A 120,192-nucleotide genomic window follows, 5' to 3' on the forward strand; every position below is an offset into this window, starting at 1 on the left:
TTTCGCCTAGCAGTAAAAAGGGTTGCTGGTTTGAATCCCGACCACGACACTACCTGCCTGGAGTTTGCATGTTCTCCCTGTGCCAGCATGGGTTTCCTTCGGTACTCTCCCACACTCCAAAGACATGCTGGTAGGTTAATTGGCTTCTGCCTAAAATTGGCCCAAGTATATGAATTTGAGTTAGAGACCTTAGATTGTAAGCTCCTTGAGGGTAGGAACTGATGTGAATGTACAATGTATATGTAAATTGACAGCTCTATACAAGTACCTAAAAAAAAAAAAAATAACCCACAAGGACACACATTCAGGCCAAATACCGGCCGTCCAAAGCGCAGTGACATACGACGGCACTATAAAGGGGAAGTTCCATTCAAATGGCGCCACCCTTTGGGCTGCTTTTGCTGATCTCGTGTTATTGCGTGTTAGTAAAAGTTTGGTTAGAGACTATTCACGCTTTTCAGCCTCGTGCTTTTCAGTCTGTTACAGCGTGACGAATGTGCTATCTCATTCCGAAAGCTAGTTTTATCCTAAACAGCGCTCCCGTCTCATACTTCATTCTGAGCATTGCACGTTTTTTTTCCCTCCGGAAAGCATACACATGACCAGTTTTCCCGACGAAAACAAGTCCGCCGGGAATCGCGGGGAGAAAATAGAGAACAAGTTCTCTTTTTTCCCCACAGTTTTCTCGTTAAGAAAACTGCCATGGAGCATACACACGGCCATTTTTATTGGCGAAAAGCTGTCATGGCAGTTTTCTTGCCGGGAAAAACGGTCGTGTGTACGAGGCATCAGATTTTTTCATCATCTTAGACAAGGTAATTGCCTTTTTTGTTGTGATTTGAAAATAAAAGGGAGTACATAAAGGTCACTATATGACTTTGTGGGGAATTTCTAACACATAGGGTTTTGAATGGTGTGTGTTTGCATGTCCATCCAGGAGAGGTGTTCGGGATATTTGAAAAAGTGCCGTAGTTGCACATAAGTCCAGAAAGGGAAATATGAATCTCATCTGTAAAGTTTTGTATGTGAGGAAGGTGTTTCTCTGAAAGAAAAGGTTCTGCCCTAACTTGTTCATATGACCATGCTGTACAGTATATCTTGTAGAAAATTAAAGGAAAGGCCTGGTGGAAAATCTGAGTTGTATCTAAGGGTGGTAAGTCTCTTCTGGTACTGTTGGACCTAAGCGCTGCTTTTGACACGGTAGACAATGGATTACTACTGACTCGGCTAACTGAAGTAGCCAGAGTCACGGAAGGTGATTTATCGTGGTTCTCCTCCTTCTTGGAAAACCGATCACAAATAGTGAAACTGGGGCCTTTCACTTCTGAAAAACGGACGGTATCATGTGGAGTCCCTCAGGGATCCCCTTTGTCACCTGTCCTGTTCAATATTTATCTCCGCCCTCTTTTTGAAATCATCAGCAACCAGAAGTTACTCTATCACTCTTATGCGGATGATACACAACTGTATTTTCGCATATGTAACAAAAAGGATCATTCTCTCGGACTTGAGAAATGCCTTACTCTGATAGAAAATTGGATGACAAAGAGTTATCTTAAACTCAACGGTTCGAAAACAGAACTTCTCCTGTTTCAAGCCAACTGGAAAAATCATCCAACGACAACATGGTCACCCCCGCCCATTCTGGGTAAAACTATCACCCCTAGCTCCAAAGTCAAAAGTCTCTGAGTCATTTTCAATACCTTCATGACAATGGATGCACAAATAGGGTCAGTAGTCAGCGGATCGCACCATCTGCTGCGCCTACTACGCAGACTCACTCCCTTTATCCCAAAAGAAGACATTGCAGTCATGGTGGGAACAATTATCAATTCCAGACTTGACTATGCAAATGCCCTCTATCTTGGACTCCCCAAATTCCAAATCACTCGTCTGCAAGTCATTCAAAATACGGCCGCTAGATTAGTGACCGGCAAAAAAACATGGGAATTAATCTCACCTTCACTGAGATCCCTTCATTGGTTGCCGGTAAAAGACAGAATCTCCTTCAAGGCACTCTGCCTAATGCACAAGTGCATTCAAGGAAACGCCCCCCAAAATCTATGCGAAAAAATAAAAGCTCATAACCCCAATCGCATTCTGCGATCCACCAATCAAAACCTTGTCCAGATGCCCAAAGCCAGATACAAGTCCAAAGGAGATCAACGGTTGGCAGTCCAGGGACCACGACTGTGGAATGCACTACCAACCACCATCTGTTTGGAGGTGGACCACTTGGCCTTCAGGAGAAGGATTAAAACCCATCTCTTCTGAGGTCAAAGGGTTTCACCCACGGAATGGTTACGGCGCCCAGAGGCGATTCAGTTTGCATGTGTTGCGCTATATACGTTTTTCACTCACTCATGCGGACGAAAATTAATGCACATGTCTAAAGGACATACCTTCACCAGATACCATCTTACCAGCCAGAAGTTTCCTTCTTTTACAGTCGGGCCTACTACCACAATTACAGCAAGCCTCAGCGGGTACATCCAGTCCTCCATGGGTCACATTGCAAGCATGGCCTACTTTGCAAAGGGGAGCAGATTTTTGTGCTGAAAACCGCTCGAGTGGCTGTCCTAGGGTTCTGCCATGATCACCTGTTAGCAGGCCATTTCGGAACCCACAAGACCATAGATTTGGTTCAACGTACATTCTGGTGACCTGGGTTGGAGAGGAATTGCAAGCACTATCTGCATTCAGATCAAGAACACCCAAAATAAAGCTTGGGGTTTACTCAGACCCTTACCTGTACCTGATAGGTCTTGAAAGATGATTGCCATGGACTTTGTTGTCGAGCTTCCACCATCTGAAGATTGTTCTGCTATTTTTGTGGTGGTGGATCTCTTAATAAAAAATGACACACTTCTTATCCCTGAAGGGGACCCTGTCTGCGCCAGGTCTTTATCAAGGAGGTTGTCAGACTTCATGGCATTCCGATAAACATTGTGTCAGATCGTGGAGTCCAATTTACATTGAGGTTTTGGAAGGCATTATGTGGGTCTTTTAAGATTGAACTTTCTCTATCTTCAGCTTACCACCCGCCCAATGCTCTTAAAGAATATATTTTTTTTTAAATGACAATTTTTTTTTCATTTTAGTGTAAATATGTAAATATGAGATCTGAGGTATTGTTGACCCCATTTTATTCTCTAGGGTGTTAATATATATATATATCGGGGGAGATTCACGTACCTCCGCGCATCTTTCCGCCGGGCGCAGCGTATCTAAGATACACTACGCCGCTGTAACTTATTTTTTTTTCCGAATCCTCAAAGAATTTGCACCGTAAGTTACGGCGGCGAAGTGTATCTTTGGCGGCGTAAGGGCGTGGAATTCAAATGGATGTAATGGGGGTGTGTTTTATGTAAATACGTCGTGACCCGACGTAAACAATGTTTTTTTTTAACGGCGCATGCGCCGTCCATGGGGGTATCCCAGTGCCCATGCTGAAAATTAAACCTGAACCAACCAATGTTTACGCCGGTGACGTCATTCTACGCAAATTCCTATTCGCGAATGACTTACGCAAACAACGTAAAAAATTCAAAATACTTAACATTGAGTACGTCTCATAATAGCAGCTTTAACTATACGCTAGAAAAAGCCGAACGCAAACAACGTAAAAAAATGCGCCGGCCGGACGTACGTTCGTGGATCGCCGTAACTAGCTAATTTGCATACTCGACGCAGAATTTGACGAAAACGCCACCTAGCGGCCGGCGGAAAAAAAAATGTACTAAGACGTACGCCTGTCGGATCGATCCCAGATGCCGTCGTATCTTGTTTTGTAGATACAAAACAAAGATATGACGCAGGAACTTTAAAATTACGCGGCGTATCAATAGATACGCCGGCGTAATTCTTTTGTGGATCTGTCCCATAATGTTTGGGGTTCTAAGTAATTTTCTAAAAAAAAAAATGATTTTAAACTTGTAAACACTGGGCCAGATCCACATAAAAATAGATCGGCGCAGCGTATCAGAGATACGCTACGCCGCCGTACCTTACCTGGCGTTCTTTCGAATCCTCAAAGATTTTAATCCGTAAGTTACGGTGGCGTAGTGTATTTCTGGCGGCGGAATTCAAATTGGCAATTAGGGGCGTGTTTCATTTAAATGAAGCGCGTCCCCGTGCCAAATGAACTGTGCATGCTCTGTTTCTAAATTTCCCGCCGTGCATTGCGCTAAATGATGTCGCAACAACGTCATTTTTTTTAACTTAGACATGAATTACGTCCATCCCGATTCACGTACGACTTACGAAAAAAAAAAACATTCGACGCGGGAACGACGGCCATACTTAACATGGCAAGTCTAACTATACGCCGCAAAATAGCAGCTTTAACTATACGCCGGAAAAAGCCGACTAGAGACGACGTAAGAGAATGCAACGGCCGCGCGTATGTTCGTGGATCGTTGGAAATAGCTAATTTGCATACCCGACGTGGAAAACAATGTGAACGCCACCCAGCGGACGCCGAAGTATTGCATCTTAGGCCCCGTACACACGTCCGAGGAACTCGACGGGCAAAACTCATCGTTTTCCTCCTCGAGTTCTGTGTGAAGCCGCCGAGGATCTCGGCGAGCCAACTTTCCTCATTGAACAACGAGGAAATAGAGAACATGTTCTCTATTTGGCTCGACGAGGTACACCTGTCGGATCTAACCCAGATGCCGTTGTATCTTGGTTTGAGGATTCAAACTAAAGATACAACGCAGGTAATTTGAAGGTAGATACGCCGGCGTGCTCTGTCTGTGGATCTGGCCCACTGAGTCTAAAAAATAGGCCCGGTCCTTAAGTGGTTAAAGGTACATACAACATGTCTGAACCTAGAGTGTCAGGAGGGCTGGAAAGTTAACAGGGTCAAAGTGGCACAGATGAATATGAAATTCTAAGCAACCCCCAAGAGGGCAGTGCTACACTAATGTGAGGAAGTGCAAATTAAATAAATTGTTTTCTACTTGTTGGGCATTGTCAAACTTAGGCATAAGAACTATAAAACATTCAGGTGTGAACTGGGCCTAAATAGCAGACGGAATGCACCACAGATGTTCGAGAATGTGAAAGGTGTGGCCCACTGGATTGCTCTGGTCGCTGCTGCAGAAGAGGAAGTTGAGACTCTGAAACCAGTTCAAGAACCTGGAAATAAGCAGTGAACTACTTGTCCTAGACAAGGAGCTAACAAAAGTTCAAAGAATGAACAGTAAAAAAAAAGCTCTGATAGGAGCCAAGTGCAGTTAATACTGTTGCAAAGACCTGGAAGGATAGAGAAAGGTAATACATCTACTCTAAGCCAGGAAAAATCTGATGGTAAGAGCCAATATGCGTTTCTTCCAAGGCAGACAGACACAATAAAACAATGAAATACAACCACACCCCAAACAATCCCAGCAAAAAGGTCCACAACAGCATGAGACACCACACAATATATACATATATACAACATTCCAATGTGGCTGTACAGCGAGTCCGACTAGCACAGATCACAGTGGGGTTCTCAGTCATCCTGTGCCCCTAATGGACACAGGGTGATTTACACATAAGAGGGGACGGGGAAGCTTGACACTGAGGGGCAGATCCACAAAAGCATTATGCCGGCGTATCTATTGATATGCCGCATAATTTTGAATTTCTCGCGTCGTATCCACAAAACAATATACGACGGCATCTGGGATCGATCCGACAGGCGTACATCTTAGTACGCCGTCGGATCTTAGATGCAATTTTTCGGCGGCCGCTAGGTGGCGTTTCCGTCGAAATCCGTGTTGAGTATGCAAATTAGCTAGTTACGGCGATCCAAGAACGTACGTCCGTCCGGCGCATTTTTTTTACGTCGTTTGCGTTCGGCTTTTTCCGGCATATAGTTAAAGCTGTTATGAGGCGTACTCAATGTTAAGTATGGCCGTCGTTCCCGCGTACAATTTTGAATTTTTTACGTCGTTTGCGTAAGCCGTTCGCGGATAGGAATTTGCGTAGAATGACGTCACCGCCGTAAGCATTGGCTGGTTCCGGTTTAATTTCGAGCATGCGCACTGAGATAACCCCACGGACGGCGAATGCGCAGTTAAAAAAAACGTCATTTACGTCGGGTCACGACGTATTTACATAAAACACGCCCCCATTACATCCATTTGAATTCCGCGCCCTTACGCCGCCAGAGATACACTATGCCGCAGTAACTTACGGCGCAAATTCTTTCAGGATTCAAAATAAAATAAATAAGTTACGGCGGCTTAGTGTATCTTAGATACACTGCGCCCGGCTCAAAGGTACGTGGATCTGCCCCAAAGTTTTTTTTTTTTTTTTTCCAATGCTAAATACCTGCTCAAGATCTTGGAAATTGTTGCCTGTTCACAATTGTTCAGATTTTTAAGTTTTAATGCAAACCTGTATGCTATTTCCATTGTCGATGTTCCAAAAAATATAGGGCCAGATTCAGGTAGAATCGGCTTACTCTGCGGCGGTGTAACGTATTACATTTACGTTACACCGCCGCAAGTTTTACAGGCAAGTGCTTGATTCACAAAGCACTTGCCTGTAAAGTTGCGGCGGCGTAGCGTAAATCCGCCCGGCGCAAGCCCGCCTAATTTAAATGGGGCGGGACCATTTAAATTAGGCGCGTTCCCGTGCCGAACGTACTGCGCATGCTCCGTCCCTAAAATTTCCTGACGTGCATTGCGCTAAATGACGACGCAAGGACGTCATTGGTTTCGACGTTAATGTAAATGGCGTCCAGCGCCATTCACGGACGACTTACGCAAACGACGTGAAATTTCAAATTTCGTCGCGGGAACGACGGCCATACTTAACATTGGCTAGACCACCTAGGGGGCATGTTTATCTTTATGCCGCGTATCTCTACGGAAACAATATAAATTTACAGCGATGGGCAAAGCGTACGTTCGTGAATCGGCGTAACTAGTTATTTGCATATTCTACGCCGACCGCAATGGAATCACCACCTAGCGGCCGGCCTAGAATTGCAGCCTAAGATCCGACGGTGTAAGTCACTTACACCTGTCAGATCTTAGGAAGATCTATGCGTAACCTGATTCTATGAATCAGGCGCATAGATACGACAGTCGTATCTCAGAGATACGATGGCGTATCAGGAGATACGCCGTTGTATCTCTTTTATGAATCTGGCCCATAAACTTTTCCTCTGAGGTTAAATGTCCTCTCAGAAATTGCAACCTTTCTAAAAAGATTTTGTAAGTTGTGGTGCAAACCTGTATGCTATTTTTTATCACCATTGTCCAGAAGAATATATTTTTATATACATTATTGTTTAGATCCTAATCCTACCCAGATAATATTATAAAGAGCTGTCTAAATTAAGCAAAGTTGGCATGTTTAATGAATACTATTAATTTTAAATGTTTATGTTTGTATTATATGTTGTCTTAAAATCCCCTTAAATCTCAATCATTATTGTTCTCTGTAAAACAAATTTGTATAAGTTCTGAGAGGACCATAGGCTGCACCCAAACTGTAATCTCAGAAGTAACCATTTTATGTAGTTTGAAAACCTCTTAATTTCCTGCAGAGTTGACATTGAAGAGTACAGATGCATCTTGATGATGATGTTTGCTGTCAATGAGATTAACAGGGACTCCAATCTTCTGCCCAATATTACTCTGGGCTATCGTATTTTTAGTACTTGTAATGATCCAAAGAAAACTTTGGGATATGTCATAAATATATTGTCTGGAGAATCGGAAGCTCCCAACTATTACTGTAAGGGACATGGAGAAGTGGCCGGTTTTATTGGTGACAGTATTTTCCAATCAAGTCATGCAATGGCTCAGTTACTTAGTCTGTATCGGTATACACAGGTAAGTGATCACTTCAATGTATTATGTATGTAATATGGTGTGTTCAATAGATGACTTAGTACAGACTAGGTAGAAACCAATGGGCGGTTACGGAGTCCATAACTTTGTGTCAACACCCCCGAGGCGTGGCCCTGGGTCTCAGAAATAAACAAGCGAAAGGGCTTTCCATAGTCAGGAAAACCGAGTGCAGGAGCAGAGCTGATCGCCTTTTTCAAAAGGTAAAAGTTAGTAAGGGCTTCTTCGGACAGCGCAAAGGGGACACATGGCAGGTTGTCATACAGTGGCTGCATGAGAAGGGAAGCCACAGGTATCCAGGCTCTGCAATATGAGATCAGTCCCAAAAAAGCATGTAGGGCCTTGGCGCTATTGGGGGGCGAAATGGCTTGGATGGCTTCAAAGCATTGTTGCGTAATGTGCTTCGCGCCATGAGATATGTAATGTCCCAGGAAGACAACATGGGAAGAGCACCACTGTAATTTCTCTTTTGAGACCTTGCATCCTTGTTGAGCTAGGTACACCAGAAGGCTCACAGAAGATTGTTCCGCTATTTCCTGAGAGGGGGCACAGACGAGCAAGTCATCCACATATTGGAGAACCACAACCAGGTCCGGGTGGGGTATAAGGAAGGGAAATGGGATAGGGGAATCTGCGCTAGGTGAAAGCAATAATAAAGCAATTAAGGGTGGGTCCCGGGAGGGACGTCCTGCAGCTGAACACAAATGTTTAGATACAAAAAAAAAAAAAAAGTATGGAAAAAGACAGTGCAGCGCTAGACAAAATATAACATCAAGTGTGAAAAGTGTGTCAATAGAATATTTAAATAAATGAATAAACCATGAATGAAAAATTATATAAGTGAAATATAAAAATAACACAATCTAATATGGCAATTATCCTCTGAAGTAAACAGGACTGTTGCAAAAAATAAACATGATAACTAAACCTGTGAAGGTAAGTGATGCCTAAAACAAATGTATTTCTGCAGTGAAGCCAGAGAACCTGTCTCTGTTCCAACAAATCAGTGTAAATTATGCCACATAAATAATCACAGTGATAAGTCCATGTTTCATGGAAAGTATAAATAAAGTTGAATAAAGGTGAGTAAAATTAAATAGAGTCCACAAAGGAAAAAAAGCGAGGGAGGGGTTTTGTAGTCCCCTCAGGTGAAGATGAGTAAAATTAAATAGAGTCCACAAAAGAAAAAACCCGCGGGGGAGGGGTTTTGTAGTCCCCTCAGGTGAAGATGGTAAAAGAGCAGAAGATCCACCAAAAGACCGCAGATGGAATTTGGAGGAAGCAATCCACAGACAATCCAATGTAAAGAGAAATGGAGGCTTACCGGAAAGCCTGTGACCCGACCTTCTCAGGAAGGGTCTAAACAGGCATGTTGGGATACAAACGTCCCTCAGGCAGTGGAGATGGATCGATATCCTTCACGAATCAAACGTCAGGGTCCACAGCGTCGTAGCTCCTCATATGGGTCAGGGATGACAGCACTCACAGAGATATGTAGCAACGGTGGTCAGCAGATATCATATGAAAAAAGGAAAAATTTCCATAGTATAGCCTAATTGATATTGGTTTATTTAAAAATTCAATTAAAAATCCATTAAAAAGATTTCCCATACATAGGGAACAAATATACAGAGTCCTTGCAAGGAAAAGAAAAAGCTCCAAAATTTAAACAGACTGCCTTGGGCCGTTAGCGCATGCACAGTGCGTGTGTTGCAGCCCGACGATCGTTTTGTCGTAATGACATCATCAGGGGCACGCACACCTCACTGTGCATGCATGATTTATACAGCCCAAAGCTTAAGCGAAATTAGCTCATTGGCCAAGCGGAGTTAAGACATAAATCACAATAGGCTGTACTTATCATTGAGTTACAAAGGAAAAAAGAACCATGCCATCTTGTGGATAAAAGAGCGTATTACCGCTCAAAAATATCTATACTTAAAAAATAATTAAAATTGACATGGAACCCGAAGATAGGGCATAAAGAACATACACTAACATTAATTATAATGGTGTGTATGAACAAAAAATGATTGCCCAACGGAAATATATATATAAAGATTATATGTTAAAAAAATGTACACCCATAATGTCATAGGGATTTTTTCCTTTGGCAATAATGTCTGATTGATTAGGACTTAGTAACATATGAAATACACAAGAATCACATAACCAAATGCATAGATTAATCTTTGGCACTAGTGTCTAATTAGTGGATAATTAGCGGCTTGTAAATCATAAAGCAGAATGCATAGATCACAAAAATATACCAGGCAGATAAAAATTATGCCATAGAAAAAAATATATGTGTATAAAAAAAATATAAAGAAAAATTAGTAGAGCAGGGTTCAAATGGGACTTGTTAACTATTATTGATGAAACAATTAATGTCCCATTCGACGTTAAGTCCTCCAGGGACATGACATCCGAGTTTATGGATCCAGTTGGTTTCGGCTCTGGAGATGGATCTTGTGCCATTGCTACCTCTCCAGTGTGGAACATATTTCTCCAAGGCAATGAACACAGTCCCCTCTGGGTTTTTATGACGGCACCCACTATAAGCAAATCAAGGGGGTAGCCATGGGGGCAAAATTTGTGCCAAGCATGGCGAACTTGTTCATGTCGAAGTGGGAGGAGGATACTGTACTTATGAACAGACTATCAAACCTCATCCTCTGGAAAAGATTCATCGACGATATCCTGTGCATCTGGGATGGTGACGATGATTCAGTCAATTCCTTCATCTCGACTCTCAATCGAAACGACAGGGGTATTGTCCTAACCCATGAAAAGAGTGCCACTATGATACACTTTCTGGATTTAAACATCTCTATAATCGATGGCAAAATTGTCACTTCAACATACTTCAAGCCTACGGATAGAAATGGATACATACCGGTTGACTCTTGTCATCATCCTTCATGGTTGAGAGCGGTCCCAAAGGGCCAATTTTTACGCCTTAGATGCAACTGCACAAATCTAGATGAGTTTTATAAAGAGGCAGCACTCCTAAAAACTAGATTTTTAGCCAAGGGTTAGGATGACAGGAAAAATAAATCTCGCGCCAAATGAATTACACTAAATTATATACTTGATAAATCAAGTGACTAACTGAGTGAAGCTGCTCCCAAATAAAATCAGGTGACTGACTTGCATATATTGTATAGTGAGGTGAGGGGCGCTATATCAAAATAGTGGATGCGTGTCACAATGTGCGTTTGAGTAGTACACAGTGTAACTGTGTACCCAAATCTATGTGAAAAACCAAACAGATTATAGTCTAAACTCTATAAGTACAATAGTGCCAAATGCTGTGGAAAATAAATAAAATATAAAAAAAAAAAAAAAAAATTTAAAAGAATGTCCAGCAAATAAATAGTTAAGTGCAAAATGGATCCAGTGTTGTATCAAGTCCAGGTGCAAAATGCAAATGATCCAATCCCAAATCGCAGGGAAAAGTGCAAATGCTAAAGTGCTTGTGAATCTTCAAAATAGCCAAAGTGCGAGAAAGAAGTGATCCGCCTTCACCTATAGGTCACCAGAATAATAATGGATGGCTCCTTACCACACGGTGTTGACCAGATTACTTAAAATATGGTCGATCAGGCTTGTTTTAAATGAGGATCAGCAGGGTCTCATTGGGTTCCAATGTCAGCGATTGCAGCAAATGGTGTACCAAGAAAGGAGAAGAGATACCACCATAGTGTAAAACCATTTAATATACAAAAGTTAAAATTACAATGCCAAATGGCCTCTTACTGTTGCTGGTGCCCGTTCCCGGCACTGAGGCTGTAGGTGGTGGGGATAGTAAGACAAGATAAGAGATGGCCGCGTCCTGGTCCACTAGCGTGCGTTCCACCGCTAGTTGTCCATCAACCAGTGAGACCGGAAGTGCGTGGCTATGCGTGTGCGCTCGGATACCGCCTCGACGTCACGTTTCAGTTAAACCGTCTTCAGGAAGCGTATCCAGCACACGCAACAGACATCTATTATATAGGTCTGTTTATCAGCCTGTGGGAGGGGCAATCGAATCATGTGACAGCCTCTGTCCCAGTTACCAAAGCTCACATATTAAACACATTATGGCTGTGCAAACTGTCTCCAATCATAAATCAATACATACATGTATCTGCTCGCTGCTTAAAATACCTGAAATGTATCTTTGAATTCTTATTTGGACGTGTTGAATTTGTTTAAAACTCTGGCATTTTTAATATGCTATGCAATGGGTCCATAGTGTTCTGTGCGCCATCTAGAGGGGTTATGTGGTATTGTGCAAAATAGCACCAGTATTCTAAATCCATCTAGATGCAGTGCGTTTTTAGTTCTCCCAGTTATATTATTATTTAATATGTGTGCCATTTGCGTAGCCTGTAAATTAGTTAAAATAGGTTATAAAATAATAAAAAATAATAAAAATTATACAATCCTACTCGAGTAGTACAAGGAGTGTGTATGTAACTTTAGTTGTAAAACAATCAAAATTCTACACTCCAAGGCTCAGGTGGTGCAAGGAATGTGTGTTTTCCCTCTACCCTTTTGTTTTGTGTGAGCCCAATTCAAGATGGGTTGGCCGATGGGTGATGTGCAAACTGCCCAGCCCCTTGGAGTGGGGATCTCCCAAAGTCCCCTGGGTGTGTGTATGGAATGATGCACTAAACTGTTTGTTTGCTCACCCCATAGGTCTGCCGTTCACGCATCAGTTAAAAAACAATTAAGGTCAAGCTCTATATTGAGCCCTAGTGGTCGCATAGTCCTTAGACGATGTATCCATTGAGTCTCGTTCTGAGATACTGCCTTAGTAAGGTCAGTACCACGCCAATGTTTGGTAATCCTATCAATTCCATAGAATTTTAACAGACTCGGGTCCCTGTTGTGGTACAAGTCAAAATGCTTAGACACGCTGTGTTCTGGGTACCCGTTGATTATATTGGCCACGTGTTCGTTTATTCTGACTTTAAGTTCGCGGGTAGTCCGGCCCACGTATTGCAGAGTGCACGGACATTCTAGGACGTACGTTACAAATTTGGAATGGCATGTTATCAATGGTTTGATAGTGAATTCTTGTCCAGTTACACTGGATGTGAACTTACTGATCTTTTTTCCTTGCCTTTTTGTTTTCTTACAGGATCTGCAGCGGGTGCAGTAGTGGAAGCTGGATCCGTCCAGGAAAGTGTGTGGCTTTTCTGGAGGATCTGGGACATTGGTGGCTACCATATTTCTCAGGCCTGGTGCTTTCTTATAGATAAAGGTGGGATGTTTCGGCAGGATTTTGACCAAATCCATGTCTTTTAAAAGTATAGGCCAAAACTCTTTGACAATTTTCTCCACACTTCTATATTGCCTGTGGTAACCTGATATAAAAGGTACATCTTCTTTTCTGGGGGGTCTCACTCTAGTTTCCAAGAGGGACTCCCTATCCATTGCCAAGACTTCTTGCTGCGTTTTCCACAATGCATTTTGGGTATAACCTTTTTCTATAAACTTCTCAGTTAATATTGCGGCTTGTAGTTCAAAATCCGCAACATCATCGCAGTTTCGACGGATCCTCATGTATTGCCCTTTTGGTATTGCACCCAGCCATTTTGGGTGATGGCAACTTGAAATAGGCACGAATCCGTTGCGGTCCGTTGGTTTAAAATACGTTTTTGTGAGGACCCGGCTGCCCTTTTTCGTTAGCGTAAGGTCCAAAAAATGGCTGGAAGTCTTACTGGACTCCAGTAAGACTTCCAGCCATTTTTTGGACCTTACGCTAACGAAAAAGGGCAGCCGGGTCCTCACAAAAACGTATTTTAAACCAACGGACCGCAACGGATTCGTGCCTATTTCAAGTTGCCATCACCCAAAATGGCTGGGTGCAATACCAAAAGGGCAATACATGAGGATCCGTCGAAACTGCGATGATGTTGCGGATTTTGAACTACAAGCCGCAATATTAACTGAGAAGTTTATAGAAAAAGGTTATACCCAAAATGCATTGTGGAAAACGCAGCAAGAAGTCTTGGCAATGGATAGGGAGTCCCTCTTGGAAACTAGAGTGAGACCCCCCAGAAAAGAAGATGTACCTTTTATATCAGGTTACCACAGGCAATATAGAAGTGTGGAGAAAATTGTCAAAGAGTTTTGGCCTATACTTTTAAAAGACATGGATTTGGTCATAATCCTGCCGAAACATCCCACCTTTATCTATAAGAAAGCACCAGGCCTGAGAAATATGGTAGCCACCAATGTCCCAGATCCTCCAGAAAAGCCACACACTTTCCTGGACGGATCCAGCTTCCACTACTGCACCCGCTGCAGATCCTGTAAGAAAACAAAAAGGCAAGGAAAAAAGATCAGTAAGTTCACGTCCAGTGTAACTGGACAAGAATTCACTATCAAACCATTGATAACATGCCATTCCAAATTTGTAACGTACGTCCTAGAATGTCCGTGCACTCTGCAATACGTGGGCCGGACTACCCGCGAACTTAAAGTCAGAATAAACGAACACGTGGCCAATATAATCAACGGGTACCCAGAACACAGCGTGTCTAAGCATTTTGACTTGTACCACAACAGGGACCCGAGTCTGTTAAAATTCTATGGAATTGATAGGATTACCAAACATTGGCGTGGTACTGACCTTACTAAGGCAGTATCTCAGAACGAGACTCAATGGATACATCGTCTAAGGACTATGCGACCACTAGGGCTCAATATAGAGCTTGACCTTAATTGTTTTTTAACTGATGCGTGAACGGCAGACCTATGGGGTGAGCAAACAAACAGTTTAGTGCATCATTCCATACACACACCCAGGGGACTTTGGGAGATCCCTACTCCAAGGGGCTGGGCAGTTTGCACATCACCCATCGGCCAACCCATCTTGAATTGGGCTCACACAAAACAAAAGGGTAGAGGGAAAACACACATTCCTTGCACCACCTGAGCCTTGGAGTGTAGAATTTTGATTGTTTTACAACTAAAGTTACATACACACTCCTTGTACTACTCGAGTAGGATTGTATAATTTTTATTATTTTTTATTATTTTATAACCTATTTTAACTAATTTACAGGCTACGCAAATGGCACACATATTAAATAATAATATAACTGGGAGAACTAAAAACGCACTGCATCTAGATGGATTTAGAATACTGGTGCTATTTTGCACAATACCACATAACCCCTCTAGATGGCGCACAGAACACTATGGACCCATTGCATAGCATATTAAAAATGCCAGAGTTTTAAACAAATTCAACACGTCCAAATAAGAATTCAAAGATACATTTCAGGTATTTTAAGCAGCGAGCAGATACATGTATGTATTGATTTATGATTGGAGACAGTTTGCACAGCCATAATGTGTTTAATATGTGAGCTTTGGTAACTGGGACAGAGGCTGTCACATGATTCGATTGCCCCTCCCACAGGCTGATAAACAGACCTATATAATAGATGTCTGTTGCGTGTGCTGGATACGCTTCCTGAAGACGGTTTAACTGAAACGTGACGTCGAGGCGGTATCCGAGCGCACACGCATAGCCACGCACTTCCGGTCTCACTGGTTGATGGACAACTAGCGGTGGAACGCACGCTAGTGGACCAGGACGCGGCCATCTCTTATCTTGTCTTACTATCCCCACCACCTACAGCCTCAGTGCCGGGAACGGGCACCAGCAACAGTAAGAGGCCATTTGGCATTGTAATTTTAACTTTTGTATATTAAATGGTTTTACACTATGGTGGTATCTCTTCTCCTTTCTTGGTACACCATTTGCTGCAATCGCTGACATTGGAACCCAATGAGACCCTGCTGATCCTCATTTAAAACAAGCCTGATCGACCATATTTTAAGTAATCTGGTCAACACCGTGTGGTAAGGAGCCATCCATTATTATTCTGGTGACCTATAGGTGAAGGCGGATCACTTCTTTCTCGCACTTTGGCTATTTTGAAGATTCACAAGCACTTTAGCATTTGCACTTTTCCCTGCGATTTGGGATTGGATCATTTGCATTTTGCACCTGGACTTGATACAACACTGGATCCATTTTGCACTTAACTATTTATTTGCTGGACATTCTTTTAAAAAATTTTTTTTTTTTTTTTATATTTTATTTATTTTCCACAGCATTTGGCACTATTGTACTTATAGAGTTTAGACTATAATCTGTTTGGTTTTTCACATAGATTTGGGTACACAGTTACACTGTGTACTACTCAAACGCACATTGTGACACGCATCTACTATTTTGATATAGCGCCCCTCACCTCACTATACAAGGGTTAGGATGAGGCAAGACTTGGCAATACCATCAGGGAAGTAAGTCAGATTGATAGATGCACTCTGCTAACAGATAAACCATCGGACACTAGTACAAAATTAAATTTTGGCTTAGCCTTCATAACCACCTTCTCTAGCCAACATTGGGCTATTAAGAGAATCATAAAGAAACACTGGGCAGTTATTAAAAACGACAGGATTCTAGGTCCACTCCTGACAACTAACCCTACAATTTTGTTCAGAGGAGCTCCAAACCTCAGACACTCGTTGGCCCCTAATGTGCTAGATGTCCCACGCCAACCAGTGTTTTTTGGAGACTTCAAAGGCTTCTACCCTTGCAAAAAATGTAGAGCCTGTAAATTAAATGTCCTCCAGAACAGACGCTACACAGATTTTACCTCCATAGGCACAGGTAAAACATACCCCATCAAAACCTTTATTACCTGTAGCACTAAATGTGCGGTGTACCTTATAAGGTGCCCATGTGGTTTGGAATATGTAGGACGAACCACACGCAAATTACAGGTCAGATGGGGCGAACACATTACCAACATCCTGACTGGATTTGACAAACATAATATGTCCAAACACTACGAACTAAAACATGATAAAAACCCAGAGGGGACTGTGTTCATTGCCTTGGAGAAATATGTTCCACACTGGAGAGGTAGCAATGGCACAAGATCCATCTCCAGAGCCGAAACCAACTGGATCCATAAACTCGGATGTCATGTCCCTGGAGGACTTAACGCCGAATGGGACATTAATTGTTTCATCAATAATAGTTAACAAGTCCCATTTGAACCCTGCTCTACTAATTTTTCTTTATATTTTTTTATACACATATATTTTTTTCTATGGCATAATTTTTATCTGCCTGGTATATTTTTGTGATCTATGCATTCGGCTTTATGATTTACAAGCCGCTAATTATCCACTAATTAGACACTAGTGCCAAAGATTAATCTATGCATTTGGTTATGTGATTCTTGTGTATTTCATATGTTACTAAGTCCTAATCAATCAGACATTATTGCCAAAGGAAAAAATCCCTATGACATTATGGGTGTACATTTTTTTAACATATAACCTTTATATATATATTTCCGTTGGGCAATCATTTTTTGTTCATACACACCATTATAATTAATGTTAGTGTATGTTCTTTATGCCCTATCTTCGGGTTCCATGTCAATTTTAATTATTTTTTAAGTATAGATATTTTTGAGCGGTAATACGCTTTTTTATCCACAAGATGGCATGGTTCTTTTTTCCTTTGTAACTCAATGAGAAGTACAGCCTATTGTGATTTCTGTCTTAACTCTGCCTTGGCCAATGAGCTCATTTCGCTTAAGCTTTGGGCTGTATAAATCATGCATGCACAGTGAGGTGTGCGTGCCCCTGATGATGTCATTACGACAAAACGATCGTCAGGCTGCAACACACGCACTGTGCATGCGCTAACGGCCCAAGGCGGTCTGTTTAAATTTTGGAGCTTTTTCTTTTCCTTGTAAGGACTCTGTATATGTGTTCCCTATGTATGGGAAATCTTTTTAATGGATTTTTAATTGAATTTTTAAATAAACCAATATCAAGTGATTATTTATGTGGCATAATTTACACTGATTTGTTGGAACACTGAGACAGGTTCTCTGGGTTCACTGCAGAAATATATTTGTTTTAGGCATCACTTACCTTCACAGGTTTAGTTATCATGTTTATTTTTTGCAACAGTCCTGTTTACTTCAGAGGATAATGGCCATATTAGATTGTGTTATTTTTATATTTCACTTATATAATTTTTTATTCATGGTTTATTCATTTATTTAAATATTCTATTGACACACTTTTCACACTTGATGTTATATTTTGTCTAGCGCTGCACTGTCTTTTTCCATAGGTCCGGGTGGGGGTTAGCCCAGTTGGAGAGGATGAGGGACATGGCCTTGGTAAACTGGTTGGGCGAGTTCTGTGCACCTTGAGGGAGAACAGCCCAGGTATACTGTTTAGAGGCGTGGGTAAATGCAAACAAGTACTGGCAGGAGGGGTCCAATGGGACACTAAAGAAGGCATTTGCCAAATCGATGACAGTGAAAATCTTTGCAGAAGGGGGAACCCCTGACAGAAGAGTGTGCAGATTGGGGACAAGTGGCGTCTCCAAAACGGTGGCCTTGTTCACTGCTCTAAGATCCTGTACCAACCGAAACTTATCCGGGTCACCCTTGGGGGTCTTCTTTTTAATAGGAAACAAAGGGGTATTGCAAGGGGAAGTACAGGGTATCAGGACACCATTCCCCAACAAAACTTAAATTTGCTCAGTAATCGCCTGAGTCTGGACAGGTTTGAGGGGGTATTGTGCCCTTCTGGGAAGAACAGCTCCTGGTTTGAGAAGGACTACTACCGGGGGAACTGACAACCTACCTACATCCTCCGGGCCAGTGGACCAGAGGCAGGAAGGTATTTGATCAAGGAAATGGTCATGGATAGGGGTTGATTAAACCTGAAGGGCCATCAGGATGGGGAGGGAACATAATGCTGACGTGTCACCCTCACTCAGGGCAGTGGACACGGAGATGGACCCATCAGCATTATACAAAATGGAGGCCTGAAGCCTGGAAAGAACATCCGCCCCCAAGAGATTGAGGGGACAGGTGTTCGAAACCACAAATCTTGCCAACAATGCGGGGGTAGTACCAACCTGTAGAGGTCTTGTGAGGGGGCTGTACCGAGACTGACCGTCCACACCCACACAGGACACATCTATAGAGGACAAGTAGGAGGGATCAGTGATTTCTGCCTCCCAAATGACACTACGACAAGCACCTGTGTCCACAATAAATTTGGTGGGGCGGCCCTCTATAGGAATCAAAATGTTCGCCAGAGGACCTGCCCCTGACCGAGTTGTGGTGGCCATTATCGGAAGGGAAAGGGAGGAGGCAGAGGACACAGGGTTGCCGTTATCCTATGCGACAGGTTGAGGGTGCTCCCCTCGGGGAGGAGGAGGGAAAGCCCTGACATTCGGGCGCTGGTCATACCTGGAGTCAGGGTACTGATCATACCTGGAGTCTGGGTATTGATCATACCTGGAGTCGGGGTACTGACCATACCTGGAGTTCTGGTTCCGATCATATCTGGAGTCCTGGTTTCGATCATATCTGGCTGGAATCCTGGTTTCGATCATACCCACGGTCATACTGGGGGGGGTCACGGCTAAACTGTCTGGGGGCCATACAGTCCCTCTGGTAGTGACCCAGAATGCCACAATTAAAGCAAGTAACCTGGGGTCTTCGGGACTGGCTGGGAGCCACAGCCAGTGGCGGGTTGGGTGTCACAGTCATTGGTTGGGTGGGAGACACAGTCATTGCCGGGGCGGAAGTCACAGGCATTGGTTGGGTGGGAGTCCCAGGCATTGCCAGGGTGGAAGTCACAGTCATCAAGGGTGTCACCTCTTGGAGTGGGTGTTGTACTTCTAGACCTTTAGCAACAGGCAATAAGGCGTCTAAGGGTAATGTCCTATACTCTGGACGGGCCACTATCAGTCCCTTCCGTATCGGTTCTTTCAAACCTGCAACAAAAGCACTTGATAGCATTTGATAATGGGCTTTGGTATGTAAAGAGAATCCTAGATCAGTAAAGACCTGAGTGAGTCTCATATAAAACTTTTCCACTGACTCCTTTGGGTCTTGCGTCACATCCTAAATGCTAGTGGCCTGATCTGCTAATTTACCCCTAGCCCAGTCCTGTGGCTGTTCACAAAACACAACCCCCGAGTAATATGAGATCTCGCTTGCTAACCGGGCATTATTAAAATGTTTCTCCATTATGGGCCAGTATGCATCTCCTGCTTTAATTTCACACAAGCTAGCTAAATCCTTCCATGCCGACGAGTACGTCTTTTGGATCTGTGCAATTCTACGATAAAATGGCATAGGATGTAATTCAGGGTCAGGGAGAGAAAATACTAGGGTGGATACTTGCGAGGGGGAAAAAGAGGTATACCTGAGCGGAGCGTCTGGCAGCATACGGCCGGGCCCCGAATTCCTGGTTATATCGTCCTGCAGGCCCTGGGTTCTACACCTCTAATCAGCACCTTCCCAAACAGAACCTGCTGGGTCATAGGAAGGTAGGCTGGGGGGTGGGGGTGGTAGTGCTGCAGGAGGGACTAGTGCCCTAGCAGATGTAGACTGAAGGGGCCCTGATACTGGAGCGTATTGAACGGAGGCAGCGGATGGCTGAGCCATTAAGTCCGATACTGCAGGCATCACCGGGACGACGGCCGGTGGGCAGTAAAAGCTGCCATCTATGTTCAATACTGGACATAGGGGATAGAGAGGTGTGGGTGGGGGGTTGCGAGACAGGAGGTGGGCCTGTTTGCAAGGGGGAGGACTTCTGGGGGAGGTCCTACGACTTACAACTTCATACGTGGCAGAGCCCAGGGCGGTCAGGATGTGGGAGTCCGGACCTCCCACATTCCTTACACGCCCAGTTGGAGCCACCCTCATAGGGAGGGGGCAGTATTTTACCTTTGTGATATACATACATCAGCCCCTCTTTATTCTGTACTTCCTGTTCCACCCACCCCTCATCCATCAGACCTTGTGCAACACGAAGCCAAGCTTCCGCTGCTGAAGACAAATTACTATTAGCCAACAAGCCCTTCTTTTCAATTAACAAGACCCTCCAGTGTTCTGGTTGAAGGCGACCGCCACAACCAGAAAAATTAGCAAGCTTCATTAACTTTCTTCAGCCTTTTACGCCCTGCTGTCCCTCCCGCTGAAGCACAAGGTCATAGGATAGAGTACCCTCAGCTGGCCTAGTAAGTTGGGACCCCATGCTCAACCCTCCCTTAGGTAATGCACCAGCAATGGGCTAAAATCCAGCTCCCCAACAAAAATATTATTTATGCAAAACAGGAGAGAATGTTAAAAAAGAAAGAGAGGGAAGTAAATAAGGTAAAGAAAAGGAGGGGGTGGCAGTGGAGGGATGAACACGAAAAGGCGGGAAAAATAAAGAAAAATGGAGGAGAGGAGGGGGGGTGTCAGCGGAGGGATGAACACGAAAAGGCGGGAAAAAGAAAGAAAAATGGAGGAGAGGAGAGGAGGGGGGTGTCAGCGGAGGGATGAACACAAAAATGCGGGAAAAATAAATAAAAATAGAGGAGAGGAGAGGAGAGGGGGGGTGTCAGCGGAGGGATGAACAAGAAAGGCGGGAAAAATAAAGAAAAATGGAGGAGAGGAGGGGGGGTGGTGTCAGCGGAGGGATGAACAAGAAAAAAAAGAAAATGGAGGGAAAAAAATGTCAAACTGCTGTAGATTAAAAACAAAAGTCAGCAACAACAGTAGTTGGTATATAGAACAAGAAAAGCCAGATACATGTACAGATATATATATATATATATATATATATATATATGCAGAAAGAAAGAGCAACCAGCGTGTGTCTCTGAAAAAAAAAGTAATTGATTAACCATGTGTTCCCTCCAGACTGGCAAGGAGAGGGTTAATATGAAGAGAAGGGGTTAGGTTGCGAGGCAGCAGATTAGTTAGAAGCAGGCAGGAAAAAGAAAAGAGGACGTAAGTTTGATAGATTTCTATTCAGTCAAACACATTGTTTTCCAGCATAAAAAGAGAAAAGTTAAGTATGCTTAGAGAGAAAGAGAGAGAATTAATTAAGCACTTCTCATTGAACCAAAGAGTTAAAGGAGGGGGGGTTAATATGAAGAGAGGGGGAAGAGGGGTGTGGGTGGCAGCGGAGGGGTTTAAAAGAAACAGGCGGGAAGAAGGGGAGAAGAGAGAAGGAGAAAAAAAAAAAGTTTTTTTTTTCTTTTCCCTTTTTCCTCTTTGAAAGTATTGGCACACTAGGCAGCAAGGAGAGTGTTAATATGAATAGAAAATGGAGTTTTTTTTTGAGCTGCTGGGCGATGAAAGAGAAAGAAAGAAAGTATTTGAAAGGAAGTACGTGCAGCAAGAAAGGGGTCAGATGTCTGTCCTATGGAGAAAAGACAGAGCACATCCTTAGGCATAACAGGTTATATCACACAAATAACAATAAGCAGTTAGGATAACATTAATACAACATCAAACAACACACAATCTGAATACAGCCATTTTCAGTGAGTCTGTCTGCAAAACGATAACCCCTAACCCCAAGTAATAAAAGAAAAGAGATTTAGAATGTGTACCACAAGAACACACAAACCAAATCCAATACTGATTACTGTGTTTTATATATATATATATATATATATATATATATATATATATATATATATATATATATATGCATGTGTGAAAAGTATATGTCATAATAAGCGTCTTATTTTCCTTAAAGAGTTTATATCAGGAATGATATATGATGGTTTTTAAAGTTATGAATCCAGCAGTGGCGGTTTGTCCATAGAGGGCGCTGGAGCGCCACCCCCTCTGGCTCTCACCGCCACTGAGTAAAATAACATAGATTCATGCATTGCACGAATCTATGTTATTTTCGCCGCTGCCGCTGTTATTCAGATGGTCGCGCTCAATGTCCGGCCATCTGAATAACGCCAGCTGGTTGGCTGTAGGGAAATGTCTATCAAAGCCAACGGCTCTGATAGGCTTTCCCAATACAGCCCTCGGGTCCCGGAAGCTTATTCTCGGAGCGCACAGACTGTACGCCCCTTGAATAAGATGACAGGCGTCTCAGCCAATCACGTTGGCCGGTTCTGGCTACCTGTAACCTGATTGGCTGAGACGCCTGTCAGTCATCGAGGGCGGGAGAAGACATCGTGGGACGTGGATGCCTGACTCCAGTAAAGGTAAGTCCCGGGCGGGGGGGGGGGAAGAACGCAATTTACAGGGCACAGTGGGGACAATTGGCACAGCGGCGACCATTAAAGGGCACAGTGGCTGCGTTTATTGGCATGGCACAGTGGTGACAATGGATGGCACAGTGGCTGCGTTTAATGGCATGGCACAGTGGTGACAATGGATGGCACAGTGGTGACAATGGATGGCACAGTGGCTGCATTTAATGGCATGGCACAGTGGTGACAATGTATGGCACAGTGGCTGCGTTTAATGGCATGGCACAGTGGTGACAATGGATGGCACAGTGACTGCGTTTAATGGCATGGCACAGTGGTGACAATGTATGGCACAGTGGCTGCGTTTAATGGCATGGCACAGTGGTGATAATGTATGGCACAGTGGTGACAATGGATGGCACAGTGGTGACAATGGATGGCACAGTGGCTGCGTTTAATGGCATGGCACAGTGGTGACAATGTATGGCACAGTGGCTGCGTTTAATGGCATGGCACAGTGGTGACAATGGATGGCACAGTGACTGCGTTTAATGGCATGGCACAGTGGTGCGAATTGATGGCACAGTGGTGCGAATTGATGGCACAGTGACTGCATTTGATGGCATGGCACAGTGACTGTGTTTAATGGCATGGCACAGTGGTGCGAATTGATGGCACAGTGGTGCGAATTGATGGCACAGTGACTGCATTTGATGGCATGGCACAGTGACTGCGTTTAATGGCATGGCACAGTGGTGCGAATTGATGGCACAATGGCTGCATTTGATGGCATCTAACAGTGGCTGCGTTTGGGCACAGTGAGACTGCAATTTTTTTTTTCCTTTGCGCCCCCCCCAAAAATTTTGAGCACCAGCCGCCACTGGAATCCAGCATTATACAGAGAAAGGACAAAAGCTATTTGAAACCAAGAACAGATGTCCCCCCCCATCCCCCTTCTACACACTCAGGGGAGCTTGCATGACTTTTGAAAGGAACTTTGAATCGTGTAACAAGAACTGTTATTCTAAATCTCCTCCTCCACCTTCTGTCTGCTTCGTGTAATCATCTGATTGGACTAGGCAACTCTTGCAAAGTTGATCAAGAAACCCCTGTGCTTTAGTATCAAACAAAGGACTTGGACATGTGCTCACAGGATGGGTAGGTGAGGGGAGGGTGAATGGGTGGGTCAGTGGATGAATGGGAGGATTAGTGGGTGTGTCTGTTTAATGTGAACCAATCAACTGTATGCCCTGTGATTTCATGAGGCTAATAAAACTGATGCCCGGCTGTAGCTCAGCCCTCTTTTCCACTCTGACAAGCTAGGAAGCTGTGTGTGTGTGTCTCTTCTTGTTATAAGGGTCTGGGCCAGCAAACCACTGCATGCTTCTCCTGTTTTGAGACAGGAAATCAATCTTTGACAGTACTGGCCGACACTTACTTCTGTATCTGGTGAATGCTTAATGTACCTCCAGCTACAGAATACAAAGTTGTTTGCTGTCAGGTGAACGCCTGTGGGCTAATTTTTGGGGCCTGTAATGGCCGACACTTACTTCTGTATCCGTTTTTTCGCTTAATACTTAATACTGTCCATGTTGTGGGACTATTTGTGCACAGCTAGTAAGTATTTTGTGGCTGCAAATACGACCTGCATGTTTTTAATGTTCGCCTGCCATTAAAGTCAATGGAGCCCGCCGCAAACTTGTGGTACGCGAACATTTGAGAAAGTTTGCGGTTAGCGTTCGCGAACCGCCCCGTCAGATGTTCGTCCATCACTACTTACCAGAGCTTTGCTGATTGGACCTGGGAGAGGAACCAACCCATGCCCCATAGCATCCAGAGTCGCCTATCCACCAACACCTTGTGAGCGGCTGCGCAGAGGACCAGGGACCAGAAGCTGAGGAGAGACTGAGAGCCATGAGAAGTCCTGACGGAGCATACCAGTGAGGCGAGGCCTCATTTGGTGAGAGGGCACCTGCCCACCAATATAAATAACTGTGTTGCAGGAAGGTGATTCCCATAGTCTCACTTACACTTTCTGGAAGTTGCCGTGCCACAAGTAGTGACACATTGCACCCCGGAGAGGCATTGCACTTTGGGAGGATCTGCACCTTTATTGCCCTTACACTACATACTTTAAAGCCGCGTACACACGATCGGTTCGTCTGATGAATATGGTCTGATGGACCGTTTTCATCAGACGAACCGATCATGTGTGGGCCCCATCGGTTATTTATCCATCGGTGAAAAAACTAGGTACTTGTTTTAAAATGATCTGATGGTTAAAAAACTGATAGAAAAAAACGATCATCTGTGGGGAAATCCATTGGTTAAAAATCCACGCATGCTCAGAATCAAATCGACGCATGCTCAGAAGCATTGAACTTAATTTTCCTCAGCACATCGTTGTGTTTTACGTCACTGCATTCTGACACGATCGTTTTTTATTAACTGATGGTGTGTAGGCAAGACTGAGGAAAGTCAGCTTCATCAGATACCTGATGAAAAAATCCATCAGACCGTTTTCATCGGATGAACGATCGGTACAGGGCATCAGTGTTTGTTCTTTCTTCATATCTCTTGTTGGATTACAAATTACTAAAGTGCACCAACTAAAGCTAGCAGAAGATTACCCTGAACTTGAAGGAATAATCATTACTTCAGTTGGTTGTTTAAGCTGACACAGCAGGACACGTGTCAGTGGAACTGTCCATTGGAGGGAGCCAAAGAGCATACAATCTCTTACATGTGATATAACTGTCTGCATTCATTTATATAGTTGTTTGCTATTTTAGGATGTTGAGTGAGGCCTGGTGGAGAGGTACCCCATTGCTGACATCTTTGCATTGGGGAATTGCTCCACTGTGCACTTACTCAGGTCCGACCTCAGGTTGTGTTACCACTTACCCGGACCTTTTTGTATTTGCCTAATTCTGAGACTGTTATAGAACTCTATATCATTGACTCTTACAGGGCCCTGTTTGAAGTCAAATGTTATCTGTATAACCTTGTTTTATTTTCTTCACCAAGTAAACTACTCATCCTTGGTTAAGCTATCTCTTGTGTGAGACTTTGTCTGTTGCATGTGTGGAGCAGGAAACCCGCAACAAGGTAACAGTTTTCCTTTACACATTGTAGCAGAGCATCCCAGAGAGAGCCTGGGAAAGTCCTGTTCGGGGTTTACACCTCTCCCAGGCTCCTCTCTTACACGTTCAGGGCAGACAGCCTTTGCTCTGCCTGGGAAACCCTGATAATGCTGATCCGTGAGAGCAAGAAGGTTGGTGGTACTGTTAAGCAGTATTATGTGGAAGCTGACAAGCTGTAGGCTTGTTCAGCCTGGTAGTGAGGGCTTGTAATATCGTATAGTTAGAGCTGGGACATGAAAAATTTGGTTGTGAGTGTCATCGGCGCAAAAGAAAATAAAATAAAATAAATAATAAACCGTGTGTACCCTTGGTAGGGGTTAATAGTGCATATGGAGAAAATGTTACTGTGCTGATCTAATTATCCAGAGGGTTTAATCTCTGGAGGTGTGGGCTGTGGATTGATATAATACACCATTAACCATAAGTGAAATGTATATATCAGGGCCACAATGTACCCAATCTTAAGTGTGGATAACCTAAATACAAACAATCTATGAAAATATATAAATTAAATTTAAATCATGCAAATGTGACACAGTAATTTTAAACTTGAATCACAGATCTGAATTAGTGTATCGGCATACACATCAATCAATATGCCACAGTGCTCCTGTGAGAAAATGGCTGTTGTTACTACTATAAGCCAGCTAAATAGTGAAAACAATACAGAAAATAGTGTATATATTAAAAAACACAATGTGCAATGTGCCAACTGCACCGTGAATTGTCCAATAACTGATATTGGAAACAGATACTCCCAAAAAAATATAAAATAGTTATCAAACAACCAGTAGAATGTGCAATGTGCTAGCTGCACTAAAAATAGTCCAATGACAGGCAATCTTGCTCTTATACAATGGGTTCCAGCAAACAAAAGGTTCAGTGTTGGTAGTGCTATATACAGAAAAGTGCCGCTATCTCTTCCACCCGACAAAGATGTGCCACCATCACCAATGGTTAAAATAAACACTCACCAGACCCCAGATATTATTAGGCTCCAAAGTGGTGTATTTTCTTTGTCCGTCAGTGGGTGTTACCTCCTTTTCCCTTTTACACGGTATCCTTAAATCCTCAAAAACAAGGGGCTCATCATGGTGTAGTATATTAAAATATATTTATTAAAAAAGGTAAAAATAACACTTACAATATAAAGTGCCTCTGACCGGCACTGAGTGTCTTTGGCAGTGTCAACCGTTAAAAGCCGCTGACCAGCATTTAAATGGCGTCCTAGAAGGTGTGCGTGCCTCGCTTTTCTCCGCATGTGTTGCTACAAGGGGTCCGTGCGTGCTGGTGTGCTGCACCCTCTATGTGTGTGTCCAGACAGCCTCTACGCGTTTCGCTATTTGCGTCGTCAGGAGAGCTGTGGACACTACTGTTTCAGCTGTATTTATACCCCTGTATGTTACCTGTAATGCTGCAAAGTAGTCACTGAAAACTGGAAGTCTTCCGGCCGCCATCTTGGCTAATGGCGCCGGAAGTTCCAGTTCCACCATTTTGGTTCCTGGATACCCAGCATCATTACAGTCGTTTGCCAATCCGGCTGTTAATACTGGGTATCAGGGGTAAAAATGTGCCCAGCAGCCAGGGTGGCTGTGTATGTGTAGCGCTATGCGCGCTGCTACCTTCGTTTTTGTCTGCCCCCCCCGTGTGTGGGCGCTTATCGCCCTGTGTATTATCCCCTAATGGCTTATCGCCGCAACCGGAAGTGTGTGTGCGGCCATCTTGCCTACGTCACCGGAAGTACCCGTGCCGCCATTTTGGTTGCTGGCGTCCTATGTTATTCTATGCCAGTTTTAGATGGTCATTGAATCCCCATAGAGGATGAATCGTTAGTCATTTTAACTGCTGGAAATGATCCCTGAGTAGCAGTCAACGTTTCTGGTTGACGCTGCCAGGGACACTTTACAATAAAACAACTTATTATTACTCAGATTGTGTTACTAAAAATTATGTTACTAAAAATTGGTCCAAAACCATGAAAAGCAGGAAACAGTATACAGTTTTCATTTCTTGTGCTGCAATGTTCTTATGGCAATATACAGTTTATTTTCTTGTACTGCAACATTTCTATACATGAACACTTCTCAGTGTATATCATTACTGGTATCTCAACCCTATGTTGCTAGTTTTTTAATACACATACTCATTAATTTCTAATACTTGATGATAAATGATCTAATATTAGTTCTTAAAGGGGAACTGCTCTAATAGCTTACATGCTTGAGATATTTATGTACGTGTTGTCAAATTGTTCATGAAATATATAGGGGCAATATAATGTGGAATACTTGAACCATCAAAAATCTTCCAAGAAACAATTTATATCTAGTTCCACATTCATTCCCCTAGGCTTAAGTGTGTCTAATCTAAAGATCCACTCGGTTTCGTTCCTCAATACTTTCCTTCTTAAGTTTAAGTTCCTCCAATTCTGTTCAATTTTATCTATGGCATAAAACTTAATTTTACTGGGATCTTTATTGTGTTTATTTTTAAAGTGCAATGACACACTATGATGTATGAACCCTTTTTTAATATTTCTAATGTGTTCTCCCATCCGCACCAAAAGTTTTCTTGTGGTTCTGCCCACGTATTGCAGCCCACACTCGCACTCTAATACGTACGTGACGTGTGTGCTGCTGCACGTGATCAGCTTATCCACTTTGAATTGTTCATTGTTGGCATGAGATTGAAAATGATCAACCTTTCTTGGTCCTTTTGTGGTGCGACAGGGTTTGCATCTTCCGTACCTGTAGAAACCCTTCTGGTCAAGGAAGGATATCATCTTTTTGGGTGGGTCCGGTACATTTTTAACCAAGGAATCACGTATTCTTTTTGCTCTTCTGTACACAAATTTTGGTCTAGATGGTAAAATTGTGTTAAGTTGTGGGTCTCCCAAAATAATGGGCCAGTGTTTTCTAATGATGTTTTCAAACACTCTATAGTCTGCATTGAAACCCGTTATGAAGGTGACATCATTCTTTTTAGGGGGTTAAGTTACTCTCTCTTTTAGCATATCATCCCGGTTCAGAGATCCTACCTCCAATCTAGTTTGCTCCAACCTTTCTCTATCATAACCTTTATCAGCAAACCTATCGATCAAGGTGTTTGTTTGTGTCTGATAGTCGGTCATAGAGTTGCAATTTCGTTTTATTCTGATGAACTGACCTTTGGGTATAGCCCGCTTCCACTGCGGATGGTGGCAGCTTCCAAACGGTATATAACCGTTACGGTCAGTTTCTTTGAAGTGTGTTCTCGTGTGCAGTTCACCTTCGACCTTGAATATTTCCAGGTCTAGAAACTGGGTCACATCAGGTTGTATGTTTATCGTAAATTAAATTTCATAGTGGTTGGTGTTGATATGCTCTATGAAATTATTTAATTGCTCACGATTCCCCTTTCATACAATTAGTATATCGTCAATAAATCGCTAGGTTTTTTTTTTTCAATACTTTTTATTGAACTGTTTTTTCAATATTACAAGAAAAGTAAAATACTAAAACAATAAAGAAATATATATACACAGCATCAGATATACATCCTTTCAATAATAAGTCATAGGTGTTTGGGCCAAATAGACCAACATTCATCAAATTTTTGGCATGTGAGTGAGTTAATAGCCAGTAGTCGTTCAAACGAGTAGTTCCTATGAACTGCCTTTGTGATGTCAGATAAATTAAGGGCTTTGTCACTTTTCCAGTTGCGCAGTATCAACGCGCGTGTTTCCAAGAGAATATGGGATATGACCTGTCTGAAGTCGTGGTGGAATTTGTCAATGTTCAAATGGAGGAGTGCAAGCGCAGGGTCTGGCAAGGTGAGTATGCCTGTCAGTGAGGAGATTAGTTGGAAAACCTGTTTCCATAAATTGTTGACGGAAGGGCAGTGCCAGAACATATGTAGTATGTTCCCCACTTGTCCACATTTTCTCCAGCAAGTAGATGATGTCCCCGGGAAGTATGTCGATAATCTAAAAGGGGTATAATGCCATCTGTTTGCTATCTTAATCCCCAACTCCCAGTGTTTGACACAGTGCGAAGCCCCGTGGACTGCCCTGAATGCACGTTTCCATTGGTCATCGGTAAAGGATGACCCTAGGTCCCCCTCCCACTTGAGCATGGCTGCCGTTTTGGAAAACTTCAGCTTGTCCTGGAACAAGTTATAGAAGAACGAAGTGCCTTTCGTATTCTGCGTAGCTGTGGTGTAGAAACGCCATACTGTACCCGGAAGGTCAACGTGTGGCGGGGGCCTCTGTCTAGTGAGATGTGTGATTTGCAGACACTTGAAGAAATGTGTAGTCTGTAGTCGGTATTGCGTCCTAAGCCTTTGTGCAGATTTGTGTCGACCACCCTCATATAGATCCGATAGGTGAGAAATACCCTGTTCAGTCAAGTCCTGTACTTTTAGAGCAGGAATCTCGGCTTCCAATAGTTGCAGGGGTAGTTCGAGGCCAGTGAGTCGTGTGTCGTGGTGTGTTCGGTCCAGAAGCAACCTCCAGGTCTTGATGTAGATTTGCATTGGTGGCGACAGTCCAGTCACATCCCAATGAGCCCAACCATCTCCTGAGAGTAACAGTTTCAGGTCTTTTAGCGGTGAAATGTCCCTTTCAATATCAACCCACAGAGGAGCGTCCGCATCTCTAAACCAGTATTTTATTTGGTCCAGCCTGGTCGCCCACAAATAGTCATGGATGTCGACTACACCCGCTCCCCCTGCTGTTTTGTGGGATACTAAATTGTTCCGCAAACACCTAGGTTTTTTTCCCCTTCCAGATATACTTCCACCCAATTTCTGACAAACTTTTAATGTAAAAGTGAGGGATGTGGACTGTAAGAGTCCGGAACACATATAAAATTTGTGGCAGAATCATCATCTTGTAGGCCGCAATCCTACCCATCCAAGACACTTCTTTTTTGGCCATGTCCCTGAACTGGGCTTCGTGCTTGGCTATTAGAGGGGGCAAGTTAGCCCTGGCAAGCGTGGCGATCCTATTCGTGATGACTAACCCTAAATAGGTAATGCTACCCTTGCTCCATGTATATGGGAGTTGATTTTGCAATGCCACTCTAGCGTGTGTTTGGACTCCTAGGTCCAGTACCAGGGACTTAGAGAAATTGATTTTGTAGTAGGAAATCTCCCCAAATTCAGTGAGGACATCGTGTGCCGCTTTTAGTGATACGATTGGGTTAGACAAGATTAATATGACATCGTCTGCGAATAGGTTGATGGAATGTTTGCGAGAGCCAAACTGGAAGCCTGAGACCAGAGGGTGAGAGCGGATGGCCTCCGCTAGAGGTTCTATCATGAGGTTGAAAATGGTCGGAGACAGAGGGCAACCCTGTCTGGTACCGTTCGAGATCGGAAAGGCCGAAGACAAAAATCCAGCAGCATAGACTTGTGCTGATGGAGAAGAATAAAAGGCCAGGATTGCGTTTTGTATGTTCCCTTGGAAACCAAACTTGCTTAAGACATGGTCCATATAATTCCAGTGCACTCTATCAAACACCTTCTCTGCGTCTATAGAGAGCAGCAGAGAAGGCGTTCGGGTTACCTCAGCTTGGTGGATCACATTTATAATACGTCTTGTGGCGTCTGAGGTTTGTCTCCCCCTCACAAATCCCATTTGGTCTCGTTGGATGAGTGTGGGTATAATGTTAGTAAGCCTTTTAGCCAACAGTTTAGCATATATTTTGGTATCCGTGTTGAGAAGGGATATAGGCCTGAAGTTTGCCGGGGTGCTGGGGTCTTTACCCGGTTTTGGCAGTGTCACTATGTGTGGTCTTAACATCTCATGGGGAAGGGTTGCAGGTTCTGCAGCCTTGTTGAAAACACCTGACATGTGGGGCAATAGGACAGATCGAAAGACTTTGAAGTATTCGTTTGTGAACCCATCCGGGCCTGGTGATTTTCCATTAGGGAGGGAGAGAATAATTTTTTCTATTTCCTGGGAATTGATTGGGGCATTGAGTGCGTTAAGCTGCTCTTCCGATAGTGAGGGAAGTTGTATGTTCTTCAGGAACCTTTGGATTCTTTCAGTGTTTGGTTGTGGCGTGTCGGGATCTGAGTGCAAATTGTACAGTGAACTATAATAGTCAGCAAATTGGTTCGCAATCTCTTGGGGGTTGATAACCTTGTGCTGAGATGTAGGATGTTTCAGGTAAGCTATCCTTACTTTAGTACGGGCAGCTTTGAGCCTGTTCGCTAGGTACTTTCCTGCCCTATTGGCATTGGAATAATAGTTTAGTTTTAGATGGCTGAAATGTCTTTCATATTGCTGGGTTAAAAGCTCCCTAAGGTCTTCTCTCAGAGAGCTCAGTTTAGTGGCTAAGGAAGGTGATGGGGATGGTTTGTTTTGCGATTCGAGGTCCCTCAAATCCAGAAGGATTTTGTTGAACCGTTGGGCCTTTTTTTTTCTTTTCTGTGGCGCCTAGTTGAATTAGTATGCCCCGCACATAGGCCTTGTGCGCATTCCACACAACATAAGGGTCAATAACCGAGGTAGCATTATCTACGAAGTAGTTTTGGATGTGAAGGGAGATATGTTTTTGACAGTGTTGTTCTTGTAGAAGTGTTGTGTTACAACGCCAGATGGGGGGTGAGGAAGAGACTCCCCTTTCCACTACCGGCATGGATATGGCCGCGTGGTCCGACCACGTAATGTCATGAATAGTCACTGTGTCCACATTTTGCAAAAGCCACTTGTCCAGCAGAAACATGTCTATACGAGAGTAAGAGTTGTGTCTACTCGAGAAATAGGTGTAATCCCTCTCAGTGGGATTTAGGCACCTCCAAACATCAAACAGTTCTTCGGCGTGTGTCAGGGCCTGAAGTGATTGTACTCTCTTGGATGTGTCGGAGGTTGTGTCCATTCTAGGGTCCGAAGTAATGTTAAAATCGCCACACATCACAAGATTTCCATATTTCATGGGATGCACTTTTTTAAGAACTTTTTTCAGAAAACGAAGTTGGTGCGTATTGGGTGCGTACACCGAAACGATCGTGTAAGGTTTTGAGTTTATATCCCCAGTGACGATAATGAATCTGCCTCCGTCGTCAATAAATGTGTCTTTAGGCTGGAAGGAGAGGGAATTCTTGAGTGCAAGCAGCACACCCCCTTTCTTGCCATCCGGAGTGCAGGCTGTGTACACAAATGGAAAGTCCCTATGGGAGCACGGAGGGGATTTGTGCAATTGGAAATGTGTTTCTTGTACACAGAGAATGTCTGCGCCCTGTTTCGTGGCTTCCGACCACATGGAAAAATGCTTCGCAGGGTGATTCAGACCCCGGGCATTAAGAGATAAAAATTTGACCATCTTTGCATACGGGGCAAGAACGAGTTCGCAGAAATGTCTTGCTTCTACTCACTATTCCCCAGGGGGCCTTCCGGGTATGTTGATGTACCGTGCAGGAACAGGCACCGGGTATAACGTCATCCACATCGGTGGTTCTGACAACGTCTCTAGATCTGTGTATATCAAAAAAACTGAAAAAATAAACGAGAACAACAAACAAAATCAATGAAAGAATGGTAGGAAACGGATCCATGAACGGATCCCCGTGCAGGCGTAGCTGCTATAGGTAGAAGAGGGGTGAACAAGAGAATTGAACTGGAACTCTCTTCTCCGGGGATTCTTAACTGTGGTGGGGTGACATTAGGCGATACCACCGGTTTTCTTCTTAGAGGAGCGCTTGTGAGACACCACCTGCCAATCATTCTGCATGGGTCTCACACCCGGATGGGGTGAAGGTGTAGCCGGTAGGTCGGGGAGAATACCCCATTGCTGCAAGATACCCAATCCATCTTCCAGTTTGGACACAGACACAGAGCTTCCATTATGAGTAATGACAAGTGTGGCAGGGTACTTCCACTTGTGGAGAATATTTTGGTTCCTCAGCGCCTTAGTGATAGTAAGCAGGTTGCGGCGGCGTTGCAGAGTGTGTCTGGATAAGTCTGGCAGCATCCTAAGTGTAGCGTACTGTTGAGGGAGCCCCCCTGGTTTGCGGGAAGCCTGGAGGATTTGGTCCTTGATGTGAAAGAAATGGACCCTCAGCAGGACATCTCTGGGTGTATCATCAGGGAGGAAGGATGGTTTAGGGAGCCTATGGATCCTATCCACGAGCAGATCATGTGCCGTCGCCTCAGGAAGCAGTGAGGAGAGCAGGGTTTGGGCATACTGTAGGAGCTGGTTGGGAGGGACTGATTCAGGGATACCCCGCAACTTTAGATTGTTCCTCCTGGACCTGTCCTCGAGGTCCGAGAGCTTGTCCTTGATCCATTCTATGTCTTCACCCTGCGTGGCATGTGCTTCTACCATTGTGTTATATGATGAGGTGAAGTCCTCCATTTTGGTTTCTACAGTGTGCACTCTGTGTCCCAGTCCCTGCACTTCTCTGCGGCATTCATTCAGCCCCTTAAGCAGATCAGACTGCAGAGATGATCTAAGGGAGAGCAGCATCTCCTTCAGCATAGTATCAGACACTGGGTCATCAGCAGTGGGGAATTCAGCTATGGGATCCCTTCCCTGCTTGTGCGTGGCAGCTGAGGAGATGTGAGGTACTGCAACGTCCATACCTTCTGTTGTGTGCCTGAGCGGAGAGTCCCTCCGCTGTCTGGACTTGGCTGGGCTCCTGGTCGTGGGGCTAGACGTCTCTGATGAGGAAGCGCTGGTCGGCAGGCTCGGGTGGACTGATATGTCAGCCGGATCGCCGCTGGTAAGCTGGAGATTTTCCTGCCTTGCTTTTCCCGCGCTGCCGCCATTATGCTGCTGTGGGCGCCGTGCGTGGATGAAGAAGTCATCCAGCTTTTGCGGCTGCTGGGGCTTCTTCCTGCTTCTCCCCATGTTCAATCGATTCCCCTGTAGGTCGGCGGTCGAATGCCCGCAAGTGGAGCTACGGATGGCACCGGTGGTCGCTGCTGTTCTCTGTTATCCCCGGTGAACGAGCGGAGCTCCTGGGCTAAGCGTCCATGTTAGAGCCCGGTCGCCACGCCCCCCAATCGCTAGGTTTTTTGTAATAAGACTTTGTATATAGCACCAATAAACACCCCACTGTTTGTCACTTATCCTATGGACTTGGTATCTGTGCCTGCTCATCCCAGGGAGCTTTTGTACCTGCTACCTATCCCCCAGGTTACATATGGTGGAGGCTGCGACCAGCAGTAGTAAGTTACTATTTTAAAGGCCAGTACCTAAAGTGACAACATGGAGGAAATCCTCAGACAAATGGTGTTAGCAAATGCTGCACAACAGCAAACTAACGCTGCACTGCAGGAGCAAACCAAGGCGCTGTACCAACAAATTGGTGCTGCGCAGAAGCAATCGCAGAGGCAGATTAGTGCTGCACAAGAGCTATTGCAGAGGCTGTTTGAACAGCTTGCCACTGCTGCAGAAGTGGATAGGAAAACCTTGACTGAGGTTGCAGAGATGCTAGCACAGTGGGCACCTGCGAAAATCAAGGATATTGGGCACAAGCCCTCAGCCATCCACGTGGGTCGCTTTCTGTCTAAAATGACTACGATTGATGATCCAGAGGCCTTCTTACTAACATTTGAACGGACTGCTGAGAGGGAAGGCTGGCCTAAAACAAAGTGGGCAGGACTGATTGCCCCCTTACTTTCTGGTGAATCGCAGAAGGCCTACTATGATCTGGAGTCGGCAGAAGCGGGAGACTATGAGAAGGTCAAGCAGGAGATCCTGGCGCGACTTGGTGTCACCTTGGCTGTTCGAGCACAGCGGGTCCACAGTTAGTTCTTCCAAGTTGAGAGGCCCCCAAGATTGCAGATGTTTGATCGAATCCACCTGGTGCGAAAATGGCTACAACCGGAGTCCCTGTCTGCGCCACAAATAGTGGAGCATGTGGTCATGCACCAATTCCTGAGGTCACTGCCAATTCCTCTGCAGAAGTGGGTGAGTCAAGTAGACCCCAATTCGGCAGATAACCTGGTGGAACTCGTTGAAAGGTACTTTGCTGCTGAGAACCTGGTCACCACCCCAACAGCCACACAGACTTTCCACCCAAAGCCACGGTCTCCCCAGGCAACTGGTAAGACTGTTCCAGGGGAAGTGGGTGGTAAGCATGGCAAGGAAGTAGGGGGGAGGATTTTTGGTGCCATCACTGAAGTTTGGCGTCCCAAACAAGGGAAACCACTGCCTGTCAGCAAACCAAACTGGGGAAACATCAGGTGTATTAGTTGCCAAGAACTGGGACATTTGCAGCAAACTGTCCGTTGACAGATGAACCAATGCAGTGTGATCTATCTATTAGAAGGCAGTCTATATTTGCTGCTGTTTCATGCGCTGCAGTGCCAAATGTGGGGAAACACATGTGTCAAATGACTGTTAATAATAAGCCTATTACGGCCTTGCTGGAAGTCTGGTTACTTTGGTTACAGCTGAGATGGTTGAAACTGTGAATGTTTGTGCTAGAAAAGTTGCTGTGATCTGTGTACATGGGGATACTCGGGAGTATCCTATAGCCACTGTTCAGTTTAAAACTGGCTTAGGTACGGTGTCCCATGCGGTCAGACTTGTGCCCCACTTGGTGCACAAGGCCATCATTGGTAGGGACTTCCCTAAGTTTTGGGAACTGTGGGATCGTCCCGACCTGGTCGCAGTACCTGACTCAGTCGCAGAGCCAGAACTCTTGGCTACTTCTGATATTGTGGGTTCAAGGGACTCCTCTCAGGGCTCTCCGAGTTTTCCTTTCTCAGTTATGGCAGGAGAGCTGGAGGAGCCTGAGGAAGTCCCCACAACCAGTATAGCCAGACAGCCGTCTGCTGACTCTGAGCCTACGTTGGAGTTTGCTGACCTTAATGTGCACAAGAAAAATGTTGGTACTGAGCAGAGAAAAGACCCTACCCTTGCCAGGGCCTGGGAAAATGTAATGGGGATTAATGACGTACCTGTCGAACCAGGGGACAGGCCCTGTTTTCCTTATTTCTGCAGCAATGAGGATTTACTGTATCGTGTATGTAAAATGAATGATGAAGTGGTTGAGCAGTTGGTGGGCCCTAAGCCATACAGATGGGTGGTGTTGGAACGTGCTTATGGGCACTTGCTAGGAGGCCATTTGGGGGTTGAGAAAACCAAGAGTGTTGCGCAGGTTTTACTGGCCTGGGATACAGAAAAAATATTGAGAATTATTGTCAATCCTGTCCTGTGTGTCAGATGTCAGCCCCACAGCCCCACTTCCGAAGTCCTTTAGTGCCCTTGCCCATTATTGAAGTGCCCTTTGAGAGGATTGCCATGGACCTTGTGGGTCCGCTCCCAAAATCTGCCCATGGTCATCAGCATATGCTTGTGATCATGGATTACGCTACCCGTTACCCTGAGGCCATTTCCTTGCGCGCCACATCTGCTAAAAACATTGCCAAAGAGCTGTTTATGGTGTTCAGTCGGGTTGGCATCCCTAAAGAAATCCTTACAGACCAGGGTACCCCATTTATGTCATGGATAACTAGGGAGCTGTGCAAGCTATTTAAGGTTACGCAGTTGCGAATCTCAGTGTATCATCCTCAAATGGATTGGCTTGGTGGAATGCTTCAATAAGACATTAAAAAGTATGTTAAAAAAGGTTGTTGACAAGGATGGGAAAAACTGGGACTTCCTGATACCATACTTGATGTTCGCCATCAGAAAGGTTCCCCAGTCCTCTACGGGGTACTCTCCATTTGAGCTGCTTTATGACACCCTCGGGGACTCTTAGACATAGCCAAGGAAACTTGAGAGGGAGAACAGACACCCCACAAAAGTATCATTGAGCATATCGCTCAAATGCAGGAGAGTATTGCAGCAATCATGCCGGTGGTGAAAGAACATTTACTGCAGGCCCAAGCGGCCCAACAGAGAATATAACAGGGGGGCCAAACTCCGTGTCTTCTCACCTGGTGACAGGGTCCTCGTGTTGGTTCCCACTGTTGAGAGCAAGTTCCTGGTTAAGTGGCAGGGTCCCTTTGAAGTAATTGAAAAAGTTGGGGAGGTCAATTACAAGGTGTATCAACCAGGTAAAAGGAAGCCCGAACAGATTTACCACATAAATCTGTTAGGCCCCGTACACACCACCGGATCTGTCCGCTGGGATTTATCCGCGGATCAGTTCCAGCAGATAGATCTGGTCGTGTGTAGGGCCTAGCGGACATTTTCAAGCGGACATTTGTCCAGCCGACGGTTTTCCAGCGGATAAAAATTTCTTAGCATGCTAAGAAATCTATCCGCTGGAAACCTGTCCTTTGGACTTATCCGGTCGTCTGTACAGACTCACCAGATAATTCCGTCCGATCCCCATCCCTCGCATGCGTCGAAATGATTCGACGCATGCGTGGAAGTATTTACCTTCCAGGGTCACGCACGTCGCCGTGACGGCGCGGCCACGTCACCGCGGATGTTTTCCACTGGGATTTTGATCTGATGGTGTGTACAAGCCATCAGATCAAAATCCGGAGGAGAAATGTCCGCTGGAAACGGTCCCGCGGACCGTTTCCATCGGATATCCTCTCGTGTGTACAGGGCCTTAAAGCCCTGGAAGGATAGACTGGCATTGACTCCACCAATGAATATACTGCCGCTTACTAGATTTCCTGATCTCGTTTGAAGGAGATCAGAATCACTTGTGGCTTTAAACCCCAGCCAGGGTCTCTATAATTCCCAACAGTGTCCCTCCACTTCCTAGTTAGATTGATCTCAGTGGAATTCGTAATTCAACAGCCCAGCAGTTCCATATGGTAGAGCAAAAAAGAAGGGCTCACATAGTGTAATCAAGCTATAAGCACTGTATTAAAATCATAAAAACAATAATCCACTCACATTTGTGTATATGTAAAATAGCGTGTCAATAATTTGTAAAGCCGGCTCCCACAGCCCGTACGTTCTGGGACCTTGCGTTGTTTGGTTGAGGTATTATCAGAACGCCGATCCTCACAAGGAAAACACGATCTGTCTCATATCCCCTGACAAGACGTGGATCTGTGTGTTTACACACACAGATCCACCTTCCTGCTCTGTAACAAACGACTGTGGACATTGCGGCCGCCGGGCACGCGCATCGGCTCCTCAGTGATGTGGCGGGTGCGCGTGCCCTCTATACCGCTGGGAAACCAAGGCTGCCATATGACGCTCGCCCAGGAAGGGATATCCCATCTGCGGATGTCATATGACAATGGGCGGGTAGGAAAGTGTTTAACTACTTGCCAACCGCCCACCGTCGTTATACGTCATCACTTTGAAGATGAATATCTCGGTAACGGCAGCAGCATATTCATCTCTTCAGTGGGTGGTCCTGTCAGCGATAACGGCGGTCTCTGCGAGATCGCCGTTATTGGTGGCGGGAGAGGGCCCCCCCTCCCGCCGCTCTCCCGCGCCCTCCGCCGCTTAACGTAGCCGTCGGTAGCGGCGGAGGAGATCGGGACCGTTCGGCAGCTGTGCGGGGTTGCGAGTGAAGGAAAAATCTCCTTCACCAGTCCCCATAGCTCTTCTGGGCGGAAGTGACGTCAAAACGTCAGTCCCGCCCAGCGTCTTAAAGCAACATTTTTTTTTTTTTTGTCATTTGAATTTCAATTTTTTTTTATTTTTTTTTGCATTTAAGCCTAAATATGAGATCTGAGGTCTTTTTGACCCCAGATCTCATATTTAAGAGGACCTGTCATGCTTTTTTCTATTACAAGGGATATTTACATTCCTTGTAATAGGAATAAAAGTGACAATTTTTTTTATTTCAGTGTTATAAATTGTAAAATAAATAAAAATAAATCCGAAAACACCCCAAATTTTTTTTTAAAGCGCCCCGTCCCGACGAGCTCGCGCGTAGAAGCGAACGTATACGCGAGTAGCGCCCGCATATGAAAATGGTGTTCAAACCACACAAGTGAGGTATCGCCGCGATCTTTAGAGTGAGAGCAATAATTCTAGCCCTAGACCTACTCTGTAACTCAAAAAATGCAACCTGTAGAATTTTTTAAACTTCGCCTATCGAGATTTTTAAGGGTAAAAGTTTGACGCTATGCCACGAGCGGGCGCAATTTTTAAGCGTGACATGTTGGGTATCATTTTACTCGGCGTAACATTATCTTTCACAATATATAAAAAAATTGGGCCACATTTATTGTTGTCTTATTTTTTAATTTAAAAAAGTGATTTTTTTCCAAAAAAAGTGTGCTTGTAAGACCGCTGCACAAATACAGTGTGACAAAAAGTATTGCAATGACTGCCATCTTATTCTCTAGGGTGTTAGAAAAAAAATATATATATAATGTTTGGGGGTTTGAAGTATTTCGTAGCAAAAAAATATATTTTAGTCTCGTAAACACCGAATCTGAAAAACAGGCCCGGGGCTTAAGTGGTTAAATAAAGAATAAAATAAAAAAAAGCATAATGAGTCTGACTTGCATTTTTTGAGTTGATATTGTGATCTAATCATCTCTGGGTGTCAGATGTTTGGATAGGAGTGAAATTTCAGTACTTGCCATAGGTTCTTCTTTCCATAGATATCCCCCTGCTTGTGTGCCATTTATATATTCCATTCTACACTTAATGTATTCAATATTAACATCCCACTTATGTATTTCCCAACACATTATCCAGATCAGTTATCGGTCCACTGACCCTCACCTGAGTGATGGAAAAATGTATCCAACCTTCTTCCGTATGACACCAGACGATCGGGTCCGTTTTGTAGCTATTATAACATTTTTGCATCATTTTGGGTGGAATTGGGTTGGAATAATAACAACAGAGGACGGCAGCGGTGATGAGGAGGCCCAAGAACTGAGCAAGATGATGAGAGAGCACAGGATCTGCACAGAGTATATCATTACACTCATTGATAAAAGAGCAGAAATGATTCAGAAAATGAGAATTGTTTATAAATCATCAGCTAAAATAATCATAGTGTGTGGAACTTTCACAATGTTCTTACTTCATATTCTTCAACATATACCCTCTATTACAGAATCATTCACATTTATTTTCCCACCTACATGGAATAAGATATCTTGTATGAATTTCGATGAGCACGCATTATTCAACTACAGCTTCATTTTTATTTGGCCACAACAAAAAGAAGTAAACATCAGTAATTATAAAAATGGTGTCAACTTCTCCAGCTGCTTAAATGACCCCATAATGCAAGATCTTGGGTTTTTCTTCTTTCGATGCCTTTTCCCAAGCAAAATCAAAAATGACATTTTACAATTTCTCTATAAATTTTCTGTAGAACTTTGTACAGATGTAAAAGATGTTTCGGATTTTTTTGAAGGTTATAGAGAAATGACCGCCTATGCATACAAGGCTGTGTATGTTCTGGCCAACGCTCTACATGGAATGCATATGAAGAAAGATAAATCTGAACCAAAAGAATTACAGCACAGAGTAAGTTGTACAATAGGTGTTTATATTACTATGACTCTATTCTATATAATATAATAAATATGTGAAAGGAAAATCCAGGGAGTGAGATGGACGGCTATCTTCACCCTCTCTCTCATTTTCTGGGCAATCAGGAAAACTGCAATCACCAACATGTTTAATTTCTCTACACACATTTCAAATATAAATAAACAAATAAATATTTAACACATTTTAAATGAACCACTCAAACCTAAGGATCAAAGACACCAACATTCCAGGAAAGAAAGTTTTTTTGAAACAGTGAGGGAAGGTACATTAATAGATGCCATAAACACATATATCATAAAACTGTCAATTTGTATTATATTCCAACATTAAAAATATTTAAATACAGACAAATTTGTAAATCAAGCAAAGAATATAGTATTCAGATTCTTTTGTTGTTGACATATGCTCTTCGCCTTATATGTTTTGCCAGTCGACTTCTTCAGGAGGCATAAGTTAAAATGAAATGGGATGAAGATTTTCTTATACTTATTTAATCACTTCTCCACCGGGCCTATTCTGGCACTTCTCTTCTTCATGTAAAAATCATAATTTTTTTAGCTAGAAAACTAATCAGAACCCCCAAACATTATATATTTTTTTTAGCAGACACCCTAAGGAATAAAATGGCGGTCATTGCAACTTTTTTTCTCGCACGGAATTTGCACAATAATTTTTAAAAACGCCTTTTTTGGGGAAAAAACGGGTTCATGAATTAAAAAATAACAAAACAGTAAAGTTAGCCCAATTTTTTTGTAAAATGTGAAAGATGATGTTACGCCAAGTAAATAGATACCTAACATGTCACGCTTTAAAATTGCTCACACTCGTGGAATGGTGCCAAACTTCGGTACTTAAAAATCTTTATAGGCGACGCTTTAATTTTTTTTACAGGTTACTATTTTCGAGTTACAGAGGAGGTCTAGTGCTAGAATTGTTGCACACGCTCCAACGCATGTGGCGATACCTCACATGTGGGGTTTTAATGGCGTTTACATATGTGGGCGGGACTTACATGCATGTTCGCTTCTGAGCGTGAGCTCCCGGGGACAGGGGCATTTAAAATAATATATATACAATTTGATTTTTTATTTTACTCATTTTTTTTATTTTTAAACTTAAAAAAAAAAAAAATAAGACCCCACATCTCTCCTCCAGGTTGAAAGCATGAAATCGTGAAAAAATATTCATGCCGACAGCCGCGATTGCAGCTTTGTTTACTTCCGGGTACCGGAAGTAAACAACAGTAAACAATGACGCGCCCGGGTCTCCGACGGTCATAGAGATGACCTGGCCACCGGAAATCTCTATCGTCGTGAGCCAGCGCCGGGCGATTCGTTCTCCAGGCTCTCAATGGCACGGTAGAGCCCGGAGAAGCACCAGATGGCGGCGGGAGGGGGGGATGTCCCCTCCCACTGCCTATAAGAATGATTAAGTGGTGGAACTGCTGTTATGATTATTTTTATCATGCACAAAATTGCCGTCAGAAGACAGTGATGTCTGAGAGATGCCTGTAGCTGAAGGCATCATTCAGATATCACCACACAAAGTCGAGGACGTCATATGACGTCCACACGAGGACAAGTGGTTAAACAAACACAATATAAATAAAAAATTTAAAACAGAAAAAAAAAATGACTCCATTGACAAATAAATGATACAATAATCTTAATCCATGTATAAAATGACCACATTGTGAAGGGGAATACACACAAGGATCTCTTACCATTGATATACAAGAGAATAACTTAACAGCCTTTGCGAGGTGTCACTAAGGTTCATGCATAGAAGGAGTCAGCCCCATCAGTAATAGTAGGCAGGGGGTGCATGTCCAGATGGCAGAGGGAGCAGACGTGTGAGACTTCAGCTCTGTCTTCCAAGTGGCATCCTGCAGGCATCCTAAGTCCGATTTGCATCGGACCAACTTTTCAATACTCCGCACGGTAGTGGGAACATTCCAGGCTGTCATCCATGGTGAAATATGGGCCACCTGCGGCATGACAGCTGGACCGATTCAGGTGGCAAGATGGCTCCAGGACACAGGCAGAGCAGCATGGCATGCTGCTGCAGCCACCTATCTCCACTCCTCACAAGAAATCACAGGCTCTGGTGAGTGAATCTGCCCCTGCTCCCCACGATGCACAGCCAGACCCCCTGCAGTCTCGGGACTCCCCCATAGACAGTGAGGATGGCTCAGGCCCACCCTGGCCTCCATCATGCATGCTATACAGGACTAGACAGATTGCATCAGTCCACATGGACTTTTCTCTCCTGAAGCAAGATGTGCAAAATTTAAGGGACAGAGCTGTGGAAGCTGAAGAACATATCCGCTCCCTTGAGGATGTTGTCCACCTCTTAGCTGTTATGGCGAGGGACCTAACGGGGGACCAAATCGACGATTTGGAAAATCGTTCGAGGAGGAACAACCACCACTTTGTTGGTTTCCCTGAAAGGGCAGAGGGCTCCCACCCAGGAAAAATTCCTATATAATTGGCTAGGAGACATTTTTGGGACTGATCCACCATCCTTTTCATATGTCATTGAGCGTGCCCACCGCACCCCTCCGCGTCCCACACCTTCTGGAGCACCCCCATGATCCATTATAGCAAGGATCCTCAACTCAAGACAAAGTTGCTATTCTGCGCACTTTTACAACAACCCCAAGAAGGCTATGACCTGGCTCAATGATCGACACTCAGGGCTGTCTTTTCCATTGGGCACGCTGGGCAGTTGCCCGGGGGCCCCCCTTGCCTGGGGGGCCCCCATCGGCTGCCCAGCAACCCCAGTAAAAAAAATGGTGGAGAGCAGCGGGACAGAACTGTAGAACTGTATCGTGTCTACAGTCTCTGAGGAAGAGTCTGAAGAGGAGTCAAGAGTGGGAGCGCTTCCGGGATGGGGGTCACGGGAGAAGTCAGACATGAGAAGACAGTAAGATTAAAACCAGAGCAGCCAAGCTGGAGCCATCTGACTGAGCTGTGCATGTTGCACCTGAGAGGAGATCGGTGATAGCGCCGCCAGGCCAGTCTAAGGGGCAGGTGGTTGCTGATGTAAGGGGGGATTGTATACAAAAATATTAGTGACCCCCCCTTACCTTAGTGTATTTACTCTACGGAAGGTGGTCTCTGGTCACCAGAGTGCCCCACACATCAGAGTTCCTGGTGTTCCCCTTTACATCAGAGTCTGCAGGATTCCCCCTTACAGTGCAAGGACCCTGATGTAAGTGGGAACTCTGATGTAAAGAGAAAGCAGTGTACTCTGATATAAGGTAGTCTCTGGTCACCAGAGTCCCCCTCCACATCAGAGTTCCCCCTTACATCATGATCTGCAGCGTTCCCCTTTAGATAAGAGTTCCCTTTCACTGTAAAGGGGAATCCTGCAGACTCTGATGTAAGAGGAAACTCTGAGAAGGCTGGGTTATAGTAACCTAACCTTCATGTCAATGAAGAAATTTGTAAAACTGTAATTTTAGGTACTTTTTTTTGCAGTGCCAGTAAAATAAATGTGGTTCTGCCAATAAATTTCATGATTTTTGTCAGTAAATTCTCGTGCACGATTGTGTAGACAGGGCCCCAGTGCACTGTATTGCCCGGGGGCCTATAATTCTCTTAAGATGCCACTGTCGACACTGAGTTCTTCCTAGGCACAGGGCTGCCTAATATCTGTGGTCCTAGGCCCCTGCATTCTCCTCTGTTTGCCTTGAACTGATTATGGATTTGTCCATCCTTCCATTTTCGAGAACTCGTTTTCCTTTACTGCACTGTCTGATCCAGATTTTCATGAAGGTATGGTACGCCTCCCTGCAATAGGCCTGAGAACTATTACCCTGCTATCTTTAATCCTAATAGACTGAACTTCCTCCTTAACCCTTTCACGCCGACAGGACGCAGATATGCGGCCCCAAATGCCTGGGCTTTCTTCCGTGGAGCCGCATATCTGCGTACATGTGTTCTGGCCGGGAGCGCGCCGGATCGCGTGCACGCAGCGGGGAGACGGGGGTGTCGAATTCTCAGTCGGGTCTCGGGCTAACAATGCACAGGTCGGAGAACCCGCCCCCAGTCATGTGATCACTGTGACAGCCAATCACAGTGAGCACATGAATGGGAAGAGTGTTGAACAGTTACCTAGTATCTTTTTCTCAGATCGCCTGTGAGGAGAAATCGATACATTGAGAAATCTTGTGAAATCTTCATCAAAAGTAAAAAAATATATAAATAATTATAATCAGCCCACAATAGGTCTTAGAATAGGTTCTGATCACCTTTGTTAGTATTAGTTAGGTTCAGTGACAGTATAGGTAATAGTGACAGTTTCAGTTTCAGTATTTTGTAGTGTCAGTAGTTAGCATTTGAGGTGCAGTGACAGCTTCCCTTTAGTACAGTAATAGTGACAGTTTCAGTTTGAGTATTTTGTAGTGTCAGTAGTTAGCATTTGTGTCACCGTTCATCTCAGCGTTAGTGTTTGTCACCGTTCATCTCAGCGTTAGTGTTTCTGTCACCGTTCGGCCCCGTACTCACGACCAAACATGTCTGCTGAAACTGGTCCGCAGGCCAGTTTCAGCAGACATGTTTGGTCGTGTGTGGGCGCGAGCGGGCCGAATTCCAGCAAACATTTGCCCGCCGGGCCTTTTCCCAGCGGACAAATATTCCTGGACTTGTTTTAAAACAGTCCGCTGGAATCCTGCCCGCTCGGACATGTACGGTCGTCAGTACAGACCTACCGTACATGTCCAGGCGCCCGCCGTCCCTCGCATGCGTCGAATGACTTCGACGCATGCGTGGAAGCATTTTAAAGGCGGGCCGCCCACGTCGCTGCGTCATTGTCGCGGCGACACCGCGTCATCGATGCGGCGACACCGCGGACACGCCCCGCGTATTGTTTACGCGCGGACTTCTGTACGATGGTGTGTACAACCATCGTACAGAAGCCCTCTGGCAGACATGTATGGTGAAAACGGTCCGATGGACCGCTTTCACCATACATGTTTGGTCGTGAGTACCCGGCCTTCGTGTTTCTGTCACCGGTGTTTTAGTAAAAATATAGATATATAACGTTTTACATTTATTACTGTTTTAGTGTGTAGGGTGTAGTTTGTGTCTGCACAAGTGTGGGTTAGTGCCTCAGCCAGTATCAGTGCTCCCATCAGTGTCGTTGATAGGGTCAGTGTTTTAGGAAAAAAGTTTTAGGTTTTAGTTTTTTTATAATATATAACAAAAAGGTTTACTTTTGCATATTTTTAGGTCTGTAGAGTGCCTAAAAAAAATGGCAAGTAGGCGGTATACTGCTGAACAGGCATATGCCCTCCTGTGCTCGGACAGCGAACCTGAGTTGGGCTCAGAAGATGAGAATTTCATCTGTGACAGTGAAAGTGACACTTCAGGCAGCTCTTCTGACCATGAAAGGCCTGTTACTAGCAGGCAGCAAGAGGATGTACAGGGTAGCACCCCATCAGTTGCACAGCCGCTGTACACCTCTCAGTGGATACCAGCAAGCTCTTTCACCCCTCAAATACCAACATTTATAGCCTCACCAGGCATAAATATCAATGTTGAAAATTTTGGCCCTGTGGATTTCTTCAAGATATTTGTGGATGACGAGCTCCTACAACACATGGTTGATCAAACTAATCTTAATGTCACCCAGTTTATAGCAAAACACCCGACATCTTCTCACAGGAAGAGATGGGTGCCAACACACCTTACAGAAATGAAAATTGTACTGGGTTTGTTACTCAACATGGGCCTAGTCCGAAAGCCTAAAATTCGGCAGTATTGGGCCTCTAGTCCCATCCATGCCACCCCAGCTTTTCCTGCAGTTATGTCAAGAGACCGCTTTGAAGCATTGCTGCGCTTTATGCATTTTAATGATAATTTGCAGTGTCCCCCAAGCAGTGACGCCACATATGACCGACTGTTCAAACTGCGGCCCCTAATTTCTTTTCTGTCTAAGAAATTTGCAACGGTTTATACCCCGGACAAAAATATCTCTATTGATGAATCCCTGATGAATTTTAAAGGCCGACTGCATTTTAGGCAGTTCATACCATCCAAACGTGCCCGGTGTGGCATAAAATTTTACAAACTGTGCGAAAGCACAACAGGATATACATATGGATTTCTGATCTATGAAGGACGGGACAGACATATCAACCCCCAGGGCTGCCCAGACAATCTTGGAGTCAGTGGGAAAATTGTCTGGCAACTGATCCAACCTCTGCTTCACCAAGGCTACAACCTTTACGTCGACAATTATTACAGCAGTGTGACACTTTTTAGATCTCTGCATGCTGCTGGCACAGGAGCATGTGGGACCGTACGGAAAAAACGCAAAGAGTTTCCACAGCAGCTGGTGAGACAACGTTTACAGAGAGGCACATCACTCAGTTACCAACAGGAGGAAATTATGGCTGTCAAATTCTCAGACAGAAAAGAAGTCTATATGCTGACAACAATCCACCCAGAGGGCACAGTGACTGTAACAGAACGGGGGTCAGCTACACCGAAGGAAAAGCCACTGTGCATTACGGCATACAACAAATACATGGGTGGAGTCGACCTCTCTGACCAGATCTTGCAGCCCTACCTGGTGCTGAGGAAATCTAAAACCTGGTAGAAAAAAGTGGCAATATATCTTATCCAGGTGGCAATCCACAATTCATTTGTCCTTTATAAAAAATCTGGTGGTACTGACACCTTCCTGCAGTACCAGGAAAAAATTATAGAACACCTGATGTTTCAAGAAGACCCCAGACAACCTGCAGAATCAGAGGATGTTAGGAGACTAACAGAAAGACACTTTTTGTGTCCTATCCCAATCACAGCAAGCTGCAAATTCCCCAGGAAGAAGTGTTGTGTGTGTGGCAAAAATGGCAAAAGATGCGATACTCCTTACCACTGTCCCACGTGCCCTTCCAATCCAGGCCTGTGCCTCGACCCTTGCTTTGAAATTTACCACACCATCCCACATTATTAGAAACTAGTGACTGGGTAGGAGGTTATTCAGGGTGTAACATGTAACATGTTACAACAGTTGAACTTCTCATTTTAAAAGGTTACATCACACTGCAGACTGTCTGTAATGTATACATTGATAATTAGACTTGGCTGAATTGCCCTCTCTGAATGCAACATATTTTTGGATCCTGCTATGGGTAAAAAAACAAACATATTGCACACATATATAGTATCCCCATGCAAGTAGGAGAATTTATTTTGGGTTGATTTTTGGTGGTGGGTCAAAGTAATGGCACAAAATATATAGCTAAATTAAAACATTTGTGGAAAAAAAAAGCAATGTATGTTTTTGCCTACTAAATTTAAAATTGTTCCCACAAAAATTGAGAGGCTAAAAACCCAACATTTACCCCTAGATAGATACCTTAGGGGGTCTTGATTGAAAAATTGAGTGATTTGGGGGGTAGTTCCATTATTTGGATACCAGAAAGTGTCTGTAATTAATTCATAGTACCTGAAATGTTAACTTGGATTAATTGCCCTCCTAAAGGCAAAATGTGCACTATGGATTCTGGGCCCAATTATGGGTACAAACAACAATTTAACACACACATATGTGGCATATTTATTCACAGAAGTATTAGGAGAAGTTATTTTTGGTTGTTTTTTGGTGGTGGGTCATGGTAGCAGCAAGAAATATATAGTCAGAATGTAAAAATTGTTATTTTTTTTACCTTTTTGACCAGTTTTCCTTTAATAATAAAACGGAATTTATGATTTATGCAATAAAATTTACCACCAAAAGAAAGCCCAATGTGTCCTGAAAAAAACAAGGTATAATTCACCTGGATACACCAAGCGGTTACAAAGATATGTACAGTTTAACAAACACATGTCAAAATTGCAAAAATGCGTTCAGGCATTAAGGTTTGTTTTACCCTTAGGCATGAAAGGGTTAATAACAGAACTATCCCCCTACAACTACTGACGGCTGTTTACTTTGCAATCTACTGCATCCGCTGTTGGACTGTGATGATTTTCACCCCTACAATGTTGCTCGGGAGTCACTCTGGACTCCACTACACCTCCATACCAGTTAGTGGCGAGGCCACGGTACAGCTCTCCCTCAGTTTAAGGGGGGTTTTTGTTTTACAGTTCAGGGATCCAAGGCTCGCTATGTTGGGGTTGGCCGAGCGGGGAGGGGTGCAAGGGATTTTATCTAGACTTTCTGGGACTTTGTATTTTTTTTCTCTCTTTTTTTCTTTTTTTTCTATGTTCCTTTTTGCACTTTTTGACTCCTATGTTTTTTCTCAGGTTGCTGCCTATGGCGGACTATTGATATTTTTTATCATTTCATTGCTGGCTCATGATGTCCTGATGGCGGATCTATGCACTTTTTTTCTCATGTGCATGTATGTGCTTCAGGTGGCGCGGCCTGCCTGATCATTTATATTCTTGTATGCATGTTACTTTGTGCTTATTTACTACTGTATGTTTTACAATGGCAAAGCCCCTAAGGATAGTCTCCTGGAATACTAGAGGTCATCTATCCGCTGGAATCGGCACCAGCGGATCGATCCGGTGGTCTGTACAGACTCACCGGATCGATCCGTCCGAACCCATCCCTCGCATGCATCGTAATGATTAGACGCATGCATGGATATCCTTATATGACAGCGTCGCGCACGTCGCCGCGTCATCATCGCAGCGACGGCGCGACACGTCACTGCGATGGGAATTTGGCGCGGATTTCGATCCGATGGTGTGTACACTCCATCGGATTAAAATCCGCAGAGGATTTATCCGCGGATACGGTCCGGCGGACCGTATCCGCGGATCAATCCTATTGTGTGTACCAGGCCTGACCCATGACGGGCGCTTTATTGTTCTTACTTTGCAAATTTATACGGTGACATTTACCATGGTGAACATTTATGGGCCCCCTCCCATTTTCAGAGGAGGTACTCTCTAGACTAGAGTTGAGCGGACACCTGGATGTTCGGGTTCGGCCGAACTTCAGAAAAAATTCCGGGTTCGGGACCCGAACTTGACCCGAACTTGACCCCGAACCCGAACCCCATTGAAGTCAATGGGGACCCAAATTTTTCAGTACAAAAATGTCTCTAAAACACTAAGGGAAAGGGCTAGAGGGCTACAAATGGCAGCAAAATGTAGGTAAATGTGGATAGGGAAATAAATTAAAATAACATAAAAAAAATAAATAAAATCTTGACTTAGGAGGACGAGGTCCATATGGAGTAGGAGATTGAGGTGGCGGTGGATGTGGCGGTGTAGCTGGAAGCGGCGGTGGAGGAGGACGAGGTAGCCAACACAGCAGGCTTTGGTTTTTAATTGATTTATTTTTTAAATTAGGGTACACCCCAAAAGAGTGAGAAAGATCTAGGGTTGCCACCTCATCCCTTTAAACCCGAACACATAGTAATTACACAGGTTCTGGGGCTAATTTAATGTCGATAAGGCACCAAGTGAGTTTGTTAGCAGCACCTTAATCAGCCAGAGAACCTGTGTAATTAATATGTTTTCGCTTTTAAAGGGATGAGGTAGCAAACCTAGAAAGATCAGAAAAACAAGAATGGCTGGGCAAGGCCGGCCCGGTGTCTATTCTGCACAAGATACGGACAAGTCCTGTGGGATCCATGCCTGGTTCATTTTAATGAACTTGAGCTTGTCCACATTGGCTCTGGACAGGCGGCTGCGCTTGTCTGTGATAACGCCCCCTGCCGTGCTAAATACACGTTCAGATAATACACTGGCTGCAGGGCAGGCCAGCACCTCCAAGGCGTAAAGGGCAAACTGAGGCCATGTGCCCAATTTGATGACCCAGAAGTTTAAGGGGGCAGACCCGTCATTCAGTACGTGTAGGCGTGTGCATAGATACTGCTTAACCATGTTGGTGAAATGCTGCCTCCTGCTAAAACGTTCCATATCAGCTGGTGGTGCTGGTTGTTGTGGTGTGATGACAAAGCTTTTCCACATTTAGGCCATGCTAACCCTGCTTTCTGAGGTGCTGGCGGTGCCCCGGCTGCGTTGGCGACCTCTTCCTCCTCCTCTGCCTTCGCCTTGTGCTTCCACTGTGCCCCCGCTGTCAGATGGGAATTCCACCAGCAGCGCGTCTACCAGTGTGCGCTTGTACTCACGCATCTTGCGATCACGCTCCAGTGAGGGAATTAAGGACGGTACATTGTCCTTGTAACGGGGATCCAGCGGCGTGGCCACCCAGTAATCAGCACCTGTTAAAATGTACGAAACACATCGGTCGTTGCGGAGACACTGCAGCATGTAATCGCTCATGTGTGCCAGGCTGCCCAGAGGCAACGAAAAGTTGTCCTCTGTGGGAGGTGTATCGTCTGTGTCCTCTGTATCCCCCCAGCCACGCACCAGTGATGGCCATGAGCTGGTCTGGGTGCCACCCTGCTGTGAACATGGTTCCTCCTCCTCCTCCATCTCATCCTCCTCCTCCTCATCCTCCTCCACCTCGTCATCCTCCAAAACTGTGCCCTTGCTGGACAATTGTGTACCTGGCTTTTGTTTGTGCAGGAACCCACCCTCGGAGCCACTTGTAAATGACTGCCCTGAAAGCCTTGGAAATTATCCCGATTCTTCCTCCTCCTCCTCCTCCTCCTGTGTCACATCCTCTTCCATCATCGCCCAAAGCGTTTTTTCAAGGAGGCATAGAACTGGAATAGTAACGCTGAGAACGGCATCATCAGCGCTGGCCATGTTGGTGGAGTACTCGGAACAGCACAACAAGGCACACAGATCTCGTATGGAGGCCCAGTTATTGGTGGGGAAGTGGTTCTGTTCCGCAGAGTGACTCACACGTGCTCGCGTGCTGCAGCTGAAACTCCACTATCGCCTGCTGCTGCTCGCACAGTCTGGCCAGCATGTGCAAGGTGGAGTTCCACTTTGTGGGCACGTCACATATGAGGCGGTGAGCGGGAAGGCCGAAGTTACGCTGCAACGCTGCCAGGCGAGCAGCAGCAGGGTGAGAATGCCGAAAGTGCGCACAGACGGCCCGCACCTTCTGCAGCAGCTGTGGCATATCGTGGTAAGTTTTCAGGAACCTCTGCACCACCAAATTCAGCACATGCGCCAGGCAAGGGATGTGCGTCAAACCGGCTAGGCCCGAGCTGCTACGAGATTTCGCCCATTATTGCACACCACTAGGCCCGGATTGAGGCTCACTGACGCCAACCACTCATCGGTCTGTTGTTCCATGTCCCTCCACAACCCCTGCGCGTTGTGGGGGTTTTCCCCCAAACAGGAAAGTTTTAAAACTGCCTGCTGGCGTTTACCCATGGCTGTGCTGAAGTTGGTGGTGAATGTGTTACGCTGACCGGATGAGGAGGCGGTAGAGGATGAGGAAGCGGAGTAGGGGGAGTTAGCAACAGGAGGTAAACTGAAGCGCCCTGCAATCCTCGGTGGTGGAAGAACATGCGCCAAACTGCTATCCGCCTCAGGCCCAGCCGCCACTACATTTACCCAGTGCGCTGTTAGGGAGATATAACATCCCTGACCGTGCTAACTGGTCCATGTATCCGTAGTTAGGTGGACCTTGGCACAGATGGCATTGTGCAGTGCACACCTGATTTTGTCCCCCACTTGGTTGTGCAGGGAAGGGATGGCTCGCATGGAAAAGTAGTGGCGGCTGGGCACAATGTACTGTGGGACAGCCAATGCCAACAGGCTTTTAAAACTCTGCATCTCCACCAGACGGAATGACAGCATTTTAAAGGCCAGGAATTTTGAAATGCTGGCATTCAGGGCCAGGGATCGCGGGTGGGTAGGGGGGTACTTCCACTTCTGCTCCAGTGTTTGGGAGATAGAGAGCTGAATGCTTCCATGGGACATTGTGGAGATGTTTGGTGACCCAGGTGTTATTGTTGCTTGCCGATCCTCTAATTGCGGGGTGGCAGGTGGCACTGTCACTACAGAGGTGGATGAAGAGGCCGAGAGGCCTGAGACTGAAGCAAAAGAGGAAGCAGGAGAAGCCAGAGACCTTTCTTGGTTTTTGAGGTGTGTACTCCACTGCAGCTCGTGCTTTGCACTTAGATGCCTGGTCATGCAGGTTGTGCTCAGGTTGAGAATGTTTATGCCTCGCTTCAGCCTCTGATTGCACAGCGTGCAAACCACTTGTGTCTTGTCATCAGCACATTGTGTGAAGAACTGCCACGCTAGGGAACTCCTTGGACCTGGCTTTGGTGTGCTCGGTCCCTTGCTGCGTTGGGCAGTAGCAGGCGTACTGTCTAGGGGATGGACGCTCTGCTTTGGCACCCTGCTCCCTCTTCTGCTGTGCTGGTGGCTCTGTGCGACCACCGCCTCTTTTTCCGAACTGCACAGGTCACCTGTATGACGTTGATTCCATGTGGGGTCGAGGACCTCATCGTCCACCACATCATCTTCCACCCAGTCTTCACCACTGCCCTCCTTGTAGGTCTGCACAATTGCGAAAGCAGCAGCAGTTGGCAACTGTGTTTCATCATCATCCGAGACGTGCTGTGATGGTCCCCCCATGTACTCATCTTCAAACATAAGTGGTTAGGCATCGGTGCACTCAATCTCTTCCACTTCTGGGGCAGGGCTAGGTGGATGGCCCTGGGAAACCATGCTAACAGAGTCATCAAAAAGAAGAAGAGACTGCTGCATGATTTGGGGCTCAGACTGCTTGGCTGATTTGCAAGGGGGTGAGGTGAAAGACTGATGGACATCGGCTGCAGGTGCCAACTCTGATTTTTCAGCACAAGACTGGTTGGGAGACAATGTGAAGGAACTGGAGGCACTGTCAGCAACCCAATCTACTACCGCCTGTTCTGCTCCTGGCCTCAACATTCGTAGAGCCGGATTAGGCCCGACCAAATACTGCTGCAGGCTCTGTCGCCTACTCGTACCTGAGGAAGGTGTTTCACTTGTGCGTGTAGCTGGCACAGATCGACCACGTCCTCTCCCTGCAACAGGAGCTCCACCAGCAGCACCACGACCGGGGCCACTTCCCTTATTTGACGTTCTCCTCATATTTCAAAAAAATTACGATCTTGCCCTAAATGGGTGTTTTTTGAATAGAACAATAGAAGAACACTAGCTAAAGTGTTTATCTCACACCTACAGATATGCAGGAAATGCACCAAAAAATAAAATTATTTGCCCAAAATATTATTTTTTTGAATAGCACAATAGAAAACAGTATGTAAAGTGTGTATCTCACACGTACAGATATGCAGGCAAGACTGCAAACACTGCAATTTTTTTTATTTTTTTCCTAAATGGATGTTTTTTGAATAGCACATTAGAAGAAAAGTATATAAAGGGTGTATCTCACAGGAACATATGCAGTGCTGGTGCAATATGCAGAGTATCTCACAGGAACATATGGGCCCGGATTCACGTAGAGCGGCGTATATTTGTGCGCCCGTAGCGCATCTCATATGCGCTACGCCCACGTAACATTGAGAGGCAAGAACAGTATTCACAAAGCACTCGCTCCCAATGTTGCGCCAGCGTAACGTAAATGGGCCGGCGTAAGCCCGCCTAATTCAAAGTAGAAAGGAAGTGGGCCTGATCCATTTAAATGAACCGTGACCCCATGCTAATGAATGGCCGAACGAACGGCGCATGCGCCGTCCCGTGGACGCTTCCCAGTGCGCATGCTCAGATCACGTCGGACCTAACACCTAAGATACGTCGAATCACTGAACATAACCTACGCCCAGCCCTATTCACATAGTCCTACATAAACGACGTAAAATCCGACGGCTGTTTCGTCATCCATACCTTTGCATGGGATGCGCCTCCTATAGGTGGAATAACTTTACGCCGGACGTACGCCTTACGTAAACGGCGTATACTACTGCGACGGGCACAAGTACATTCGTGAAACCGCGTATCTCGGTCATTTGCATATTCAACGCGTAAATCAATGGAAGCACCCCTTGCGGCCAGCGTAAATATGCGCCTAGGCTCCGCCGGCGTAGGAAACTTACGTCGGTCGGAGGAAGCCAAAATTCAGGCGTATCTTGTATTAAGAATCTGGCGCATAGATACGACGGCGCATCCGTGCACTTACGCGGCGTATCAGTAGATACGTCCGCGTAAGTGTTTCCTGAATCCGGGCCTATGTGTTTAAAAATAGATTTAGGTATTTTGCAAGGGGAATTGGCAAGGATATAGAGTAATCTCGGTAGGTAGATCATTTTGAGGACGTTGGCCCTCCCCATAAGATCCAGAGGCAGATTCATCCACTGAAGAATACGTATTGGTCTAAACTGAGGGAAAAAAACGTTTTTAAAAAAAATATATATATTTATTAAATCAAAAAGTAAAAGATAATGGGCCAGATCCACAAAGCATTTAGGCCGGCGTATCTCGAGATGCACGGTGTAAGTGTGTATCTGCGCCGGCGTAACTATGCGCTGTATCCACAGAACTAGATACATCTGAAAATAGGCTTTTTCCGACCGACGTAACTTTCCTACACCGGCGCAGCGTGGGCGCATATATAGGCTGGACGCATCTGGCGCTCCCATTGATTTCCAATTAAAATATGCAAATGAGGGAGATACGGCGATCCACGAACGTGCGTGCATGCGCCCGACGTCGGCTACGCGCGCCCCGCGTAAGTTGTACGTCCGGCCTAAAGTTACCCCTCATAAAAGCAGGGGTAAGTCAGCAGCAGACATGCACAGGTCAGCCAGGGAACAGCTGCAGCAGGATCTGAGCCTTCCTGGCCTTAGTAGTGTTGCCACTCTCTGCACCATGGAGGTACACATCATACCTGGACATGGCCCTGATGATAACATCCTTCTCCTGGTCCGTAAAATTCTTCTTCCTCTTGTCCTTCTCAGTAGCTGGAGAAGACATGGCTCTAAAACAAACAGCAAACAAAATTACCTTGCTTCAGAGGGGGAAAGAAGCGGATGTACTTTTGCGCATGTCTGGGCGTATTTATGCACTGGGCGTATCTCAGGGGTTACGCTGGGCGGAGTTGTGAGCATGCGCAGAAGGGAGCGGGACACACGTCCACGTCACGGCGCATGCTCCGTTCGTTCGGCCCTTCATTTGCATGGGGTCACGGTTCATTTAAATGGAACATGCCCACTTCCTTCCTACTTTGAATTACGCCGGCTTGCGCCTACGAATTTACGTTGCGCCGGCGCAACGTTGGAAGAAAATGCTCTGAGGATACGGTGCTTGCCTCTCTGAGATGAGCCGGCGTAGCGGAAATGAGATGCGCTATGCCGGCCTATATATGCGCCGGTGTACGTGGATCTGGCCCAATGTGTTTTTTTTCAAAATTGTCGTTCTTCTTTTGTTTATAGTGCAAAAAATAAAAACCACAGAGGTGATTAAATACCACCAAAATAAAGCTCTATTTGTGGGGAAAAGAGGGCGTCAATTGTGTTTGGGAGCCACGTCGCATTCAAAATGTGACAGCGCTGAAAACTAAAAATTGGTCTGGGCAGGAAGGGGGTGAAAATGTCCTGTATAGAAGTGGTTAAAAGAACCTATTTAGAAAATAAAAAACAAACCTTTACAACCCATTTAAGCATAAGAACAGTTCATTGCGCAATAGCATTTAAAATATGATTTATTAAACCAGTGTGCACTCACACTTTCCACATCTTGTATAAATGCAAGTAAGATATCCAAAACTGTGAGCTCCTCACCTCCTCCTCACCGTTAATTCTGATGTACGAGACACCATATGTGACATCACAAGTTCCTATCGAGGATCTTCTAATGCCGTGTACACACGGTCGTTTTTTGTGATGAAAAAAAAACAAAATTTTTAAAAACGTCATTTAAAATGACCGTGTGTGGGGAAAACGTCGTTTTATGTCTTCTGAAAAATGACAAAAAAAAATTTGAGCATGCTTCAATTTTTTCTGTCGTTTTTCAAAACGTCGTTTTTTGTGTCATAAAAAATGACCGTGTGTAGGCTAAAACGACGTTTTTAAACCCGCGCATGCTCAGAAGCAAGTTATGATGCGAGCTTGAATGGAACAGAGTGCCGCCGTACGTGCTGAACGTAACCGCGCTTTGCTAGAGCATTTTGAAAAACGATGGTGTGTAGGCAACGTCCTTTTTTTAAAATGAAGTTTGAAAAACTTTGTTTTTTTTTCATGCTAAAAAATGACATTTTTTTTTATCACAAAAAACGACCGTGTGTACGCGGCATTATACTTATAAACAAGACTTGAATAGACCCTGGTGGGTCTTTCCTTGAGGTGAGCGGCCAATTCACTCAGAGGTGGATGATGGGGGGATTGCACATTTATTATTTTAGGGCACAAATTGCATTTCTACCTGCAAGTGAGAGGGATATCGGCTTACTTCAGAATCATCCCAATTCTTGAGCTTCCTTTGCATATTTGGACTTTTATTGTGTTTTTTCAATTTTGCACTATATTCTTTTTGTTTAACTTGTGGAGATATTGGGCGAGATACGAGATACACCGTCGTATCTCTGAGTTCGGGCCGTCGTATCTATGCGCCTGATTCAGAGAATCAGTTACGCATAGATTTCCCTAAGATCCGACCGGCGTAAGTGTCTTACACCGTCGTATCTTAGGATGCATATTTACGCTGGCCGCAAGGTGACGCTTCCGTATATTTACGCAAGGAATATGCTAATTGGGTATATACGTCGATTCAGAAACGTACGTCCGGCCGGCACATTTTTTTACGTCGTTTACGTTAGGCTTTTATTCGGCGTATAGTTACCCCTGCTATATGAGGTGTAGCTAATGTTAAGTATGGACGTCGTTCCCGCGCCGAGTTTTGAAAATGTTACGTTTTTTTGCGTAAGTCGTTCGCGAATAGGGCTGGACGTCATTTACGTTCACGTCGAAACCAATACGTCCTTGCGGCGTACTTTAAAGGAATGCACACTGGGATATTCGACGGACGGCGCATGCGCCGTTCGTAAAATACGTCAAATACGCAGGGTCACAGTTAATATACATAAAACACGCCCACATCATCCCCATTTGAATTAGGCGGGCTTACGTCGGACCAAATACGTTACGCCGCCGTAACTAAGGGCGCAAGTTCTTTCTGAATACGGAACTTGCGCCCAAATTTTCGGCGGCGTATCTGAGATACGTTACGCCGCCACATAGATAGATCATTCTATCTGAATCCAGCCCTTTATATAGTTTTTAATGCTGAATAAGCACATTTCTTGGAACTTGTTGTTTTATAATTGTGCCACAAGCTTGAGCATTTGAAGCAAGCAGTCTGACATAAAAGGTAATTCTCTTCCCTTTTATACCTGGAGGTCATAGTTTTTTCTCAGGACTTGCTGGTTACTATTGTTTGACTTGTGATTTTATTTGCATTGCATACCCATACCTCCCAACTTTTAGCTATAGGAACAAGGAACACCTACTGTATTAGCAAAAGTATATAGGCATAGGACACACACCCTGCCATGCTAACTTAAAGGAGAATTATACAAAACAATGATAAGTCAACAACATTTAACATGCATATTGGCCACAATTTAAAATAAGACGAGATGACACACAACAATATTATTACATTAAGATAAATATTATACTGCCCATCCTTAGATGAATTATTGTCACATAAAAAAAAATGCTATTATTCCTTTTTTTTTTTTTTTTTTAACAAAAGCTTTTAATAGACATGCGACAAAAGCTCTTTCTGGAGTCCAATTTCTAGTTTTCCTGGAAAACTTCTTCTGGGTTGTTTTGAGTTGTTCATGGCTTCCCATCATTCGTGGGTTTTTATAATATTTTTTTCCGTACAAAAACTATACACAATTTGCAAAAATTGGACTTTGCGTTTATGGACGAAGATTTTTTACTAGCTTGCTACAGTTTTGTCATCGGAATAGTCAAAATTGGTTGTTGGAAGCACCATACTAACGTTCAGAAATTTGACTGATCAGGCTTTGGACAGTAAATTTCAGACAATGTTCTTACCGTGTGTATGGGCCTTTATAGCCGGGAAAATACTGTATATACTCGAGTATAAGCCGACCCGAATATAAGCCGAGGCACCTAATTTTACCACAAAAACCTGGGAAAACGTATTGACTTGATTGTAAGCCTAGGGTGTCCATCTGCATGCTTCACTGTGCCTCACTTTGCCTCACTGTGTCCATGTGCATGCCTCACTGTGCCCATGCCTCACTGTGCCCATGCCTCGACTGACGTTTAACATTGGAGTCTATGGAAGGGGTGCCCGGCTTTGAAAAATCTGTGCTCCCAAGCGGTAGGTCACCCAGACAACAAACTTTGCACACTTGTAGAGGAGAAATGGGGCTATATGTGTACTAAATTTCGGGTCCAGAAGACCTACGACCGGCTGGTACCGTTTCCCCAAAATCACCAAAGAAATTACCGTTTAACATGGGAGTCTATAGAAGGGGTGCCCGGCTTTGAAGAATCGGTACTCCCCGGCCATAGGTCCCCCGGACAACAATCTTTGCACACTTGTACCGGCCGGCTGGTACCGGGTCCCCAAAGTCCAGGAGATCAGGTGCAAAAAGGTGACTCAAGTATAAGCCGAGGGGGGCATTTTCAGCACAAAAAAATGTGCTGAAAAACTCGGCTTATACTCGAGTATCTACGGTAAGTAATTGTCCTGATTTATTTATTCATATTTATAGAAAGACCGCCTAGTATCTTGAATACCTGTCACTGTTTTTATATTTTTTTAATTAATTCCAGAACTCTTATTACTGTACATGGTAATGTGTCTATTTCTGTCTTCTTTGAAAAGCTGCACAAATATGTGAGAAATCTTAATTACACCGACCCAACCGGAGGCAAGATCTACTTTAATGAGAGAAGAGAAGTTCCAACTGATCTCAGGTTACACATGTGGCTTTTTATAAAAGATTATTTTTATGCCCATCGTTTCAGAATTTGCAAGATTCTAAGCCCAGACTTTGTGCCTCAAACATTTCCCAATATGAGTGATCCCTTCTACTGGAAAAAAGGCAAAGTAAGAAATCACTTGGTTGTTTTCTTTTTATACCTTTACCTCAGGAAATTCATAATTATGATTTAAAGAATTTTTTTAGCCTTATTTTAAAGTAGCACTACCCACACAGGAGTAGGGATGAGCCAAACACCCCCCCCCACCCGTTCGGTTCGCACCAGAACCTTTGAATGGACCGAACGTTCGCGCAAACATTTAGAACCCCATTGAAGTCTATAGGACTTGAACGTTCAAATTCTAAAGTGCTAATTTTAAAGCCTAATATGCAAGTTATTGTCGTAAAACAGGCTTGAGAACCAGGGTCTTGCCCCAGGGAACATGTATCAATGTAAAAAAAAGTTTTAAAAACGGTCCTTTAAATATTATACCTGCTGGGTGTCTATAGTATGCCTGTGAAGTGGCACATGTTTAGAACTGTCCCTGCACAAAATGAGATTACTATAAGATACAAGTAATTTTAAACTGCTTACGGCTTTAATGCAATGTCTGGTCCCTGCAATATGGATCAAAATCATTGAGAAAAATAGCACAGACACAGGGCCAGATTCATGTAGATTCCGGCGTAGCGTAAGCTATTTACACTACGCCGCCACAACTTAGTGGAGCAAGTGCCGTATTCTCAAAGCACTTGCTCCGTAATTTGCGGCGGCGTGGTATAAATGGCCCGGCGTATTCCCGCGTAATTCAAAGGGGGCGGCTTGTATTTAAATTAAGCGCGCTCCCGTGCCGAACGAACTGCGCATGTGCCGGCCTTAAACGTAGCCCAGTGCGCATGCTCCGTAGTACGCCACAAATACATTGGTTTTCGACGTGAACGTAATTAACGCACAGCCCTATTCGCGACGAGTTACGTAAACGACGGAAAAAGCCAACGCTGTCCCGACAGCCATACTTAACATGGCATACGGCGGACCGACATAAGGTTACCCCTCATATAGCAGGGGTAACCTTACGCTTATGAAAACAACATAAACTACAGCGAAGCAGCGCAAAAACGTTCGGGAATGGGCGTATCGGCTCATTTGCATATGCAACGCTGAAATCGACGTAAAAGCCGCCTAGCGGCCAGCGTAGTATTGCATTTAGGATCCGACGGTGTAAGTGACTTACACCAGTCGGATCCTAGCCTAACTCTGGCACCACGTAGCTTTAGGTACACACTGCAGAGGACACAGACAGTACACCACGTGAGAATACTGCAGCTAGCACAATCATCTGCCTGCCTGTCAGTAAATTAGGAAGAGCGGATCTAGCTAAACTATACAGTGTATAAATATATGTACAACACCTGGGACGCATATATATCCTCTACACACTGTAACTCTATCTGACTAGCCTGCCTGCCTGCCTGCTCTATCTACCTGCAATAAATGACACTCTCTCTCTGTCTCTCTCTGTCTTAACCACCGCAACACACTACACAAGGCCGACCTGCAGGCGGTCCTTTTATAGTGTGGGGCGTGTACTAAACCCCCTGAGCCATAATTGGCCAAAGTCACCCTGGCTTTGGCCAATTATGGCTCTCTGTTTTTTGCAAGCTGTAATTTGCCAAGCATGCGGGACATAGTGCATGCTTGGCCAATCATCAGCCAGCAATGCACTGCAATGCCGCAGTGAATTATGGGCCTCCACACGCCACTCAAATTTGGCGTGAACGACCCATAACGTTCGTAATTCGACAAACGATCGAACATATGATGTTCGACTCGAACGCGAAGCTCATCCCTAAACAGGAGCTGCAGGTAACCGACTCTTCTATTTCTTCACAGCTAGGCAACATGCATTCTCCGCTTGCAACCAGAGAAAAATAAGTCAGTCACTTGGCTTTGTTTTTATGTTTTATTAGGGGTAACAACTTGGTTGGGTGAAGGAATATATGGGATGCCCAACTTGAATCAAAAAACAGGGACAACTTCCTCCGTATGTACATGGTCTTGAACTGTCCTCCTTTCTGGGCACAGACATCTTAAAGTGGTTGTAAACCCTTAAAGAGAAAAAAAACCTGCAAGACAAAGGCATAATGAGCTAGTATGCATAGCTCATTATGTATTACTTACCTTAGATTAAAGCCCCCGCAGCCATCCTCGACCCCCCCTCCGACTGGAGCAGCGATGACGTCACTCCTGTGCATGCTTGCGGGAGCCGCCGATAACAGTGTGCATGTGCCGATCACTTTGGCACATGCAGACACAGGGGGATATCTCCTAAACCATGCAGGTTTAGAAGATATCCAGGGTAGCTACAGGTAAGCCTTAGTATAGGCTTACCTGTAGCATAAAGTTAGAAAAATGGGTTTACAACCACTTTAAGATGAAAAAGCCCCTTAAGGACTAGGAACGCTCAGTCCCTTAGAAAATAGTACTTTGAGTAGTAAGCAACATCCAGGAGTATATCCAACTCCTCTATAGACACTGATCCGAGTTCTACTGACTCTAGGAACTACCAGTCCACCTGGCTGCTTCTTCACCAGCCCACCTGGCTTCACCGAAGATCTCCCAGGGCAAGGGAAAGGAATGATCTAAGCACATGGCTGTCTTCCATCTTGCTACATGTGGAAATCTTTCCCCTTGTGAGTCCCTGAACATGCTGATGTACTTACACTGTCCTCCTTGTTTCTGCTGCTTTTTAGGAAAGATTCCTTTCAAACTGCACTGCTGTCAGGATTCTCCCAGGCCAGCCCAAGCTCCATCCCGAGGCGGCAGAGCCCCCCCCTCTAAGGCCACCAACAGTTTCCTTAGCACTCCATCTCCAACTTCCACCCAACTCCCCAGCCAGCATGATTTATCTATACCTAAGGAATGGCTTAGCCCCATGCCAGGCCAACTGCCTGGAGATTGGCTAAGCTCCCCTAAGTTAGCAGATCAATCCTCCTGGCCTCCACCCTCCAGCTTCTAGAAACGTATCCAAACTCCCATAACCAGGGAGACACCTGCTTGTATGACCATGTATGATCCAGCCTGACCTGAAATAAACTCTTGACCCAGATTAAAGACTAATTTTACCATTGTGAATTTGTCTGCACCATTCTAGTAGCACATTAGAGGGTGCTACACTAAGGCCCCGTACTCACGACCAAACATGTCTGCTGAAACTGGTCCGCAGGCCAGTTTCAGCAGACATGTTTGGTCGTGTGTGGGCGCGAGCGGGCCGAATTCCAGCAAACATTTGCCCGCCGGGCCTTTTCCCAGCAGACAAATATTCCTGGACTTGTTTTAAAACAGTCCGCTGGAATTCTGCCCGCTCGGACATGTACGGTCGTCAGTACAGACCTACCGTACATGTCCAGGCGCCCGCCGTCCCTCGCATGCGTCGAATGACTTCGACACATGCGTGGAAGCATTTTAAAGGCGGGCCGCCCACGTCGCTGCGTCATTGTCGCGGCAACACCGCGTCATCGACGCGGCGACACCGCGGACACGCCCCGCGTATTGTTTACGCGCGGACTTCTGTACGATGGTGTGTACAACCATCGTACAGAAGCCCTCTGGCAGACATGTATGGTGAAAACGGTCCGACGGACCGCTTTCACCATACATGTTTGGTCGTGAGTACCCGGCCTAAGATATACTAGCAAATATGCTGCTCATGAATGGGATAATGTTTTGAGTTGGTGAAGGTTGTTGATTGCAGTAATTTTGTGCACGTGAAAAGTTTCTTATAAGCAGAGCTCCTAGAAGTGTCTCCTGGATAAATGGTGTCTGACTTAATGCGACCAAACAGGAACACTTCTGCTAGTTGGTGACAGATTATGTACAGTGACATTAGTAGGTATGACAGTTGTGAGATTTTATTAGGTGTTACTGTTGTGAGATATTATGTGTAACAGTTGTGGGATATTATTAGGTGTGACGGTTGTGGGATATTATAAGGTGTTAGGAGAATACCTGTAATTAGTGGAGACCAATGGCCGACAATGTCAGACAAGCTTAGTTCTCAGGTCTTCCAAAGATAGGAACGTCTGAATTGCTAGACCAATGATCAGTGTTGGGGTCACAAGCTGAGATCTGTTCAGGACAGAGTTTCGTAGTTGAGGTCACAAGCCAAGGTTGAAGCAGGAGGAACGTTTTGTAGTCAGGGTCACAAGTCAAAGTCGTTTCCATACAGCAATAGACTGTAGCTCAAGTAGTATGCAGGAACAGACCACAATAATCTGGCAACAGGAAGTGCAAAGGCAAGGCTTTTATAGAAAGTTCATGGGAGGAGCAAGGCGTTTAAGGTTCAACAGCAATCAAGACTCAAGACAGGGTTATCCAACGGAGCAGGCAGTATTGTCCAATGGATCAGGCTGGTCGCTGTCCAGCATCCCAGATAGCTCAGTGAGAAGAATCAATGCCAGACACAGAAGAGTTCCCAAGTTTAAGCCCAAGTCCTGACCGCCCCCCCCCCTCCCCTCCCAGGACACCTTCTGGAAGTCTTAGGGACAGATTTTTGAGGAAATCTCTTGTGAAATCCTCTTAATTAGGGATGAGCTTCGTATTCGAGTCAAACTCATGTTCGACTTGAACATCGTATGTTCGATCGTTCGTCGAATTAAGAACGTTTTGGCTCGTTCGCGACAAATTCGAGTTACGTTTCACAGCCCATAATTCATTGCGGCATCGCAGTGCATTGCTGGCTGATGATTGGACAAGCATGCACTATGACCCTCATGCTTGGCCAATCACAGCTTACAAAAAACGGAGAGCCATAATTTACCAAAGCCAGGGTGGCTTTGGCCAATTATGGCTCAGGGGGTTTAGTACACACCCCACACTATAAAAGGCCGCCTGCAGGTCGACCTTGTGTAGTGTGTTGCAATGGTTAAAAGAGAGACAGAGAGAGTGTCATTTTTTGCAGGTAAATAGAGCAGGCAGGCAGGCAGGCTAGTCAGTTAAAGTTACCATATGTAGAGGATATATATATATATATATATATATACATCCCAGGTGTTGTACATATATTTTTACACTGTATAGTTTAGCTAGATCCGCTCTTCCTAATTTACTGGCAGGCAGGTGATTGTGCTAGCTGCAGTATTCTTACATGGTTTATTGCCTGTGTCCTCTGTAGTTTGCACCTAAAGCTACTTGGTGTGTACTGCATGTGTGCTCTGTAGTTTGCACCTAAAGCTACTTGGTGTGTACTGGCCGTGTGCTCTGTAGTTTGCACCTAAAGTTACTTGGTGTGTACTGGCCGTGTGCTCTGTAGTTTGCATCTAAAGCTACGTGGTGTGTGTACTGCCTGTGTCTGTGCTATTTTTCTCAATGATTTTCATCCATATTGCAGGGACCAGACATTACATTAAAGCCGCAAGCAGTTTTAAATTACTTTTTTCTTAAAGTAATCTCATTTTGTGCAGGGACAGTTCTAAACACGTGCCACTTCACAGGCATAATTTTTCATTTTTTTTTTTAATTTATTTAAGCATCATTAAAATCGCTGCACCAGAAAAAAATACCGTTTTTAAAACTTTTTTTCCATTGATACATGTTCCCTGGGGCAAGACCCGGGTTCTCAAAGACATTTTACGACAATAACTTGCATATTAGGCTTTAAAATTAGCACTTTTGAATTCGAACGTTCGAGTCCCATAGACGTCAATGGGGTTCTAAATGTTTGCGCGAACGGTCGGTCCGTTCGAAGGTTCTGGTGCGAACCGAACGGGGGGGTGTTTGGCTCAACCCTACTCTTAATCTTAAAGACGCTCCTCAGGCTCCCAAGAATCCTCTTGTGGTTCATAGCCTTTGCATCTTAATAGGTATTGTAGTTTATCACAATGAATATGAGAGTCAAGAATTTTAATCAATAGGAGTTCTTCCTCCCCTTGCACTTGGACAGGGTCTGGTGGGGAATGTGTATGACCAGAAAAATGATTACTCACTACCTTCACAGGGGTACATTTCTGAAGATACAAGATCCCGCGGCGTGGTCTAACACTAAATCCTTCCCCTCTTGGCCCTACAGGCAAATAAAACACTGAAGGACATGGTTGCAATAGCGGATCCTACCTTCAAAGATACAATGGAGGTTGAAACCGGCCTCTCGGAAGTCAATCTCTGGCTAGAATGGATGAGATATAGCGCTAGTAAACATAATAAAACCAACTGCTATGTCTGTGGTAGTGCTAGGCCACATTTGGGTGCAGTCCCATTAGTTATACCTAAGAAGGAGGAAGAGTGCTTCCTAAGCCTCTACACTAACATTTCCACTAACCAGTTAACATATGAGAATTGGAAAAATTAATATCCCATAAACACTAGGGCCTCAATACCCAAGATAGCTATATCACCATATACCCTGGAAATTACACTTGTTATGCTCACCATGAAGGGAGGGGTAAAAACCTAGGCAACTTTTTCAAGGGCTACTGTGCTTCTTAAAGTCATGTCTCGGCCGACTTAGTACAAAATCAAAGTCAATCCATGGGGGATGTGTATTGGATATGTGGAGACATGTGGAGACATGCAGGTGAGGACCAGGTTGGAGGGGCAATGGAAGGAAGAATGTGCCCTTGAAAAGGCCATCATGCCTCTGCACATCCTAACGGAAAGTACTCACAACACACAGGGTAAGAGGACAAAAAGGGAAGCCCTTCCGGGAAGTTTTGACCCTCATGTGTATTTAGATGCCATCGGAGTCCCAAGGGGGGTCCCTGATGAATTCAAGGCCCAAGACCAGGTAAAGGCAGGTTTTGAATCCCTAATCCCCATAATAACTGTTAGCAAAAATGTAGATTGGATAAATTACATATATTACAACCAGCAAAGGTTTGTCAACTACACGAGAGATGCATTCCAGGGAGTAGCCGAGCAATTGGAAATTTTTTGAAAAAATCAAGTTTTTTTTTGTTTCTGTTATAAAACATTGTAAATAAGTTTGTTTTCTCCTTCACTGATGGGCACTGATGGTACTGCACTGACGGGCACTGATAAGGCGGCACTGATGGGAACCGATGAGGTGGCACTGATGTGGTGGCATTGATGGGCACTGATGAAGGGCACTAATATGCGTCACTGATAGGAGGCATGGATGGGCACTGATAGGCGGCACGGACAGGCACGGATAGGCGGCATGGATGGGCACAGATAGGCGGCATGGATGGGCACGGATAGGAGGCATGGATGGGCACGTATAGGTGGCATGGATGGGCACGGATAGGCGGCATGGATTGGCACTGATAGGTGGCATGGATGGGCACTGATAGGCGGCATGGATGGGCACTGATAGGTGGCACTAATGTACTAATGTATGTGTTGTACTAATGGATGCCAATCAGTGCCAAACAATAATGCCTGCCAATCAGTGATGCCCATTGTGGGCACTGATTGGCATCCATTGTGGGCACTGATTGGCATCCATTATTTGTGATTTTCATCCCTGGTGGTCTAGGGTGGCATACCTGTGATGGGCATCCCTGGTGATCTATTGGCATCCCTGGTGGTCCAGTGTGGGAATCCTCAGGGGGGGGGGGCTGCACTGATAATCGATCAGCACAAACCCCCCCTGTCAGAGGAGCAGCCGATCGGCTCTCCTCTACTCGCGTCTAACAGACGCGAGTGAGGAAAAGTCGATTACAGGCTTTTCCTGTTTACATCGTGATCAGCTGTGATTGGACACAGCTGATCACGTGGTAAAGAGTCTCCGTCAGACTGACACCCTGCAACAACGATCGCCGCGATGCGTGCCCCCGGGGGCGTGCAGCGGCTCAATATCCTGAGGAACGTCATATGACGTCCAGTCAGTATATTCACTTTGCCGCAGTCATTCTGTAATAGAGCAGGCGGCAAGTGGTTAAATCCTTTAGGCTAGACAGGGACTATAATATGGTATAGCCTATATGAGTATTCCTTGGTGGAAATGATCAGAATCAAAAAACTGCCCTCTGTTGTGGATTCTGTGGATCTCTCGGTGCCGGTTCCTGTTGCCAAAGTCACCCCTGCCTGTGATCAAGTCAGTAACAAGTGAATGTTGTGTTTGAACACCCTAAACTTAAAGCCACAGAAACATAAACAAATACAGAAATAAAAAAAAAAAAAATGAAACCCCCAAAACACCACCCCTGAAACCAAAGTCTTCAAAAACCCAACCTAAAATAATAACCTATCAACTAGACTACTATTACTAGAAATAATAAATAAATGAAAACCCATAATTAGTGCTCCTTAAATGGATCTCAAACCTGCAGAATGCCCCCTGAACCCATGGTAGAGGCAAACCTGAACCTCATTATTATTTGTAACATTTTGTTTGTATAATCTCATGAGAGATGGACATTCACATAATAATAATAATAATAATAATAATAATAATAATAATAATAATAATAATAATATGTGATTTCAGCCTCCGGTATCTCGATGTTCAGATCCCTGTATACCCGGCAGCAGAAAAAAGTTTGGATCTTCAATTCACAAATGCTGCTATGAGTGCGTCTCGTGTCCAGAAGGAGAAATCTCCAACATTTCCGGTAGAGTTTGTATGTGTTAGTAAATTATTGTTGGACTGGATAGAAGGTATCTCTGTGTGTCATATGAAGTACATCTCTGTGATGTGTGCGAATTTCTCCATGTTTTATCACTTTAACCACTCGACCTCCAGAATATTTTAACCCCTTGATGTCCAGGCTGTTTTTTGCTATTCGGCACTGCGCTACTTTAACTGCAAATTGTGCAGTGTACTCAAACAACATGTCTTTCTTTTGGTGGTATTTTATCACCACTGTCTTTTTTTTTTTTTTTTGCGCTATAAACAAAAATAGAGAATACATTTTGAAAAAAAAAAAAATAAAATAAAATTCAAATTTCTTCATACATTTAGGCCAAAATCTGCTACATGACCTTGGTAAAAAAAATCGGAAAAAAAATCACAATAAGCGTATATTGATTGATTTGCATTAAAGTTATAGGGGCAGATTCAGGTACAATAGCGCCCGTGTAACGTAAGCTGTTTACGTTACACCGCCACAAGTTTTCAGTTTTAGTGCCCGATCCACAAAGCACTTACCTGGAAACTTGCGGCGGTGTATCGTAAATACGTCTGGCGCAAGGCGGTCCAAATCGAATGGGCGGGTAACATTTAAATTAGGCACGCTCCCGCGCCGGACCTACTGCGCATGCTCCGTTTCGAAATTCCCGCCGTGCTTTGCGCGAGCTGACGTCATTTTTGCGATCGACTAACTTTGCGATGGGAAACTAGACTAGCGGCGACGTAGCGAATGCGAAAAACCGGCGTGGATCGCCGTAACTCCTAATTTGCCCGACGCTGGTTTACGACGCAAACTCCCCCCTAGCGGCGGCCGCGGTACTGCATCCTAAGATCCGACCGTGTAAAACAATTACACCTGTCGGATCTTAGGGATGTCTATGCGTAACTGATTCTATGAATCAGTCGCATAGATACTCTGATGGGCAGTACTCACGACCGAACATGTCTGCTGAAACTGGTCCGCGGACCAGTTTCAGCAGACATGTTCGGTCGTGTGTAGGCCCGAGCGGACAGGATTTCAGCATACATTTGCCCGCCGGGCCTTTTTCCAGCGGGCAAATATTTCTGGACTTGTTTTAAAACAGCCCGCTGGAATCATGTCCGCTCGGACATGTTCGGTCGTCTGTACAGACCTACCGTACATGTCTGAGCGCCCACCATCCCTCGCATGCGTCAAATGACTTTGACGCATGCGTGGAAGCATTGAACTGGCAGGGCCGCCCACGTCGCCACGGCCACGCCCCGCGTATTGTTTACGCACGGATTTCTGTATGATGGTGTGTACAGCCACCATACAGAAATCCCCGGGAAGACATGTACGGTGAAAACGGTCCGGCGGACCGGTTTTATCGGCCCATATTCTCTCTAAAAATCCGCGGGCTGCGCTTAAGGCACTTACACTCCGCTGTCCCAACTTACAGGAGCAAGTGTTGTATTCCCCAAACACTTGCTCCGTAAGTTCGGACGGCGGAGTGTAAATGCCCCGGCGTAGCCTGGCGGATCTCCAAGGGGGCGGCTTGTATTCAAATTAAGCGCGCCCCCGATTCTAATGAACTGCGCATGCGCCGGGCTTCAAAAAGCCCAGTGCGCATGCTCCAGTTCTCGGCGGAAAACGTCAATGACGCCGACGTGTGCGTCATTGACGTAAAGTCGTATTCAAGAACGACTTACGGAAACGACGTACCCGACGAAAAAACACGAAGCGGACCCGACGCCATCCGTAACATGGCCTACGTGGGACTTGCGGAAATTTACTCCTCATATAGCAGGAGTAAGTTTCCGCTTACGCAAACAACGTTAGCGACGGTTACGCGACGCAAACTCGTTCGGGAATCGGCGTAGAAGGATCATTTGCATACGCAAATGAGTCCTTCACGTAAATGCCATCTAGCGGCGGCCGACGTCATTACATTTAAGATCCGCCAGTGTAAGTGACTTACAGATGGCGGATCTTAAGTGTATCTATGCAAAAATGATTCTATGAATCAGTCGCATAGATACACGGGCCAAAAAAGAGGGATACGATGGAGTATCCTGAGATACTCCATCGTAACTTCTATGAGAATATGGCCCATCGTACATGTTTGGTCGTCTGTACACGGCCTGAGAGATACGACGGAGTATCTGAGATACTCCGTCGTATCTCCTTTGTGAATCTGGTCTACAATCTGTTTGTACTGGAATTTTTTTTTTTTTATACTAGTAATGGCGGCCAACAGTGACTTATAATGGGGCTGTGATGGCATGGAGGGCAATCTGGCACTAAATGATACTGGGTGGGAACTGACATTACCAGTGACACTAATACAGTGATCAATGCTGATAATATACAGTGTCACTGTACTAATGACACTGGCTGTGAAGGTGTTAACATCTTGGGCAATAAAAGGGTTAAGCCTCATACACATGATAGGTTAAACAAAGAACAACGGTCTGATGGACCGTTTTCATCGGCCAAAACCGATCGTGTGTGGGCCCCATAGGTTATTTGACCATTGGTTAAAAAAAAGCCAACTTGCTTTAAATTTAACCGATGGATTCCTAACTGATAGGTCAAAACCGATTGTTAGTAGGCACAACCATCGGTTAAAAATCCACGCATGCTCAGAATCAAGTCGACGCATGCTTGGAAGCATTGAACTTTGTTTTTTTTTCAGCACGTCGTTGTGTTTTACGTCACCGCGTTCTGACACGATCGGTTATTTAACCGATGGTGTTGTAGGCGCGACGGACCATCAGTCAGCTTCATTGATTAACCGTTCTCATTGGATGGACTGATCGTGTGTACGCGCGGCTTTAGAGGTGTGCCTTACTGTAATGTGTTCACTGTGTGGTGCTTTTACTAAGGGATGTGGCAGTTTTAATTCCCTGTAAGGGTCCTTTCACACGTGCATTTGTCCGTTTTTTCATACGTCCGTTTACGGACTGCAATGCTTTCCAATGGGATAGCGTACGTTAGCGGATGAGCATCCGCTAACGTCCGTTAACATCCGTCTCCGTTAAGCTCCTTTTTTTTGAACGGAACAAAACCCTATTTTTCTTCCGTCAAAAAAACGGAACAGACGAAAAACGGTCCGATCCGCTAACATCCGTTTTTCATCAAAATATGTAATAAAAATAAAGTTCTAACAAAAAAAAAACGGATGAAAAAACAGATGAAAAAACGGATGAAAAACAGATGACAACTGATGAAAAACGGATGTAAAACGGATGAAAAAAACAACCGATGATAAAAAACTGATCTAAATAACGGTCCGCACGTGTGAAAGGACCCTAAGAAAACTGGACATGTGCAAAATGGAAACATTTGTTTAGTTTCGGATAGATTTGTTAATTTGTTTTGTAATATGTTAACTTTTATTTTGTTTAATTTCATTTAGTTTATACATTTTCTAGCAAATTCCAAATTTTCAGAAGGGTTCAAACTCAGATCAGTAGGAAAATGATCGACCAATTCCAATTCTGTGTGAAAATAAAGCTGGTTGTTATAGAGCAGGCCGAGAAGCCACCAACCCCCTCTATCCATGACCACCACCGCCTATTCCTGCATCCAGCCCCTTTTAGGACACCAAGCGCATGAATTACAGTGTTCAGTTTTTTTTTTTTTAGACTCCTGATTAGAACCAGAGGCTCCAATAGGCTTCAAAATAGGGTGGGATCAGGATGCAGAGAATGCGCTCAGAGCCCACCCAAATGTGTTACAACGGCGAATGAATATTCGCCGTTGAAACACTGATCCTCAATCTAGCCAATCAGAAGCAGGTGTGAGACCCGTTTTCCAAATGGATGAAAAGAGAAGACTCCCGATTGGCCGCCGAGAAAGGAGGAAACAGAAGCCACCACCGCTGTGATGACCCGTGGAGAGTAGGCAAACGGGCCGCCGCTGAGCAGGGAAAGCTTGTGAAGCAATGGGATAAGTGCTACCGACCAACTGACCAGTGGGAGGCCGCCCCCCAAAATAAAATTACCACCGGCCGCCACTGTTACAAGTACTGATCTCCTTGTATGGTTCTCCATCTCAGCGGGCTGACCAGTGAGTAAAGCTTGGATTTTTCTATCCTTGGTCTTGTTTATATCATATGTTGCCTTCCTATGCTACTTGCTGCAATGGCCAGTTATAGGTGGGGATGGTGGACACTGTTTTTTGTTGTAGTATTACTGCTATATTGGTCAGGCAGCACACTGACACCTTTGCAGCCATTGTGCGATTTGCTGGGTGGTCAGTGTGCTCCTGTACCTTTAAGGCCGTGTACAGACGACCAAACAAGTACGATGAAAGCGGTCCGCCGGACCGTTTTCACCGTACGTGTCTGGCCGGGGCTTTCTGTACGATGGCTGTACTAACCATCGTACAGAAAGCCGCGTGTAAACAATACGCGGGGCGTGTCCGCTGTGTCACCGCGTCGATGACGCGGTGACGTGGGCGGGCCTGCCAGTTAAATGCTTCCACGCATGCGTCGAAGTCATTCGACGCATGCGAGGGATGGCGGGCGCTCGGACATGTACGGTAGGTCTGTACAGACGACCGAACATGTCCGACGGGCAGGATTCCAGCGGACTGTTTTAAAACAAGTCCAGGAATATTTGTCCGCTGGGAAAAGGCCCGGCAGGCAAATGTTTGCTGGAATCCTGCACGCTCGGGCCTACACACGACCGAACATGTCTTCTGAAACTGGCCCGCGGACCAGTTTCAGCAGACATGTTTGGTCGTGTGTATGGGGCCTAAGAAGGGGTTGGCTATTTTCAGTCCACCTGACCTCCACCTATCTATCAGAATGCATGTGCTTCCATTGTGGAGTCTCTCATAAGCTAGAGATAGGACTACAGATACCAGGGTGCCGTGACAAGGCTCTGAGGCTTACGCATGTATTTGTGCAGACTAAACCCCTGTTTTAACGCATACTGTTAGAAAGGTTGATTCAGTTGTCAGTGGGCTGGCCGGTGAGTAAAGCTTGGATTTTTCCTTGGATTTTATCCTCGGTCTTGTTTATGTCATTCTCCATGAAGCAGCTGAAAGCCACAGGAGGGAGAAGAAGAGAAGCGGCTTTCAGCTGCTTCATGAAGAACCATACAGGGAGATCGGTACTTGCAACTACCCCACCACCTGCCATGACGCTGATCACTGCAGACTGTCAGATTCCCCCCTGCTGTGGGTGTTTTCTGTGCATTTTGGCACAGTTCATCTGTAAAAATTGTAATGAAATAAACTGCGCTGTGTGTAATACAAATATAAGCCACCACACAACTTTGGAGTAAAGCAAAATTAGGAATAAATTGGAAAAATGTAGAGCTAATACCTGTGTAAGGATATAGAAAGTAACCACATCTGATATTAACAAGCCAAAACTGCATATAATAATATATGACTAAATAATAAAAGTGTCACCACGTGACCGTGCTATAAACATTGATGTACCAACATGTTGTGAAAACATAAAAATTGTCACCATAAAGTGAATAAAAAAGGAAAGTGCATGAAGTGACTAAAGTCCAAACATCTTGAAGATGGAACAACAGCTTAACAGAAGTACCACCACCAATGGTAGAAAAGGGGGTTTACCAAGTGCAAAATGACTGGGGAAGGTGTACACCGCCCAAGTCACCAAAAGCTTTAATCAATCAACTTGATCTAAACAGCTGGTCCTGGATCCAATCAGCTAATCGACTATGATGATCCCAAATCACGGTGTAAATCATAAGTTCTTAGAGGCTCAGTAGCCACATGCCATACAAGAAATTATGAAAGAAACTCACATAGCGTGATACTGTATGAACAGTGTTGTTTATTAAAAGTAGGATAAAACTCACATGTTAGAAGCTCATCACGGGCTTATCATATTGTAGGTACCAAAAGCGATGTTGTGGATGGGTCAACCGATGCGTTTCGACTAAAAATGTCATCATCTGGGGTGTGGACCCCCACCCGCCACTATTTATAGATAAGATGACCCCCAGATTCGAATGGCTGGGATGCCAAGCAGGATGTGACCTCACTTCCGGTTTAAAAACCGGAAGTAATAATAATGGCAAATTGTTCACCTATGTATGGAATAGTATGGCATATATTACACTCCCAAGAAGGAAAACCACATCAAACCACCATTAAATCCGAATAAACGGATGCAAATACCATTCCTGCTATACCAGGAAGTGTCAGATGCAACCAAGCCTCGCTATGGACAGAGCAGAATGACGTAATTTTTTTTTTTTTTTGGATGTATAGGTGTACATATCCAAGCCTCGTTATGGACGGAGCGGAATGACGTAATTTTTGGATGTAAAGATGTACATATCCAAGCCTCGTTATGAAAACGAGGCTTGGTACTGGATACTAGTAATGGGGAGGGCTGGACCACCGCATCAGAATGACCAAAAATGGTGGTACTATACCAGTGTTTCTCAATTCCAGTCCTCAGGCCCCCCCAACAGGTCAGGTTTTCAGGATTTCCATTATTTTGCACAGGTGATTTGATCAGTTTCACTGCCTTAGTAATCACCACAGCCTTTTCATCTGAGGGAAATCCTGAAAACCTATACATAGCGGAGAGAACACAGGCCTCCCTCTACAGGCCAAAATATATATAATTTGAAACCATAATTAAATAGCAAATAATTTAGCTCCGTAAAGGCCAAACCTTAGCAGCAATCACGGTAACCAAATACATACATCCGTTCATAAGCAGTCACTCCATAAGCGTCAAGACCACTTCCAAAATGGGGTCATCGATGAATATATTTAAATCGATACACAATAATTATTATCAGAAATGTGTACATAAAACAATATTATAAAACTGACCTTAAAGGGAAAGGTCTAAGCAAAATGCCAATCGTATGGCTCAATGTATAATGAATGATTTTAAAAATGTATTTAAATTGAAAATAGAGTTAAAATGGGAATAAGAAAATATCGTTCCAACTCTCTTTAAGATCTATTAATAAAGTAGTTAATGTCCCATTCCACATTCATCCCTTGTGGGTGATGAGTCTGTAACTCATATATCCAGAAAGTCTCTAATCTGGATACTCCTCTAGTTTTGGCTCCGCCCCTCCACAAAGCTATGTATCTGTCTATAATTAAAAACTGTGTTCCTGTTGGGTCACGAGCATTGTATTGATGGTAGTGACGTGGAACTGTTTGTTTAGTACTACCAGCCTTAATTAGATTTATATGTTCAGACACCCTGGTGGTGAATGACCTAATAGTCCACCCGACATATTGTTTACCACATGGACAAGTCAGTAGGTAAACAATATTGTCAGTGGCACGAGTGCAAAAAAGTTTGATAGGATATACCTGATCAGTTGTTGTTGATCTGAATTCTTTACTAGTCTTTCTCCTGCAAGTGTTAAACTGGCAAACAAGGCATTTTTTACATGGCTAATAACCTATCCAATTATGGAAAAAGGTTGGTTTAATCAGAGGCATAGGCGTGCGCACGGGGTGTGCCGGGTGTGCCTGAGCACACCCTAATCACCCCGTGCTGTCTCCAGAGATCTCCCCAGAAATGCTACATCCATGAGAGTGTGTGGCGTCCGCTGCCTGTGAAACAGTTTCACAGGCAGCAGATCGTGAGAATTGCCAGAGCTTTTCAGCGTAATAAGCTGTCAGAAAATGACACTACATGCAGGGAAAGTCACCAGCTGTCAAAATGATGTCGGGCGTGAGCGGGACTAAACAGCCATCAAACACCAGCCAATGGGATGGGTCTGGGCGGGCCGCTACATTTATGTGGCTCCGCCTGCTCTGTGAAGCAGCTCAATCATTGGCTGGTGTTGATGGCGCTTGGTCCCGCCCACCCCCGACATTGCGGCTGAGTTGTAAGTCATCACAACTCAGCCGCGATGTCGGGGGTGGGCGGAACCAAGCGCCATCAACACAAGCCAATGATTCGCTGCTTCAGAGAGGGGGTGGAGCCAGAGAAATGTAGCGGTCTGCCCAGACCCATCCCATTGGCTGGTGTTTAATAACTGTTCAGTCCCGCCCATCCTCTACATCACCGCTGACTTAACAGCTGGTGTCTCTTCCTGCATGTAGTGTCATTATCTGACAGCTTCTTACACTGAACAGCTCTGGCAATTTTCACAATATCCTGAATGTGAAACTCCCCCTCTCCCCTATCTGTGCCAACCAATGCTGCCTATAAGTGCCAGTGTTGCTTATCAGTGTCAACCAATTCTGCCTATCAGTGCCAACCAGTGCCAACCAATGCTGCCAATCAGTGCACTGCCAACCAAAGCTGCCTATCTGTGCCAACCAGTTCTGCCTATCTGTGCCAACCAGTTCTGCCTATCTGTGCCAACCAGTTCTGCCTATCTGTGCCAACCAGTTCTGCCTATCTGTGCCAACCAGTTCTGCCTATCTGTGCCAACCAGTTCTGCCTATCCGTGCCAACCAGTGCTGCCAATCAGTGCCAACCAGTGCTGCCAATCAGTGCCAACCAGTGCTGCCAATCAGTGCCAACCAGCACTGCCTATCAGTGCCAGTGTTGCTTATCAGTGCCAACCAATTCTGCCTATCATTGCCAACCAGTGCCAACCAATACTGCCAATCAGTGCACTGCCAACCAATGCTGCCTATCCATGCCAACCAATGCTGCCAATCAGTGCCAACCAATGCTGCCAATCAGTGCCAGTGTTGCTTATCCGTGCCAACCAATGCTGCCTATCCATGCCAACCAATGCTGCCTATCCGTGCCAACCAATGCTGCCTATCCATGCCAACCAATGCTGCCTATCCGTGCCAGTGCTGCTTATCAATGCCAACCAGTTCTGCCTATCAGTGCCAACCAGTGCTGTCTATCAGTGCCAACCAGTGCTGTCTATCAGTGCCAACCAGTGCTGCCTATCAGTACCAACCAGTGCTGCCTATGAGTACCAACCAGTGCTGCATATCAGTACCAACCAATGCTACCTATCAATGTCAGTGCTGCTTTTCAGTGCCAACCAATGCATCCTATCACTGCCACTATGCCAGTGCTGCTCATCAGTGCCAACCAGTGCTGCCTATCAGTGCCAATCAATGCTGCCTATTAGTGCCAACCAAAGCTTTAAATCAGTGCCAACCAATGCTGTCAGTGCCAGCCAATGCTGTCAATCAGAGCCCATCAGTGCTGCCAATCAGAGCCCATCAGTGCTGCCAATCAGAGCCCATCAGTGCTGCATATGTGTGCCCATCAGTGCTGCATATGAGTGCCCATCAGTGATGCCAGTCAGTGTCCATAATTGCAACCAATCAGAGCCCATCAGTGATGCATATCAGTGCCCATCGGTGCCGCCTATCAGTGCCACATATCAGTGCTACCAATTAGTGTCCATCAACGCTGCCAATCAGTGCCTACCAGTGCTGCCTTAGCAGGGATGGTGGAAACCTCTCTACAGATAATTGCAATAAAAATTACCTTCAAGTGCAACAACTTTTTAGTTGGGAGCTTCACACCATTATAGCACTTTGGAATTTAAATTTTTTAGATTGTTACACTTAATTGTATATGTTTTAGTTGCGGTTATAATGTGAATTATTGCTTTTGAAGTTAATTTTCCACCACCCTGCTAAGTCCATGTCTTTATAGACCTTGCTGTGTGCACAGGTGAGCAGTCATGTTGAAACAGGAAGGTGCCGTCCCCCAAACTGTTCCCACAAAGTTGGGAGCATGAAATTGTCCAAAATTTCTTGGTATGCCGATGCCTTAAGAGTTCCCTTCACTGGAACTAAGGGGCCAAGCCCAACCCCTGGAAAACAACCCTGCACCATATTATTTGGACCCGTGCACAAAGCAAGGTCCATAAAGACAAGGATGAGCGAGTTTGGGGTGAAGGAACTTGACTGACCTGCACGGAGTCCTGACCTCAACCCGATTGAGGATGAAACCTTTGGGATGAATTAGAGTGGAGACTGCAAGCCAGGCCTTCTCATCCAACATCAGTGCCTGATCTCACAAATGTGCTTCTGGAAGAATGGTCAAACATTCCCATAGACACACTCCTAAACCTTGTGGACGGCCTTCCCATAAGAGTTGAAGCTGTTATAGCTGCAAAGGGTGGGGCCAACTCAATATTGAACCCTACGGACTAAGACTGGGATGCCATTAAAAGTTATGTGTGTGTAAAGTACTAATACTTTTGACTATATATATATCTATATATATATATACACCCATATACATACACACACACACACACACGTATGTGTGCTTGAGCTTTTGGGTGCACACCCTAATGCAATAGGCTGCACACGCCTATGATCAGAGGATTGATAATAGCTGGTGCAATCTTGCTTTTACGTGAGGGCACACCTTGATAGGTAACTTTAGGTCTCTCTGGCAATAGTGAACCAAGAACCCGATCGTTCCTCAAAACACCCCAATGATGTTTGAAAATGGCCTTAATTTGTTTATGTTGCGTCGAGAAAGCAGTAAGGAAAGACCACCTGAAATTGTTATCATTCTCCCGTTGGGGTTTATCTTCCAACAGCAAAGACCGATCAACATTTTGAACTTTGGCCAAATCACTATCGACCTCTACCTGATTGTATCACTTTTCTATGAACCTCTCTCGCAAGATGTCAGCCTGGATCTTGAAAGTATCGATATCACTACAATTCCTGCTAAATCACAGGAATTGACTTTTAGGAACTGATATAAACCACGACTTGTGATGGCAACTGTCTGTAGGTATATATCCGTTCCTATCAGTGGGTTTGAAATAGGTGCTAAATTTTAATTGCTGTCCCACCCTTTCAATTTCAAGATCCAAAAAATGGATTTTAGACTGACTAGATGTGTAAGGCCCCGTACACACGAGAGGATCTATCCGCTGGAATTTATCTGCGGATCAGTTCCAGCGGATAGATCCGCTGGTGTGTACAACCCAGCGGATATTTTTCCGCAGATTTTTTTCGGGCCGACCGATTTCCAGCGGATAAAAATTTCTTAGCATGCTAAGAAATCTATCCGCTGGAATCGGCTCCAGCGGATCGATCCGCTGGTCTGTACAGACTCACCGGATCGATCCGTCCGAACCCATCCCTCGCATGCGTCGTAATGATTCGACGCATGCGTGGAATTCCTTATATGACAGCGTCGCACACATCACCGCGTCATCATTGCGGCGACGGCGCGAAACGTCATCGCGATGGGAATTCGGTGTGGATTTCGATCCGATGGTGTGTACACTCCATCGGATCAAAATCCTCAGAGGATTTATCCGCGGAAACGGTCCGGAGGACTGTATCCGCGGATAAATCCTCTCGTGTGTACCCGGCCTTAGTCAAAGAAATACCCCGGTCATTATCATTAAGTACCAAAAATACATTTTCCAATGACTCTGGAGTGCGTGCCCATAGGAGGAGGATGTCATCTATGTACCATGCCCACAATTTTAACTATAGAAGAGCCATAGCATAGACGACATCCTCCTCCCACTTGGCCATAAAAAGGTTGGCTAAACTAGGGGCAAATTTAGCCCCCATCGCCACACCATTTTTCTGTAAATAAAAACGTCTGTCAAACCAAAAATAATTATTCTGGGTGGCAAATTCGAACAAATCTACAATGAAATTAACCTGGGGAGTGACATCTCTATTTAAAAAATCTTGTGCAGCCTCCATCCCCCTGTGATGGGGAATGCAGGTATATAAAGATGCAACATCCGCTGTGGCCATAATGAGGTCATCTTCAAAGTTTGTGACTGATAAACATTTGATCACATCTTTAGTGTCCTTAAGGTAAGATGGAGTGTTATGAACAGAAGTCTGGAGAAAAAAATGCACATATCTACCTATTCTGGATGTGATAGAACCTATCCCACTAATGATGGAACATCCAGGGGGATGAAGAGGATCTTTGTGGATCTTAGGTAAATAGTACATAACAGGGATGCAAGGGGCTAGAGGAACAAGGAACAATCTTTCTTTTTTGTTTAAAATTAGAGAATCAAGCCCTTTAGCGATGAGACTAGTGAGTTGTTTCTTAATTTTAAATGTCGGGTCACTTGATAACTCTGTATATGTATCTTGATCACTCAAAATTGTATACATTTCCCCCATATAACCAGCTTTGTCCAGCAAAGCAATGCCTCTGCCTTTGTCGGTGGGGCGAATGACTAAATCCTTGTTTTCACACAAAGACTTAAAGCCTTGATTGGGGAGAGGATTGTTAAAAAAATTTTTAGAAGGTATCTTAGCAAGGTCCTGCAGCACCAAATCTCTAAACATGTTTATCGCTGTTGTGTAGGAGGATTAAAAAGGGAAGGGTTGAATAACCCTGAATGGACAGTACCTGACGTAAGAAAAATATATAAATCGCGCTACCTCAACCACCCTTCTTGACAAACACAGACGTATGCAAGTGGGTAATCTCTAGTGATATATGTGAAAGGCTGGCTGCTATATCAAAAAAGTGACCTATGATGGCCGCTAGGGTGCAACATGCAGCCACCTCAAAATCCCTCAGCAATCATAGTGATAGTGATTTCAAAGAAAAAAGAAAACAAAACAAAAAAACAAAAACAAATGACATTTGGATCAAAAACCATCAACTAAGCACATGCGCGGCAGCTCCCAAGATGGCTACCGGCTGCTAGAGCTCCGCTCCACCACGGCCGTACGTTAGCCCCCGGAGCTTACCGAGCGCACCACCGGCCCGTCCACCGGGATATTCGAGTAGGGGATACCCTCAGGAGCAGGCGGATGTCATCCCCGCTGGTCAGGAGGGACCGATCAGGCCAGATGGCGGACGCTCCCGGCCCCCTCAGCTATGCCAAGATGGCGGCGGCTACACAAGGCTTGCCCACATTGAATCCTATGGACGAATCTATAGCCGACCAGGACCTGGCTCCACTACATTCTCCAGGTACCGAATACCCCCCGCTGCTGCCGACCAGCTCCCCGACCTCTACAGAATCCTTACTGGGTAGAATGGGAGCGGGCTGTCCCACTACCCCCATGATGGATCCTCACACAGGCCTGTTGCTCTCAGTGAGTGAGGCACAGGAGGAAGCCCCTACACCCACAAACTTTCCCTCTATGATGTCTGTTTTTTCACAGATGCTGTCTAAAAGTCTGGCTTTGAATGCAGCACAGATTACTTCCTCTATACTTGTGGATCTGCAACAGATTGGAATGAGGGTGGAAAATATTGAGCAAAAGGCGGACCAAGCAGTGCTTAGAATTAACCAGAACTCAGCCAGACTCCAAGATGTACAGGACCAGCTAGAGACTGCGTTTGCGAAGATCGACGACCTCGAGAACAGAATGAGAAGATATAATTTTAGAGTGAGGGGGCTCCCCGAATCCGAAAAAGAGGTGCAGGCTGCGGTGAAATCCATTATTAAAAATCTAATCCCTGACATTCTCGACGACCGCCTTGAGCTGGACAGTGCTCATAGAGCACTTCAGGCCCCTCGCTCAGATGGATTGCCCAGAGACATTATCGTTAAACCGCATTTCTATTCGGTGAAGGAGGAAGTAATGATAAAATCTAGATCAGTTGATAATATCACCCTCCATGGGCACAAGATCCAATTGTTTCCTTCTCTTTCTCCATATACAATTCAGAGGAGGTGTGTGCTTAAACCATTGCTTCAGGTCCTGATGGACAGAGGAATTACTTACAGATGGTTCTTCCCTCTCCGCCTGAACTTCTCCTACAAAACCAAGAGCTTCGGCTTCTCCTCGTTCGCAGAGGGGGAGCGTCTCCTGACCCAACTTGGGCTGGTCCACCTGGGCCCCCCTCCGGCACAGGCTAATAGAGGTACCCCCACATCGTCAAAGAGGCCACCGCCAGCGAGTCCGCTGCAGCAGACCTGGCTGAAACACGGTTCCGAGCGTTCTAAGGAGAATCTGACGACGTTAACGTTCTACCCATCTTTTTGTTTGGTTTTTAATTGTTGGGACCTATTTTTGTTCTTGGTTCCGGGACTTGGACTGGGACTGGTCCGCCTTCCCTGGACCATTTTTGGGGGCTTGCACTTGCTCTCCGGGCGAGGAAGGCTCATGTGAGATCTGGCTCATTTTTGTCTCTTTTTTTTCATAATACGCCCCCGCTGATAGGGGCGACCAGGACTGGGATTTGGGGAAGGGGTGGGGAGGGAGGTTCTTGTGCCTGGCTCCAGTCGGGCATGTTAGCAGCTGACCTGCAGTCAGGGGCAATTTTTTATTTATTTTTTGCCTAGTTTATCATACAGGTTCTGGTCAGAGGTTCTGTTAGAGTTTTCTGCTTATTTGTTACATGTTTAGAGCCACCAGGCAGTCTTCTCTCCCTGGGGGTTGGGGGTTGGGTTTTGGCCTATGCGGAACAGTGTTCTGACTGGAATTTAAATTTTTTTCTCTCGGCTCTGTTTGGTATATTACTCTCAATGTTATAGTAGGATCGTGAAGCTCCTGCACGAGGGATTCTGTCGGGCCCTCTGGCTCCCCATCCCGGCAGCCAGAGGGCATCCCCTGCATTTTCAACTTTTTGTTTAAGGGCGCTTGGTAAATACGGGAGCGTGGGTTTCTTTGAGACCTTCAGTTCTGTTCTCAACAGGGGGTGGGGTTGTGGTGGACTCAATGATCCTCCATTGGTTCAGAGGCACTTTCAGTGCATTTTGTTCAGTTTCCGGGTTCCCTGACACCAGGGACTCTCGGTTCCTTTAGGTTTTGGGGCTGGGGATGGCTTGTCCACTCCTCCCCAGGAGGGGGAGGGGGTCGGGGGATCCCTGAGTAATGTTATGTTTTGTTATTTTAGTCCGATTGTTACCTCAGGTATGTAATGATGTCCTCTTCTTTTCTTTCTCTCCTTTCTCTTTCCCTCCTGGTACTTCTCCTCTTGCTCATACAGCTCCAGGTACAGTATCCACAGGCTCCTCTGCTGTCTCTGGTCTCCACTCACAGGTTCCGGGCCATGGTTTCTCCGTCTCTTCAGAATGCTTCGGGTATGCTCCCATCTTGATCCGGGTAAGTTACAGAACCACTGCGCAGTATAATACACCCTGACCCATGAGCGGCGGCGCACAAGCCGGTCATCAGGGGGAAACTAATCCAGATGTCGACTAGGCTTAAAGCTGAACACAATGCGAACATGTGTAAACTTACAGAGGATTTTTGGAAACTAGCCAGGGCTCACAGGACCCACCCCACCCCCGAATCTCTGGAGAATTTAGACAATGGTCTGCATTGACCACTTGGAAGGACTAGGTCTGCAGCAACTAGTATGTGGGCCCACACATGCTTCTGGGCACACCCTCGATCTTATTTTCAGACAAAATCTGAAAGTAAAAATTCTGGAAAATGAGTCGTTACCATGAACAGACCACCATGTAATCAAATTTATGATTACCAAAAATACCCCTTTAACAAAAACGCCCAAACCAGTGACAATGCACTGGACCAGATCTCAGAAAAAGCTCCATTCGGAGCTCTTCAAAACAATACTAGGAAATAAAATAAAAACGATCCCTTCACATCAATCAGCCACTGAAACCCTGAATTCCATAAACACAGCTCTACTGCAGTCAGCTGACTTGGTAGCGCCTAAACGTAAAACCTGTATCCGTAAATACAACTCCAGCTGGTTTAACGACCAGCTATTGTCCCTTAAGCAAGAACGTAGAAGAGCGGAAGCAGCTTGGAAAAGAAGCACTACAGACGAAAACCGTGTCATCTACAACGAAACAACAAAGAAATACCACAAAGAAATTTTCCGAGCCAAAAAAAATCATTTCTCCAAGATCATCACCAATGCCCTAAACCGTCCTCGCGAACTCTTCAAGTTGGTTAGTCAGACCATGAACCCAGCCTGTCTTGAAGCCCCCAATTCTGATACCCAATAATTTTGCAATGAATTATCGGACCATTTTGTGAACAAAATTGAAAGGATCCGTGTAAGCATTCTGCAAAACAGTATCCCCCTCAACCCCCTCAGCAGTCCCCAGCCCAATCACCACAGGAATCAGGCCCAAGTAACAATGTTTACTCTAAAACCTGTCTCCCTGGATGCCACTAAAAATATTATCTGCACTCCGCGAAATAGCACAGCGCCTAACGATATTATCCCCACCAAACTGCTGAAGGAATGTGCCGATATTTTGGCACCACCCATCAAGCAGCTGATTACCCAGTCATTCAGGGAAGGCATAGTGTCCTCCCTGTTGAAACAAGGGATAATCAAACCCATCGTAAAGAAACCCACCCTTGACCCCAAAGACCCTGAACATCGTCGTCCCATAACAGGCCTGAACGTTTTCTCCAAGGTAATGGAGAAAGTGGTGATACAACAGCTACAACAGCATTTAGACACCCATAATTTGCTTGATCCTTATCAATCGGGTTTCCGTCCAGGGTACGGGATGGAAACAGCATTGCTCAAAATATGGGATGATGCTCTTGAGGCCGCAGACAAAGGAGAACCGTGTCTTCTAGTACTGTTGGACCTTAGCGCAGCTTTTGATACGGTTGAACACAAAATAGTGCTAATTCGGCTAGCTGAAGTAGCCAAGATCGCGGAATGTGACTTACCCTGGTTCTCCTCCTTTTTGGAAAACCAAATATGACACTGTGATCGGTTTTCCAAAAAGGAGGAGAACCAGGGTAAGTCACATTCCGCAATCTTGGCTACTTCAGCTAGCCGAATTAGCACTAGTTTGTGGTCAACCGTATCAAAAGCTGTGCTAAAGTCCAACTGGGACTATTCACTTCTGAAAAACACACGGTGTCATGCGAAAACCCTCAAGGATCACCTCTGTCACCAGTGCTGTTTAATATCTATCTTCGCCCTCTTTTTGAAATTATCAGCAGCCAAAAGCTGCTCTACCATTCCTATGCGGATGACACACAATTGTATTTTCGTATCTGCAACAAAAAGGATCACCATCTCAATCTAGAGAAATGTCTCTCTTTGATAGAGAACTGGATGACAAAGAGTTATCTTAAACTCAACGGCTCAAAAACAGAACTTCTCCTGTTTCACGCCAATCGGAAGAATCAACTGGCAACAACCTGGACACCTCCGCCCATTCTAGGAAAAATCATCACCCCTAGCACCAAAGTCAAAAGTCTCGGGGTCTTCTTTGACACCCACATGACAATGGATGCACAAATAGGGTCAGTAGTCAGCGGATCACACCATCTGCTACGCTTATTACGCAGACTAATCCCATTTATTCCTAAAGAAGACATAGCAGTCGTGGTGGGAACAATTGTTAACTCCAGGCTGGACTATGCAAACTCTATCTCGGACTCCCAAAGTACCAAATCATGCGCCTGCAGGTCGTTCAGAACACGGCCGCGTGTCTGGTGACTGGAAAAAAAACATGGGAATCAATCTCCCCTTCACTGAGAAGTCTTCACTGGCTACCAGTAAAAGACAGAATCACTTTCAAAGCACTCTGTCTAACGCATACGTTTATTTGGGGAAATGCCCCCCAATACCTATGCGACAAAATAAAAGCCTACAACCCCAATCGCACTCTCCGATCCTCCAACCAAAATTTACTCCAAATCCCCAAAACCAGATACAAGTCCAAAGGAGAAAGAAGATTTGCTGTCCAAGGCCCTCGACTTTGGAACACTTTGCCAACCTCCATTCGGTTGGAGGAGAACCACTTGGCCTTTAGGAGAAAGATCAAAACCCACCTCTTCTGAGCTCAAGGGAGAAGTGCTCAAACAAGCGCCCAGAGGCGATTCAGTTCGCATGTGTAGCGCTATATAAATTTTTCACTCACTCACAAGGCCCGGGCCCTCCTGAATCTATCCCTGACCACAGCAGCGGAACAACACCTTAGGTGGATGGGGGCTAGATTTTACGTGCAAACGGACAGGATAGGAGCCAGGCTAGCCACGAAACTGAACCTCAAACAGCGCACTCTTGCCTTCCCTAAACTTTGGGTAGCCACGGGGGAGTTGACGCAGAACCCTTCCAAGATAATGGTCGCTTTTTTACATTTTTACTCTGACTTATATAGACCCATCCGCACCCCCCCCACTCTGTGCGAAATAAATTTTTAGATGACCTCCCTTTGCCAATGCTGACCAAAAACCACAGTGATCTCCTGGAGAGTCCGTTCCCGCAGGAGGAAGTTTTAAATACCATTAAGACCCTTAAATTAGGTTTCCTCCCCGGGACCAGATGGATTCTCCACTGGTTACTACAAGAAATTTAGCACCATCCTGGCCTTCCATCAGACAAGACTTTTTAACTGTCTCCGGGACGGAGCCCCCTGAATGCAGATTTAAACTCTGCTTACATCTCGGTAATCCCGAAGCCGGATAAGGACTCTAGCAAGGTGGGCAATTATCGCCCTTTATCACTAATTAACAATGATGTTAAGATTATGACCAAAATAATGGCGAACAGATTGTCGGGTTTCATTGCCAAGTATGTCCATGAGGACCAGGTGGGCTTCATCCCTGGGAGACAGGGTCCGGATCAGATCCGGCGCACTATTGACATTGGTTCCCTGCTCAAGTCGGGATGGGACGGGGGGTCCCCACAAAAGGGTTTCTTACTTTCCATAGACTTACATAAAGCTTTCAATTCTATAGACTGGGCATACCTGTCTGATGTCCTGGGGAGATGGGGCTTCGGCCCTAACTTCCTTAATCTCATTAATTCACTCTATTTATGCCCCACTGCGCAGATTCGCTTGATGGGCAGATATTCAGACTCTTTCTCTATAGGCCGGGGGACCAGACAGGGATGCCACTCTCCCCCCTCCTATTTGCGGTAGCTATAGAGACACTGGCAGTTGCGCTACGGTCGAACCCCGATATTAAAGGGGTGACTTGCGGGTCACAGGAACATAAATGCGCCCTGTATGCGGATGATCTCCTCCTTTTTGTCACCTCCCCCTTGACTTCCACACCCGTAATCCTTAAGACGCTGCGGGTATTCAGTGAAGCGTCTGGTCTAAAGGTTAACATGGATAAATCGCTCGCGTTGAATATATCTGTTCCTCCGGACCTTCTTGCCCCACTTACCAGCAACTTTGCATTTTCCTGGGCTCCCTCACACATCCCTTATTTGGGTATCAAACTGACACCTGATATCAGCAACCTCTTCAAAACTAATTATCCCCCTATGATCCTTAGGTGCCAGGGTGACCTGAAGAGGTGGTCCAGGGTGGGATTATCCTGGTTGGGCAGAATACACGCGGTCAAAATGACCCCTCTTCAACGCCTTTTATACTTATTTCATTCTCTCCCAATCCTGGTCCCGAAAAAAGTCCTCTGTAGGTTACAGTCAGGGATAGTTCGCTTTGTTTGGGGTCAGAAGGGGTTCAGGTGTCCCTCAGGTGTACTGGTTCGACTAAGAACGCAGGGTGGATTGGGCCTCCCGAGCTTGTGGAGCTACTACCAGGCTGCTCAATTGGCTCAAATATCGATAGCCTTTTCCAGGGGCCCTAAGCCGGATTGGTTATCTATGGAAAGACAGGCAGTCCCATTACACACCATTGATTACCTTTTGGGTTGCGAACCTAAATGCAGACCAGCCATAATGGCGCCAACTCTTTCACATTCTGTGGCTCTTTGTTCCAAGCTATATGGCCGACAAACCCTGATATCGCCATGGAGGTCTTTGAGGCATTTGTTTCATAATAAGAAGTTTCCCCCGGGATTGAATATTGTTGCTTTTAAATGGTGGACGGATAAAGGTCTATATCGGATCGGGCACTTTTTCAATCGGGCAGGCCCTCTCTCCCTTTCACACTGCAGGAAGACACTAGACATGCCTGACACAGAGCTTTTTAGGTTCTCTCAAATCTCCCACTTCCTGCTCTCCATCTGGATCAACAATCAACAAACCTATGCCCCCCTCCATTACCCCCTATGAACAGTGGTGTGCGGACGCCGTGGATCAGAGGGGAGGAATCTCGTTGATCTATACTGCGTTGATGACAAAGACGGACAAGCTGACCTATGTTTGAGCCTGGGAGGAAGACACGGCGGCTCGTGGGAGCCTGCAGTGTGGTTTGGTGCTTCTACTAGAGCATATAAATGTATACTCAATGTCTCCCTCATCAAGGCTAGTCTTAAAGTACTGTTAAGATGGTACTATGTTCCTTCCAGGCTGGCAAAATTTTACCCAGGAACCTCGCCAGTTTGCTTTAGGGGCTGTGAACTTGAAGGCACCATGCTGCACGTTTGGTGGACCTGTCCTCGCATAAGACCGTTTTGGCGGAAGGTATTCCATACTATTGGTTCGGTGATAGGGATAACGATAGCCCCTCATCCTCTTGTAGCACTACTTAACCATCATATCTCAAACTTATCCAAACACTCACAGGCACTGGCGTTCTTCTTACAGCTGGGTGCTAAATTGACCATCGCCAGAGCCTGGAAGAAACCTACCATCTCCTTTCAAGGGTTCAGGAGGAAAGTCTCCTGGATCATGGTACAGGAACAAATAGTAGCTAAATTCAACGATAGAACTGAGAAATTCAATATCATTTGGGAACCATGGGCCACTTACAGTAATATCTCTCTCATACCTGGGATGCAATTGGGAGATTTGACTGTTGGTTCCCCACATGGATAGTCTTTGTCGGTACTTCTCTTCTAACCTCTCATATCTTTTCCTTTTCTTTCTCTCCTTTCCATCGCCTCTCTTGGCATAACTGAGGTGACCCTCTGTCACGGAGGATTTTCGTTGCATTTCCTTACACATGTTTGATGAGAAGGATCATCAGGAGGGGAGGATGCCCCTCTTTGTGTGTGCTTGGGTGTGGATCTGGCAGCCATGGGAGGGGATACGGGTGGCCCCATCTCCTGGGATGCAGCTTGTTCCCGTTGGGGCTCCCGGGGGATTGGGGGTACCTGGGCTTCTCTCATTGTGGTAAGGCATACTTTTACATGGCATGGTTGCTGGGTGCATGCCTGGGTCCGGGTAATGGGGACACACTGGTCGACTTAATGCTCTATGTTAAAGATTGCTGTTGTCTAAGGTTTACATGATATAGGCTTCGGTGCCGGGCTGTAACGTTTGTTTTATTTTATCTTCAAGCACCTTGTCTTTTGTCTATTTCATTGCTGTTCTCATTTTAAAATCTTAATAAAACTTTTGAACGTAAAAAACATCAACTAAATATGAATTTTGGCTTTAACCACTTCCCGACCTCCGCATGTAAATGTACGTCCACAATATGGCACGTACAGGCACATGGGCGTCATTGTACGTCCTTGCCTATTAGCGGGTGGGGGGTCCGATCGGGACCCCCCCGCTACATGCGGAGGTCGGGTCCGCTCGGGGAGCGATCCGGGACCACGGCGCGGCTATTCGTTTATAGCCGCTCCGTCGCGATCGCTCCCCGGAGCTGAAGAACGGGGAGAGCCGTATGTAAACACGGCTTCCCCGTGCTTCACTATGGCGGCGCATCGATCGTGTCATCCCCTTTATAGGGGAGACACAATCGATGACGTCACACCTACAGCCACACCCCCCTACAGTTGTAAACACACACTAGGTGCACCCTAACTCCTACAGCGCCATCTGTGGTTAACTCCCAAACTGCAACTGTCATTTTCACAATAAAGAATGCAATTTAAATGCATTTTTTGCTGTGAAAATGACAATGGTCCCAAAAATGTGTCAAAATTGTCCGAAGTGTCCGCCATAATGTCGCAGTCACGAAAAAAATTGCTGATCGCCGCCATTAGTAGTAAAAAAAAAAAATAATAAAAATGCAATAAAACTATCCCCTATTTTGTAAACGCTATAAATGTTGCGCAAACCAATCGATAAACGCTTATTGCGATTTTTTTTACTAAAAATAGGTAGAAGAATACGTATCGGCCTAAACTGAGGAAATTTTTTTTTTTATATATATGTTTTTGGGGGATATTTATTATAACAAAAAGTAAAAAATATTGCATTTTTTTCAAAATTGTCGCTCTAATTTTGTTTATAGCGCAAAAACTAAAAACCGCAGATGTGATCAAATACCACCAAAAGAAAGCTCTATTTGTGGGGAAAAAAGGACGCCAATTTTGTTTGGGAGCCACGTCGCACGACCGCGCAATTGTCTGTTAAAGCGACGCAGTCACGAGCTGTAAAAACACCTTGGGTCTTTAGGCTGCATATTGGTCCGCGGCTTAAGTGGTTAAATGGATTAATAAACAGTCCAAAATGTTGACCGTAAAGAGTCCATAAGTAGCAGATAAGATGTCAAACACCCGTGCATCTGTGCCACATTACAGATTGGTTGTAAACGTGTCCAAAAGAAAAGAGTGACATGTCCTCCACCAGACTTATAGATTGGCTTCTTACCGAATTCCCACGATCCCTTATGACAGGGGATCAAAAACAGCATATAATAGGTCCCAATCTCGCAGTTTCAGATATGCAGTCCTGATGGATCTCGCTTCCCAAGAAATTTCAGCAGTAACAATGCCCACTGTAACGGTCACCACCGTTTACGATTTCCATTCCATCAACCACGACAGCTTATCCGACAATTCGACAAGCCAGCAGACAGGACCCATTGGATTTTCCCCAGAAATAACGAGACAGAGCTCTGTTACTGGTTCCAACATGAATGAATGAATACTTTTTAATGGTATCTTAGCTTTCTTATATAGAGTACAAGTGTGTTACAGTTAATCACAGGGACAAAGAAACACTCCACCCACACATCACACAATGGGGCTTCAATCACATTCTTTTAGATAATGACATTCAGAGGAGTTAATTATCCCCCAGACGTTCGGACTCCGCCAATAAGCGATTCACCTGCATAATACACATTCTTATATCAGATGTTTTGGCACCAATCTGACATAATTAACATGACCTAATTACTACAGTTGACAAGTACATTCCACACACAAAACAGTATTAGCATACATAATGAAGGGTCTTAGGAACCAGGCTGAATTAACACCTAAAAGCTAGACATCTGACCTTTACAGACTTAATTAACATCTCACAATGGAATGTCCAGGAGCAGACGCAATTAACACCTCAAAAGCATGTGTCCCCCATTGAATGAAAACACTCCATTTGGAGTCAGACTTTAACAACTTGTAATATTCCAAGATATCCTGCAAAACATGAACTATCATTTATCAGTCACCCTATGCCCAAAAGGGGCACTGGATGACCCTAGACCCAAGAGTCATTAGTGATGCTGGCACAGGAGTACCCCTCATCCTTCAAAAGTCTCTGGGTGTCACGGGTCATTCCGTTACATCTCTCCCCTTTTGGTGGGAGACTGACACAGGAGGGAACCCCAAACGGGTTGACTCCGAAGTTAGTCGGTAGTTCCAGTCCTCCAATGCTGGTATCCATACCGTACCCCAAAAAATTGCTCCAAACAGGGCATTACTCACCCAGCCAACCTCTGCCTCTCTCAGAGAACATGCCTGCCACTGGGGAGAGGCCTGAACTGGCCCTTCTCCCTGGAGTCCTTTCAGCTGCTGGAGAGAAGACAGGGTGACTGGGCTCAGTCCATCATGCTGTTGGGGATCTGGGCCAACTGGCCCCCATCCCTGGGGTATACCAGTGGAGACTGAAGTCCCATCCACTGTTGGTAGATGAAAATCCCCCTGTGCTTGCAAAGCAAAGCTGACATCCTCCTGTCTCAGTGCCGCACCATTTTCTGGGGTTGTGTCAGTGAAGACTGAAGTCCCATCCACTACCCCAGGAACTCCCTCTTCTGTTAGTTGAGAGCAGAGGCTTGTGGCACTCTGCTCTGTTGCCAGCTCTTCTGCTGGGTTGCTGTGAGTGGAGACCACAGTCCCATCCACTACCACAGAAACTCCCTCTCCTGCTAGTTGAGAGCAGAGGCTTGTGGCACTCTGCTCTGGTGCCAGCTCTTCTACTGGGTTGCTATGAGTGGAGACCACAGTCCCATCCACTACCACAGGAACTCCCTCTCCTGCTAGTTGAAAGCAGAGGCTTGTGGCACTCTGCTCTGTTGCCAGCTGTTCTGCTGGGTTGCTGTGAGGGGAGACCACAGTCCCATCCCCCGATATCAGCTCAAGCTGTAGTTGTGTGCAGCGGTCAGCAGCATCCTGCCCAGCTGTCAGTGATTAGGCTGGGAGTAAAAGCTTTACAACCTCAGCTTGTTGCTGGAGAGGGGCCAACCGCCCTGTCTCCCTGGAACTCCACATCATCCGCTTCGGCTTTAGGGATGACAATTTCCATATTTTCCACTGCCGATTCATCAGCCAGGATTTCAGACTTGTCATCTGAAATTTTCTCATGGTCCCAGGCAAAGGGAGCCCCACCCTGCTGCTGAGCAGAGTCTAGCAGCTGTCTGTAGGCGATCTCCAGCTCCCATTCCTGAATGGCCAGAAACTCCAAATCTTCCTGTGACCAGTGGCCTTCCGAGACATTCAATTTTTCCTCTCTGTGCTCCATTATGTCCTCCAATAGCCACTCCCTATCATCCCCGAAGTCAGGCTCACTGGACATCCTCCATTACAATAATCCCAGGCCATCATAGTCATAGCCTTCCGTGGGGCTGTCATCCGCTGACCACAGGCACTCTTGGGCTACACACCACCGGAGGGCTCTGTAGCTTTCGTCCAACTGCATCTCTGCACTGATCAGCCTGCTTAACTCGGCTGTCCACTCCTGCATCGGTTGTTCCCCCAACAACGGCATTCGTGCATCATACTGCGGCCAGTACCTTACATGGATGGAGGGGAGGACCTTCCCCTGGTGTTGCTGCTCAAGAGCTAGCGCTTCCCTCCTGAGTTGGCAACAAATCAAATTCGACCATCCCAGCATGGCCTCCTTTGATACTGATCCTCTGTGCTGTATCCGCATCTCTTGTAACCTCCTTCTGAATTCCTCTTCCATGGAGACTGGTATCTGTACCTCTCCTCTCCCTTCAGTTGGTGCTGCTGTGACTTCTGCTGCTGCAGCACCTCTTTGATGTAGCCAAGTGGCATCCACAGCCGCTATAACCAGGTCTACGATCTCCGGTGGAGGATTAGGACCATACTGTGCCAGTCCTCGTTTAACAGCCTGATCAAAACTTCCTTCCTCGGGTGTCTTGTCTGTTACGCTGGGCCTTTCAGCTCTATCCATTTTTACAAGTTCTGCAATAATGTCCCTTTTCTTACGGTTGCTGGCCCGTCTGCCACAGCTCTCCAGTAACTCCATGAGGGAAGAAAGCTTCAGACGTTCATACTGTGTCTCCATTGTCCTGTGTCCTTGTAGCTGTTCTTCTGGCAATGGAACCATCCCACTGCTGCCACCACTGTAATGCTCCCCACCATTTACGATTTCCATTCCATCAACCACGACAGCTTATCCGACAATCCGACAAGCCAGAAGACAGGACCCATTGGATTTTCCCCAGAAATAACGAGACAGAGCTCTGTTACTGGTTCCAACATGAATGAATGAATACTTTTAATAGTATCTTAGCTTTCTTATATAGAGTACAAGCATGTTACAGTTAATCACAGGGACAAAGAAACACTCCACCCACACATCACACAATAGGGCTTCAATCACATTCTTTTAGATAATGACATTCGGAGGAGTTAATTATCCCCCAGACGTTCGGACTCCGCCAATAAGCGATTCCCCTTAATAATACACATTCCTATGTCAGACGTTTTGGCACAGATCTGACATAATTAACATGACCTAATTACTACAGTTGACATGTACATTCCACACACAAAACAGTATTAGCATACATAATGAAGGGTCTTAGGAACCAGGCTGAATTAACACCTAAAAGCTAGACATCTGACCTTTACAGAGTTAATTAACATCTCACAATGGAATGTCCAGGAGCAGACGCAATTAAAACCTCAAAAGCATGTGTCCCGAGGGGGCGTGGCCGGCCGGAGAGCAAGATGGACGCCTAAGCCTTCAGCTCGTCAGCCAGGGGAAAACAACAACGACGTAGGCCGCCACCGCAACTCCATCCGCGCCCATCCTCGCTCAGGAGACATCGGGGAACACGATGAGCACGTCGAGGAAACGGCTCACGGAGCACAAGCCCCAAAAACTGACGGAATTCGCCTACAAGCCGGTGGAGGGGTCCGGAGCCTCCCAAGATGGCGCCGACCAGGCCGCGCAGCGCGGCTCCTACACGGATCTACCGGACGATGGCCCTGTGACTCCGCAAACCGCAAGTACCCCAGCAAAACCTCCCGATCAGATAGGGGGGGATCCGCTGCCCACTAGCCCGGCGAAAGCCAAACGGAGACTAGACACGCCGCCGCAGCGGACGCTGCGGCCGCAAATAGAGGCCCCGGCTTTTGGCCCACTCCTCTCCAGTCAGGCCCTGCACTCCTCTGTGGCCTCCTTCCCCACATCTGGGCAGCCAGTGATGGACACGATCCTGAAGGACATGCTACTGTCCCTACAAACCTCCCTTATGTCTGACCTCTCCACACTGTTCACAAAAATCACCTCAGACCTGCATGTGCTAGACAACAGGGTGGATGCTGTGGAGAGAGGCCTCACTGACTGCACCTCCACAGTGAACGATGTCATTGACTGCTATGATGACATAAAGGAGGAACAGGCCTGGATGCGCTCCAAGATGGCCGATTTGGAGGACAGGTCCCGCCGAAATAATGTTAAACTGCGAGGCGTACCTGAAAACATCGCTCCTGCGGACCTCCAACGCTATGCCACTGAATTGATACGCCTTATCCTGCCAGAAGCACCCCCTCGAGAAGTGGTCATTGACAGGATCCACAGGATCGCCAAACCATCTCACCTTGCAGCCTCAGTCCCCCGAGACGTCCTGATGAGGATCCATTTTTACCACATTAAAGAAAACCTGATGATGGGAGTCAAAGCCAAATCACCTCTTCCTGACCCGTTTGCCGGAGTCCAGTTCTACCCGGACCTCTCTAAGTACACCCTCCAGCTCCGCAGACAGCTGAGTCCGATTACCAAGGGCCTCTTGAACCACAAAGTGCAATATAAGTGGCGGTATCCGGCCACCCTCCTGGTCACGAGAAATGGCCAGACCCACACGATCAAGGATCTGGACAAGGGCTTATGTCTCCTCCGCACCTGGGGAATCCTCCCGGAACCCCAGCACGCAGCCCCGCTTGAGAAGAGAGCAATGGCTCCCCGTAGGAGCATGGAAACAAACCACACCTGAAAGAGGCTTAATTCAAGATGAGTGCGGCCAAATAATGCTCCAACAGTTCCCCTGGATCCTGACGCCTGTCACCCCTGCTTCTTTATTCTCCTGCGCTACTGACTGTTCAGTTTCCCCCAATTGGAGGCCAACGTGGTGTTTGCCACCCCTCCGTATTCTGCCATTGCATTTTTTGCTTTTTTTTTTTCTCTTTTTTTTCTTTACGTTTTGTTGTTGCTGCAGTTATACCTAACGTATTGCTCTATCTACAGCTCTCTGTGCACTCGCCCCGGAGCTTCTGGACTGCCGTACACCTGAACTCGAACCCACCTTCGGGCCCTCGCCAGCTCTGATCTACAGCATCTAACAGTGAGTGTCACTCCCCATTACACATCAGCCTAACATTGCAGAGATGCCACTCTCGATTTTATCGTTGAATGTGAACGGCCTGAACCACCCTGCCAAGCGCCACTCACTGTGGAGGACCGCCACGACCCTCCGCAGTGACGTGCTGTGCATTCAAGAAACCCACTTACTACAGCAGGCCCTCCCCCTCTGTTCAAATCGACAGTTCCCTCACATATTCCACGCCTACCACTCCACCAAAACCCGGGGTGTCATGATCGCAGTTAAAGACACAGTAGACTTCCAACTCCTGAACTCTGTTGCAGACCCTGAAGGTCGCTTTTTGATCCTAATTTGCTCCCTCAACCGGGTTGTGTACACATTGGTGAACGTCTATGCCCCTAACGCACGCCAGTTGCCGTTCCTACGCAGGGTCCTAGCCATGACCAAACCCGTTCAGAAAGGCCACCTGATCCTATGCGGGGACTTTAACCTGGTACCGAACACTCGATTGGACTCCACCTCGGCGGCGCAAAGACGGGGGTCGCCCCTATTGAACTTTATCTCAACTCAGGATCTTTACGATGCATGGAGGTGCCTACATGGTTCTGAAAAGGACTTTACATTTTTCTCCCCTAGGCATCACTCATACTCAAGAATCGATCTGTTTTTGACAGATAAATGGATCTTGCAAAAGATATCTATGTCTACGATCCACACCGCCACATGGTCAGACCACGCCCCGATCTCGATTCAAATCGAGGACTCTTCCTTGCAACGTAGCACGTTTTTATGGCGAGCGAACGACTATTTACTTCAAAATGACAAATATACCCCACAGATCTGCGATGAGATTGTGGATTTTTTTGAGCTAAACGAGGGCTCTGTGTCTGACCCTGCGGTGGTGTGGTGCACCCACAAAGCGTACATGAGAGGAATATTACTAAAACTAGGTTCACGTCTCAAACGTGAGAGGACGCAGCGTGTAGACGAACTGACTACCCAAATAACGACACTAGAAACCAGTCATAAAACGAACCCCACAGACTCCCAGACTAAGCTTCTGATGTCCCTAAGACAGGAACTTAAAACTCTTCTTCTCCACTCTTTCGAATTCCTCCAGAGGAAATTTAAAGCGACCTCGTACTCCACTTCCAACAAAGCAGGGAAGAAATTGGCACAACGCTTACAAGGCAGACGCGCCAAAACTAAAATCCACCAACTTTACCACCCCCATACGAATCTCTCCCTGACGAACCCCCAGGACATAGCTGACGCCTTCAGTGCTTACTATGGTGACCTATACAACCTGGAACGTGACCCTAACACCCCACAACCAACGCGCACGGAAATTGACAACTTCCTCCGACCGATTGACATCCCCTCCTTGACTATGCAGCAACTGGAAGCGCTTAACGCCCCGTTCACTGCACAAGAAATTCGCAGGTCAATCGACTCCCTGCCTCGGGGTAAGGCACCTGGACCTGACGGTCTGACAGGAGAATATTACAAACAATTCTCCTCCATTCTGGCCCCGCACCTTACTGAAGTGTTCAATAACGCTGCCTCCTCTTCTAATTTTCCGAATGAATATTTAAATGCACTGATCATAACCTTACCGAAGCCAGGGAAGGCCCCCAATGTTCCTCAAAATTTTCGCCCAATATCACTACTCAATCTCGATCTTAAAATCTATGCCAAAACCATAGCCGCATGACTATTAGAAATTATGCCCCTTCTTATCCACACAGACCAAACAGGATTCACAAAGGGCAGGCAGGCATCCGATGCTACGAGGACGATGCTCAACCTGATCCACCACGCGGAATCCACCGGAACGCCTTCTCTGCTCCTATCCTTGGACGCAGAGAAGGCGTTCGACAGGGTTCACTGGACATACCTGGAAGCTGTACTCCGAAAATTTGGATTTGACGGCTTCATTCTACAGGCCATATTGGCCCTATACACCAATCCCAAGGCCCAAGTATACACGGAAGGCATGCTTTCCTGCCCATTCTCTATTACAAATGGCACGCGACAGGGGTGCCCCTTATCCCCACTCATTTTTAACATGCTAATGGAACCCCTGGCAGAACATGTCCGCTCCAATCCCGCCATCTCAGGTCTCACAATTGGTCCCCGACCACACAAAATAAGCCTATTCGCGGACGATGTCATTCTAATCCTAACAAATCCGACCTCTTCCCTGGCTGAGGTACAAAAGTTGCTACACTGGTTTAGCTCGGTATCATACTACAAAATCAACACGACTAAATCATTCATACTAGACATCAACATTGACGCAACGACCAGGAACCTCCTGGAACTTCAACACCCGTTCACATGGGCTCACACTGACATTTCCTACCTGGGCATTCAACTACCGAGAACACTGACGAAACTATACATGTGCAATTTCATTCCATTGCTGCACAACGTCCTTCAGACCTCCCAATCTCTAGCAAAACACGAACTCTCCTGGTCGGGGAGACTCGCAGCCTTTAAAATGATTTGCCTACCCCAAATCCTGTACATCTTTCGGACCCTCCCGGTACCACTACCGGTCTCATTTTTCAGGTCCCTCCAGACGGTATATAACAAATACCTCTGGAACGGAAAAAAACCCAGATGCGCACACTCCATACTGACAAAACACAAGCTAGCAGGGGGTACAGGTTCCATAGACTTTAGAGACTACCATACGGCGGCCGTTCTAGCCCAACTCCCCAGCTGGTTCCAACCGCTGAAAAAGTCACCCTGGGGGTCCATGGAGAGCTTCTCTCTTCCTAGGCAAAAGCTAGTGAGTTGGCTACTTAGTACCCCCCTTGGCGCCACAGTTCCACCCTCCTTGCCCCCGACAATGAAAGCATCAGCACAAGCGTGGGACAGACTGATATCCCTACTTGACCCAACGCCCAACGCTTCGCGCTTCGCTATTCCGCTAGAATCTCTCCAGTTCCTATCACCCGACCTATCACTGACACGCTGGTCCCTCAAAGGAATCCTAACTATACAAGACCTACTACTTGACGGTAAACCTAAGACGTTCTCTCAACTCAAAACGGAATTCGCTCTCCCAGACGCTGAACACTTTACTTTCCTACGGGTGCACCACTGCTTAACCACTTCCCTACCGGCCCATAGTAAAATGACGTCCACAAAGAACTTCTGCCGTTCAGAGTGGACGTCATATGACGTCCTGGGCTTTCCGGGTGGATATCTGAATGATGCCTGCAGCTAAGAGGCATCATTCAGATATCCTTCTAAACTGCCGGCGATTCTGCACAACGTAAGAACGATCATAGCGGCGGTTCCGCCGCTAGATCGTTCTTACAGGCGGCGGGAGGGGACATCCCCCCCCTCCCGCCGCCATCCGGTGCTTCTCCGGGCTCTCCCGTGCCATCGGGGGCCCGGAGAACGAATCGTCCGGCGCTCGCAGGAAGCATAGAGATGACTGGTGACCAGATGGTCACCAGTCATCTCTATGACCGTCGGAGGACCCGGGCGCGATGTGATGACGTCACGCCCGGGTCCCGTAAGTAAACAAAGCCGCGATTGCGGCTGCTAAGCAACCACAAGCATGAGATCGGTGAATTTTTTTTCACCGATTTCATGCTTTCCAGCCTGGAGGAGAGATGTGGGGTCTTACTGACCCCGCATCTCTCCATAAAGAGTACCTGTCACACACATTCCTATTACAAGGGATGTTTACATTCCTTGTAATAGGAATAAAAGTGATAAAAAAAAAAAAAAATTAAAAAAAAAAGTGTAAAAAAGAAATAAATATATATAAAAAAAAAAAGAAATAAAAATTTATTTTTTTAACGCCCCTGTCCCCGGTAGCTTGCGCGCAGAAGCGAACGCACACGCAAGTCCCGCCGACATATGTAAACGCCGTTTAAACCACATATGTGAGGTATCGCCGCGTGCGTTAGAGTGCCAGCAACAATTCTAGCACTAGATCTCCTCTGTAAATCTAAACTGGTAACCTGTAAAAAATTTCAAATCGTTGCCTATGGAGATTTTTAAGTACCGAAGTTTGGCGCCATTCCATGAGTGTGCGCAATTTTAAAGCGTGACATGTTAGGTATCTATTTACTCGGTGTAACATCATATTTCATATTTTACAAAAAAATTGGGCTAACTTTACTGTTTTTAAATTTTTTTAATTCATGAAACAATTTTTTTCCCAAAAAAAGGCGTTTGAAAAATTATTGCGCAAATACCGTGCAAGATAAAAGGTTTCAATGACCGTCGTTTTATTCCCTAGGGTGTCTGCTAAAAAAAACATATATAATGTTTGGGGGTTCTGCGTAATTTTCTAGCAAAAAAATTATGATTTGTACATGTAGGAGAGAAGTGCCAGAATAGGCCCGGTATGGATGGGTGTATAACTGCCCGGTATGGAAGAGGTTAAACGCGCTGCCCCGTCCCCTTTACAATGTCCCTGCTAAAACGTGGGACTACCTAACAGACCCTACCTCTAAGATAAAGGGCATCTCCCACTTTTACAACGCTCTCCACGACAAAGGCACCTTTTCCAAACTGACCCCGCACCTTAAATGGGAAGCTGATCTCGACTGCAAATTTACTGAGGCTCAATGGCGGGGCGCCCTTAAGGCGGTCTTCAAGGCTACTAAATCCGCAGCCCTCTGGGAACTCACCCAGAAAATTTCTCTGCGGTGGTACCTCACCCCAGTGAAATTGGCATCTTTCAGCACTACCTACTCTGACATTTGCTGGAGATGCAACACAAATAGGGGGGACATGCTACATATTTTTTGGACCTGCCCCAACATCCAAGAATACTGGACCAACGTTTTCCAGCTCATTTCCGAAGTTACAAATGTCAAACCAACCCCCACACCGGCCCTTGCAATTCTCAATCTGAGCATTGAAGAAATCCCCTTTCCCATGAGACACGTGACCACACACATACTCCTGGCAGCCAGGCTCAACATAGCAAGACACTGGAAGGACGTCCAGAATCCCAGCACAGCTCAGGTCAAAGACTTGGTTGCGCTTCACTACAGCTACGAGACTATGACAGCAGTGAGTACAGGGCAGGCATCCAAGGCTCGGGTGCTCTGGCAGCCCTGGCGCGACTGGACGGGAGCTACAACTACCATGAGTTGTTAGGCTCCTATGACCCGTTTGGTATACTTCTTGACCGAGCAATACAAGTTCACACTGCCACATAAGGTTTATTTTCTCTTCTTCTTTTTTTTTTTCTATCTGACTAACGGTTTCAAAACCCCCACTAGGGGCCGACTACGTGTCGTAGTGGACTCTGTTATTAATCGCCGCTCCACTGGCGCGACACTAATGATCCCATAAGGGGTGTCGCTCCACGGGAGGGGAATGAACGTATGTTTTAAGTCCACTGCGACCCTATCTCATGTGTTATTTCATGATTTATGCTGATGAACACGATTTGTTTACTTAATACATGTTTCCCGACGTCGTTGCACGACGTACAAGTTTTAACTGTACCTTGTAATACCACGTGAAACTTTAATAAAGAAACATTGAGTAAAAAAAAAAAAAAGCATGTGTCCCCCCATTGAATGAAAACACTCCATTTGGAGTCAGACTTTAACAACTTGTAATATTCCAAGATATCCTGCAAAACATGAATTATCATTTATCAGTCACCCTATGCCCAAAATGGGAACAGGGTGACCCTAGACCCAAGAGTCATTAGTGACGCTGGCACAGGAGTACCCCCCATCCTTCAAAAGTCTCTGGGTGTCACGGGTCATTCCGTTACACCCACCATGTAAGAAACAGTGACAGCTCCACATAGTGCATTAAATGTGTAGAAATGTATTTAAAAAGTTAAAATTGCACTTACAGTTATGCAGTTTAAAATTTGCCTTGAATCTAATGTGCCGGCCGGTACACAAAACTCTCAGGCACCCGTCCACTGGGGGAATGTTAGGAGCTTCTTGGGTGACGACAGCGCGCCGCTCGCCCTACGTTCGTTTCGTAAGATATTACTTCTTCCAGGAGCCTGACATAGCTGCCCTAGCTACATGTCTAGTTGGATTTGACGTAATGTAGCGTTATATATTGATCTTCCTAATATACTTATGAATATCAATAAAGGTATCGATTTTTTTGAGCTTACGTGGATGGGCAAATGTAAGGCCCTTATTCAAAACAATTTGTTCTTCCTGTGATAAAACAACACTACTCAGATTGAACACACCTTGACAAGTTATGTTCACCTTTGACACCTCTTCCCTCCTCTTAACCCTCTCTTGGTTCGGGGTCTCTTTTTCTCCCTAGGGGGGCCTCGTGAAAACCCTGATTGGGGCGAGGATTGGGATTCGGTTGTTGATATGTATATGGATACTGATCATACTCTGCATTAGTATACGGGTACACTCCATCATTGTAATGAACTCGAAGTTGGGAATATCTATTATAAGTCGATATTGGTGGATGACTATAGTGAGAGGCATTAGAATGACCGCCAGAGCGATCATAACCTCTGTTAGGTGATCCTCTATGGTAGGACAACCCCCTATAGTACGAAGAATCCTGATCGTGATAATGATCATTGTAATTGGACTGATTTCCTATATGTCATCTCCCACCCCTACTATTAGAGTTGTGTCCTCTCCCCATTTGTGAGTTCTTAGGGGTATGTACACTTTGGGGCCGACCTCTTTGGGATTGAGGAATATCCTTAGGAAGTAAACTCATAGCAGGTTTTGGTTGGGTTGAGTAGTCAGTTGGGAGGGCCTCAGCACCTGAGCTGGAAGTGTCAAGCCTCGTTGTCATAACAAGGCTTTAATATGTACATCTATACATCCATTGGCCACCTAATGCGTGGGCAGAAATGACGTCATTCCGCTCCGTCCATAGCAAGGCTTGGTTGCGTCTGACACTTCCTGGTACAACAGGAATGGTATTTGCGTCAGTTTATTCGGACTTAATGGTGGTTTGATGTGGGCTGGTACAGTGATCAGTCATCAGCTGTGTCTGCCGCTGCATGGCCCCACGACTATGCGAGAGGCAGATTCTGGGAGGACATCATAGGACGTCCTCCCAGAACAACAGTGCTTCCTCCCGGCCTTCATTTTGCTATAGGTGGGGCGGGAAGATGTTAACGTTACCACTTGCCAATAGGAAGTCTCTACAGATAGGAGTTCAACTTTGTGATATTATCTATTTATTGATCTTATATTAGTGAACATCTTTAACATTTAAATACTGTACATTTAGGTCATTTATTATTTATTATATTTTTTTCACATTTTATTGTTATATTTAAATGTATTATTTATTTTATTTTATTTTTCTCTCCCACAATGTACTGATGGAAATCCAATTGCTAGCAGTGAGGCCACACAACATAAGTTGTTTTCTCACAATCTCTGACCCCGATGTTCATTGTGTTTGTATTGTTCTTCCTACAGACAGTGAAAACTGCATGAAATGTCCTGATGAAGAATGGCCAAATGAGAAGAAGGATCGGTGTGTTCCAAGAGTGGTGGAATTTCTCTCCTACACTGATGATCCCATTGTTGGAGTATTTTCAGCTCTCTCCATCCTCTGTTGTCTTCTGACTGGTTTAATATTGGGGATATTTATACATTACCAGGACACCCCCATTGTTAAAGCCAATAACCGGGACTTGAGCTATCTTCTCCTGGTCTCCATCATGCTGAGCTTCCTCTGTGTCTTCTTGTTCCTCGGCCATCCAGTAGATGTGACCTGCATGCTGCGTGTCACCTCTTTTGGTGTCATCTTCTCAGTTGCCGTCTCTTCTCTACTTGCCAAAAGTATCATGGTGTGTATTGCTTTTAAAGCCACCAAACCTGGGAGTCCCTGGAGGAAATGGATGGGAACCAAACTGCCAAATTGTATCATTTGTGTCTTCTCACTGGTCCAAGTCATAATCTGTGTCACTTGGTTGTCTATTTCTCCCCCCTACCAGGATCAGGACAATAACTCTTATCAGGGGAAGATCATCATTCAGTGTAATGAGGGTTCAGTTATCGGCTTCTACTCTGTCCTGGGATATATGGGGCTTCTGGCAGCTGTGAGTTTCATTATCGCTTTTTTAGCCAGGACATTACCGGACAGTTTTAATGAGGCTAAGTACATCACCTTCAGCATGCTGGTGTTCTGCAGTGTCTGGATTGCCATGATCCCGGCCTATCTGAGCACCAGAGGGAAATACATGGTGGCTGTGGAGATTTTCGCTATAATGGCCTCCAGTACTGGACTTCTTGGCTGTATATTTTTCCCAAAAATTTACATAATTCTGTTCAGACCTGACCTTAATGCAAAAATAGTTATCCACTAATATGTATGGAGGAACACTGGGTTATCAGTAATTATAGCATTATCTCTGTTATTGTTAAATGTAATATGTTGTTAGTGTATTGAGAATAAACACTGCTATACTGTATATGAATATTTAATACTTACCTCTCTGGTGGACAGTAAGTTTAATTTTTGCTCTGGACACCACTGGTATCGGACACTTTGGGTTTGTTGTAAACCTTGTCCCCTGCTTGGTGTTGTGGTTCCTTCCACCAACCGGTCCATCAATACAGAACAATGTAGCCACTTAGTAAGGAGGAACCACAGTGACCAGAGGGGGACAAAGTATCCAAATCATCCTAAAGTGTCCAATACCAGAGACACCCATCACTCTTCCAGAGAGGAAAGATTTCACTCACCACCTTCCCGAAGATAAATATTAAACATGTTCTTTTATAAGCTTATTGTAATGTCATTTTTTTATTGTCACTTTTATTATTTTATATGTAGATGTATCCGGCTATGTTAATAAATACATTTTTCTTGCTGTATTCTAAAATCATTTTTAATTTTACTTGAAGTTGACAAGAACATGCTCTTAGTAAGTTCACATTGTAAGTGATAAGTTGACTTCATTTTAAAAGAGATTTTCTTTATAGGACCTAATAAAAAAAAATCTTTCTCCTTGTATATATTTGTTTGAAAATTGCTGCCACAAGGTAATATTCATCTTCCCTATACAATGCTGCAGAGACAACACTCCTACCCCACACCTCGCCAGATCCTGATATGAAAATTTATGAAGAAAATTACAGGTTCCAGGTGCTCATTGATCAATCATTGGTTGTATTCTGAAGAAGACATTAAACATTAGAATTACATTGGCTTAATATGTTTTGAAATGAATGTTCTTACTCATAAGCGTCCCATAATAGGATATTTCTGCCATCTCCAAAATTTTCTAGTCAGACGTGTCAAAGAAAAAGCTAAAGATATTAAGAACGTATTCTAATCATACACCCTAAGAACAACACTGCGTGTAAAGAAACAATATATATAAATAAACCCCAAAAATATGATACATTATTTATCAATATTTCTCAAATAAATATAATCCCTCTTACACAAAACATATTAAATATGCAAATGATAAAGGGCCAAACAGTGTATGATGAATACATAGATATCCAATGATTTAACATTCAAAAGCTCATACCACCAAAAAATGGCCAAAAATTTGCAATATGATGAAATTCCCTTAAATTATGTACATGCAGGGGCGGACTGACCATTTGGGCACTGCCAGAGGGCCCCATGCCACTAGGGGGCCCCTTCAGGGTTGCCAGCCTCAGTAAAACCAGGGACAGTATGTAAAAATCTGTGTTTTAAAAAAAAATCCCAAGATTATAGCTGCCCCGCCTCTCCAGTACCTTTTCAGTGTATGTATGTGTATTCTGTGTGTGTGTATACTGTGTGTGTATACTGTGTGGTCCCATAATATATTTATGGGGGGCCCCAAAATCTCCAATTTCCCGGGGGCCCCTTAGTCTCCTTTTGCCCGGTGGCCCCATAATCTCCTATTGCCCGGGGGCCCCTTAATCTCCTTTTGCCCGGGGCCCCATGAGTTGTCAGTCTGCCCCTGTGTACATGTGAAGATCAATTACCCCACAATACTAAGTGCAATAAATCCCCTCCTCAGTGACGTGGAAGGAGCTCCTTTATGTTCTTCAATCTCTTCATGAACCCCCCCCAATCCACTCACCTTATAAGTCTGACCTCTTCAATGGATAAGTCGGTCATAGAGCGCTTGTTGTGTATAAAAAATCAGCTGGGGAACTCGGATCCACATAGACAAAGGTAGTCAGTCACACAGGAAACAAAAGCACACTTTTCTATAGAGAAGTCTTGTTGCAAAAAAATCAGTTCAACGTAAAAGAAAGGCCCTATCATCACCAAATAATCATCAATATACCGGAAAAGATCCCCCCCCCCCCCCGAAACAAAAGTCAGAAGAAAGGGATACATTTCCTCACAGAGGTGATGACTACAAGGAATATCACCGAGTGGAGAGAGGGATGTCTCTAATGGGTTACAAAGACCATTTCTGAAGGCCAGAGAGAACCAGATTTCCATGGATGAACTGAATAGTGACCCCTCTGTGCTATCTGTACATTGGAGAGGGTGGGAGCCACAAAAAGAACTGAGGAACCGAGTCTAAGTACACACCCCAGATCTTCACCAGAGACCCCGCAACAGACAGCAACCTCACTTTTGATAGTACTGGGAGCCAAACACTAGTCCATATCTAGTTATTCTTCCACCCACCATTATGGTTTTGATATGGTTTTTATTATGTTTAACATTTTTAAGGAATATTTCTTATACGTTTCCATATATATATATATATATATATATATATATATATATTTTTTTTTTTTTTTTCTTACATTATTTTAACTTTTTTCCTTGTAAGGCTGTTTTGGCCAAGATCAAGCACACCATGGCAGGGAAGACACGTGATCATATATGGATTAGAGGGTGCCCTGTTGTCAGGGCCGGATTAACATTAGCAGCTCCAGGCCCCTTCCTCAAGATAGGCCCTTTTGCACAAAAAGAAAAACAAATCAACTTTAAGGATTGTAGCTAGGTGACCAGGAGTCAGAGACCCTACATGGGGGGGGGGGGTGGGGTATGTAGCTGAAGACCCACCCCACCACTGGTTAAAATATGGGGCTCCTATCATTTATGGTTCCAGAGATACAGGGCTGCTTGCACAGCCTGTCAGAAGCTACATACAGAGCGGACAGTTTAAAGGAGTTGTAAAGGAATTTTTTTTTCATAATAAGCATCCTTTACCTGCAGACATTCCTCTTTTCACTTCCTCATTGTTCGTTTTTGCTCAGAAGTTGCTCTATTTCTTCTCTGTTCTGTTCACTTCCTGCTTGTCTGATTTGACTGACCACCGTAAAAGGGAGGCTTTACTGCGGTGGTCAGTAACGTGCTCACCCCCTCCTGGGAACTACATCTGTGTGGCAGGACGCTCTCTACGTGTTAGAGACGTCAAGGAGGTGTGAATTACTGGGCGTGCCCTAATTCATACTGGAAAATGTAGTTCTTACATGAACGAACGATGCAAACCAGGAAGTGAATGAGAGAACAGAAACTAGAATGCCGGAGGTGATATAGATGAAGGAATTTAATAGGTATTTACTCGTTTCTTAACAGAATCATTACACTATTCTGTCTGTCTACCTTGCAGACATTAATTTTAGGCAATTATTTTTCCCTTTACAACTCCTTTAACTCTATTAGTCCAAGATTATTCTACATAGAGAGCAAAGATTTGACATTATAGAGACATGAAGATTTGACGAAGCAGCTAAAAACATACGATTGCCTCGAGCGGACATTTCTGGTCAAATTCTCCACCCATAGGCTATAGAAGAACTCTAATGTTGGTTGACTACCGTGTTTCCCCAAAAATAAGCCCGGGTCTTATATTAATTTTGGCACCCGAAAACACACTAGGGCTTATTTTCGGGGTAGGTCTTATTATGCTGTGTGCTGTCTTCTCTCCCCCATGCCTGTCATAAATCCCCTGTGGAACCGTGCAAAGTGCTTGTAAAATCCTAGAATCAACTACATATTGCAAAATATGTATGTCTCTGCAATCCATTAGTGCCACATACCTTATAGTGTTTGGCACATCTGTAACCCACCAAAGCTCTCTTCCCCTTCTTCGAGCACTGCAGAGGCAGGGGGGCCTGACATCCCCCGCTGACAGCTTGCAGAAGAGCAGAGTGACATCAGCTGAGCGCCGCTCGGCGCTTCCATGGCCAGCCGGGGCCCTCATCCCAGCTCCGAGCACTGCAGAGGAAGGGGGGGCCCCAGCATCTCCTGCTGACAGCTTGCAAATAAGCAGAGCAGAGTAACATCAGTTGTGCGCCGCTCGGCGCTTCTGTGCTCCGTCGGAAGCCTCTTCCAAGCTCCGAGAACTGCAGAGGGAGGGGAGCTTGAGATCCCCCACTGACATCTGAGAGGAGAAGAGGAAAGCAGCGTGAGAGCAGCGGAAGGTCAGCGATATGCCGAAGGTATTTGGCACAACTAGATCGCATAAACACCCACCCACACACACACTCTCTGACCTTAATAACACTGTAATAGAGTGGACAGCACTGTAAACTAGGTCTTATTTTCAGGGTAGGGCTTATATTGCAGCCCTTCCCGAAAATCACACTAGGTCTTATTTTCGGGGTAGGTCTTATTTTCGGGGAAACACGGTAGTAATAATAATTAATAACTATAATTATTACTAGTGTCATACAACATTAGAATTCTACTATAGCTTGTGGGCGGAACATTCGACCGGAAATGTACGATTGCGGCGTCGTACAGTTTAGCTGCTTCACCCAATCTTCTTATAACATTCGACAGACACCAAATGCCTTCAATTGACAGATTCAACATTAATTCATTCAGATTTTTGGACAAATGCTTTTTTTAACTACTTCCCACCCGGCCACTGCACATATACGGCTGGGTGGGCGCTCTCTCCTTCTGAGTGGATGTTCCCACCCAGTGGCGCGATCCCGATGCACTCGTGTCACCCAGACATGGCACATCATAGATCAGCAGGAGGGCTCTGTGATTGGCCCCCCTGATCACATGATGGCCATGTCCAATCACAGCCATCATGTGATGTAAACAAAGAGTCGGTTGCTAGGTGATCGGCTCTCCTCTCCTCACACAGAAGTCGTTGGTGAGGAGAGGAAGGTGGATTGCTGCAGCTGGCTGGAGATCTGTGAGTATGAGCTGATTTTTACAGCTTTTTATTCACTGATCACCAGTCTAGAGTCCCACACAGAGTGTAAAACACAGAAAGTAAACACACATATGTCCCTAAAACACATATGTCCCTAAAACACATATGTCCCCAAAACACATGTCCCCAGAACACATGTCCCCACATAGTAAAAACACCTGCCCCCAACATATGTAACAGTAAAATCCCAATGATCATTTGCACACATATGACACACAAACCAATTGTTATACACCTAACACATTTTTTTTTTACCAAAAACATGTAGTAGAATACATTTTGGCTTAAATTTATGACAAAGTTAGATTTTATTGGATTTTGTTTAAAAAATAGAGAGACAAAAATATTTTTTTTTTCAAATTTCCGCTCTTTTTTCGCTTATATCGCCAAAAATAAAAAACGGAGTCGTGAATAAATACCACCAAAAGAAAGCTCTATTTGTGTAAACAAAATGATAAAAATTTCATTTGGGTACAGTGTGCATGACCACGCAATTGTCATTGGAAGTGCGAGAGCGCTGAAAGCTGAAAATTGGTCTGGGCAGGAAGGGGGCGAAAGTGCCCGGTATTGATGTAGTTAACAAAGCAAAATAAATATTTTGGGAGTAACTAAATACATTTATTTTTCAGACGAAAATGAAATTCCGAAACAAAATATTTCAGTGTGCACGTGTCTATTGGACAAACCCTACTTAATACTTTACTGATTCTTATATTTCCCTCCAATCACATTTGGAAGTTGGGTGCCGTGTTCATAGGTACAGCCTTGCTTAAACAGTGTCAGCAGCTAACACCACCAGACACATAGCTACACAAGGAAACTGAGACCAAACAAAGGATTTATCATTAAAGTGATATTTATTTACAGTGAACACACACCAATAAACATACACAGCAACCAGTGAAGGCATAAACCACTCCAGCAAACAAGAACAAGAATAACTAATGAACCTAACTGCTATCTATATACAATATCTACAACATATCTACAACATAAGGGACACAGGCAACAGGGATGCAAGGAAGGGGACACGACTGGGTACAAGGGCATGGAACAAGGCAGAGGGGTGCAGGACGGATCAGGACACTGGAAGGCTCAGGAAACTTATCAGGCACCAGCTGGTAGCAAGGAGGCAAGCAGACAGGATAGTGATGCCCTGGGGGAAGGGAGGAGCAGCCTTAAATATCCACCCGGGAGCTGAAACCAGTTGTGGTTGATCAGAACCTGCTGGTTTCTGGGAGACACCTGCTGGTGGACACTGGAACTGCAGCCATCTGCAAAGTGAACCCCAGTGCCACCAGCAGGTGAACTCAACCCTGACAGTCTATTATATCTTCTACATACTGTTATTTTGTTGATTTTAATTTTTGTGATGTTATATTGTGCTTTTTTTTGTCTTACTAGTTTTATTATCATGCTGTTCCTGAAGAGGCCATGATGGCGAAACATGTAGAACTACAAGCATGATAGATTTTTTTTCATGTTGAATACCAACACATGGTCAAACCGATATATTAATGTTTTTTAATTGTATTTTGTAAATAAAAGTAATTCAGTTTTAACAGTGTTTTGTGTAATGAATCACACGCATCTCGAATAATCCCATCCTTTTTATTCTCTCTACATCAAATATATATATATATAGCTCTCTGCTCCCAAAGATAGGGGTGCTATCTTAAATTTAGGCGATATAAGGGCCAATAGTTGGGCCCAGACCTGTTGAATTATATGCAAATTTGCCTCTGTTTTGGCTGTGGTACTGTCTGGTAGTATTTCCCCTTGTTGCCTGTGGGTGGCGTTACCACTTCAGGCCCATGTTGGAACGCAGGTGTACCATGGTGTAATGGGTGTCCCTCCTCGGCAGTGGTACAGTGGGAGTGATGACCCCGCTGTGCATGCTGGGAGGAGATACTTAAGTGGCAGATGCCGTTTTTCGGGGTCCTTCGCCTCGTGGCCCTCCTGGTGCGAGGTGGGTGTGTGCGATTTCAGTCTCGGGACCATGTGGGTCTGAGGCTGTGTTCCTGTCGAGTAGGCCCAGCTATCCTGGCTGGGGCCTATGCTTTGAAGGTGATCCTGTGCTGTCTGTCCTGCAGGAATAAGTCACTCAATAATGGAAGCCATTGGAGGACCTGTCCCGGAAAGGACCGAGCGCAAGGCTGGTACTTTGGGACAGGCCTGGTAACTTATTGAAGGACGCACCATAGCCTACAATACTTTACAGTCCACTGGGTTGCCTTAAAGGCTCTTTGGCTGTAAGGCAGGAAGTTTGGGACTTTAAATCCTGTGGCAGAGGATTTCTGAATATCCATTTTGTGTTCTCAGACCAGGGCTCAAGTCCTGCGGGAACACGTGGGAACAGAGTTCCTACACTTTTTTCACAGCAGGAACTCAGTTCCCTTTGCAGGACTAGAGCAGCCGAGAGCAGCCGAGCCGCCCAAGCCAATCCTTCACTAAGCGGCGATGCCCAGCTCGAGTCAGTGTCAGGGGCAGGCGAACCTTAGTAATCCTTTATGTTACTGCCCGCTTCTTGTATATGGATTCATCAGGTAGTGTGCGGGTATTCCGTCACTTCCTAGATGCCGTCATGTCTCCTGGGAGCTTTTGTCATTATTCCCAGGAGACATTGCGGAGGTCTGCCGCGAGTTATCGCAGGATTTAGAAAGAACTTGCTTCTTTCTAAATCCCGCGATAACTCACGGCAGACCTCCGCAATGTCTCCTGGGAACAATGACAAAAGCTCCCAGGAGACATTGCAGGATTGAGGAAGTGACGGAATACTCGTACACTACCTGATGAATCCATATACAGGAAGCGGGCAGTAACATAAAGGATTACTAAGGTTCGCCTGCCCCTGACAGTGACTCGAGCTGGGCATCGCTGCTTAGTGAAGGATCGGCTCGGGCGGCTTGGCTGCTCTCGGCTGCTCTAGTCCTGCAAAGGGAACTGAGGGCCTGATTCTCAAAAGAGATACGCAGACTTAACTGCTGTTCAGCCTGCGTATCCCTGTGCCTAACTTTGGAAACGATTCTCAAAAGGCTTTTTCCAAAGTTAGGCAGAAAATCTGACATGTGTAAGACACTTACACGGTCAGATTTTAGGATGCAGTACCGCATCCGCCACTGGGGGCATTTCTCATTGAAATGCAGCTTTGCGTATGCAAATGAGGACTTGAGCAGATTTTCAAAGCATTTCATCACTGTGATTTCTGCCTAAGTTCCGAATTTGCCTGCGCAAAACTAGGGCTGGTTTTATAATGTGGAAAGTTAGTCACACATTGTAAAGGCCCATTCCAGCGACGGCATTTGGTATGCATTCCCGAGGGAGAACTCCACGGCAATTTTAAAATTCAAAACCGGCATGGGTTCCCCCCCAGGAGCATACCAGGCCCTTAGGTCTGGTATGGGTTGTAAGGAGACCCCCCCACGCCGAAAAATTTACGTAGGGGGTCCCCCTACAATCCATACCAGACCCGTATCCAAAGCACGCTACCCGGCCGGTCAGGAAGGGAGTGGGGACGAGCGAGCGCCCCCCCCCCCTCCTGAGCCGTGCCAGGCCGCATGCCCTCAACATGGGGGGGTTGGGTGCTCTGGGGCAGGGGGGCGCACTGCGGGCCCCCCCACCCCAGAGCACCCTGTCCCCATGTTGATGAGGACAGGACCTCTTCCCGACAACCCTTGCCGTTGGTTGTCGGGGTCTGCGGGCGGGGGCTTATCGGAATCTGGGAGTCCCCTTTAATAAGGGGGCCCCCAGATACCGGCCCCCCACCCTAAGTGAATGGATATGGGGTACATCGTACCCCTATCCATTCACCTGGAGGCAAAAAGTAAAAGTTAGTAAACACACAACACAAGGCTTTTTAAAATAATTTATTATTCTGCTCCGGATGCCCCCCCTGTCTTCGTTATTAGCTCAATTACCAGGGGGGCTTCTTCTTCCACTCTCCGGGGGTCTTCTTCCACTCTCCGGGGGTCTTCTCCGCTCTCCGGGGGGGGTTTCTTCTTCCGCTCTCCGGGGGGGGGCTTCTCCGGACTCCGGGTACCTGCCGGAGCATGATGGGACGGTGATGCCTATATAAATGGGATGCAAGGCGCGCTTCCATCATTACAGCGACAACAGGCGACGAGTCAACATCGGAAGAGGGGAGAAGAACAGAAGACCCTGACGTCACAGAAGACCGCGCCGGCTGCCTGTTAGAAATTGAGCTAACACACAAAGATAGCAGGCAGCCAGCGCTGAAGAAGAAGGCACCGGACAGCTGCAGAAGAACCGGGGTTCGCCGAGTCAACAGCGGAAGAGGGGAGAAGATGGAAGAAGCCCCCCGGAGTCCGGAGAAGCCCCCCCCCGGAGAGCGGAAGAAGAAACCCCCCCCGGAGAACGGAGAATACCCCCGGAGAGTGGAAGAAGACCCCTGGAGAGTGGAAGAAGAAGCCCCCCCTGGTAATTGAGCTAATAACGAAGACAGGGGGGGCATCCGGAGCAGAATAATAAATTATTTTAAAAAGCCTTGTGTTGTGTGTTTACTAACTTTTACTTTTTGCCTCCAGGTGAATGGATAGGGGTACGATGTACCCCATATCCATTCACTTAGGGTGGGGGGCCGGTATCTGGGGGCCCCCTTATTAAAGGGGACTCCCAGATTCCGATAAGCCCCCGCCCGCAGACCCCGACAACCAACGGCAAGGGTTGTCGGGAAGAGGTCCTGTCCTCATCAACATGGGGACAGGGTGCTCTGGGGTGGGGGGGCCCGCAGTGCGCCCCCCTGCCCCAGAGCACCCAACCCCCCATGTTGAGGGCATGCGGCCTGGCACGGCTCAGGAGGGGGGGGGGCGCTCGCTCGTCCCCACTCCCTTCCTGACCGGCCGGGTAGCGTGCTTTGGATACGGGTCTGGTATGGATTGTAGGGGGACCCCCTACGTCAATTTTTCGGCGTGGGGGGGTCTCCTTACAACCCATACCAGACCTAAGGGCCTGGTATGCTCCTGGGGGGGGGAACCCATGCCGGTTTTTTCTTTGAAAATTGGCATGGAGTTCTCCCTCTCAGGAATGCATGCTGAGCGACGCTGTCATTTTTTTTTATAATTATTTGTTTTCCCGGCGCGTCTTTTTTTTTTCACCCGTCGCTGCACGTCGGGAAAATGACGTCACACGCATGCGCAGTACGGCCGGCGCGGGAGCGCGCCTCATTTAAATTTTAAACGCCCCCAGGAGAGGAGGACAGCCTTACGACGGCGGCACTTAAGTTACACGGCGTGTAATTTCTATGTAAGTGCTTTGACGATCAGGCACTTAGGTAGAAATTTTAAGTCAGTGTAACTTAACTGCTGAAATTTAAGTTACGCAGCTTTTTTGAGAATTTGGCCCTGAGTTCCTGCTGTGAAAAAAGTCTCAGACGGTCTGTTGCAGAGACTGTTTCTATACTGTCCGTGCATCACTGCTAGGCCATGTGAGAGGGGTCTATCCGGGTGAGCAATACCCACTCAGGAGTGAGTGGCAAATATTGGAACTTTGAATATTATTGTGCATTCTGTACCACATGCCTGAACCTTCCCCTTCTCTCTATTCTCTCTACTTCGTTCACAAGTTATGCAGCAAAAATAAAACCTACAGTTGAAGGTTTTACATCTTGTGTGGACATTGCAATTTCTTCAGACTTCCTCCCCTGGACAATGAACTTAGAGGTATCGTGCAAAACCCAAATCTAAACCAGCAGCTCCTACGGGGTTGGGGTACACACACACACACATATATATATATAATTTTTTTTTGTTCACTATATTGCCAAAAGTATTGGGACACCTGCCTTTATGCATGAACTTTAATGGCATCCCAGTCTTAGTCTGTAGGATTCAATATTGAGTTAGCCCATCTGTTGCAGCTATAACAGTAGTGCAAACAATGTAAGGTGGTTATAAAGGCAAAAGTTCTCCATTCTATGCATTAAGATAAAAACCCTTCTATGAGCCCCCCTCAGCCCCCCTAATACTTACCTGAGCAGCTTTGCCCTGGGGGATCCACTTTTAGGGGATTATCAAAACCTTGATGCAGACTTATTTTTGGTTGCTTTTTTTTGTGACAAGTCTATTGCGGGCTGTGATGTTGGTATGTATCTTCCACATCCGGTAACATCTACAACATTTTACACTCTGGGAGGCCGTTAATTAACGGCCTTCCAGAATCGCTCTCCTGCGCTCCCCCTGAGCGCGCACATGGGAGTGTCCGTGACCGCTGGGTCCAGAGGACCCGGCACATCACGGTAAATCCCTGCTGATAGCAGCCGTTTACCACATGATCGCTCCGTCCAATGACAGAGCGATCACTTGTAAACAAACCGGCGTCTTGTAATGATGCCGGTTCCTCCCTTCTCTGTACCGATCGGTACAGTGTGAGAGGAAAGGGGAAGGGAGCAGAGGGAGCAGCAGTGTGAGCTGGATCTGTGACAACTGCAGTCACAGATCCAGCCAATCCATGATCAGCCATCCCTGCCCCATACTCTGCAATACCCCTGCCCCAAACTCTGCAATACCCCTGTAACGAGACCCTTGCTCGCTCGGTTCCGCTGTCCCGACACTCCTCTGCTACTATTGGTTCAGATTGTAGATTGCAACGTCTGATGGTTCGGTCATCCAAGGCTCCGGGATCCGAACTACAGCTATGTGCCGTTCGGAATCCATTAGAACAAAACACCAGGCAGGCTGTATGTAAGTTCAAACAGGAAGACCTTTATTGGAAGCACACAACACACTTTTATACAGAATTTGGAACATCCCGGCCCCAACAACCGCTTTCCTATTGGTCAACTGTAAAGTACATGTAGTTCTCCTTCAGGTCCTCTTAGCCATGCAAATGAGGACTTGAAAATGAGTCAGCAGGGATTGATCCGATAGCTTGAATAGAAGGACTGCTATGTGTAATGAGACAGAAGGCCCAGGGGGCAATCAATGTACACAATAGCCAGACACAGAACAATGGAGCCATCTGGAGCCTTAAGACAGAGCAGAAGACCCCCCCACTGTGTAACAGATTTCAAGGAGGAACACTTACGCATTCCAAGGTCCATGACAACCCCTGCCCCATACTCTGCAATACCCCTGCCCCAAACTCTGCAATACCCCTGCCCCATACTCTGCAATACTCCTGCCCCATACTCTGCAATACCCTGCAATACCCTGCAATACCCCGCAATACCCTGCTATACTCTGCAATACCCTGCAAAACTCCACAATACCCCACAATACTCCGCAATACCCCACAATACTCCGCAATACCCTGCAATACTCCGCAATACTCTGCAATACCCTGCAATACACTTTTTTTTTCGTAAAAAAAAACGTGTTAGAAAAATTGCTGTGCAAATACAGTGCGAGATAAAAAGTTGCAACGACCACCATTGTATTCTCTAAGGTCTTTTCTAAAAAAAAAAAACATATATAATGTTTTGGGTTCTATGTAATTTTCTAGCAAATAAATGATGATTTTTACATGTAGGAGAGAAATGTCAGAATTGGCCTGGGTGCTCCCTGCATGTTGGGCCTCTGTATGTGGCCACGATGTGTAAAAGTCTCACACATGTGGTATCGCCATACTCGGGATTAATAGCAGAATGTGTTTTGGGGTGTAATTTGTGGTATGCATATGCTGTGTGTGAGAAATAACCTGCGAATATGACAATAGTGTGAAAAAAAATAAAAATAAAAATCTTGATTTTGAAAAGAATTGTGGGAAAAAAATGACAACTTCAAAAAAACTCACTATACTATTTTCTAAATACCTTGGAATGTCTTCTTTCCAAAACGGGGTCATTTGGGGGGTATTTGTACTTTTCTGGTGTGATCAATTTTCAGATATTGGCTTGTGGACTCTATGGCCCGGATTCACAAAGCACTAGTGGTTAACTCCTAAACTACAATTGTAATTTTCACAGTAATCGGTGCATTTTTATAGCACTTTTTGCTGTGAAAATGACAATGGTCCCAAAAATGTGTCAAAATTGTCCGATGTGTCCGCCATAATGTTGCAGTCACGAAAAAAATAGCTGATCGTCGCCATTAGTAGTAAAAAATAAAATATTAATAAAAAATGCAATCAAACTATCACCTATTTTGTAAACGCTATAAATTAAATCGATAAACGCTTAATGCGATTTTTTTAACCAAAAATAGGTAGAAGAATACGTATCGGCCTAAACTGAGGACATTTTTTATATATATATATATATTTGGTGGGTATTTATAATAGCAAAAAGTAAAAAATATAGATTTTTTTCCAAAATTGACGCTCTATTTTTGTTTATAGCGCAAAAAATAAAAACCGCAGAGGTGATCAAATACCACCAAAAGAAAGCTCTATTTACGGGAAAAAAAGGATGCCAATTTTGTTCGGGAGCAACGTCGCACGACCGCGCAATTGTCAGTTAAAGTGACACAGTGCCGAATTGCAAAAAGGGGCAAGGTCCTTAACCTGCATAATGGTCCGTGTCTTAAGTGGTTAATAAAGGTCTTTTCCCTTACATGACATGTACAGCAGGGCAGTTTAGTACCTTAAGGGCATACTGGTCACCTCCAGCCAATGGTACATTCTTGACACCCCACTAATCTAAAGATATGATCAGTTGAATGCATTTTAGTTGTACCCAAGGACATCTAGAGTCCAGGGCAAACATGCCAAATTGTGCCCCCCCCCCCAAAAAAAATAGCATTATATGTCTGCAAAACCCCCACCCCCCAAAAAAGGAAAAAGCATTAATCTGCATGCTTACCCCCAAGCATAAATCCCCCCTCCTTCACGTACAAATCCACTCCCTGCTGAAATCCCCTTCCCAGCACACATCTTTGCCCCTAGCACAAATCCTACCCCCCCCCCCAAAAAAAAAATGTCCCCTCCTACAAATCATCTACCTCTCAAATTTCCCCTCTGAGCACAAATACTCTCCCCCAGTCCAAACCCCCCTCCCAGCATACATTGTGTCCAATCCCCCATCCTAGTACAAATCCCTCCCAAATTTCTCCTCCTAGCACACATCCCCTCCCCACCACCATATTACCTTTTCTAGCACAACCCCCCCCTCCAAAATCCCCCCTCTTAGCACAAATCTTTGTCCCCCATCCCCCTCCTAGCACAAATCCCCTCAAATCACCACTCCTAGCTCACTTCCCCAAATTTCCCCTCCTAGAACAATTTGTATCCCATACAAATCCTCCCAACCTCCTTGTGGTGCCCCCCCATCTCATATGATACCACAGTGCCCAGGGCAGCCGTCCCTCCTGCCCACCCCTTGTCCCGACCCTGGTTGTACCCTTGCCTTCACTGCCATCGTTTGCTTTGTCAAGCCAATGAAAAACAGTAAAAATAATGTAAATAATATAAAAAAGGGAAATTATCGAAAAAATATTAAACAAAAAATAAAAATAATATTAAAATGATGGGTGGGAAAATGACTGGGTCTGGACCAGCATTTGTCTCTCACTACTAATAAGGGTGAAGTTTCTGGTTTTTTTTCGGGGTCTCTGGTGAAGATCTGGGGGGTGTACTTAGACTCGGTTCCCCAGTCCTTTTTGTGGCCCCCACCCTCTCCAATGTGCAGATAGCACAGAGGGGCCACTATTAACTTCATCCATGGAAATCTGGTTCTTTCTGACCTTCAAAAATGGTCTTTGTAACCCGTTAGAGGCACCTCTTTGTCAACTCTCATCTTGGAGATATTCCTTGTAGATATTACCTCTGTGAGGCAACGTATCAATATTTTTTCCAGGATTGCTTTCCATCCTGAGTCTGCGTAGTAGGCGCAGCAGATGGTGCGATCCGCTGACTACTGACCCTATTTGTGCATCCATTGTCATGTAGGTGTCGAAGATGACTCAGAGACTCTTGACTTTGGTGCTAGGGGTGATGGTTTGACCCAGAATGGGCGGGGGTGTCCATGTTGTTGCGGGATGATTCTTTTGATTGGCGTGAAAGAGGAGAAGTTCTGTTTTTGAGCCGTTGAGTTTAAGGTAACTCTTTGTCATCAAATTTTCTATCAAAGTAAGGCATTTCTCTAGTCCGAGAGAATGATCCTTATTGTTGCAGATGCAAAAATACAGTTGTGTGTCATCTGCATAAGAGTTGTAAAGTAACTTCTGGTTACTGATGATTTCAAAAAGAGGGCGGAGATAGATATTGAATAGAACAGGTGACAGGGGGGATCCCTGAGGGACTCCGCATGGCACTGTGCATTTTTCAGAAGTGAAAGGGCCCAATTTCACTATTTTTGATCGGTTTTCCAAGAAGGAGGAGAACCAAGATAAATCACATTCCGCAACTCTGGTTAATTCAACTAGCCGAGTCAGCAATAATTTGTGGTCTACCGTATCAAAGGCTGCGCTTAGGTCCAGCAGTACTAGAAGACAAGATTCTCCTTCGTCTGCAGCCTCGAGAGCGTCATCCCATATTTTGAGCAGTGCTGTTTCTGTCCCGTGACCAGGGCGGAAACCGGATTGGAATGGATCGAGTAATTTATGGGTGTCTAAATTATGTTGTAGCTGTTGTACAACTTCAATCTCCATTACCTTGGAGAAGACATTTAGGCCTGTTATGGGTCGATGGTGGTTTGGATCTTTGGGGTCGAGGGTGTTTTTTTTTTAGAATTGGTTTAATTATGCCTTGTTTCAGCGAGTTTGGCACCATGCCCTCCTTGAATGACTGGTTTATGAGCTGCATGATAGCTGGTGCCAAAATATCGGCACATTCTTTCAGCAGTTTAGTGGGGATGATATCATTAGGCGCTGTGCTATTTCGCAGAGTACCGATGATATTTTTAGTGGCATCAATGGAAATGGGCTTTAGAGTGAAATTCGATGATTGCGGCAGATTTATGTGGGTATTAGGTTTGTGATTTA

General features: G+C 45.4%; 2 protein-coding genes across 2 annotated transcripts; both read left to right on the forward strand.

The window, feature by feature from the left end:
* The first annotated feature begins 26,153 nt into the window (after window positions 1–26,153).
* LOC120927477 (vomeronasal type-2 receptor 116-like) lies at window positions 26,154–79,470 on the forward strand. Its single transcript, XM_040338221.1, has 4 exons — window positions 26,154–26,185; window positions 60,148–60,372; window positions 68,692–68,820; window positions 79,306–79,470. The coding sequence occupies exons 1-4, from the start codon at window positions 26,162–26,164 to the stop codon at window positions 79,468–79,470; spliced, it is 543 nt and encodes a 180-aa protein (XP_040194155.1). The 5' UTR covers window positions 26,154–26,161.
* A 24,073-nt stretch (window positions 79,471–103,543) lies between these two features.
* LOC120927548 (vomeronasal type-2 receptor 26-like) lies at window positions 103,544–105,009 on the forward strand. Its single transcript, XM_040338345.1, has one exon. It carries the CDS (start codon window positions 103,544–103,546, stop codon window positions 104,534–104,536), a length of 993 nt encoding a protein of 330 aa, XP_040194279.1. The 3' UTR covers window positions 104,537–105,009.
* Window positions 105,010–120,192: the final 15,183 nt, after the last annotated feature.

This window comes from Rana temporaria, chromosome 1, assembly GCF_905171775.1.
Source record: "Rana temporaria chromosome 1, aRanTem1.1, whole genome shotgun sequence".
Lineage (NCBI taxonomy): Eukaryota > Metazoa > Chordata > Amphibia > Anura > Ranidae > Rana > Rana temporaria.

Excerpts from the sequence above, each read along its gene's own strand:
- LOC120927548 (XM_040338345.1), top strand. The coding sequence starts at position 103,544 with ATGGAAATCCAATTGCTAGCAGTGAGGCCACACAACATAAGTTGTTTT.
- LOC120927477 (XM_040338221.1), top strand. The coding sequence starts at position 26,162 with ATGCTGATCCGTGAGAGCAAGAAG. Across the intron at positions 26,186-60,147 it reads TGATCCGTGAGAGCAAGAAG|CTGCACAAATATGTGAGAAA; the intron begins GTTGGTGGTACT and ends TTCTTTGAAAAG. Across the intron at positions 60,373-68,691 it reads TCTACTGGAAAAAAGGCAAA|CCTCCGGTATCTCGATGTTC; the intron begins GTAAGAAATCAC and ends ATGTGATTTCAG.